The 143,788-nt window shown below is 36.3% G+C and overlaps 12 protein-coding genes, 2 long non-coding RNA genes and 1 other non-coding gene across 16 annotated transcripts; 7 read left to right on the plus strand and 8 right to left on the minus strand.

The window, feature by feature from the left end:
• Positions 1–29,026: 29,026 nt before the first annotated feature.
• Positions 29,027–30,682, minus strand: LOC145627640 (uncharacterized). The gene is made up of 4 exons (XM_081680004.1): positions 30,224–30,682; positions 29,433–30,123; positions 29,329–29,349; positions 29,027–29,265 (listed from the first exon to the last, which is right to left on the minus strand). The coding sequence occupies exons 1-4, from the start codon at positions 30,680–30,682 to the stop codon at positions 29,027–29,029; spliced, it is 1,410 nt and encodes a 469-aa protein (XP_081536130.1).
• A 10,431-nt stretch (positions 30,683–41,113) lies between these two features.
• On the plus strand, positions 41,114–42,908 carry LOC145627641 (uncharacterized). Its single transcript, XM_081680005.1, has 4 exons — positions 41,114–41,757; positions 41,843–41,988; positions 42,132–42,191; positions 42,274–42,908. Exons 1-4 carry the CDS (start codon positions 41,114–41,116, stop codon positions 42,906–42,908), a joined length of 1,485 nt encoding a protein of 494 aa, XP_081536131.1.
• A 3,214-nt stretch (positions 42,909–46,122) lies between these two features.
• LOC145628902 (uncharacterized) lies at positions 46,123–51,308 on the plus strand. Of its 2 annotated transcripts, XR_014111502.1 has the most exons (4): positions 46,574–46,722; positions 46,825–46,894; positions 49,471–49,547; positions 51,261–51,308. It is a non-coding gene; the product is annotated as an uncharacterized LOC145628902 (long non-coding RNA). The 2 variants fall into 2 exon arrangements; XR_014111501.1 differs by lacking the exons at positions 46,574–46,722; positions 49,471–49,547 and adding an exon at positions 46,123–46,229 and having other exon boundaries at positions 51,261–51,281.
• On the minus strand, positions 46,937–49,374 carry LOC145628901 (putative amidase At4g34880). Its single transcript, XM_081681332.1, has 5 exons — positions 48,845–49,374; positions 48,319–48,533; positions 47,957–48,202; positions 47,653–47,845; positions 46,937–47,563 (listed from the first exon to the last, which is right to left on the minus strand). Exons 1-5 carry the CDS (start codon positions 49,361–49,363, stop codon positions 47,201–47,203), a joined length of 1,536 nt encoding a protein of 511 aa, XP_081537458.1. The 5' UTR covers positions 49,364–49,374; the 3' UTR covers positions 46,937–47,200.
• LOC145628900 (putative amidase At4g34880) lies at positions 50,110–52,268 on the minus strand. The gene is made up of 5 exons (XM_081681331.1): positions 51,674–52,268; positions 51,254–51,468; positions 50,891–51,136; positions 50,586–50,778; positions 50,110–50,461 (listed from the first exon to the last, which is right to left on the minus strand). The coding sequence occupies exons 1-5, from the start codon at positions 52,193–52,195 to the stop codon at positions 50,111–50,113; spliced, it is 1,527 nt and encodes a 508-aa protein (XP_081537457.1). The 5' UTR covers positions 52,196–52,268; the 3' UTR covers position 50,110.
• Positions 52,269–52,706: 438 nt separating this feature from the next.
• Positions 52,707–55,302, minus strand: LOC145627642 (putative amidase At4g34880). The gene is made up of 5 exons (XM_081680006.1): positions 54,766–55,302; positions 53,940–54,154; positions 53,589–53,834; positions 53,277–53,481; positions 52,707–53,154 (listed from the first exon to the last, which is right to left on the minus strand). Exons 1-5 carry the CDS (start codon positions 55,300–55,302, stop codon positions 52,804–52,806), a joined length of 1,554 nt encoding a protein of 517 aa, XP_081536132.1. The 3' UTR covers positions 52,707–52,803.
• Positions 55,303–56,907: 1,605 nt separating this feature from the next.
• LOC145628903 (uncharacterized) lies at positions 56,908–59,725 on the plus strand. The gene is made up of 2 exons (XR_014111503.1): positions 56,908–57,385; positions 58,704–59,725. It is a non-coding gene; the product is annotated as an uncharacterized LOC145628903 (long non-coding RNA).
• A 15,930-nt stretch (positions 59,726–75,655) lies between these two features.
• On the minus strand, positions 75,656–76,906 carry LOC145627643 (uncharacterized). The gene is made up of 2 exons (XM_081680007.1): positions 76,152–76,906; positions 75,656–76,064 (listed from the first exon to the last, which is right to left on the minus strand). Exons 1-2 carry the CDS (start codon positions 76,904–76,906, stop codon positions 75,656–75,658), a joined length of 1,164 nt encoding a protein of 387 aa, XP_081536133.1.
• A 425-nt stretch (positions 76,907–77,331) lies between these two features.
• On the minus strand, positions 77,332–78,222 carry LOC145627644 (uncharacterized). The gene has a single exon (XM_081680008.1). The coding sequence runs from the start codon at positions 78,220–78,222 to the stop codon at positions 77,332–77,334; it is 891 nt and encodes a 296-aa protein (XP_081536134.1).
• Positions 78,223–85,877: 7,655 nt separating this feature from the next.
• On the minus strand, positions 85,878–89,754 carry LOC145627645 (GDSL esterase/lipase At1g29670-like). Its single transcript, XM_081680009.1, has 5 exons — positions 89,508–89,754; positions 87,554–87,678; positions 86,757–86,993; positions 86,409–86,643; positions 85,878–86,092 (listed from the first exon to the last, which is right to left on the minus strand). The coding sequence occupies exons 1-5, from the start codon at positions 89,752–89,754 to the stop codon at positions 85,878–85,880; spliced, it is 1,059 nt and encodes a 352-aa protein (XP_081536135.1).
• A 4,000-nt stretch (positions 89,755–93,754) lies between these two features.
• Positions 93,755–94,751, plus strand: LOC145626667 (PRA1 family protein E-like). The gene has a single exon (XM_081679135.1). It carries the CDS (start codon positions 93,798–93,800, stop codon positions 94,440–94,442), a length of 645 nt encoding a protein of 214 aa, XP_081535261.1. The 5' UTR covers positions 93,755–93,797; the 3' UTR covers positions 94,443–94,751.
• A 938-nt stretch (positions 94,752–95,689) lies between these two features.
• Positions 95,690–95,770, plus strand: TRNAL-AAG (transfer RNA leucine (anticodon AAG)). Its single transcript has one exon. It is a non-coding gene; the product is annotated as a tRNA-Leu (tRNA).
• Positions 95,771–95,957: 187 nt separating this feature from the next.
• On the minus strand, positions 95,958–98,714 carry LOC145626668 (putative prefoldin subunit 4). The gene is made up of 3 exons (XM_081679136.1): positions 98,603–98,714; positions 98,373–98,483; positions 95,958–96,523 (listed from the first exon to the last, which is right to left on the minus strand). Exons 1-3 carry the CDS (start codon positions 98,609–98,611, stop codon positions 96,263–96,265), a joined length of 381 nt encoding a protein of 126 aa, XP_081535262.1. The 5' UTR covers positions 98,612–98,714; the 3' UTR covers positions 95,958–96,262.
• Positions 98,715–105,559: 6,845 nt separating this feature from the next.
• Positions 105,560–107,245, plus strand: LOC145627646 (uncharacterized). The gene is made up of 3 exons (XM_081680010.1): positions 105,560–105,706; positions 105,816–106,949; positions 107,228–107,245. The coding sequence occupies exons 1-3, from the start codon at positions 105,560–105,562 to the stop codon at positions 107,243–107,245; spliced, it is 1,299 nt and encodes a 432-aa protein (XP_081536136.1).
• Positions 107,246–128,808: 21,563 nt separating this feature from the next.
• Positions 128,809–134,968, plus strand: LOC145626669 (protein NRT1/ PTR FAMILY 1.2-like). The gene is made up of 4 exons (XM_081679137.1): positions 128,809–129,153; positions 129,319–129,536; positions 133,353–133,867; positions 134,007–134,968. Exons 1-4 carry the CDS (start codon positions 129,048–129,050, stop codon positions 134,839–134,841), a joined length of 1,674 nt encoding a protein of 557 aa, XP_081535263.1. The 5' UTR covers positions 128,809–129,047; the 3' UTR covers positions 134,842–134,968.
• Positions 134,969–143,788: the final 8,820 nt, after the last annotated feature.

Genomic DNA, 143,788 nt, shown 5'->3' on the forward strand with positions numbered 1-143,788 from the left:
TTTTTAATATTGCACCACTTACCTTTTAAGGAAATATCACAAATATTGCACAATTTCTATTTTAGGAAAAGAAATATTTGTGTTCACACTACATATACCAAATATACCCTTACTTTTTCACACTTGATTTTTTAGTTTATGTATACCATCACATGGGCAATCTTGTATTTTTACCTTTCTTTCTCATCCTTTTTTCCACTACCAAAAATCTTGTGCTAAAATCCTATGGTGCAATAAAAAAATTCGAAGGAAGTATTATTATTATTATTAGTTTTGAATCCCGTGCGATGCCTGAGTTATTTATTGAATTTTAAGATAAAATTTTAATCTATGTATTAATTTTTAAAATATATCATTGATACAAAATTAGTTAGGAATTGATGTGCTTTATTGACGATTTGCTATCTAGTAAGCATGTAATTTTTAAGTTTAGTCTAATTTATGTTATTTCTAGTTTTGTGTCCCGTGCAATGCTCGGGTTCGTTTATTGTATTTTAAGATAAAGTTTTAATCCTTATATCAATTCTAAAATATATCATTGATACAAAATTAGTTAGAAATTGATGTTTGTGACAATTGCTTATTTGCTATCTAGTAGGCATATAATGACTAATAATAATGTTGGTGAAAATGTTCGATTTAATACAAAAAATAAGCAAAAAATAAATGAAATAAAATAAATGTTCAAAGCCTGTTGAATTGACCCGAACCCCAAAACTTTGGGCAAGGGTTGAACATTTCATGACTCGTAACTTGAAGTGACTCAATCCGGTGACTCAATCCGAGATGACTCCTGACCCGAACTTAACTGACAAGTCTAATACATAGTAAAAAAAAAATCTATAATATTGTGAAAGTATATTATTTAATTTTAACCGATAAGTATATATTATAAATGTATGTTTTACGCTTTGAACTACTTCATTCGCTCCAAAAAATATTATGATATAAAAAATAAATTCATATGAAATTTTTTGAGAAATATAATCCAATAATTTTTTTGAACAAAATTATAATTCAATTTGTATATCTGAAATGTTGGTATTTTATCGAAAATAAAACCCTAAATTGACAATTTTATCCTAAAATTCTATTCAAATAGAATTCTAAACTAATTTTTTAATCTTATGAAGTCTATTTAAATCTATACAACGTGGCGCTACACTTGAAAAAAATTTGGAATGCCAAGTGTCGTTGTCATGTGACCTGGATAAAAGTTTAACTTTATATATTAGTTATATGATTATTATGATTATTATTATTACTACTACTGCTACTACTACTGCTACTGCTACTACTGCTACTGCTATGGCTACTGCTACTACTACTCCTACTGCTATTCCTACTGCTCCTACTGCTACTACTACTGCTGCTACTACTGCTGCTACTACTACTGCTACTACTACTGCTACTGCTACTACTACTACTACTGCTACTGCTGCTACTGCTACTACGACTACTACTGCTACTGCTGCTACTGCTACTGCTACTGCTACTGCTACTGCTACTACTGCTACTTCTACTGCTACTGCTACTGCTACTGCTACTGCTACTACTGCTACTTCTACTGCTACTGCTACTGCTACTGCTACTACTACTACTACTGCTGCTACTGCTACTGCTACTGCTACTGCTACTACTACTGCTACTGCTACTATTATTATTATTTTTAAATGTTAGTTATTATCTTTAATTTAAATATTATTTTTTATTATAAAAAATCAATTAAGAATAATAATAATAATTACTATTATTATCATTATTATTAAATTAATTACTATTACTACTATTATCATTATTAAATATTCATTATTATTATAATTCAATATTAATTATTATTATAATTATTAAATATTATTTATTATCATCATTATTATTATTAAATATTAATTATTATTATTATTAAATATTAATTATTATACTAATTCAATATTAAGTATTATTTTTAAGCAGAGCAGAGCATAACAAATTTCAGCATGACTCATCAGAGCAAAATAGAGCAGAGCAACTTTAAAGAACGAGGCCTTAGTTACTTGCCTTTTTAACACTCTCGTCCTCCTTCCAGTTCGTTGAAGGTATAAATGTCATTTACCAATTACCACCCCAATGGTTGAAAAAAGGACTAACTTGCAAATATTAAAAATCTAAGTTAGTTGTTATATCATTATTGCATATCTTGTTGATTAGCTTTGGCAAGAAAATTAGCTTTGCAGAGCTAATTAGCTAGGTAAATATTTATTAAATAAAAATTATTATTAAAATTTTAAAAAAAAATAATTTAAAACTAGCTTAATCATTGAAGCAACAAATAGCTAGAATTGTTTTAGCTTAAAAGATGATGTGACATGAAAAGCTATTAAATGAAAAATAGCCTTCTGGCCCGTGCAATGCACGATTATTCATAGAAACTAGTTTTTGGTCCCGCGCGATGCCCCGGATTATTACATGGAATTGAACAATAATATACGTTGTAATGTATGATTTAATCTTCTTGTAATGAAATTTGTTGTTCATATTGTTATTTGCTACATATTAATATTTTGTATTCAAAAGAGTGCATAAAAAATCATAGTTTGGTGGTAAGATACCAAATTCTAGAATTAGAGGTTGTGGGTTCAATTCTTGTAGAGAACTTTTTTTATTATCATGAATGCATGTCATGGAATGAAAAACGAATGGAAGGAGAGCCACGTGGCGTAATGAATAGTTGAGTAGGTGACGTGGCGTAGTAAGGCGAGTTTACGTGACACGTGGATGCTCTTAGAAACGTCTTTTAATATATTAGTATAGATAGATATAGATTTGCATTGAGAGATGAGTGAAGAAATATCAATAAGTCATTATGGGTATATTGTGTAACCGAAAACATGATTGAAGAAATTAAAATTTTGAAACTTTAATTGAAAAAAGGCTTAAATAGAAGATGGGGAGGAAGGGGGGCTAAAATTAAAAAAGAGAAGAGGAAAAAGTTGAATTAAAGAGGGGGGATGAAGATGAAGTGTGCGCATGAAAGATGAAGTATAAGTTTAATGAAAGAATTAAAGAAAGATAGTGTAATAAAAAAAAATTAGTAATGTAAAAAGATATGTGGCACTTTGGTTAGAAAAGAAGATAGAGAAGTGTAATAGGATGGTGACATTTGTCTTTCTTGATTAGAGTTTTTAAATACTAAGTATAGATAAGCCAACCATTATAGTTGCTGGTACTATGGGAGATTTAGGAGGAATACCCTTTTATTTCCATTCTCGTTCTTATCCCTTTCCTTTTATCCATATCTCTCCTCCCCTATCATTCTAAAACAAACAAATTACTACTTGTTACGATATTACATGACTTCCTTCTATAGAAGTATAGATGGTTCTAAAATATAGCTTCTATTTAAGGGCTTGTTTATAACATTGTTACTAGTTAGCGCTCAATAAATGTGTAATCATGATTACCTACTACATTAACATGATTGCTTTCCCTATATGTTTCTCTAAATTTAGCTATTATATACGGGCTTGTTTAGATTCGTGTTACTACTAGAAATAGTGCTAAATCAACTTAAAATGCAATTCCTAAAATTTGTCTATAAAAAAAAAATCTATTAACTTATACTAAAAAAAAAACATTGTTGACATCATCAACCCTTAAAATATCGTATGTGTCATTCTAACATTAGAAATTTTTCATCCATTTTCTTTTTTTTTTTTTTTTTTTTGACGGAAAATGCTCAAAATATATTACTCAGAAACAGAGTCAAAGACAAAAGCAGAGTTTACATCAACAGGAATTTCTTCTATCCATTTTCTATGAGTAATGTCATCATTTATTTTGTTTTTATAATCTCTACACTACTATACATTTTTCTAACAAAAACAATTACCACTCTTTTTTACACAAATTATAAAACTTTATTTTATGCATAATAATAAAAATTAATTAAATCGTGTAACACATGAGTCTAATTTAGTACAGAGATGAGTTTATTTCAAGAGATTATTAAAAATCACTAACTTTTTTTATGTGGCTGGCCAAACAGTGTAACCAGTCACTGTAGGATTACTTAGTTATTGATATATAATTTACTCTACTACATTTATAGGGTTTACTTAGCTAGTAATATAGGAGTACCATATTAGTGTTGTAGGGGTACACTACTAGAAAACAGCATGTTCCCGATGGAAACGGAAAAATTCCGTCGGCAACACCCTGAAATTCGTCGGAAAAGGGGTTTCCGACGGAATTCCGTTGGAAGGGGTTGTCGGAAAAGGCTTAGTAGGAGAAACGGTATCTTCTGACGAAAATCCTGTCGAAAACACTTTTCCGACGGAATTTTCCGTCAGAACATATTTTCCGGGCACCTGAGAATCTGTCGTAAATTTCCGACGGAATAAAAATCTGTTGGGAATCTCTAACGGAATTTCCGTCGAAAAATTCATTTTTTTAATTAAAAAAATACACCGCGCCACCATCGGCACGACGCACCACCACCTCCAACACTAAACCCACCTAAGCCCAAAGCCACCCACCACACAACGCACACAAATCGACGCCACCCACCACCACCACCACCACCACCACCACCCCACCAAACCCAGATCCACCCAATCCCAGATCTAAACTCGAACCTCAAACTACCTAAACCCAAATCTAAACCCACCCACCACGGTCCACCTAACCTAACCTACCCACCATGGTCCACCTACACCCGACCCACTTACCACGGTCTCCTAAACTCGACCCACCCACCACGAAAAATAACAAAATTACCGAAAATTATAAAAAAAAAAGCCACCACATCCACCATGACACCAGCCACCACATCCACACCCACCACAGCAACAACCGAAAAATAAATAAAAAAAAAAATTAAAACTAAAAAAATATACCTTAATAACCAAATTAGCTTTGAATACTTGAATGTGGTTTAAATAGGCCAAATTCGACCATGAAAAGTACAAATCTACACTTTTCATGGTCGAATTTGACTTAAAAAACCATTAATGTCACACCGAGAAAGAGAAGAGAAATGAGGAAAGAGAAGAAAGAAGGAAGGGGCGAAGGAGAGAGGAAGATAAGAGAAAGAAAAAATGAAAGGGTGTGACAAGAAGAGAAGTAGGAGGAAAGAGGAAGAGAAGAAAAGGAGAGGGCGGAGGAGAGAGAAAGAGAAGAGAAAGATAAGAGAAGGAGGAGGCAGATGAGAGAGAAAGAGAAGGCAGAGGCGCATGAGAGAGAAAGAGAAGAGGAGGGGCGAAAGTAAGAGAAGAGGAAGAGTGCGCTTTAGGGTTATAAATTAAGAAGTAAGAGTTTTTTTTATATGATTATGCTCCAACGGAATATTCCGTTGGAATTTTTTTATATGATTATATTTCGACGGAAAGCCTATATATTCTGATGGATTTATATTCCGTCGAAAATTTCCGACAGATTTACAACGGTTTATTAAAATCCGTTGGAATTTTCGACTTCTTTGACGTAATTACGTGTCCGTAAAAAATCGACCTAATTCTAGAAGTTTTACATTGCTATTTAAGGGTTACTTAATATTTTGGGCCTGTTTCCATTGACTGAACTGAGCTGAACTGATTAGAGATGAACTGAATATTTTATAAGAGAAGGAAATTACTGTAGGAGTTTATAGGTACTACGCAGCGGAAAATCATGAATCACATTCAATCGAGTACCTAATCCCAAGATCACATGCATAACACACAAGATACATAATCATACCTTTGAAGCGTGAATTTCACGTAGCAATTTGATTGACAAATCAGGGAGAGAATAGAGCCCCAAGTGTTGCTCCTTTACTTAGTCCACGAGCTTCGAACGAGCCGTCCACCAATACTAGATTGGTCGAGTGATTGAGGAAAACCGCGATCACCACCTTTCTTGGACTAAGCCGACCACCACGATCCACCACCACCACGAACCACCACACTAGCGTCGAGGGAGGAAAGAGAGTCGTGAGAGAGAGGAGAGTTTGAGAGGGCTAGGTCTCGTGTTTGCTAATTTGGGTTTTGATCTTACTGATCAGTTGAATTCAACTTACTTGCAAACCCTAGGCACCTAGTCTATTTATAATCACATTATAACTATACTAGGGTTAGGAAGCCCAAAACCCTTCAATCCACTCCATGTGGCCGGCCATACTAGAGGATGAGGACTATCATGGGCCTTGTCCTCTCGTGCCCGATCTAGACCCTTTGTGTGACCTTATAGGATCCGTCCAATTGAGCTTTAGGCTATTTTACTAGCCCAAAGATCGTTAGTACCTCTAGCTATGATAGAACGACGACCCAAATGTACGAACTTAATTATCTCCATAATTTGATCCATTTATATATCTAGTAATTGCACACAACGAAGACATAATTCCTTCAATTAGGAGATGAACTGAACATAGCTTATTAGAGCTAAAATGAACTGAACTAAACTTATTAGAGCTAAATTGAACTAAACTGAACTTATTAGAGCTGAATTGAACTAAAAATAATCGTATCAGAACAGGGCCTTTGTAAGTAAAATGTTGGACTTAATGATTTTGATGATGACACAACCTCACTTACTTACAAACTAATAAGTGCTTGATTGTTTAAGTGTGTACTCAGTTACAAAGACTAGGAGAATGAAGTGTCTTGTAAATATACCATGAGGAACAAGAAGGCCAGAAGCAGAGCTAACCATATAGAAGAGTTCCCTCACAGGAACTGGCGCTTCAGAAATGAAGACTGGAGAAGAGAAGGTTCCCTCAGGGAACAGAAGCTTCAGAGAAGAAGCCTCATCAGAGAAGAGAAGTTCCTCTCAAGGAACAGAAGCCTCGGAGTAGAAGCTTCATCAGAGAACATGAAGAATAAATATATTTTTATATTTTAGGATTTATTTAAGTATAAGATATTAAATGGCACTCGAAAAATCTGTGTGGAATTGGTCTAAAAAGATAAAATTGTGCATGCTAGTTTTTAGGAAAACAGTTGCTTTCTAAAACGTTTATCTTTTGAAAGGGATTTTATTTTATTCTGAATTTCGAAAATATCTTGTGCAAAAAGATTTTATTTTATTTTCTTATTTTCAAAAATATCTTTTGAAAAAATAAAATCACCATGTTTTCCAAAACTTACGGCTTACTCTCCCATGTTCTATGTCAGTCATGGTTTTGCACATTGAGGAGTTCATGGTTCCTTAATTCTAGGAACATGATCTTCTTAGTGGGTATGAGTAGTGGCGTAATGGTGTTGCTGCACAAAGAGAATTTTCCAAAGCATTTGTTGATCTATAAATAGCCATTGATTTCTGTTGGAAAAACTCACCCTTGCTCACATAAGTTTTCAAGCTTCAAATCGAGTCAAGTGTCAATTCCACACAAGTTCATTAGAGTGTTCTTAATGTTCTTATACTAGAGTTTGTTTTTCTTTCGAGTTGTAATTGGGGAATGGGGAAGTTCGAGTGAACGTTTGTGTATGAGAAAGAGAAGAGAGAGAGAGAGAAGAGAAAGAGAAGAGAGAACAGAGAAGTGAGAAGAGAGAAAGCGAAGAGAAGAGTAACAAGTTGGGTGACTTGTTCCTCAGGGTCTCAAGTTCGTAGAGGAACTTGAGTTTGAGTCTTTAGCTTGTAATAGGATCATTTTCCCTATTATAGTGAAGATTCTTTTCCCAAAATCCCAAGTGGTCGTGGTTTTTCTCCTTGTTAGGGCCAAGGAGTTTTCCATGTAAAATCTCTCTTGCATTCTTTAGTTCCTTTAGTTAATCTTTCAGTTCCTTTAGCTAACTTAATTTTAATTCCGCAAAAAGTTAGGCTAAATTATCATACTACAATTCACCCCCCCTTCTTATAGTATTCTTTGGAACAACAATTGGTATCAGAGCCTAACTTCTAGGAAAATCAGGAAACCCTGAAGAAGAAAGGTCTCTGAGAAAATGAATACTCATGAGAAGCTCGAGGAAGGATACTCAACACAGAGGCCTCCTATGTTCAACGACAAGTTCTATACTTACCGGAAGAACCGCATGGAGATCTTTATCAAGGCAGAGAACTACCAAGTCTGGAGGGTCATCGAGGTTGGTGATTTCGAAGTCACCAAAACAAATGCTCAGAACGAGGTAATCCCTAAGCCTATGTCTGAATATGAAAAAGAGGACTTTGATAAAATGGAAATAAATGCTATGGCTGTGAAATTGCTCCACTGTGGACTTGGACCTCATGAACACAATCGTGTTATGGGGTGCAAGAACGCTAAGGAAATCTGGGATCTGCTGCAGATTACTCATGAAGGAACTAATGAGGTTAAACGCTCAAAAATCGATCTACTTATGTCTAAGTATGAAAGATTTGAAATGCAGCCTAAGGAAACCATTCAAGAGATGCTAACCCGATTTACTAACATCATAAATGAGTTGGTTTCCCTTGGTAGACAGATTCCTACAGATGAGCAGATTAGGAAGGTTCTTAGAAGTCTTCCACAAGAAGAGAGGTGGAGAGCTAAGGTGACAACCCTTCAGGAAACGAAGGAATTTACCAAGTTCAATATTGAACAACTAGCAGGTTCTCTCATGACTCATGAGCTACATCTTGGAGTCAACAATGAACCCATGAGGAACAAGGGATTGGCTCTTAAGGCTGATGAGGAGGAAGACTCAGAAGTGGACGAGGGTGAGGCTGCCCTAATTGTGCGAAGATTTAAAAAGATGTTCAAGAAAGGCCGAACCTCAAGGAACTTCGGGAAAAAGACCTCAAATCCAAAGCCTGACTACAACTGCCACAAGTGTGGATCTCCAGATCACTTTATCAGAGATTTTCCCCTTTGGGAAAATGATAAAGGGAAAGGAAAGGCTAAGGAACAAGGAAGAGAAAAATTCAGCAAAGCAAACTATCAAAAGTCAGACATGAGGAAGGCCATGATAGCAGCCTGGGGAGACTCAGAAAGTGAAGAAGAAGATGATGACCAACCAGAAGAGGAGACAACCAATCTCTGTTTAATGGCCAAATCAGATGATGAAAAGGCTTACCTCGAGGAACTCCAGAAAGAGGTATTTCTTGATCCTAAACAGCTTAAAACTCTCTCTAAAGATGTCTTAATTGATATATGTCTAGAGGAAGAAGAATTCTTTAGAGATACATGTGTGAAGTTGAATAAATGTGAAAAAGCTCTTAAGGTTTGCAAAGAACATGGTGCTTGGTTGGAAACAGCCTATGCCAAGTCTCAAAACAAACTAAGAGAACTTGATTTTAAATACAAACACATAACTGAGATAGCTGATAGAATTAAGAATGAAAGTATTCTTCTGAATGTTGAACTAACTCAGTATAAGCTCATGAATTCTGATATCAGTTCTAGCAGTTCCTCAAGCGATCAGCTGCTTAAATTCAATGTTGATTTTGAAAATTTGAAAAATGAGCTTTCTACTTTAAAAACCCAAAAGGATCAACTTGAATCGGAACTAAATGCTAGAAAGGATAGAAGTATTGACCCAAAAGTCATACCTAAGTGGATAGCTGAAGCTCAAGGAAAAAGAACTGAAGGCCTTGGTTATATGACCAAGAGGAAAGGTAAGCAAAAGAAATATGTTGAGCTTCCTAGCATGAAGGTATGCACTTTTTGTGGTAAGACTGGACATCTCTATGGACAATGTAGGATAAGAGAAGAAGCTGATAAAAGAAATGTAAAACAAGTGTGGGTCAAGAAAACTGATATTGCATCCACGTCTAAGGAACCCAAGGAAACCTGGGTTCCTGATCCTAATGCTTAGTTTTCTTGCAGGTCCTAGTGAGGGGGAACAACTCGTGGTATCTCGACAGCGGTTGTTCAAAGCATATGACAGGTGATAAATCAAAATTCCTCTCACTAGAAGATTACCCTGGAGGAACATTAACCTTTGGGGATAATAAGAAGGGCGAGATCATTGGAAAAGGCAAAATTGGAAGATCTAAATCTCATTCCATTGATAATGTGTTCCTGGTCGAGGGCTTAATGCACAATTTGCTCAGTATATCACAATTCTGTGATAAAGGAAACTCTGTAAGTTTTACTTTTGATTCTTGCAACATCATCAACAACAAATCAGGAAAGGTTGTTCTAGAAGGAACAAGAAGAGGGAACACTTATACAGTTGACCTCAACTTAATCCCAAGGAACAACCTTACATGTCTGAGTGTTGTTGAAGATGATCCCCTGCTATGGCATAAACGTTTTGGACATGCTAGCTTTTCATTACTGGACAAGATAAGGTCAAGGAACTTGGTTGTGGGACTTCCTATTATCAAGTTCCTACAGAACAAAGTTTGTGATGCATGTGTGAAAGGCAAGCATGTTCGCTCATCTTTTAAATTGAAGAAAATGGTGAGCACTACAAAGCCTTTGGAACTAATCCATATGGATTTGTGTGGTCCCATGAGAATTCAAAGCAGGAGTGGCAAGAAATATGTTTTGGTTATTGTTGATGATTATTCTAGATTCACTTGGGTTATTTTTCTTGCTAGTAAAGATGAAACTTTTAACGAGTTTGTTGCTTTTGCCATGAAAATACAGAAAATCAGTGGTCACTCCATAGTCCATCTCAGATCAGATCACGGAACTGAATTTGAGAACTCAAGATTCGATGAGTTTTGCAGGGAAAATGGCATGAATCATAACTTCTCAGCTCCAAGGACTCCCCAACAGAATGGAGTTGTAGAAAGGAAGAATCGAACCCTTGAGGAAATGGCTAGAACGATGCTGATTGCAAGTGGATTGCCAAGGAACTTCTGGGCTGAAGCCGTGAATACAGCATGTTACATCCTTAACAGGGTAACAATCAGAAGTATCATCAACAAGACTCCCTATGAACTATTCAGGGGAAGAAAGCCAAACATATCTCATCTTAGAGCCCTTGGTTGTAAGTGCTTTGTACATAACAATGGTAAGAAAAACCTAGGGAAATTTGATGAAAGAAGTGAAGAGGAAATATTTCTAGGATATGCCTCTGATAGCAAAGCTTATAGAGTTTACAATAAGAGCTCAATGTGTGTTGAGGAAAGCATTCATATAATCTTTGATGAAGTTAACCAGTTTGTGAGTGTACAGGAACAAGAAGATGATAATGATTTTGAAATTGGATTGATAAGAGACAGGGATGAAGAAGAGACTCAAAAGCAAACCAAGGAAAAGCAGTCTGCCCCAGAAGAGGAACATCAAGAAAATGGAGAGGTTCCTCAACCAGATGAACAGGTGAATGAGGAACAAGTTGAAGAAGCAGAAGGAACAGAACCAGAAGCTCCTCAAATTGGAGTTCCAACAAGGGAATTTCAACCCAGGCCATTCAAGTATCAAGGTTCCCATCCTACTGATCTCATTATCAGTGATATAGGAAAAGGAACTCAAACAAGATCACAAATGAGGAACTACTGCGCATTCCATGCATTTCTGTCCATTCTAGAGCCAAGAAATCATCAAGAAGCCTTGGGATATGCTGATTGGATAGTGGCCATGCAAGAGGAACTCCATGAGTTCGAAAGGAACAAGGTCTGGCACCTTGAGCCAAAGCCTAAGGGAAAGAAAGTAATTGGGCTTAAATGGGTGTTCAGGAACAAGCTTGATGAACATGGCACCATAGTAAGGAACAAGGCTAGATTGGTTGTAAAGGGCTACAACCAACAGGAAGGTATTGATTTCGATGAAACCTTTGCTCCTGTAGCTAGATTAGAAGCTATTAGAATCCTAGTGGCTTTTGCTTCTTTTATGGGTTTCAAACTCTATCAAATGGATGTGAAGTGTGCTTTTCTAAATGGTTTCTTAAATGAGGAGGTGTTTGTTGAACAACCTCCAGGTTTCGAAAATCCAAAATTTCCAAATCATGTTTTTAAGCTTGATAAAGCTCTCTATGGGCTCAAACAAGCTCCAAGAGCCTGGTATGAAAGGCTTTCAAAGTTCCTACTGAAAAATGATTTCAAAAGAGGAAAAGTAGATAAAACTCTTTTTCTTAAATCTCGAGGAACTGATTTGTTAGTTGTACAGATCTATGTAGATGATATTATATTTGGTGCTACTAACAATGGTTTGTGCAAGTACTTTGCTGAGCTAATGGGTGGTGAATTTGAGATGAGCATGATGGGTGAATTGAATTTCTTCCTTGGACTTCAAATAAAGCAAACAGCTGAAGGAATAATGATTCACCAACAGAAGTATGTCAAGGAACTTCTGAAGAAGTACAACATGGAAAATGCCAAGACAAATCATACACCTATGGGAACAACAACAAGACTTGATGAGGATCCACAAGGAACAAGTGTGGATCAAACCACTTACAGAGGTATGATTGGTTCATTGTTATATCTAACAGCCAGTAGGCCTGACATTTCCTTTAGTGTTGGATTGTGTGCTAGATTTCAGTCTAATCCTAAAGAATCACATCTAACGGCTGTTAAGAGAATTTTGAGATACCTCAAAGGAACAGATGACCTGTGTCTGTTCTATCCTAGAAGTGATGACTTTATGCTTAAAGGATTCACAGATGCTGACTATGCAGGTGACCTAGTCAATAGGAAAAGCACCTCAGGTATGGTTCAATTCCTTGGCTCTTGTCTAGTTTCTTGGGGTTCCAAGAAACAAAATACTGTTGCATTGTCTACTGCAGAGGCTGAGTATGTAGCAGCAGCTGCCTGTTGCTCTCAAGTCCTCTGGATAAAGCAATAGTTATGTGACTTTGGTATTAAATTCAATTGCATTACTATCTACTGTGATAACACTAGTGCAATTTGCATATCTAAAGATCCAGTCCATCATTCAAGAGTTAAGCATATTCATATAAGGCATCATTTCCTTAAGGATAATGTTGAAAAGGGTTTGATTAAATTAGATTTCTGCCAAACTGACAATCAAATTGCAGATATATTAACAAAACCCTTGAATAGAGAAAGACATGAGAAGATGAGAATGGAACTTGGGATGATTAAGTTATACTGAGAAAAATGCATCAAGTTCCCTCAGGTATGAAGCTCAAACTGACATGCTTAATCTGTTGTATACTGTGCACAAGTGTTATATGTTTAATTACATAGTTAAGACAGGTTGTAAGCAGGAGTAATATTTACTAAGGGCATGTAAATTTGAAAGACATAGAATATGAAAAGTCCAAAATTGGTTGCATGAGCCTTGTTGATTTGTTCCGTGTATCAAGTTGTATTGCAAGTGTTCTTTACTGATAATATTCAAAAGATAAAATTGTTGTGTTTATCTATTTTTCAAAATTCCAAATTCTTTTTATCTAAACACAAAAATCGGATGAATGCATCTAAATTCATCATTATCTTTTGTTCAAAAAGTAGCCCTCTTACACTACTCTCTTGAAACACGGTTTGCGTTTCCCTAAGCAATAAATATGAGTGTCAAATCAACTAAATTCACCTCACCTCCCAAGCGACACCTCACTTCACCAATCTACCTCCACCATAAAAGATGTCAGCCTCACACAAATTTACACCACACAAAAATTACCTTTTCTCTCATCACTCCGATCAAAACTATTCTCCAATGTCTACCTCTCAAAAAACCCAAATTGAAGCCGACCTTAACACAAAACCAATTCCAGAAATTACCATGGAAATCTCACCGAAAATTAACCCCATTGATGACCAAGAGCCTCCAAAAGTGGATTCAACCACCGAATCCCAGTCCTCTCGAAAAAGGAAGTCCGATGACATGCAAGAAGAAGAAGAAAGCGCTCCGGAACTAGGGGTCAATTACCGAGACAAGCCTGCAGCCATGAAACGGCAAGAGAAGATCAGTGATCACTTTGTGACAGGTTTGGCTATTAATCTTCCTTGGTGTAAGTCTGTTAAATTGTATGAACTGCTTGATTTGATTGAAGCTCAAAATTGGGTGAATTTGTTGAGTGAATGCTTTAATCGGAGTATGTATGTTGATGCTATGAGGGATTTTTGCAAAAGTTTCAAATACTCTAAAGATGTTATTTGCTGCTGTGTGTATGAAAAAGAAATTGAGTTTGATGCGATGTATTTGGCTGAGTTGTTTGATGTTCTTAATACTGGATATGATTTGTATTTTAAGAGTAATGTGATAAGGAACCCTGTTCCTGATGCAAATATTGATGAGATAGTGGAGTTTCTAGGTGGAGACCCGGAGGAAACCTACATAAATCACAATGACCTAACCCCTCTTGAAAAAATTCTGCTAAAATTTGTTTTCAATGATATTATTCCTCGCACCCAAAAGAGAGACAGTGCCAACAAGCTTGACTCTGTACTCATCTATTGCCTAGCCAAAAAGATCCAAATAAACTTTCCCTCTATCATGATTCAACACCTCTCTCACTGTGTTCCAAAAGGTTGGAAGGTGGGATATGGTAATCTTCTCACCTATGTCTTTGAAAGCTTTGGTATTTCCTTTGTTGATAAAGAACCCCTGCTCCTCAAAAACACCGAGTACATGCAGCCCATTTTCCTTGAAAACCATAAGATGAAGGTTGTAGATGGATGTTTTGAGGTTGTGCTGGAGGAAAAAGATAAAAGGCCAAAGGAAGTAGGTGCCATAGCTGAGGGGGAAGAAGAGAGAGCTGCTGGGATAATAGAGGGAGTGGTGTAGGACATTCAGGAGGAGGAAGAGGAAAAGGTGGTTGAGGAAGTGATTGAGACAGGGGGAAGGAAGAAAAGGAAGAGTTTGAGGCTGATGAAGAAAAAGGAGCCCTCTGCACCCATTTGCATTGATATGACTGGGGTGCAAGAGGAATTACAGAAAGTCTCAAGCTCTCCTAGTCTGGGAAAGCATGCATCTGCAGGAATAGGTTTCGCAGCTTTCAGTTCCCCATCAAAGGTTCCCAGCGAGGAGGTCAAGGAGATGAAGGATATGCTCCTGAAGGTGCTGAAGGAACAAGAGGATTCAAAGCAAAACATGGCTGAACTGAAGAAGAGCATGCTCATTCTAAGCACTGATGTCAAGAAGTTGGTCTTAAGCTCTGAACAAGGGAGACAGTCCATTGTGAAGGACATAGTGTCTCAAATCAGCAAGAAGCTAGAGGATCTTGCTGTTGATGATGACCAGAGCATTGCATCTTAACCTGTCTTTCCTTGCAGCCTCTTAATGTTGATGAAACTTATGTTTATTTGCTTTTGGAAACAATTTTTTTGGGTCTGTAATATTTTGGGCACTTTTTAATTTCTTTTGGCAAACTTGCGAATTTGGTACATTTGGCCGATGTTTTTAATCGGTTTTGGATGATGACTGTCTATGTTTCTTTTGCCTATATGCTTTGTGAATGTTTTCTCTCTATGCATGCTTCTTGTCTTAACACTAAACCACTAGATGGTGTTGTGTTATGGTATACTATATGCGTGTATGTTAGTTTTTGATAATGCCAAAAGGGGGAAAAGGATGCAAACTATCAAGGAAACTTAATCATTCTATGGTCTCTGTTCAAAATCTTCCCAAGCTGCCTAATCTCTACAAGCAGGTATAATGTATATACAAGTTTTTTCAAGTTTTTCAGTTTTTCCTTAAGTTATTTATTTATGCATTGTTTTTATTTCCTTAAACATTAGTTTCCATTCTGCATTATATTTTGTTTTTGCATTTCCTTTCTTTAGGAATAAAATGGATTATCTCTGTTTCCTTGTAAGTAAGTTTGGTTTGTTTGTCATCATCAAAAAGGGGGAATATTGTTGGACTTAATGATTTTGATGATGACACAACCTCACTTACTTACAAACTAATAAGTGCTTGATTGTTTAAGTGTGTACTCAGTTACAAAGACTAGGAGAATGAAGTGTCTTGTAAATATACCATGAGGAACAAGAAGGCCAGAAGCAGAGCTAACCATATAGAAGAGTTCCCTCACAGGAACTGGCGCTTCAGAAATGAAGACTGGAGAAGAGAAGGTTCCCTCAGGGAACAGAAGCTTCAGAGAAGAAGCCTCATCAGAGAAGAGAAGTTCCTCTCAAGGAACAGAAGCCTCGGAGTAGAAGCTTCATCAGAGAACATGAAGACTAAATATATTTTTATATTTTAGGATTTATTTAAGTATAAGATATTAAATGGCACTCGAAAAATCTGTGTGGAATTAGTCTAAAAAGATAAAATTGTGCATGCTAGTTTTTAGGAAAACAGTTGCTTTCTAAAACGTTTATCTTTTGAAAGGGATTTTATTTTATTCTGAATTTCGAAAATATCTTGTGCAAAAAGATTTTATTTTATTTTCTTATTTTCGAAAATATCTTTTGAAAAAATAAAATCACCATGTTTTCCAAAACTTACGGCTTACTCTCCCATGTTCTATGTCAGTCATGGTTTTGCACATTGAGGAGTTCATGGTTCCTTAATTCTAGGAACATGATCTTCTTAGTGGGTATGAGTAGTGGCGTAATGGTGTTGCTGCACAAAGAGAATTTTCCAAAGCATTTGTTGATCTATAAATAGCCATTGATTTCTGTTGGAAAAACTCACCCTTGCTCACATAAGTTTTCAAGCTTCAAATCGAGTCAAGTGTCAATTCCACACAAGTTCATTAGAGTGTTCTTAATGTTCTTATACTAGAGTTTGTTTTTCTTTCGAGTTGTAATTGGGGAATGGGGAAGTTCGAGTGAACGTTTGTGTATGAGAAAGAGAAGAGAGAGAGAGAGAAGAGAAAGAGAAGAGAGAACAGAGAAGTGAGAAGAGAGAAAGAGAAGAGAAGAGTAACAAGTTGGGTGACTTGTTCCTCAGGGTCTCAAGTTCATAGAGGAACTTGAGTTTGAGTCTTTAGCTTGTAATAGGATCATTTGCCCTATTATAGTGAAGATTCTTTTCCCAAAATCCCAAGTGGTCGTGGTTTTTCTCCTTGTTAGGGCCAAGGAGTTTTCCACGTAAAATCTCTCTTGCATTCTTTAGTTCCTTTAGTTAATCTTTCAGTTCCTTTAGCTAACTTAATTTTAATTCCGCAAAAAGTTAGGCTAAATTTTTATACTACAATTCAACCCCCCCTTCTTGTAGTATTCTTTGGAACAACATAAAATAAGGGATAACTATTTCATTATAAAAGGGTTATTCTGTAAGTAGAGTATAATAGAGTTTACTCCGTTTTATTATAAGTGGCCACACGGTATAGCCACCCGTTCATAAAACGAGTTGCTTAAAAAAAAATCCAATGATTAGATGATTAAAAGCGATTAGCCTAAAGATAAAATTATCAAAATCAATTTTTCCTAAAGAAAAGAAAATATTTTGAACTAGGGTGATACAAAATTACAAAGTGTCATCTATGTTTAACCATAACAGCCCACTTATTGCTAAAACAAATGCCCAATTTCAAAAGAATTGGACCTCACACAATGAACTTTAATTTTGACTATGGTATATTAAGTTGATTGTCAGTATAAATTTACTTTGCAGCTAATACATACTCCGTATATTAGATGTTTAGTTTAATTTGGGTTGTAAAATTTGATAAACTTCGCGGATTTTATAGAATTCAGTTAATTAATTCAATGGATTTTTCACCAAATACCATTGAGTTTTAACATAATTCACCAAATACCACCAACATTTTTCAAATTCACCATATACTCTTAAGTTTTATAAAAATGTCACAATATGCCATTAATGACTAACGGACGTTAACATCGTTAGTCATTAAGGTTAATAATGCCACGTGGAAACATATAATTGGTTCCCTTTTTAAAATTATTTAATTTTAAAACAATTATTTAATTAATTATCAAAATTAAAAAAAAAAGAAAAAAAACCAACCACCCATGTCTCTCCAGCCAGCCACCACCGGCCGGCAAAACCCGACCAAAACCCTTGCGCCGGCACAAAATCCGACCAGCACCCCCGTACTGGCCCGAAATTCGACTAGAACCCTTGTTGGCGTTACTCCCTTTCCCTTGAACCACGGTGTCCACGAAATTAATCAACCAAACCACCATCCGCGAAACAACCTATCTCCCTTGAAAAATCCTCCCTAACCACCGGTCGGTGTCCAAACCCACCTCCCCCGCATTGGCGAACTGATTTCGCCCCTCCTAATGTCATTCCACCCTAACTAAACCACCACGTACGTCGAAACCCTAAAACCAAAATATAGGGTTTCAATTTTGGTGCTTTAGGGTTTCGGGGTGGTTGTTTTCGGCAAGTTGGGTGGCGACGACGTGTGGGAGAGGGTTTGGCCTACCGGTGAAGGTGGTGGCTGGATATTTCAAGAGGGAGAGGGGAGTTCGCAGGTGGTCTGGGGAATTCGACAGGGAGAGGGGAATTTGTAGGTGGTGGCTGGGAATTCGGGAGGGAGAAGTGGCTGGGTCAGGACACTAGTAGAATAAATGTGATGGGAAGCCATAATAGGCAAGCGGTTTACAAAATCCGCTTCCCATTTAATTAATAAAAAAAAAAGAGGGAAGTGAAATGGCAAGCGGTTTTGGCCTTGAATCGCTTACCATTAGTTAAATTGGCAAGCGGTTCAAGGCCGAACCGCTTGCCATTTAAAAAAAAAAAAAAAAAGCGGGATTACAATTCACAAACCCTAATCCCATCATATCCTCTCATGGCATCTCTCCCCTTTCGCCCCTATTATTCTAGCTCACTTCTCAGTTCGCTCTCTCTCCTCTCATTCACTCCCTCACTTCTCTCTCTCACACCTCCATTGTCACGCCATCTTCTCATCTCTCCTTTCTCCATCTCCTTCTCTTTCTCTCTCATCTCTTTCTTTCCTTTCTCAGTGAAATCCGGTGGTAGTCCGGTGGGTTTTCGACCCAATTTGAGCATGGATTTTCGACCCAATTCGAGCATGGATTTTTGAACCATTCGTGTGGGTTAAACGGTGGTAGTCCGGTGGTGGTGCGTGTGGGTTTTTATGGTCGAATTCGACAATAAAAACTCTAGATCTAGAGTTTTTATGGTTGAATTTGACCCATTAAACCCAAATTTAAAGCCAATTTCGATTTTTTTGTTGGTATTCAAGGTATTTCCTTTTTTTATTTTTTTTTGTTTTTTCAGTTTTTTTTTTTTTAATTTTATTGTGATGGGTGGTTGAATTGGTTTGTTTAGGTCGATTTGTTGTTGGTGGGGGTCGTGGTGGATGGTGGTGTTGGCAAGTGTTCTCGTGTTGGTGGGGGTTGTTGTGGGTGGACGGGTGATGGTGGGTTGTGGTGCTGGCCGCTTTTCTGGTGTTGGTGGTGGTCGTGGTGGATGGTGGTGTTGGCAAGTGTTCTCGTGTTGGTGGGGGTTGTTGTGTGTGGACGGGTGATGGTGGGTTGTGGTGCTGGCCGCTTTTCTGGTGTTGGTGGGGGTCGTGGTGGGTAAGTGGCTGGGGGTCGTGGTGGTGGTGGTGGTGGCTGGTGGCTGGTGGTGTAGGGTGGTGGCTAGTGGTGTGGTGGCTGGCGGCTGGTGGTGTGGGGTGGTTAATTTATTGTTGAAAATCAGAAATTGTAATTTTTTTTGTTAATTTATTTTTTTTGCTGTTTAAAATCATAAATTGTAATATTACAACAACTAATTAATAAAAATATTAATGTTTTTAAATATATTTTGATTATGTATCAATTTAAGTGAAAAAAACCAAATTTTTTTTTAATTTTTAATACCCTTAATGGGCAGCGGTTTGGCGCCAAAACCGCTGCCCTTTCACTACAATTGGCAAGCGGTTCTGAACCGCTTGCCATTTTAAAGACCAATTGGCAAGCCCCCCAAAGGCATGCGGTTCAGAACCGCTTCCCATTAGGGGGTTTGTACCGCTTCACATTACTTATTTTCTACTAGTGGGAATGTAGCAGGTGCAGGAGGGGGGTTGGTCGCCGACCTGTCGGGGGTGGAGGTTGGGGCTGGGGTGGTGGTGGAGGTGGCTAAGTTAGTGGCTTTTTTTTAATTTTAAAAATAATTTCTCTAAAGTTAATTAATTAAATAAAAATATTAATTTTTAAAAAAAATAAAATATTTATAAAAACCAATTACAAGTTGCCACATGGCGTAATTAATGTTAATGACTAACTGAGTTAACGGAAAAGGCATGTTTTGACATTTTTATTAAACTGAATGTTATATGGTGAATTTGAAAAATGTTGGTGGTATTTGGTGAATTATGTTAAAAATCAGTGGTGTTTGGTGAAAAATCCGTTAATTCAATTGCCAGTGTTATTTAGTATAATTGTAATTGGAATTTTGCTATTCAGTTTTAGCATTTGCAGATTACGTACCAGTATTTTGATTAATTCATTTCATGATATAGTGTGACATGAATTCTTTAATTTTTTTTCCTGATATTTTATTTCTTAATCTGCTTGAGTAATTATTTTTAGCGTTTGGAATTATGTAATTGTGTGAATGGGAAAAGTTATGATTTTTTTTCATTATAACTCTTATCTCTTGATTTGTTTGACAAATCATTTCATAATTATGAACTAGTTTGAATTATATTTTAGACAGTTCATCTTTAGTGTAATCTACTACTATGTTGATTGCAAGAATTTTAACTTGTTATCCGTAATTGTCCTAGTTAATCTTCTTCGCGAGGCATCACTTCTAATATGATGCATAGACTTGTGTAGATTATATAACTGACTTGCATTTACCTTTTTTGTAGTGAATTTTGGGAAGAATCAAAGATGGAGAATGATGTTGCGCTTTAATTCTTGTACGTAATTTGATTTAAATACTGCTTCGTATTTCTCACAATTTTGTATACGTAAGCTCGATTTTAAGGTTTGGTATTTTCTATTAGTATAAAATCGCTAATAATGTACTTGGATCTACAAAATTAAGGCTAAGGAGCTAGCTAATAAGGAAGAATTGAATTTGAATGTAGCAACTAAAAGGTTAATTGAGTATTAGAGAAGATGAAAGACTGTTTCTCAATTATATATTTTGATAGAGTATAAAAACATATTCCTAGGCCCGAACCATCAACTTAAGCTTTTGGTTGAGATGGTCCTTTAACATGGTATTAGATTAAGGTTTCGACCTAGCCTTCAACCTCCCTAACAAACGTCCACCTTTCTTATTTTCCGCTGCTAATCATGTCTTCCGATTCCTCAAAATTTCACCCCGCTCTCACCATCACCAATGTCAAATCTCTCATTCCCGTGACATTGGATGATCAGGGCATGTATCATTCTTGGGCTACCTTATTAAAGGTACTCGTTAGGGTCCATGATTTATATCATCATATCATTCCTCCTACGGAGGCAACAAAGATTGTCGTCTAACAAGCCACCAAAGCTGCTGATCCGGCTCTATGGAAACGTCTTGATGCTGCGGTTTTGATAGAGTATAGGATATAGGTCACCGGCACTGTCATATCTCATTAGTTTGACTCCCGTCTGTAAATCATTCACAGAAAAGCCCAAAGGGTCAAATTCAACGAAAACTGAGTTATCAGTGGTGAATTTTCGGACGGATATTAAGTTCTTAATTAATTTGGGAGCATGTAACACATTTTTCAAATGAAAGGGTGGGTGGGATGATGATGATGGTAAAGTAGTACTACCGTCACCAACAATTGGAATTAAATGTCCACTTCCCACAACAATGTTATCATTTTTATTGCTCGAATTAAAATAAGAGGAAAATATACCTTGATCGGAAGTCATATAAGTTGTGGCACCGGTGTCCATGTAGAAGTTGTTGTCGGGTTGAGGTAACCACTTGAAAGAGCATTCATCGCCGCTTCAATGTCCGTGGGAGAGTAACTGCCAATAGGAGCCACAACATTGTAAACTTGAGGACGTGGGCTAAAAGTCCAGACCCAACTTGTTGAGGCATATACAATTGAGCAGCAGCAGGTCTAGGCGCCCAGGAAGAAGCCGGGTGTGGGCAGGGAGGCGGGTTGGGCTATTGGGCAGCCCAAGGAGCATAAGGGGCCCATGGTTGTTGTTGCCAATTAAATGGAGCATGTGGGCCATGAAGGAGAGGTTGTTTCTGGGCCCCAAGTGGTGAATTTGGTTGATTTTGGCCATTCCCAGAACCTTTAGAAGAATTGGGCTTCTTTTGCTTTCCCCCTTTCGAAGCAGAGCGAGTTGAAGAAGAAGAAACAGAGTTGCTCGCACCGGTGGATGTCACGAGTGCTTGGTTGCGGTTGCTTGAACCACCCTCCTTGGCTAGTCGGTTTTTAATAGTCTGTTCAGCAAGTTTGAGGCGAGAACGAAAACTTTCGAATGAAGGCATAGGTTCTTGTACTACAACAAAATAAAGCAAAGGTAACAGTGCAAAACTATTGCCTAATATAAAAATAGTGTTGTTTTGTAGCTAAGGCAACACATATGAAGCGTAGTATATGCCCTCGTTGTCTATTCATAAGGCAAAACATTTCTATTTAAAGACAACAATTTTGAAAGCCAAGGTAAAATGATAAATGTTGCCATCTAAGGAGACAATTGAAAAATGTTTCTAAATGTTGCCACTCCGAAGCATTTAGTAGTTGGTAGGGCTCGAACTTGTGTCCTCAAAGTCACAAGGTGAGTTCCCCACCAACTCCACCAAAATTGCTTGTTTATATATATACACACACGTATATTATATATATCTTAAATTATGTTGTCTTTTTAATATAAATGTTGCAATAGATGGCAACATAGATATTAATGTTACATTTTCAAACAATAGTTTTGTTATTGTTATCTTTTCATGCAACAATTATTATGTTTGTTGTCTTAGACAAGAAAAAGGTAACACTTTAAGCGATTGTTGCCTTATATAGTCTAGAGCAACACTTTTTTTTTCTGTTACTTTAGTTCAAGGTAACAAATAAATATTGTTGCGTTAGATCATTAAGGGTACATTTATGTAAGTGTTGCAATCTTAAGTGTTGCCTATTCTCATTTTTTTGTAGTGTTGGTTATGAATTATGTCTACCGTGCCGGCATAGGCTTTTGGTAAACCGGCGGTGAGCTTGAGGACCAGGCGGCTTTCGGAGAGAGGGGCATCAACATCAGCGAGACGATTGGCGAGACATTTAATATGATTGCAGTAGGCATCAATGTAGGAAAATTCTCGAAGTTGAGGTCGGTGAGTTCCTTCTCAAGGTGGGTGGCACGAGAGGATTTGTTGTCTTGAAACATCGATTCGAGATGAGCCCAAGCCCCTTGAGCGGTTTCATATTTGAGGAGAATGGAATTAAGGAGATCAGGGGATATGTTTCCATAAATTCAATTCAAAACCGCAGCATCAAGACGCTTCCATAGAGCTTGATCAGCAGCTTTGGTGACTTGATAGGCGACAATCTCCATTGCCTCCGTTGGAGGAATGATATGATGATATAAATCATGGACCCTAACGAGTACCTTGAATAAGGTAGCCCAAGAATGATACATGCCCTGATCATCCAATGTCACGGGAATGAGATATTTGACATTGGTGATGGTGAGAGCGGGGTGAAATTTTGAGGAATCGGAAGACATGATTAGCAGCGGAAGATAGGAAAGGTGGGCGTTTGTTAGGTCGAAACCTTAATCTGATACCATGTTAAAGGACCATCTCAACCAAAAGGTTAAGCTTATCGTTGAGGCCCATGAATATGTTTTTATACTCTGTCATATTTTAAAAGTGTATAGGTATGAAAACAATGTACCCAAAAAAAATACAAGAAGAATAGTTGCCAACAATGAATTTAAATAAAGCATTGATCTTGATCAAAACCATCCAGCAATGTATATTAGTTAAAATGTATTAAATTAGTTTATCATATCTCATATTCTCAATCCTAAGGGCCGCCTGTTCTCTTTAGTTTAATTTCAGTTCAGTTTAGTTCAGCTCCAATCAATTCAGTTCAATTCATTTCAACTCAGTTTAGTAATTAAATCAGAACATGCCCTAAATTCTCTATAATCTAAAAAAGCCAATTGAATTGCAACTTTTTCATCGCTCGATCTATCTTCTATTTCTAGTGGCTTCAAATCTCAATTTTCACATCTTAAAATCTAACACATGTTAGGCTTTCTATAGTGTATTAGTAACCAACCTGTAGACACCCATTTGTGTCTCCCCAAAACCAAACCCAGTGATGAGTACCTTTCACGTTGAATCATAATCGAATGAAACGAAAGTGTGGAAAGGTCTAGTGCTGCGGAAAGTTTTATTTCTTTTCCTTTCTCTTCTCTCTGTTTTTGAAACTTTATTTTAAGAAAACAGCCAATCTAGTTTGGTTGGTCCATTATAAGGGTCCAATAGTGGTGTAGTTGGATGGGGCTTGCAAAGACCTTTCCAACGATATATTATAAGCCCAATTCCGATGAATATTGAGGAATTTATGGCCAATTTACTAAACTGGGCCCGGTTTGAGTTTTAAGTACGGCCCAATGATCTAGGGGAGGGCCTAATATGATTTATCATTCCTAATGTAATTAGGAGTGGTTTTGGTCTTCTAGAACATTCTAGAAGGTTTTATCATTCTTAATTCAATTAGGATTCTTTAGAGTTTTAATTAGATCAAATAGCATTTTCGACTGAAATTATATTATTTTATCTTCCAGTACGGTAAAATTATCATAGTTTCGAAAACGTGTTAAAAGCCGGTTTGGCGTCCAACCCCAGGCCTTGGCGCCTGGAACCAGGATTGGTGCCAGACGCCAGCTATTGGCGCCTGGCGCTAGCCACAGTTCCTGGCGCCAATGAGCCAGGTTTGGCGCCAAGGTGGATTTGTGGTCTTCATACTCTGTTTTGATAAATTATCTTTTTTGGATGATTTTCTCTATAAATATCGTATCAAAAACTCCGTTTTTGGTTCACGAATTCTTCTTATTCTTAAGTCTTCATCAACTATCTTCATCATCTACATCTATCATTTACCAATTCTCTCTATTCTTAAGTCTTCATCAACTCTCAATCATTCATCAAATTCTTTGAATTCATTCATCTCTTCATTCATTCTTTCTTTCTTGCTTTTTCATACAAAATTCCGCATTCATTAGATCTTGAAGCACCTAGCCATATTCGAAGTTGCCTTCGCCCTAGACGTGAAAGGTTTTAATTTCTGAGGGTTTGGTCCCAAATCTCTCTTTCAATTATTTAATTTAATTGCTTTGATTATTTATTTTCATTGAAGTTACTAACGTGTGTATTTTGTAATTAGAAAGAGGTACGAGGCATCCAAGTAAGTACTTTAATGGTTTAATTGATATTATGATGTAGAAATCATGCTTAGATTGTTATTTTGATTCCTAGTATCATGTCTAGGTTAACTTTAATATCAAGTATGATTAAAAGTACGATGCTTCCTATGTTCTTCCTAATATTAATTCATGTTAGTATCATGTTAGGGCTAAAGATTTGATTTTTATTGCTTAGTGACATGCTAGGGCTTGTTATTAATCTTGTTAGTATCATGCCTAGGATCTTGCTATGCTTTAACATGATTATGATTATGATGATGATTATGATATGATTATTATTATTCACGATGTTGATTATTTATTATGTTGCTTGATGATTTATATTGTTATTGCTTGATCACCTTTATTGTATGTTAAAGGGAATTGGTACTTGCAATCACGCTTAATAAGATAATTAATAATCTTGTTTAGGGTTAATTGTGATCATAATTTCAAGTGATCGCCAATAATAGATTTATTTGTGCATTAGTGTTCAACCAACATAGATTAAACAGGTTTAGCGTTAATTTTATTGATTGTATGTTAGTCAGAAAGCGCACATGAATACGAGCAGAATAAAGTAGAGGCCTATTATTAGGGCAGGTTCAATCTCTTTTAGGTTGGATTTGTACCATCATCCCCGAACCCTTATTTGGTTCATGACCTTATGGAGTTGACGATCTCTTGGATCGTTAAGGGGTGTAACCTTCACCTCGTGATGGTTTACAAGTTCCTTAAAAACTTGTTGGCGACTCTTTTGCTCTATCTTCTTCCCTTTTGGACGCCACCGTACTTTAGTGTATGATCACAGTGGGGTTCAAGCTAGTGGGATTTTAAAGGCTTGAATTATTCCCTACACAACCCTACTAGTTTTATATGATGATTTGCAGGAATCGTTTGATTATTTTCCATATATTAGTAATCAATCAATTTTAAGTATAATTAAGTTAAAAAAAAATGAGCCTAGCCACACTTGTCATTAAGAGAGAGTCCACTTACAAGAGTCACCGCTCGTCGTTCCTTTTCAAAACAATAAGTCAACAAGATTTTACACTTGCTTTTAGGTCCATTGATATATCTTTGATTTAATTTCAGATTAACCCAAATTAAACAAGTAGTATGTATTCAATCATCAGTATTTTTGGGGAGACACGATTTGATGTCAGCAAAATTCAATCATGATTATCTATTATATCAGCATGATTTCCTTCCATACATGCTTTTATAATTTTTTTTTATTATATTATCTCTATTCTTTTATGTTCTACTTGGTAAATATTTATTCACATTTTATGAAACTAGTTTAGATCCCGTGTCATGCGTGCGTGCACGGTTATTTTAAAGTTATTTATAATTATCTTAAATAACACTAAACAACACATACTTTTTGTATATGCACAACTTTGAGTATCAATATCTTTTAAGTTTATTAATATATAAACATAAAAAAAAATTATGATAATATACACAGACTAATTCAATAACATTTACATACTCTCACTTTAATGTTACTTAGGGCCTGTTCTCTTCAAATTATTTTCGGTTCAGTTCTTAATTTCTTTCTCTCATAAAATATTCAGTTCAGTTCAGTCAATCAGAACAGGCCCTTAATTAATCAAAATAAAGTTAGTACTCCGTACAATATAATATTGCAAAGTCAAAGTAACGCGAGTATATGAATTGTTATATTAAATTTCTCCCTCAGACCCTCCATTATTTTAAGTGCTCCAAAATGTTTGGATTTTGCACTCTACATTCAACACTTGGATCAATGCTTGTATGTGATATATAATAAGTAAAATTAAGCACATTCATGAAGTATATGTTATTTTATTTTTTAAAAAAAAACAATGGACAAAAAAATATACTCAATTTGTTACATATTACTCGTAAGTCGTAACAAAGAGTATTATTTGTGAGACATAAAATATTCCTTTGTTGCGATTAATATGTAACGGAGAGAGTATTTAAAAAATGGAACTTTTCAATGGATTAAATTTTACCAGAAAATGGCAGATATCATTTGTAGTATATATGTAGTATATGCTAATATGGTTTAGATAGCTATTGGTCGATAGATCATTAATGTTAATATAGATTTTAATTAGGAAAAATTGCCCGCAATAATCCGACCTTTTGCCCGTCCGCTGAAAATAATCCCACCTTTGGATTATTTTTTAATAATCCCACCTTTACCCCCTGATCTTTTTTATTGGTCCCTACAGGTTACCTTACCTATTGTAGCCGGTTTTGGGATGACGTGGCTTCCAACGGTTATAATCCTATTAATTTCCCTTTTTAAAATTGCCAGCTCCTCAATTTTCATTTATCTTCCCTCTTCGTTCTCTGTTCTAAAAAAAGCTCTCCCCTTTATACTCTGAATTTCATCTTCGAATTCAATTTCTTCTCAGCTAAATCTGTCACAAATGGCTAGTAGGAGGCATAATGGTTCAAGTAGTTCTACGTCGTCAAGAAATTTTGGCTTGGTTTACATGGATGCCCTAGATGGCCTGTAAGTTCAATGTGTTGTGCGAAATTATATGTATTTGATTAATTAAGATAAATTAAGATAATTAAATTGGGCATTTGAAACTAGGGTTTTTATTCTAATTGAATTGGGGATTTATCATTTTTTTCAGGAGGGTGGTTGTGGCTTCTTTCAGTGGGTTAATGTTAACCTCAAAGATATTGATGACCTACGATTACAAGTGTTTGAAAGAGATACGCAAGTAGCTGAAAAAGAGATGGAGATTGATTTACTTAAAGAACAATTGAAGAAGGTTGAGAATAAATTGGGAAATAAGGAGGATGAGTTGGATGACACAAAAATGGAGCTTTGCCACACTCGAATCGAACTGATGAAGGCTACAAGGAATGAAAAGAATTTTTCACTTGCTCTGTTTGTTTCATGGATTTTTTTTGCTTTCATGATAGTATTTTAAAGGCATGACTGTGATGTATTTAATCATTGTAGGTAGTTTAAGTAAGTTAAGTTAGTTTAGTTTGGTTAAGTAATGCTTTTTGGTCATTTAAGTCATGTATTGAGCAAAGATCTAGTTGTTATGTAATGACCTATACATTGATGAGTTAATGAAATTTGTTTTGACAATGAATTGCACAATACTTGAATTTCTGACTAAATGCATCATCATATAGTTGAATAAGTTTAACAAAAGGGGGTGAAACTGTTTCCCAGCCATACAGAAAATAAACCTTGATAAGGTTCTTGACTTAACAATGTATACTTGCTGTTGGACTTCACACAACCAACATGATGAAAAGACAATATCCAAAAGTTTTACATAAACATAATTAAGTCTAATATAGTAGCCATAAAAGTAACATGAAACTATTCATTGACTTGATGTAAAGTGGAGGTTTGGCTTGATTGACTGCACTGAAACCAGGACATAGATGATCTTGTCCTTCTTTGATTGCCAAGGGTCTGCAAACACATAGAGAACAGAGAGCTTCATTAGGTTTTAGTCTTATTAACATTGAACCATGTTATTTTGACAATGAACAACAACTCATATTAGAGTGGGCTGATCCATTAGGTGCAATGTACACACCTACACCTTGTGGAACCTACAGCAAACACATATAGTTCAGGCACATAAGCACACAACATAAACAGGTTTAGGGTCTAATTGAGGTGTTTATAAGAAGAAAAAAGGACCTGGTTCCTTCCCCTGCCCCTTGAGCCACCCCTTGCCCTTCCTAATCCCCTTGTGCCACCTCCAGCACCCCTACTCCCACTTGCACCACCTCTGCTAGAACCTGCAGCACCTGAAACACCTCTCTTAGCAGGAGCCGCTCTCCCAGTAGCAACAGAACCTCTCCCAGCACCATCTCCTGTACCCCTTCCACCCCTAGAGCCTCTACCCATTGCTATCATTCTTCCTCCTCTACCAAGTATGGTAGGTTGAGCAGTTTGGTTGTAGTGACTTGTATTTGGTTGTTGGGGTGCTGATGGCACAACCTGACTACCTTGTGTAGGTGGAACATCCTAACTAGTTGTTGGGGGTTGAGTTGCTGGTGTAGCTTGAGCATCTTTGCAAGGCCTTCCTCTAGCCCTTTTTGGAGCAGGTTCAGCTGGCTGCACATTGTCCTTGTTGGGGCATTTTCTTTTATTATGCCCCTTAAGCTGGCAGAGTGAGCAAGTCATTTCAATCCCTGTTCTTGTCATTGTACCAGATTTCTTAGGGTTCTCATGAGGGTCTTTGATACGATTTTTCCTTGGCCTCCCTGGACCAATTTTGATTGGTGGTGGAGCAATACATTAGGACACTTTTGGCCAGTGTCTTTCACCTTGAATTGGTGGAATTGAGCCTGCCAAACACAAGTAACATGTAACAAGTCTGCATACAGGTTGTTTTAACTATAGAAATGGGGAAATGGATTAGTTGTTATACCTGCATAAATTGACATGTAAGTGTCCTTGAAATATGATGAATCTACGTACAACTCAGGCTCTTTTCCCACAAAATAAATGCAGGCAATTGCATGATAGCATGGGATGTCAGTCATGTCCCATTTTCTACAAGTGCAGCTCCTATCATCCAAGTTCACCACTAACTGATCCAATATGTAACTAACATTGAAATGAATTTCAGAAGAAGGATGCACTTCACACTCAGCAACTTTTGTCTTTTCAAATTCCAACTTGGATTGAATTCTTGGACAGAGCACACCAGTAGCTTTCATCATGGCTTGCCTTTTGACTACCAACCTTTGCATCAAAGAAGTTCTGATATCTTCCAACATGTATAGCAAGTGTTTGGTCCTTGCTTGAATGATGAAACCATTGAAGGTTTCTGCAATGTTGGAAGTTATTGCATCTGTTTTTATTGCAGGACTGAGGAAAGCTCTGCAAAACAACTCTGGCCTATGCAACTTGAAGTCATTGGCAACATCCACATTGATTGATGCAATCTTAGCCAGGTTCTCTTCATAATCAACCTCATTGTAGCTCTTTGCAATACTCCAAAACAACAATTTTATCTCATCTCCTCTGTATTTTTTGTGCCAGTGAGCAAATATATGTCTAACACAGTGTCTATGTTCTGCCCTATGTAGGACAGTTGAGACACTACTCACAATACTCTGAATTTAAGAAAAAAAAAACACATGAACAAGTAAATCATCACAAATCAAACCATATAAACACTACACCAAATAATTTGTTTAAAGTTAAGGCACATACCACATGCTCATCAGAAATGATTGAGATGCCTTCCCCTTCTCCAAGACTTAGGCAATTTGCTAGCTTCCTAAAGAACCATTCCCAAGAGGAGTTATTCTCTCCTTCAACAACTGCCCAACAGACAGGGAACATTTGGTCATTGTTGTCCCTTCCCACAGCAGCCAACAACTGACCCCCTAAAAAAGTCTTCAGGAAGCATGCATCTACGGCCAATACCTTCCTACAACCTTCCATCCACCCATTCTTTAACCCCTCAAAACAAATGAATAACCTTTGGAATACAGGTTTGTCAGCTTGTTTTACTAAGTCAGTTACAAGCTCAATTTCTGTCCTAGGGCTGCAATTCTCTCTTTCTTTTAAGTACCCTGCAAGCTTGTTGTAGTGGTCATGCATTGACCCATGTAAAAGCCTATGAGCATTGTACTTTAACTTATAGGCAAAGTCTCTGGTCACCAACATCTTATAAGCCTTCCTTATACACTCCTAAATCTCTTTTGCAGGCCAATGTGGCCTGGATTTGAAGACATCCAGGAATTGCTTTGCCACCCAACTTGATTTCAACTGCCTGTTTCTTTTCATATTTCTCTAACAAGTGTGTTCACCTTTGACTGTCTTGACAACAATTGAAGCCCTCCTTGTGTCCCAAGAAGCATACACATAAAAAGGACACTTCTCTATGCACCTAACACCCAATTTTTGGGACCTTTTTTTGTTTCTCACAACAAAAGAAACATCCCTACCCTGCAGAATACCATACTTAGCAACTGCATCCTTGAAGTCCTCTCTGTTGGCAAACTTCTGGCCAACCTTTCATACAAAAGAACTGAAGTCTGTATGCTTAGACACTAACAGCCTTACCCTTTTTTTCCTCCCATGAATTAACTCTTCTTCATCACCACTATTAGGGGGGGTATGAATTTCTTCATCACTGTCTTCATAATCACTCTGAGCTCCAGAACCTGCACTTTCCCCTACCTCTGTCCTGTTCCCTTGATTCTCTTGTATGCTCAAACCCCTAGCAGCCTCTACTTGTATTTTCCTTACAATATCAACTAGCTGGGCAGTTGTGTCCCTAACCCTTTGCCTAGCTATGTTGTACTCCTCATCTCCACTATCAGATTGATACGGCAAGTACTCATCCAAGATCTCTTTATGTTCCCTCTCATATTCTTCCTCTAACTCCTCTAAAGCTTCAACCTCTCCTTCTACATCAGCACCACCAGCCTGCTCCCCATCTGTGTCCTCATCCCCATCACTTTCATCTGTATATACTTCCCTAAAGAAAGGATTAGAACTCACTCCCTTGCCCTTGTCAACCAGTGGGTTGTAAGGAGGGTCTTCATTGTCACTGTCAGTGTTATAATATGGAATCAGGTCATTAATGGGAATGGGGCTATCTAGCCTTGAATCTTCCCACTCATAAGAGTTTAAAGGGTCAGCTTTTGTGTTTGAGGCTGCTACAGTGGAAGAGAGAGTGGGAAGAGGTGTTGCAGTATGTGAGCTGGGGTTTATAACATATTTAACTCTAAAAGAACTTTGGTTGGATAAGGTAGTGGTGGGTTGAGTGGAAACAGATTCAGTGGGAGCATCTTTTTTTAAAGTATCAGTGAGGGCATCTTTTTTTGGCTCATCTTTTTTTGGCTTTAGTGAGCTGTCATGGGTTTTTTGGGAAGGTTCAAAAATATTCAAAGGCTGACTTTTCTTTCTTGGACTAGATCTAACCTGTGGTCCCCTTTGAATTGGAAGTATTTTAGGTCTCACTGTTTTGGGCTGGTTTTTTTTGCAGAAGCTTGTAGCTCTGAGGGGAAAGCTATTGGGTCATTGTCATCATGCATGGCATTTACCTCCACCCCCTGTACTTCTCTGCCACTTGTATCATATCCCTCATACTTTCATCATCTGTCACCTTCCTCAAACCATCCACCAAACTCAACCCAGGAACCAAGTATAAAAACCCCTTTATTCTTCCATCATATCTAGCACACTTCATAACCAACTCAACCAAGTAAAAAGAACCCAGTTCATCAGAGTCTACATTAAAGGTTTTCCCCATCCCATTCCTATAACACAACCCACCATTGTTAACTGTCTCAAACACCCCTCCATGCCACATTTTCAAGGAAATTTTACCCATACCTAAATTAACAACAACTAAATTACAATCAACATAAAACAACCAAGATTATTCAATGAAAACAGAATCAAACATGCATCAATTAACATATTAACATAAAACAAAAAATAAAGCGCAAATTTTTACTAGATAAATACGACAATTTACAACCAAACTGAACAAATACATAGTAATTACACAAAAAAAATAATCTGATTCCAGTTGAATTGATTTAGGGTTCGAAATTCGCATCCTATTACAGAAGGATTAATGGGGAAATTTAGGGTTAGCAACTTACCTAAAATGGAGCAAATTAGGGTTTAGCTGTTGAAATTCCCCTAAAAATGGAAGCTTGGGACTTTACTGCAACGTACGAAGGTGGTTGAAGCTTCAATTATGGCTATCGATCTACTTTCTAAGCTATATTCAATTGCTCTACCGAGAAGTTATGAGGGAGGGAGAAAGTTCAGATATTACAGAGGGTGGTTGGGAGGGAGAGATGACATGTCAAGTTTAAGAGAGGGAAAATTAAATCCCCTAGTCCACGTCACAAGTCTTTACCTTCTTAACCGGTTTCATGTAAACTGGGACCAATAAAAAAGATCGGGGGGTAAAGGTGGGATTATTAAAAAATAATCCAAAGGTGGGATTATTTTCAGCGGACGGGCAAAAGGTCGGATTATTGCGGGCAATTTTTCCTTTTAATTATTACGAGTAGAAAATAAGGGAAGGAAATATAAAAAAAATATTGGAAACAAAAATTTGGCAAGTCGAAATCACAAGTGTAGTAACACTTGCTTAATCAAAAAATAATACTATTAATTCATAAGATGTAACTATCTTTTAATAAGATACTTAATCTTGCATCATAAACTATCACAACGGGGAATTTTTGTAAAATTATCCTAACCAAATTTATTTTTATGTAAGTAGAATTGTACGGAGAATATTTTAGGTAACAAAATTATTAGTTAAAATATAAGGATTTTACAATAGGTAAGATATTACATGAAAATATTTCCTTACAAATTGAAATTGTATCATTTAAGTTAAGTTGTCATTGCCTAAAAAATACTCCCTCCATTTCATAATGTTAGTCCCATATATTATTTTGGGCGTTTCAAAAAGATATACCCATATTGAATATACTTCATTTATAACTTGATTTTTTTTTATTTAATAAGTTGTGGATTGATGACATGACTCTAAGTAAGGAAATCTTTACCTTAAATTATGCAATTATGACTTATGTTTTCCTAATAAAAAATAAAAAAGTTAAACTTATTATTAATTATGTTGTACTTTAATGTTAGATTCCTAATATATTTATTTTCTTATTTCACTTGATTGATTCCATATGGGACTAACATTATGAAACGGAGGGAGTAACAATTTTTATTTAAAGATATTTACAAATAGCAAAAAAAAAAAAAAAAAAAAAAAAAAAACCCTAAGAAAACACCCGAAAATGACATGTGTCATTGCTAGTGTGTCAATTAATATATGCTTATTAATTGATTGATATTGAAAAATGTGAGGTGTGTAAGATAAAGTAAGAAAGAAAATATAAAAGGTGGGTTTTTATGAGGAAAATGAATTGAAGTAATAGGGAGAAAATATGTAATTATTATGGGGTTGAAAGGGTAAGATGGTAAAAAGTGTATGCTAAAAATAGAATAAAGATAAGTAAAGTAGGACAAAATAAAAAGAGCTAAAAATGAAAAGTCAACAGAAGTGTGTATTTATGGAGGAAGTCACAACTTTGTTTATGAAACCAAGAAATATGTTCACTTTATCATGACATATTCACAACAATAATATTAACACATGTGGGCCCTTTTAATAACAAACGGTTAATTTATTTACAGCGTTGCCATTTAATTAGCAGATTTTGTTTATCAAGGTGATAATAAACTTCTGTAAAAAAAAATGTGAAAATAAACTTTATATTCTTTTTTTTTTTAAAAAAAAAAAAAACCATATATTTTCTTGTATTTATGATCTTGTTTAAATAATACATTAATAGAATTAAATATTATAGAAGCATATATGGAAGGAAATCATGCTAATTTAAAAATATAATCTTGATTACCTAATAGGGCTACTAGTGTATATTATTGTTAATTTTACAAATAATAGTGCTCAATTCATATATAAGCCACCATGATTATCTACCATATATGCATGATTGCTTTTGATATATGTTTCAATTAATCTAACCACTATTTATTGGCTTGTTTTGATGATTAATTGTTAATACTACAAATAATGCTAAAATCAATGTTAATGCATGTATCATTCCTAAAATTTGTTGGGAAAAATATCATTTCGAAAACCTCAAATAAACACTAATCAACCATTTCAAAAACAATGTTGAAAAGTGTATTAGTTCTAATATTGTTTTTTATGGTGATCGATCAATCATTTGTTACGGGTTGGAGTGTGTTTCCGATTGATTATACGGTGGAAATTGAGAATGGATTAACTTCTAATCTCAATGTTCATTGTACAAAATATGGTGCAGAAACCAAAGATCTTGGGGTTTCTCCCATTACATACTCCAAAAACTAAATATAGTTGGACTTTTAAGTCCGCTTAGTTTGTATTTGTATACTACGAATGTAACTTGAATTGGCCTTTTCATGGTGAAGTACAATTTACAGCATTTGCGGATAGCATTAAATTTGTCGATGGAAGTTGTGGTGGTCGTCATTGTATCTGGAATGCTACTCGTGGTGGAATTTACTTGTTCAATATTAAGGATAATGTTTATAAGTTCGTCGGACCATGGGTTTGAATTTAGTACAAAAACTATGTAAAACATATGGATTGTATGTTTTATAAAATCTAGAATAAAATTTGTGGCGTTTTAATATCATAATTCAATTCAAACATCATTTTTTTAGAGACATAGTCAAAATAGTGCAAGGCATCTGTTTTGCGTATGAATTAGTGTTTAGCTTATATCTCATTCGTTTTAGATGTGTTTTGCTCGCATCTCTTCTGTGTCAACTATATAGGTTTCTAAGTATTTTAAAAGTAAATTTTTTTTTTTTTTTTAATAATGTAAGCTCAATTTTTTGCTAAGGAAATGAGAACTGGGCCAACTATGGAAATTGGGTTAAGATTTATGTATAATAAGTTAATAACTGATATATACTACCTTTAGTTCAAATTATTTGCAACAATAAGAATTTTTTTTTTTTTTTTTTTTTTTTTATTTTTAGGAGAGCAACAATAAGGCATTTTTACACTTACACGTTATGTCAAATCGTTGTATCATTTGAAACAAAAATGGTAAAAAACAAATAATAATAAATAAATAATAATAATTTGGGCCTACTGTGGTTATAGAGTCCTAATGAGATTAGAAATGGATACGAATTATTTGGGCTCGGTTTCAAAGTTCCATTGTCAAATCTTCGGATTTTTTTTTGTGATCAATTGTTTTTGGTGAGATATGACTTGATGTCTACATTTTATTTTTTTTTAATAGCAAAAATATTTCATTAATTAAAATTCATACGACATTTACAATATAGATTCGACGTTAACAACTACATAAGATATTGAATCAAATAAAATTTTCCTTCATAAGAACTACGATCGTCGAGTAGATTTTGCACTGTGGGACATCTGCCACTTATATCGCTGGGAAATACAGCCTTGTCGGAGAGACAATCTAACGATCCTTTGTAGCCGTGAGAATGTTTTTCTTCTGATTTATCTGTTTGCATTTGAAAACTTGATAACTTTTTCACCAACTAAATAATTTCACGACAATCCATTAGATCTAATATCATGGAATCAAAACTAAGAAATTTCTCCCCCGAAAAGAACTTATAAACCTTGTCTTTTGATGTCTAAATAATGCAATCATGATTGGCTATGATTATATATTTTCATGGTTTTGTATGAGTTGGGGGTTAAATTGGGATAACTAACTAAAAAAAAATAATAATAAATAAACCATACCCATCCTTACTTGCCTTTTTTTACACTATTGCCTTCCTGTTCATTGAAGGTATAAATGTCATTTACTCATTTACCAATTACCAATTTTACCACCCCCAAATCCCCAATGGTTGAAAAAAGGGACTAACTTGCAAATGTTAAAAATTTAAGCTAGTAGCGCGTATACCATTGTTGCACATCTTGTTGATTAGCTTTGGTAAGCAAATTAGTGTGGTAAATATTTATTAAATAAAAATTATTATTAAAATTTAAAAATAAATTAATTTATAACTAGCTTAACCATTGAAGCAACAAATAGCTAGAATTGTTTTAGCTTAAAAGATGGTGTGACATGACAAGCTATTAAATGAGAATAGCCAACCATTGTAATTGTTGGTACTACGGAGTCAGCAATATGCGCCACAAAATGCTTATAACAAGACTTGAACTCAAGACCATCAAGTATTATGTTATGTGTCTTATGGTAAGACTTGACTTGGAAATGTCTTGACCCGATTATAACCCGCAAATTATTGAACTTGAACCGAACCCAAGAATGACCCAACTTGGAAATGAACCGACTTAACCCGCAAATTATTGACTTGAACCGAACCCGACTCGACCCCGAGAATGACCCGACTTGATTATAACTCGCAAATTATTGACTTGAATTGAACCCGAGAATGAACCGACCTAATTATAACCCGTTAATAATTGACTTGAACCGAACCCGACTCGAACCCGAAAACGACCCTAACTCGTTTATACCTGTAAAGACCCGAATTTAACCCGACCTATTTTTCACTCGACCTGAATGTAACCCGACCTAAACCCGATAAGATGTATGACTCGACGTGACCCGACTCAAGCATGACCCAACTCAAACCCGACCCGCATATGTTATGACATTAACCCGTATTAACCCGATGTAACACCCTAGAAATTCCTTTCTTTAAAAATACCTGTTTTGCCATGTTTAAAACTTTAAATAGGAATATCTAAGACATTACCGCCACCGTGAAAACGGCTAAGACAACTATCAAAGACACACAACGGAAGACTAATTTCAAAACAAGTCAACTTAAAAAGTCAACCAACGAAAGTAAAGTCAAACAAAAGTCAAACAAAGTAAAATAAAATCAACCTACAACTTGGAACCATTATAGGCCCTTATTAAAACCAAACTGAACTTAAAACCTTTTTGTTAGTCACGCATAATAATAATGTCATAAATAAATAAAGCAATAAACACATCATATACTTATAGAAACTAGCATGATTTGCTCTTCACTCATGCCCATTCATGAATATGCTACATCACCTGAAAAGTTTCTCTCTACTTGTTTCCACTACTCCCCATTAAATATGGGTCATCATAGGGCAAAGATAAAGACAATGCCAACAAACACACAAAACACACAATCAGCAAAACTGAGTACATAAGTGTAATTAACACACTAACATACAATTTTCTATCAACATACAACTTACCTCGTTGCACCTGTTTTTCAAGCATACAACAACCAATAAAAGTTCTAACTAGACACTACATAATTTATTTAATGTTGACTACGCATCGAACGGGTTTACCTACTAACCTCCCCCAAATAAATTGAGGTTACTAACACGGGAGCTAACCGTGCCAGCATCAATAACCACTCATAGGTGGCGGAATTCCTACGCATAATAATAATAAAAGGAATGCACATCGTCCTGTACTCTAGTAGAAGTTATGATAAAATATAAAGTCACATAACTCCCCCCATATGTTCATACTCAAGGTATATATGTTCCAAGAGTTTTGGTGTGTAATCTCTTTCACTTTATGTTGTTTATAGATTATTAGACTTGGTGATGACTCTCAAACCATAATCATTCAATCAACAATAATTATTCAATCAATCAAATATACCGTGACCACATAATATTTAATATTGAATCCTTTTTAATTCTACCTCGGTGCCAATGACACCTTAAACGCATAAAACGCCACAAATCCTATCCCTCGGTGTTAAAAACACCTTAAGTGCACTAAGGCACCAAGGCCACCAACATACAATTTATTTCTCGTGTACATACACTTATATAGCTCTTTCCTCATGCTTATAGAATCAATAAAAATTATATGAACCATAATAAAATTCCTTTTCAATATTCCAAATCAAATTAAACATTTAGTTTAATTAAACATGCTCTCTAACATGCCACAACTAAATATGTGGTTCATATATAAATAATATTCCAAACTATTATTTTTCACTCAATAACCCATCACAAATAAATCATGCTTCATAATCTAATCACCAACAACATCCAAATCATAATTTCCATTCCAAATCTAGCATGATACTACTTGTAATCAATTAAACACATCTAGCATGCTACTACATCAATATAATTATGCTAAGTACGCGAACGTACCTTGTATACGATCTAAAAATCGCTACGATTAATAGAAATCGTTCACTTCAAAGTCTCCTACGATTTAAAATCATAGAAGAGTATTAAAATCCTCTCTACACAAATTTCTAGCAATATATACTATTATAAAACCCCTCACAATTTAATTAACGGCTATTTCACCAAATGCCACTGAGCACTTTGGAAATTCACCAAATGTCATCCAACTTTTCAAAATTCACCAAATGCCACTCACAAACAGTATAATGACATGACGTGCCATTAATGAGGTTTGGACGTTAACAGTCGGTTATTGCGAAATGACGAGTATGCCCTTTGTTGGACTTAATGGCGCGTTGAACCTCATTGACTCTCTGACTTGTTCAAGTTAGATAAAAAAAAAAAACAAAAAAAACCCAAAAGTCATCTCATTCTTCTTCTCTGTTCTTCGAGCGTTCACCCTTATTCAAATCCTAAATCCATAATCAATCAAAAAGCTTTCTTCAACACCTGTACCAGACATTCCCAAAAATTGAAGCTTTTTTTTTCTGTTGAAGTTGGGCGAACCAGAACAGCGCTGACAAGTAGGGGAGGAAGTTGAAGCTTAAAGCACTTGAATTCGATTTTGGGGTGTTGGAGATAGCAAACAAGGTAATATTCTCACTTTCGAACTTGCTTTCGCGTTTTGAATCTGACATTTTTTGCAAGAATTGAGTTAGGGTTAGGGTTTTTTGCAATGTTCTTGTTAAATGTGATGACTTGACTTGACTGTGTGAAATAATCTTAAATTTCAAGTTAAAAATGTTAGTTGTTGTGTATTGATTTGGTATTGTTATGGTTTTTGAATGTGAAGTATTTGAGTGACATTTTTTGCGATTTTTGTAGTGGCATTGTTGGTAATGATTTGGTCTGTTATGCTGTGTGGTGTGTTCATATGAATCTTGTGTGTTGTTATTTAGTGAAGTAATATGTCTGTAATTTGTTGTTGATAGGATGAGTAGAGTGTGGCTTGATTTCCATTACAGAGATCAGGGGTTTGATGTCCTGGTTGATGATACTGACAGAACTAGTCTAATGGACTTCTATGAGTTCATGTTTGAGGACTCTGTTAAGCAAAATGTGATCCTTCCTAAATACTTTAGTTTGTATGTAATGCCACCTAGGACTAATAGGAAATTGGAGTTGTGTGGGGATAGGGACATGTTGAGAATGTGGGATTGGTTTCAAGGTAAGGAAACAATAGTAATTTTGTTAGAGGAGAAAGAAAGTCCTGGGCAGGTGTTTAAGGATGCTCTGGCTAATTGGGATAAAAGGGTAAAGGCCATGGCTGAGAAGGCTAGATTGGAACAGGAGAAGGCCCAGGCTGAGAGAGATTTGAAGGAACAGGTAGCCTTTAAGGTTGCAGTTGAGGTTCCTGTGTCTAATCTTGATGATGGTGATTTTGAGTATATAAGAGTGTTTGACACTCCAGTTGCTGATGAAGTATTCCCTGGGCCATCTCAGCCTGTGGCTGAAGAAAGTACTCAACCCTCAACTCCACCTAAACACTCCCACCCAACTTCACCTCTGAACCAGCCCAAAACAACACAAAAAAAAGGGCAAGGAAAACAACCCCCAAAAAAAGGGCAAGGAAAACAACCCCCAAAAAAACAACCAGTCAATCCTCTACCCAACCACAAAAAACACCACCACCTCAACACCCAGCTTCAAATCAACCAGAAACAACCCCACCACCACAACAACCACCTCAACCTCCAGTTTCACCTGAACCTCATGTAAGTCCACCACCAGTTTCACCTGAACCACAAACTGCAACAGTACCACCAAACACCTCAACTCAACAACCAGAATCAACAGCAGCTCAATGTTCCAAACCTAAAAAGGGAGGCAGATCAAGACCTGAGGGATTTAGGTCCAAGAAGAGTGCAGCAAAAAAGGTTAATTTTGAGGGGCAATCTGTTACTGTGAGGAGATCAGAAAGAAATAAGGGTACAAACACAGTACCTGATGAGTTGAGTGAGCAGAGGTCAGCTGAGTCTAGTAGTGATAGTGAAGATGATGATTATATGCAATCAGATAGTGAAGATGACTCTGAATCAGATATTGGTGATTTCATAGAGTATGAGACAGAGATAGATTGTCTATATGATGACATTCAGGATAAGCAATTTGAGGATTATCTAGATGGTAGTTCAACCATGGATAAGACCTACAAGAATGGAAAGATTTGGACACATCAGGAGTTTGGAGCAATCAAATTAGAGCCATGGTTGATATTTGGGGACAGGAAGTCATTTATGGAAGTTTTCAAAGACTACTGCATATAAGAAGGATTTGGTGTTTATGTTGAGAAGAGTGACAAAACAAGATATATAGCAAGGTGTGCAGTAGATGGTTGCAACTGGAGAATCCATGCTTCCACCATGACAGACAAGGTGAGCTGGGCAATCAAAACTTTAACAGGGGAGCATAGAAGTTGTGGAAGGCTGGAGCTTAACCCAGTTGTAACTTTTGAGTGGCTGTGTAGACATCTGCAGTCAGACATTCAATCAAATCTTGACATCCCAGTTGAGTCTTTACAAAGACTTTGTATGGAAAGGTATAGGATTGAAGTTAAAAAGAGGCTCTTTTACAAGGTGAAGGCAATGTGTAAGGAGAGGATTCATGGGGGGTTTGGAGAGGCATACTCACTGCTGCCTAAGTATGTTGAAATGGTAAAAGAGACTAACCCAGGGAGCTATGCTCTGGTCAGTTGGGGTGAATCAACTGCAAATCAGCCACCAAGATTCAAGGCTTGTTTTTTTTCATTTACTGCCCAATGTAGGGGATTCTTGAGGGGCTGCAGACCCATAATTGGCATTGATGGAGCTCACTTAAGTGGGCATTTCAAGGGAATCTTGCTGACTGCACTTGGGATTAATGGGAACAATGAGATTTTTCTCATAGCTTATGGAGTGGTTGAGACTGAAAGCATTGACAGTTGGGGTTATTTCCTAAGGAACTTGAAAATCCTATTTGACAAGGAAGGCTGCAGTAGAGATGATTGGACTTTCATCTCTGACAGGATGTAGGTAAGCCACCTTTCAGAAGTTTTTTTTTTTTTTAAATGATGATATATTGTCTTAGGTATTAACTGATAGCTTTGCATGCAGGGTGTTGACACAGCAATCCATGAAACATTCCCCAGAGCAACAAGAAGAGTGTGTTGCCAGCACTTGTACACAAACTGCAAGGCCAAAGGATTCAGTGGTTCAGCCTTCCATAAGCTTTTCTGGATTGCAGCAGATGCATATAATGAGTATGTATTCAACAAAGCAATGAAGAAAATACATGAGTACAATCCTAAGGCTGTTGAATACCTAGAGAGCTGCACTGAGGTTTGGTCTAGGCATAAGTTTGATCCTGCATTGTGTTGTGATCATAACACTACAAATTTTGTAGAATCATTCAACTCATGCACACAACCCTACAGAGATCTCCCTGTTCTGAGATTACTTGAAGGTAACCACACAACACAGAAATATTAGCTTTAACACAAATGAATTCTTTGTATTGACAGTGCTGTGTCAATGTTGTATTGCAGCAATAAGGCAATGGGCAATGAAGAGGATTGGCTCAAGGTTTGACAAAGCTATGGGCATGGGGGATATGGACCTAACTGAGTATGCCACAAAGATTCTGCAAGCAAGATCAGATGAGTCTAGGCTATGCTATGCAACCCCTTGTGGTGGTGATGAATTTGAGGTTAGAGACCAACATGTGCATTTTCCCATAAAGCTAAGCGGAGGCACTTGTGGATGTGGGAAGTGGCAGCATTCAGGGATCCCTTGCAAACATGTGCTAAGGGTTATATATCACCAGAGGTTACAACCTACATACTTTGTAGCTCCTTGCTTCAAAGGGAAGGCATACAAGCTTACTTATGCAGAACATATGCACCCAATGCTTGACCCAAGTCATTGTCCATCAGTCAACCTTCCTGAGATATTACCACCAATGGTAAAAAGATCTGCAGGAAGACTAAAAAAGCAAAGAAAAAGAGGGCCAAATGAATCTAGAAAAGGGAAGAGGCACTCTACAGTTAAGTGCAGCTTATGTGGTGAATTGGGGCACAACATGTTGATTTGTGCATCTAGGAAAAAAACCTCAACAGCTGAAGCAACCACATCAAAGGTCACCTCTCATCCCAAGAAGAAATCAAAGAAAGCAGCAGCATGAATGGACAACAACTCCCCTTCTTAATGCACCCACAGCCTGAACATTCAATGTAATTTTTTGAACATAATGACTGTAGTGTGTGGTGTGTTGTTTATTTTGACATGTCCATGTTATATTTTTGGGAAACTTATGCAAACAGTTAGCTATGTTTTGAACAGGAAGCTTTTTTTGTATAAACAGGAAGCTATTTTATAGTATGGACATAATTAAATTTCCCTCTTTATTAAATTTCATTGCAAATTACATTAATCCATTTCATTTCTACATTACAATCACAATTACAACACACATCAGTGCCCCTAATTTCATTATACAATTCAAAACTTTTTGTTGTTGCTTGATTTTCTTCTTCAATTGTTTCACTTCTTCATACAAGTTGCTTTGTGCTGAGTCATCCCTTACAAATGAGCTTCCCCTACTTTGACCTGCTTCGTGCATTTGAGCTTTACACCATTTGAAGCTATTATATGAGTCACACTTATAATACAACCTTTGTGGATTACATGTTGACTCCGAGCTTCTAATTGCGTATTTCTTACCACACTTGCAAAATTTGTTTAGAACTCTAACATATGCACACTCATTTATTGAGGAAGATGTGTTTGATAGCAAACTCATGATTAGATAACAAAGGACTGCCTTTGTGTGTTCTTAGGGACAAATTTATACAAAAAAAGGGTTGCAACGGCTAGTTTTCCCCCAAAAAAATTAAAATATGTTACAAAAATAACTAGCCGTTGCAACTCATTAAAACAGAGGGGTTTTGTGTTAAACCTGATAAAGTAATGGCATTTGGTGAAATATATAAACTCTTCGGTGGCATTTCATGAAATAAGTTTTGCAATAACGGACTATTAACTTCCAAACCTCATTAATGGCACGTCATGTCATTATACTGTTTGTGAGTGGCATTTGGTGAATTTTGAAAAGTTGGATGGCATTTGGTGAATTTTCAAAGTACTCAGTGGCATTTGGTGAAATAGTCGTTTAATTAAAATAAGCTGAAATTATATTTAAAACATCATATTTTAATCCCAATTAATAGGTAATTAAAATTCCTTAAAGAAACTTGATTTTTAATGCTCTATCAAAAATTCCAGCACTATATTTTAATTAAAACTTGCTGTAATTAAGCCTTAAAACACTTTAATCAAAGGTTTAAACCATTATACATCATAACCCTTCAATAATTTATAAATCAAGAACCTAGGGTTTCAAAAATTGGGGCTTTTTAATTAAAAACATAATCTGAAAATTAATTAACATAATACTCATAATCAAACATCAAAATCAAATTCCAAAACTCATAAATAACAATTTTTTTTTTGAAATACATAAATAACAATTAGATTTAGGATTAATTTGGTTTTTGAAAATAAAGTTTCATTTTTTTTTTCGAAAGCCAGGCAGCCGACAACCACCAGGCTGCCGGCGCCGGTGGCTACCTGCTGCCGGCGGCTGGCGGCCACCGCTGCAGGTGGTCGGCCGGTGGTGGTGAAGGGGGAGCCGAAAAAGGGGAAGGGGAGAAAGAGAAGTTTACCTCGGGTTTTCTCCACTCTAGGCAAAGTTTGATTTGCCTCATGTGTTGAATAGTTATACCCCTTCTCTAGAAACCCTTCTCCCTAAACTTTCCCCTTTTAAGTTTTCCTAATCCCTTCCTTAATAAAACTTTACTAAAATAAAACTTTCCTTAAATTAAACCCCAACTTAATTAAATTAATTAATTAAATAAAATTTCCTTTTATAAATATTTCCAAACTTATTTAAAATAAATAATTAAAATACTTTAAATAAAACAATTCAATTTAATTAAATACTTCACAAAATACTTATTTTAATTATAATACGTATAAAAATACGAGGTATTACACCCGACCCGAGATGACCCAACTCACACTAACCCGACTCAAACCCGACCCGTTTACCCGAATTGACAGCTCTATTCTTACCATCTTAGCCATTTATTAATTGTGTTTTTTTATCCAACAAAATAATAGTTAAGTTTGATAAGTTAATTTGTGTCTTATTATACTATTTGTTTCCATTATGTAGTGATTGAGTTCGACAACTAAAAAATGTTTATAGCAAGACTTAAACTTAAAACCAAAAAGTCTTACTATCTAAACGGTCGAATTTGATTAGCAAATAAAACAAGTACAAACTAGCAACCCGAGGCATCGCCCGGGCCACACACTAGTTAGTTGTTATATTACTCCCTCCGTTTTTAAATACTTGCTTCATTTTTCTATGCGCGGAGTTTTAGAAGAAAATTAGAGAAAGTAATAAAATATGGAGATAGTGGGGTTGGTGGAAGAATAAAAAATTGAAAAAAACTAAAAGTAGTGGAGAGAATATAGAATTAATATTGTTGGGTCCACTTGGTGAGAGACATTAATTAAATATTGTAAGAGCTTTCCAAATAAGGAAATTGAGCAAGTATTTAAAAATGGCCGAAAAAGAAAAGTGGAGCAAGTATTTAAAAACGGAGGGAGTACATGACTACCTTCTATAGATGCTTCTAAAATATAGCTTCTATTTAAGGGCTTGTTTATAACATTGTTACTAGTTAGCGCTCAATAAATGTGTAATCATAATTACCTACTACATTAACATGATTGCTTTCCCTATATGTTTCTCTAAATTTAGCTTTTATTTACTGGCTTGTTTAGATTAGTGTTACTACTAGAAATAGTGCTAAATCAACTTAAAATGCAATAATATAATTCCTAAAATTTGTCCAAAAAAAAAATAAAAAAAATTAAGTAATACGAAGTATGAGTTTATTTCAAGAGATTATTAAAAAAATCATTAACTTTTATATGTGGCTGGCTAAACAGCGTAATGTAACCAATCACTATGGGATTACTTAGTTAGTGATATATGATTTACTCTGTTACATTTATAGGGTTTACTTAGCTAGTAATATAGGAGTACCATGTTAGTGTTGTAGGGATTACGTTGTTATTTAAGGGTTACTTAATACTTTGTAAGTATAATAAGGGATGATTATTTCATTATAATAGGGATATTCTGTCAGTACAATAAAGTTTACTCCATTTTATTAGAAGCGGCCACACGGTATAGCTATCCTTGCATAAAACGAGTTAATTAAAAAAATCCAAAGTTTAGATGATTAAAAGCGATTAGCCTTAAAGATAAAATTATTAAAATCAATTTTCGCAAAGAAAAGAAAATATTTTGAACCAGGGTGATACAAAGTGTCACCTAAGTTTAACCATAACAACTCACTTATTGCCAAAACAAATGCCCAAACTCAAAAGAATTCGACCCTCCCACATTGAACTTTAATTTTGAACTATGGTATTTTAATTTAATTGTCAGTATAAATTTACTTTGCAGCTAGTATATACTTCGTATATTAGATGTTTAGTTTAATCTGGGTTGTAAAATTTGATGAACTTTGCGGATTTTTATGGAATTTAGTTAATTAATATAATTGCCAGTGTGATTTAGTACAATTGGAATAGGAATTTTGCTATTCAGTTTTAATATTTACAGATTACGTACTAGTATTTCGATTAATTCATTTCATGGTATAGTGTGACATGAATTCTTTGACTTTTTATTTCTGATATTTCAGTTCTTAATCTGCTTGAGTAATTATTTTTAGGGTTTGGAATTATGTAATTGTGTGAATGGGAAAAGTTATGATTTTTTTCATTATAACGCTTATCTCTTGATTTGTTTGATAATTCATTTCATGATTATGAACTAGTTTGAATTATATTTTAGACAGTTCATCTTTAGTGTAATCTACTACTATGTTGATTGCCAGAATTTTAACTTGTGATCCGTAATTGTCCTTGTTAATCTTCTTCGCGAGGCATCACTTCTAATATGATGCATAGTACTTGTGTAGATTATATAACTGACTTGCATTTACCTTTTTTTGTAGTGAATTTTGGGAAGAAGCAAAGATGGGGAATGATGCTGCTTTAATTCTTGTAGGTCGATCTCGAGTTGAGGTATGTCCAACTGATTTTGATTTGCACAAAGATTTATGAGGATTAAGACGAACAAAATCCATGAGAGTGATAATGATGATAAATGAGTTTGATTATGAATGTAGTTTACTATCTTTGGTTTTTAGATTGTCATACAATATTTCTCAGTTGGTTCATCAACCATAAGTTCCCATGAATTGTTTTGTGGTATATGATCTACAATTTGATACAAAATTACAAAGTAAACCTTTTTTTGTTACATAGAATTGTTTGAACATAACCAAATTTGACACATTCTTATGACATTATTACTACAACAAGGACAAATTAAAGAGAAGGGGGCTTCCTAATTTTTGTAGCTTGCTCAAAAGCATAAGATATCTCGATTAATTTTGGTTCTGTACCCCTAAGGCCCCCGAAACATATTCCAAATGGCACACCATTGTCACCATATCCAGCAGGAACACTAATTCCTGGGTATCCTCCAATGGCAAGAACAGTTGACAACGATGAGTTTGGTGCTATGATTGCATCTAACTTGTTTTCTACCATGACCTTCTCAAACCCGTCTCTTGACCATTCTTCTAATGTTGCCAACAATGTTGCCAACAATTTCTTCTCTTCAGGTCCAATCCCATTTGTTGCTTCAGCAGAAAGAAATATTTGTTGACCATATTCTTCAATCATTTCCTGCAAATTCAGCCAATTAAAAGTCATTTTACTTGGTATCATAGGTAGAAAGTATGTCTAAATACTAGCAGCTAATAAGTAATCATCACCTTTTGGGCATTTTTGTTGTTAAATTCTATAACTTCAGCCAAAGATCGTACTGGAGTCTTCACCAGCTGTTCTAAGTAAGAATTCAGAGCTAATTTGAACTCAAATTCCATCACCATTCGCTCATTGTTCGATGACATGATTGCATCAATGTTGGGTATCTCCAAATTATCAACTAGTATTGCCCCCTTTTTCCTTTAGTTATCTCAATCACAAATAAGCATGATCAATGAATACTAGTAAATGTTGTGCAATAACGTAACACTAGTCAATCAAGTAAAAAATTGGCTATGCCTTTTTGCTTACCTTAAAGTATGGAAGTGCTGCTTAAAAGTTGTGGCCTGTTTAGAAGACCATTCAATATGATCAAAGAAAGGATTTCTTACAATTCCTAACCTTTTCCCTTCTAGACCGTCGAGCTTTAGGAACTGAACATACCCATCTGGCGGTATGTATCTACTTGCATTCATTGTCGCTTCAGAATCATAAGGATCATAGCCTACAATGGAATCCAGAACATATGTTGCATCTGCTACAGTCCTACAGATTGGACTTTTCATAGTTCAATTACACAAGGGTAATATAAAATGTCAGTACAAATTAAATCCTTCATATTAATCCAAACATGGGATACTAGAAAGGAATAAGAAAATCTGGAATGATTTTACCCAACAGTGTCTTGTGTAGGTGTGATTGGTATAACCCCACCACGGCTAGTGAGACCGAGAGTTGGCTTGATGCCCACGACTGAATTGGTCCTAGAAGGATTAAGGATGGATCCGTTTGTCTCGGTTCCTAGAGTAACGGCCACCAAGTTTGCAGCTACTGCTATAGCCGATCCACTACTTGAGCCACTAGGATTTGCTGATAGATTGTAAGGGTTCTGCAAATTAAGATAGGGTTTGTCCTGTTTCTTAGTAATATTGCAAAATTTGTGCTATACAAATACAACTTATAAATACATTGTTTCTTATCAAATGGGATTCTTCTATCAGTGGTTTGTAGTTTTAGCTCTACCTATATATACTTGTTTAATATCACAAGTCTTTGTTACATAAAACATACTTGTTTAATATCACAAGTCTTTGTTATACCACACAAATCACAAATAAACCCATTTTCTATTCCAAAGATAGTCAATGATTTTATGTTTTATAATATACAAGTGGATTGTATTCCGGGACAAGAAATTACCTGGCCTTGGCCGCCTCTAGCACACCACCCACTCGGCGCACCAAAAGACCTAAAATGAGCCCACTCACTTAGGCTAGCCTTTCCAAGTATGATAGCACCAGCCTGCCTTAGCTTCTCCACAACCCCAGCATCCCTAGGAACAACTGAACCTAACAATGCAAATGATCCTGCAGTTGTATTCATCCTATCTTTTGTAGCAATATTGTCCTTTATTAATATTGGTATCCCATCTAGCCTTAGAGATTCAACTGATCCTGACTCCTTTGCTTTCGCCCTCCGTTTATCGGCCTCCTCTGCCTGCTCCAGAGCATCTGGGTTGACCTCTAGGACTGCTCTGAGAACTGGGTTGAGTTTTTCAATCTGATATAGGTAGAACTGTACTAGTTCTTTTGAGGTAAGCTTGTTTTGGTGGAAAGCTGTTTGGAGATCTTCTATGGTAGCTTCTTTAATTGGGAATTTTGATTGGAAATCATTATTGTCTATTGATAATATGGAACTTGATGAGCCTATGTTTGTCATGGATAATATTAGCTTAAGATGAAGATCTGAAGTCTTTAGAGTAGATGTTGAATTGAGAAGAGAGATTAATGAGATAACAAACTTTGATGTGAAGTTTTATTTAGCAGGTTAGTTGAGCACAAATAGAAGAATGTGACTTTAGAGTTTATAATTTGTATATTTGGACTTTGATCTGGTTACTCAGGTAAGATAATTCTTTTCTTTAATGCTTTTTTTATTTATTTATTTATTTATTTTTTATATATAATGGAATTTAAAGTTGAGTTATTGAAAGTTATTCCCTCAATCCCTCCTATGCACATAGCCACTTATAATAAAATAAATATAAAAATCTATTTCACATGGTATTATAATAATAATAATAAAATAAAAAGTGTTAATTTTTTATTATGAGAAGTTGGGACAATGTGACAACTAAAAACCACACTTTTAAGGGTGGTAAAACCATGGGTTTCTTAAAAGCCCAATTCACATAAAAATAAGTCCATTAATTTATTAGCCATTGTACCACTTAAACAGAAACTTAGTTAACATCAATTTTTATTACTTCATAACATACATTGCCACTGGTTCATTAGTGTTTAAAACAAAAAACACACGGTTAGAGATAAAGTTATATCATCACAGACATTAACATGAAACTTCTTTATAAAATCACATATAAACTTACTACCATTACCACAACTATTTTATTGTGTACAAGTAACCAAGTTGTGACTCAAGAAGGTTAGGAGAAAAAACATATATTTAAAGTTTAGGAGGCTTTCTTATCTTTGTAGCTTGCTCAAAACCATAGGCTATCTCAATAAGCTTTGGTTCTGAACCCCTTAAGCCTCCAAAGCATATAGCAAATGGCACACCATCTTGATCATATCCAGCAGGAACACTAATTCCTGGGTATCCTCCAATAGCAAGAACAGTTGAAAACACTGCATCAGGTGTAACAATTGTATCTAACTTGTGTTCTACCATAACCTTCTCAAACCCGTCTTTTGACCATTTTGCTAACGTTGCCAGGGCTTTCTTCACTTTGGGTGTAATTCCGTTTGTTGCTTCAGAATCAAGGAATGTATCTTGACCATATTCTGTGATCTTTTCCTACACATTTACCAAATTATATGTTGGTCATTCTTCGATCAATTCAGATAAACAATTTTCAGGTGAAAAGAATGAGGTCTGACTAAAGTACTAGTAGAGTAGTAGGCTACTAGTTAATCCTCACCTTTTGGGCGTGTTTGTTGTTGAATTCTATTACATCAGCCAAAGATCGAACTGGAGGCTTGATCAGATGCTTTAAGTAGGAATTCAGAGCTAATTTGAACTCAGATGACATCACCATAGCCATATTGTTTGATGTCATAATTGCTTCAATGTTGGGTATTTCCAGATTATCGACTAATATTGCTCCTTGTTTTCTTTAGTCATCTCGACAATGAATAATAGAAAAGCATGACAAGTGTATTAATTGATGTTATGCTACTTTACATTAGTCTGTCAAACAAATAGCAGGTTCAGTTTCTTGCTTACCTTAGAGTATGAAAATGCTGCTTATAGGTTGTGTTTAGTATAGGAAACTCTTTGATAAGATCAAAAAAGGGATTCCTCACAATTCCTAACCTCTTCCCTTTTAGACCATCAAGCTTTAGAAACTGAGCATAGCCACCTTGGGGTATGTATTTTCTTGCATTCTTTGTCGCTTCAGAATCATAAGGATCATACCCTACAATGGACTCCAGAACATAAGCTGCATCTGCTACAGTCCTACAGATGGGCCTGTTCACAGTTCAATTTCACAAGCTTAACATAAAAAGTCTACTTGAAAACTTAAATTTTGTTCTAAAAATTGAGAATCTTAGAAGGAAAAAAAAAAAGGACACATGTGGCTATTACCCTACAGTGTCTTGTGTAGGAGTGATTGGTATAACTCCTCCACGGCTAGTGAGACCGAGGGTGGGTTTGATTCCCACGACTGAATTTTTGCTGGAAGGACAAAGGATGGAACCATCTGTTTCGGTCCCAAGGCTAACTGCTGCCAAGTTTGCTGCTACTGCTATGGCTGATCCACTACTGGAGCCACACGGATCTTCTGAGAGATTGTAAGGGTTCTGCAGAAAAAATCTGCTCTTTCATTCTTTAATAGTACAACACATATAGTCATAGTCATTCATCACATATGTCATATGCATTGGTTTTATCTTTGTATTTATATAGTCTTCTGAAGATCTTGATGTATTCTACATGTGCATAAAATTCACAAAGAAACTGAGATATAAAAGCTGCATATCACTAGTTAAAAAGAAAGGTACTTGCCTGGCCTTGGCCGCCTCTAGCACACCAGCCACTCGGCGCACTACTAGACCTATAATTAGCCCACTCACTCAAGCTAGCCTTCCCAAGAATAATAGCACCAGCCTGCCTTAGCCTTTTGACAACTCCAGCATCTCTAGGAACAACCGAGCCCAACAATGCATATGATCCTGCTGTTGTATTTAGCTTATCTTTTGTAGCAATATTGTCTTTTAGCAATATTGGTATCCCATCTAGCCCCGACTGACATTTCTTTGCCTTTGTCCTCCGCCTGTCAGCCTCCTCCGCTTGCTTCAGAGCATCCGGGTTCACCTCTATGACCGCTCTGAGGATTGGATTGAGCTTTTGGATTCGGCGAAGGTAGAACTCTACTAATCCTTTTGAGGTAAGTTTGTTTTGGAGGAAAGCGGTTTGGAGATCTTTTATGGTAGCCTCTTTGATTGGAAAGTTTGTATTTAGAGAGGCGGCTGATTTTATGCTGAGAATAATTAGCAGGAAATGAATTAGTGAATATGAAGCTGACATCGCTGATTTAACTAAGATTGCTAGCTTAGTACTAGTATAAATCTGCTCTAAGATGAGTATGATGAGAAGTAGATATATTAGTGATTGAGTTGAGTTACTATAGGCAGGGAATTTTAGTACTTGGATCTGAAAGTGACTGAAGTTTTCTGCTTTAGACAAAGTTGTGGACATTATTTAGTGGGGTTTATTGTATTGGGGTCTACCTTTTTACTTTATTTTCATGTAACATGTAGTTTGAGGTTTTGAGCTTATTTTTCATTAAGGAAATAATCTAGAAAAGGCAGGGGAGGAGCAGAGAGTAGAATTTGAAATTCGGATAAACGAGTCATGTTCATTGTTTGGATGATTTTGTTTATTTTTCGATTGGATACGTTATCAATCAAGAAGCATCAGAGAAATAGAGACTCGAGTGGAATGCATTGTTGTATCCTTACTGTTTCCTTGAGACTTTTCAGAGTAGCCGCTTTGCTGAAGTTGCACATCTTAGTACTTGTTTGGTTGACATAAAAATAACATCAAAAATCGAAGTTCCTTGAGAATATGTAGTTGAATCTAGCTTTGGAAACCAAATTGTAAAAACACATTAGTAAAGACAACTTTAGGACCCATCAAAGTGTAGGAGGCTTTCTAATTTGTGTAGCTTGTTCAAAACCATAGGCTATCTCAATAAGCTTAGGTTCTGTACCCTTTAAGCCTCCAAAGCATATACCAAATGGCACACCGTCTTTATCATATCCTGCAGGAACGCTAATTCCTGGGTATCCTCCAATGGCAAGAACAGTTGAAAACGACGAACCAGGTGTTATAATTGCATCTAACTTGTGTTCCGCCATAACCTTCTCAAACCCGTTTCTCGACCATTTTGCTAATGTTGCTAAGGCTTTCTCCTCTTTGGATCCAAACCCATTTGTTGCTTCAGCAAAAAGAAATACTTCTTGACCATATTCTTTGATCATTTCCTACAAAGAAAATCATCTAATGATGGTCATTTTACTTTGTATCGTAAGTCAGGTGTAACAGTACCAGACAAAGATTAGTATTAATATGTGCAATAGTACAAGTATTGGTAGCTAATTGTCACCTTTTCAGCATTGTGGTTGTTGAATGCTATTATATCGGCCAAAGATCGAACTGGAGACTTAGTTAGTTGTTTTAAGTAGGAATTTAACGACGATTTGAACTCAGCTAGCATCACAATAAGCTCATTATTATGTGACAGGTCTTGTGACAGAATAGCTTCAATGTTGGGTATTTCCAAATCATCAACTAATACTGCTCCTTGTTTTCTGTAATCATTTCGACCACAAATAAGAAATACATTATACGTGTTTATTAATAGATTTTACAATATGTTAATTAGATAAATATGTAGTAGATTGTGTTTCTTGCTTACCTTAGAGTATGAAAATGCTGTTTATATGCTGTGTTTTGTACAGGAAACTCTTTGATAAGTTCAAAAAAGGGATTTCTTACAATTCCTAACCTCTTCCCCTTTAGACCATCAAGCTTTAGAAACTGAGCATAGCCGCCTTGTGGTATGTATTTTCTAGCAGTCATTGTCGCTTCGTAGTCATAAGGATCATAGCCTACAATGGATTCCAAAACATAAGCTGCATCTGCCACAGTCCTGCAGATAGGCCTGTTCATAAATCATGTTAAATTTTGACAATTTTATTCCAAAATTCAGATATTGTGAGTCTGAGAGATGTTAAGGAGAAGATATGGTTTTAAAAAGATTATATACCCAACTGTATCTTGTGTAGGACTAATTGGTATAACGCCACCACGACTAGTGAGACCGAGAGTGGGTTTGATGCCTACGACTGAATTGGTGCTGGAAGGACATAGGATGGAGCCATCTGTCTCGGTCCCAAGAGTAGCGGCTGCCAAGTTTGCTGCTACTGCTATAGCTGGTCCACTACTTGAGCCACAAGGATCTGCTGAGAGATTGTAAGGGTTCTGCAGATAAAAATATTTGCTCATTCTACAAATTTGGAGCTATAACACCATGTGTTTATGACTTCAAGTATGGGCAAATTATAAGCAGTTGGAGCTACCCCTTAGAACTCCTGACTTCCTGAGGTTAGAAGTTCGAGTTTCGCTCCAATCAAGTGGGATGGTCTTGTGACTCATGTCTGAGTCACAAGTTTGTATGGTTTAACATTACCTTAAACAAGTTACACAAGATAATTTATACACCTGTGTGTTTTTACTATTAAATGGAATTAGCAAAATGACTACTCCGTATTACAAACTACAAACTTATACTTCTGCAAACTTATTACCAATGATTTACTCCTGCATGATCAGGCGTTCAATATTCTTATCCCTTGAAGCAGGATTTTACAAAATGCCTCTTTATTACATAGTTGGCTTATTTGATATTGTCTTCATTATTAACTAATTTAAGTAATGTCTAATGACCATATTATAAATTTTCCTGTGTATACGTATGTTCTTTCAAAATAAAATCTATACATATGTTGTTTCCTTTAAATTTCAACAGTTGAAAGTATATAATAGTAAACCACATGGAACTAAAAAACAGAGAGGGGGGTGGGGGGTGTTACCTGGCCTTGGCCGATTCTGGCACACCACCCATTAGGCGCGGTAAAGGACCTAAAATGGCACCATTCACTCAAGCTAGCCTTCCCAAGAATGATAGCGCCAGCCTTCCTTAGCCTCTTGACAACTCCGGCATCCCTAGGAACAACTGAACCCAACAATGCATATGATCCTGCAGTTGTATTCAGCTTATCTTTTGTACCAATATTGTCCTTGAGCAATATCGGTATCCCATCAAGCCCTGGACCTTCGACTGAGTGACACTTCCTTGCTATCGCCCTCCTTCTATCAGCCTCCTCGGCCTGCTTAAGAGCATCCGGGTTTACCTCGATGACAGCTCTAAGAATCGGGTTGAGTTTTTGAATTTGTTGCAAGTAGAACTGTACTAGTTTTTTTGAGGTAAGTTTGTTGTGATGGAAGGCAGTTTGGAGATCATTTATAGTAGCTTCTTTGATTGGAAAATGTGTGTTTAGAGAGTTGGCTGGTGTTATGATGGTGAGAAGAATTAGTAGGAAGTGAATTAATAGGATTAAAGCTGGCATAATTAAGATTAATTTGTAGTATTAATCTGCTTAATGATGATTATGAATGTATGATGAGAAGCAAAGCTAAAAGCAAGGATCAAAGTCAAATAGTTTGGTTAGTTGAAATTCGTTGACTTTCAGAGCTTGTATTTCAAGCTCCCATATTAGATCTAATTATTTTGGCATAATATATAATAAAGCCTTGTCTCCTCATTATTTTAAATTCCTATTGTTATTTAATTTAAGTTGGATTAGATCATAAGAAATCAAGTTTATAGATCATAGAATTGAAGATACAATATATCAATATCAGTCCATATTATTTGACCCTATAAAATTTTGTTGATGACAAATGAAAGTTATTAATTAACTTATTTAATTATGAGTAGTTTCAAAAGCTGGATGTGTTCAAGGATCATTCATGAAAGGTTGTGTGATTGTGTCCAACCCATCAAGTATTAATCATGCTTTATTTAGAAGATGAAGATCATCATGCATCAAAAATGTCTTTGGCAATAAGTGAAGTTCCAAAGTAACTAAAACTCCAAACGAGAAGAAATATACTTGTATGAATGTATTCTTATTAGACTTTTATATGTAAAGTTGTAGGATTAAATGGTTTGTTTGCAGATATAAATCTGATATCAATACTCCATCCATCCCAATATATATATATATATATATAGTTCTTGTTTGTGTTTTTTCACAGTATTTAAAAATAGAAGGAGAAAGTGGATGAATTACATTAATAAAAAAGAAATATACAATTAAAGTCAAAAGTTAGAGAGAGAAAGTGGAAAAAGTACAAGGTATGTGCAAAACTCAGGGCTAATGTAAGAAGTATAATGAATAAATTAAAAAAAAAAACGAGTGTATAGGACTTTACATAATATCCAAAAATAGAAACAGGAACAACATTTTGGGTATCCAAAATAGAAAATAGGAACTATATTATGGGATAAAGGGAGTACGGGTTTTATGTACAAAGGGTTGCATGTAGACTTGGCAAACCGATCGTTTGCGTTGGGTCATTTCCAGTCAAATTGATTTCGAGTCATCACCAAAAATTCGGGTCAATTCGGGTTGAAGTCAGTTCGAGTTGGGTTAACTTTCAGGTCCAAATGTTGGGTCAATTTTAGGTAGGTTTATTTTAGGTTAGGTAAGTTTGCGTAGGGTCATTTCGGGCATCGGGTCACTTTCGGGTAGAGTACAGGTTGGATCGGGTTAGGATTGCCATGTCTAGTTGCATGTATGTCTCTGACTCTCGGTGAACAACCCAAAGAAGCTTTGCTAGCTCTAACGTTACAGAATTACAAATAAAATAACAGTCGGTTTTAAAATTCAACTATTTATCTTCAAACATGATGTAGGAGTTACGCGACAAATATATTTATATAATCGGTAAGATATGAGGAGGGCCCTTCACTCTATCACAAGTATAAGGGGATTAAGATTCGAATCCCCACCACTTGGGGACTTGGGATTGAGGGGAAGGGGGATGGAGGGACTAACCATCCCTTCATCCGATATTTGCATATCCCATGTTGCATGCCTCCTCTAGTTTGCTTAAACACGTGAATATATTACTAATTTAGTTTGTATCAAATACTCAATTTAGTCGAACTTGGATAATAAATCGCCTTTTAAAGACTCTCTCTTTGGGAAACCCACAGTTTATCTTCTCACTGCTTCCACCGCCTCTCCTTCTCTTAAGGCTTGCTCGCCGCTCATCGGCGTTTCTCCTCTTGTCATCGTCGGCGAGTCTATTTTTCTTTGCTTTCCTCAATTTTGCTTCTTAATTTTGCTTTTTAGGTGTTTTACAGTAAAGTAGACAAGGAATTGAAGATTGGAGATCCGTTTTTCATTTTTCAAATCCACTAGTGGTTTAGTTAAGTTTCGGTGTGTCGTCTAGTGTTTTAGGTTTTACTAATCCAACGAAACAAGGAGCTACGACTATTCTTAACGTCGTCGTCGATAGGAGTTCTGTTAATTGTTTCCTGACGGTAAAGGTGAAGTTAAGACTAGCGTTTTCTCCCTTAATCCAAGGCTAAAGGGAGTTGGTCGTTCTTGTGTTTGCCTCGACGACTGCTCTTTAAGTTAGGTATCAAATCTGCCTTTGAGGTTGTTTGGGTTCTTTGTTTCTTCTGTGAGTGTATGCCTATGTTCTTTACTATGTTTAGTGGTTTTATTAGTTGTTCTTGATTTGCTTTTATTTAATTATGTTTTTCTTGATCAGTTTGCTTGTGAGTTTTTGTTGTTTAATAATTTTGTTGTTGTTCATTAGTTAGAGCTATGTTAGGTAGCTCTATCTATGGAGGTTGTTGAAGTGTTGTCGTTGTTTTTGGAGTCTTTGTTGGGTGGTTTTGCCCACAGATTTAGGGGTAATTTGGTTAAAAGATCCCTTTGCTTGTTGAGTTTGTGGTCGTTTTGATTGTCTTTTAGGAGATTATAAGATTTTGGGTGTGGGATGATATGGGTGATCTTTTAGTTACTATCACCCCTTTGTTAGTTTTGGCGATGACAAAGTCAGTCATATCTCAATCTTGAAAAAGGCTCCCCATCTTTAATGTTTGGGTAAGCAAAGTCCTCCATCTTGCACTCTCAGTTGGGTGGGTTGTGCATTTGGGTGCCAGGTTTCTTAATTATGCTAGGGTCATTACAACTTAAGACTCTCTTGGTTTTGTTCCCAAACTCCTAGGAAGTAGCTTTGCATTTCGATTCTTGGGAGTGGAATTGTGTCAAAGGTCTGTTTGTCGGCAACATGGTGTCAGGGTGCTTACAATTTTCAGTTGTTCTGTCTCTCTTTATCTTCAATCACAAATTTGTTTCTATGTCAATGCAAGTTCCAGTTACCTTCATTGAGTTGAACATGTGCTTATAGTCCACCTCAGGTTCTTTAGTTAATTTGGCATCTCTTGGTCCACTTTATGGTTTTGGTAGGTTTTCTTTAGTTGTTCAGACTTGGAAATAACAGGTTTGGTGCAAGACACTTGTGGTTTTATCCTTCACTTCAGTCCTTCAATGATAATTGGCAAGGCGTGTATCTGGGTTTATTTCGGTGTGCTGCTGTTCTTTTGTTGTTTGTGTGTATATTTAGGTGTGCTTGGTTGTTTTTCTAATTAAGTTCTCTTAGGTTGTAATTTACTTTAATTTATATAGTTTTCATTGTTCAAAAAAAAAAAAAAAAATGGACAATGAAATAAAAGAAGATGTTACACGTGGTAATGAATTTAAGGGGTGTTTGGTTCGCGAAATATAAGTATGAGGTTGATAAGTCGATATTATACCATTATTTTTTAGCTATTTGGGATGCGTTTACCATAGAATTTCAATATATAGTTTGTGATTCTATATATTTTATCCAAGTTGGACTCGATTATTTCTATTATTGTTATTTGGTTGTTATGTTGTGACTTCAGGATGAAATACAGCATTTGGAATGATGATGAATATGCTATGACATTTTGAGATGGATTGTGAACTTCTTAAGATGATTTGCAAGTCATAAGAAGTTGTATGTTAGAGTGCTAGATATTGACAATACTACATGGTCATGTACTTCTAACTATACGGTCATGTGATATTTTCCATGTACGACTACTTGTTACATGGCCGTGTACCATGAGCTACACGGTCGTATGATGTCATCTCCATATGAATGCAGCCTACATGGTCATGTACCCCTTTAGCTACACGATCGTGTACATACATGATGGAATCTGGGATTGAGTAGAGACTAGCTACACGGTCGTGTAATACCTTAATGTTTATTTTTAGAAAAGTATAAATAGTAGTTTTAACCCTATTTTAAATCATCTAATTTTCATAGCTTTTCTATTTTACGTTGTTTTTGGAGAGAATATATAGAACTCCATTGAAGCATTCATCTTAATTCAATTTCAAGTATTTCTCTTTCATCTTTAATCTCTATAATTTTCTTTTGTTATTATGTTTTCTTTAATTATTTGTCTTGTTATTGCGAGTAATTTCATAATCTAGGGTTCGGTTGAACCCTAATATGGATTAATATGTTATTTGATTCTCAATTATTTAATTAATTTATAATTCCTCTTTGTTAGGGTTTGTTTTATTATAAGTGATAAACTAGAAATAGTATTATTGAATTTAATTGGATTTACAACGAAAGTTAATTCTTAATTGATTTAGAACCCTAATTAAAAGTAAGTGATAACATGCTATTTTGTATGATTATAGAGTGGTTTTTAGCGTTGAATATGTGAGGAATTGATGCCTTAGTTCATTATTCACTCTATTTTTAATGCAATTTTTGTGTATCCAATGCTTCACGGGTTGTTAGTGTTTTTGTTGAGATTTTAGGTCCAAAGACGACCAATTGAAGCCTATGGATGATGAACCAAGGTTAGAAGCAAGAAGATGATGGAAAGAAGCCAAGGAAAAGGAGCCAAGTCAAGAAGAAAAAGAGATGTGCAGTGGAGAGGCCTCTCCTTAGAGTGGCGCGGCCTCTCCCTAGGAGCGGCCTCTCCAGGTCAATGGAGAGGCCTCTCCACCCCGCTGCTGTAGCTACTGCCAAACTTGGCAGTTTCAAGGATTTTGTGAGGAGAGGCCTCTTCAACTTTATGCCGCGGCCTCTCCACCTCGTTGCTGAACTTCCTGCCTCACTTGGCAGATTTGAAAGAAGAGATGAGGAGAGGCCTCTCCACTTGAGGAGCGGCCTCTCCACATTTTTGGAGAGGCCTCTCCACCCTGCTACGGAACATTCTGCCCCAATCTCCCCCAGTTTGGAGCAGCCTCTCCAAGACATGGAGCGGCCTCTCCAGTCCTTAGGAGAGGCCTCTCCATCTGCGAGCTTTCTATTGCGGAGTTTACTATGTAATTGGGGGTTATAAATAGCTTTTGGGGGCTCATTTGTATGGGTCTTCTTCCCTCTTAACTCCTTTAGACTTATTCTCTTAATTAGTTCATAGTTTTCCTCTCCCTTAGTTTAGTTTCTCAAAACTCAATCATTTTGTAAGAATTATTGGAACTTTGTTCTATCAATTTCAACAACAATTATTCTCAACTTTGGAGCATCAATTAGTAACCTCTTTCTCTCTCCTTTGCTATTTAATTTTCTGATTTTATCTTTGATTAATCTTAGTTCTTGCTTAATCTTTGTTAATTGTTCTTGCATGTTCAACCATCCTTGTTTAATTTCTCTCCTAGTTTAATTGAATTCATGTTAACCTTAGATTTATTTGCTAGATTGTTTTTCACCATGATTTGTGAGTAGTTAATTAGCTAGGGGTTGGGTGAAGACCCAACCAAGCCATGAGTTGATTGATGTTTGTGCTTGCATGTTCATTTTGGGTTGATGATTGATTGTTAAAGGATTGGTTAATTGCATGTGTAATTGGTTGGCCACTTATTGCTCATGTATTCACTTCTATGCTAGCATTGAGAGATGGAGTCTAGTTGTGAGCCTATTCTTATATGATTATGCTAAATTCCTCTTGATTATGGTTCCTTGTTTGAATGATGTAGTAGTCTTAGTTGCAACAATTAGGTGAGAAATCCCAATTGTTTGTGCCTTAATGCTTTCTTGGACCGATTGAAAGACAAACCCGAGTTAGTAGTCTACTTCCCACCGTTAAGACTTGGTTGGCCTATCTTGTTAGTTGAGTTTGGTTTAGGATTGCTTAGTGTTGTGGCTTCGAAAGAAGACAATGTTGAGTGCCCTCTCTATCACCCAATTTGTGTTCATGCTTGCCTATTGATTTGATCCGTTGGTTTGGTTGAAGTCGATCCCTATTTCCCCCTAGTGTTTGTCTCCATAGTAGTTATCTAATCAAAACCCCCAATTTGTGACCGAACTAGATTGCAACCATTTCATATTCTCGGTGTACTTACCCATTCCCTATGGATACGATCCTCTACTTACCCTAGACTTGTCTTAGGTTGGTTTAGGTAGAAATATTGTTTGGCTTGAGGGTGATTGTCCAACGACCGATTATATCCCTCTATCAGTAAGAGCTTTTATGCATGGAAATAACTAATTGTTCTTGCTAGGACTTATAGGATTCCGCTCTCAATGTCTTTAAATCCATAAAAATAGATATGATTGCATGTTAGGGAAGCTATTAGTTGATTGAAAGAAACTCTTAGTATTGTTGGAATATTTATTGATTTAATTGAGGGAAAGAGATTGTTCTATTACGTTGATTCATATTAGTGGGGATACTTAATATTAGATATCTTTAGTTCTTGATTAATTTCATATTATTATTATTATTGTTGTTGTTGTTGTTGTTGTTGTTGTTGTTGTTGTTGTTATTAGTTAACTAGTTTTGTGCCCCGTGCGATGTCCGGGTTGTTTATTGGATTTTAAGATAAATTTTTAATTTATATGTCAAATTTTAAAATATACCATTGATACAAAATTAGTTATAAATTGATGTGTTTTATTCCGATTTGTTTTCTAGTAGGTATGTAATGACTAATAACAATATTGGTGAAAATGTTCTTATAAATACATTTAAAAAAAAATGTTCAAAGCCCTTTGGCCTAGGTTGACCTGAATCCAAAACTTTGGTTGAACATTTCTTGGCCCATAGCCTTAAGTGATCCGATCCGATATGACTCATGACTCGACTCTGATTGAGAGGTTTATAGATAGTAATAAAATTATATTAGATTGTGAATTATATTATTTTAACCGATTAGTATATATTATAAATGAATGTTTTACGTTTTGAATTATTTCCTTCGCTCCAAAAAATATTATGATATAAAAAATAAATTTATATGATAATTTTTTTTGAATAAAATTATAATTCAATTTTTACCTCTGAAATATTGGTATTTGATCGAAAGTAAAACTCTAAACTAACAATTTTATCCTAAAATTCTTTCTAAATTTGATTGAAAATAGAATTCTAATTTAAACTAATTTTTTTTATCCTTTGAAGTCTATCTAAATCTATCCAACGTGGCGCAACACTTGACGAGAAGTTGGAATGCCAAGTGTCACTGTCTCGTGACCTAGCTAAAAGTTTAGCTTTATATATTAGTTATATGATATTTGTTTTAGTATAGATTTCTCAACTTTGATTTGGTTATTTGCTTAGAATGAGTCTATTTAATTAGTTGATCTATAGTCTCTTGGGATTTGATCCTTACTTGCCTGTCTACATAGTAGTGATCTAGTTAGGTTTATCTTTGTTAGGTATGTGACACACCTATCAGATGTATGAGTTTAGAATGACTAAAACCCATACCATATGTTTGGTGGTCAAAAGTATGAATTTAAAACCTATACCTCAAACCCACAAGGTATGGGGTTTAGAAACCTTGTGTGTGTGTGTGGGGGGGGGGAGTAGGTTTAGCTCATTCCATTCACTTAGAATTCAAATAAAATGAGGGAATAGTGAGAGAATTCATTTTAGAATTGAACCAAACACGTGGTGGTATTAAGCATCAAGTTCCAACCCGATACCACCTGAACCTCATTCCTAATTCCAAACCCATACTACTCTGCGAACCAAACTCCCCCTTAGATTATAAATAAATAAATAAACCTAATTATAATACTATTACTAATATGTAGCCTGTAATGGCCAAGTTGCTAGACTTCCTTTTTTTTTTTTAGGGGAAGCAGAGCTAATGCATTAATTCATGGACCAAGTGTCCGAGAGTACATAAGGTGAAATCATTGCAGGACAATGATTAACCCAAACTTGTTCAACCCCAAACGACATTAGCTTAGCAAGGTGATGAGCGACAAAATTGCCATCCCTTTTCACATGAGAGCAAGAAAAAGAAGTAAAAACACTACTTAAAGACAGAATATCATTAAGGACACCATCGAAATCAGAGAGATACACCGAGGTCTTCTTAAGGCGATTAATGAGAAGCTGACTATCTGACTCCAGAATTACACGCTCAAACCCGTGCTTCCTTGCTAACTTGACAGCCAAGAGGAGCGCTTTCCCTTCCGTTATTTCTGGTGACCACCATACTCTAACTCTGCGAGAAGCAGCAAACAACACATTGCCTTCATGATCGCGAGCCACCACGCCCATTCCAACCCATCCTTCATCACTCAAGGTTGCATCAGAGTTAAGCTTAACAAATCCAGATGGGGGTGCGCACCATTTATTACTGCTTGACTTTGGTTTGCTAGCTGTGATTGCATAAACCTTCTTATTATATAAACCAAAGTCCTCTACTTCCCCGTGAACTCTCGCAAGAAGTACCTCATTAGGAGTAGTAGTACCAGCAAACACCTTCTCATTCCTTTCCCTCCAAATCACCCACGCCAAAATCGCAGCTCGCTGCTGGATCTTGCCCCCAATTTGCCCCCATCTCTCAACTAAGTCACACATCGACTCTCCTGCGCAAGGAACAGCAGCAGTGCAGCCACTGTCAGTCCATAAATCGTGAACACGCACGCACTCGAAGAGAGCATGTGCAGCAGATTCTTCCTCTTCTCCACACCAAGAGCAGCAAGCTTCTTCAATCAAATGGCGGCATTTCAGTAAACCCCTTGTTGGCAGCGTATTTGTGCAGCATCTCCAAACAAAATGCTTGACCTTCGGAGAAGCTTCCAATCCCCAAATTTCTACCCATGCTTTGTGAAACTGGTCGAAGTCGCACCCTTTACCCAGCATATATGACGTTTTAATCGAGTATAGGCCCTCGTTGGAAAAAGCCCAGGTAATGGTGTCCCTTGAGGCTTGCTCACTCAATGGGATCGAAAGGATACACTTCTTGTCTCTCTCATTAAATACAGCGGAAATGATCTCTTCATTCCACTCCATTCTCGAAAAATCTACCATATCACATACATTAGTCACACCTGCCACCTCCCCACTTGTGACAAACCGTCCATCTCCATCCGCCACCCACGGGTCTTTCCATATATTCACCATTGTGCCATTGCCTATACGCCAAATCAACCCTTCCTTCACGAGAGCCTTAGAGCTCCAAATAATCCTCCAAGAGTAGCTCCCCGCAACTCCCAAATAAGAGTCAAGAAAAGAGCTATTAGGATAATACTTTGCTTTCATCACACGACCGAAAAGGGAGCTTCAATTATGAATGAGTCTCCAAGCCTGTCTACCAAGTAGAGGCACATTAAAGACCTCTAAATCCTTGAAACCCATACCCCCAAGACATTTAGGTGTGCTCCTAGCATCCCAAGACTTCCAATGAATTTTCCTTTCCGAACCGGTATGACCCCAAAAGAACTTGGCCATAGCCGATCGAATGCTCTGAATAAATGAAGTTGGGAATTTATATACGCCCATCAAGTAAGTGGGAATAGCCTGTATTACCGCTTTAAGGAGTACCTCTTTCCCAGCTCTCGAGAGTAACCTTTCCTTCCAACCTTGCAATTTCTTCCATATCCTGTCTAAAAGTGCTCTAAAGATTGCTTTCTTCGATCTCCCGGCTATCGTGGGAATTCCCAAATATTTGCAATGGTGATCAACCGTGCGCATACGAAGGAAATCCACCAACTCATCTTGTTGCTCCAAACTTACCCCTCTGCTGAACGACACTTCCGACTTTTCAAAATTAATTTTCTGACCAGATGCTACTTCATATTTGTTGAGTATATCAACTATCACTTCGCATTCCTGTCGAGTCGCCCTAGCAAAAAGTAAGCTATCATCTGCAAACAATAAATGAGAGATAGCAGGCCCACTCCTACTTGATTTTGCCCCATGTAGTTCACCCATCCGAACTTTATTATGTAACATATGAGAAAAAGCATCGGCCACCAGAATAAAAAGATAAGGAGAGAGAGGGTCTCCCTGTCTCAACCCCCTAGATGGGGCTACCATACCACATTGTAGGGAATAGATTTCAAGCGTTAACCCCTATCTTGAACCCCACTGTGATCATACACTAAAGTACGGTGGCGTTCAAAAGGGAAGAAGATAGAGCAAAAGAGTCGCCAACAAGTTTTAGGAACTTGTAAACCATTCACAGGGTGAAGGTTACACCCCTTAACGATCCATGAGATCGTCAACTCCATAAGTTATTGAACCAAATAAGGGTTCGGGGATGAAAGTACAAATCCAACCTAAAAGAGATTGAATCTGCCCTAATAATAGGCCTCTACTTTATTCTGATCGTATTCATGTGCGCTTTTTGACTAACATGCAATCAATAGGATTAACCCTAAACCTGTTTATCTATGTTGGTTGAATTTAATGCACAAACAAACTATTATTGGCGATCACTTGAATTATAATCATATTAAACCTAACAAGATTATTAATTATCTTATTAATCGTGATTACAAATACCAAATCCCTTTAAACATGCATAAAAGGTGTGATCAAGCAATAAATAATAAATCAAGCAACATAATAATAAATATAATCATGATCATAAAATTATAACAATGAAATAATCATCATAATAACAATCATATTAACCATAATAATAATCATGTTAATCATAATCACAATAATTATAAAATTATAATCATAATCAAAACAATAATCATAAATCATGTTAAAGCATAATAATAGCAAGATCCTAGGCATGATACTAACAAGATTAATAACAAACCCTAGCATGTCACTAAGCAATAAAAATCAAATCTTTAACCCTAACATGATACTAACAATCATAAATATTAGGAAGAACATAGGAAGCATCATAGCAATCATATTTAATATTAAAGTTACCCTAGACATGATACTAGGAATATCATAATAACAATATAAACATGATTTCTACATCATAACATCAATTAAAACCATTAAAGCACTTACTTTGATGCCTCGTACCTCTTTCTAATAACAAAATACACACGTTAGTAACTTCAAGGAAAATAATAATCAAAACAATTAAATTAAATAATTGAAATAGAGATTTGGAACCAAGCCCTCAGAAATTAAACCTTTCACGTCTAGGGCAAAGGCAACTTCGAATATGGCTAGGTGTTCCTAGATCTTGTGAATGCGGAATTTTGTATGTAAAAAACAAAGTTTAGAATTAAAAGAAAGAAAGAATTAAGGAAAGAGAGAGAGATGAAAGAATTAGAAAACTGATTGTAGGTGAATGATCGTGAGAATTGGTGAATGTAAATGATTCAAAACGGAGTTTTTAATACGTTATTTATAGAGAAAATCAGCCAAAAAGATAAAATAAACAAAACAGAGTCTGACGCACAAAAAACAGAGTTGGCGCAAACCCTGGCTAGCTGGCGCCAGACACCAACACTAGCGCCAGGCGCCAATGGCTAGCGCCAGGCATGGTTCCAGGCGCCAAAGCCTGGGGTCAGGCGCCAAGCCTAATTTTAACGCGTTTTTGAAAATCAGATAAGTTTGCCGTACTGGAGGATAAAATCATATAATTTCCTCGAAAATGCTATTTGATTTTGATTAAAACTCTGAAAAGTCAAAAGTCAATTTATCAATGCTAATTGAATTAGGAATGAAAAGAACCTTCTAGAAGATTCTAGAAGACTAAAACCATTCCTAATTGCATTAGGAATGATAAATCATATTAGGCCCTCCCCTAGATCATTGGGCCGTACATAAAGCTCAAACCGGGCCCAGTTTGGTAAATTGGCCATAACTTCCTCAATATTCATCGGAATTGGGCTTATAATATATCGTTGGAAAGGTCTTTGCAAGCCCCATCCAACTACACTAATATTGGACCCATATCATGGACCAACCAAACTGGATTATCTGTTTTCTTAAAATAAGTTTTCAAAAACAGAGAGAAGAGAAAAGAAACTTAAAACTTTCCGCAACACTAGACTTTCCACACTTTCGCTTCATTCGATTATGATTCGACGTGAAAGGCACTCATCACTGGGTTTGGTTTTGGGGAGACACAAATGGGTGTCTACAGAAGCCCCCACTTTAACTGAGTTTGGAGAAATGCGAGTTTCGAAAACAAAAGTCAAAGTATCGATAGGGACGGAGAATGATTCAGAACGTTCTGCGATCCTAAATCATTCTTGCAACGCCGATACCTGCAAAACTATCGTTAGTTAAACAGATAAAAGAGTTAAGAAACGCGTATCTTGCATCGTCGAGCACACGTCTCTGAAAGTAACCAATTTGTTGTATCCTGTTGTTTTGATGACCTCCTACAAGCTAGAGAATGCCATCCCGCTTGAAAACTGCTACGCCTGTAACTGCTTCCAAATTTGGAAGATTGCTTCGCCTGAAACGATCCTCCTCCGCATTGATAATATTCCACATCCAAGGGAATACTACCGAAGATTATTTCTCTCGAAACAATCCTCATCCGCATTGATAATATTCCACGTCCAAGGGAATACTATCGAAGATTATTTCTCTTGAAACAATCCTCATTCGCATTATGACCGACTTCCATGCCTAAGGGAACACGATCGAAGACAACTTCGCCTGAAATTACCTTCAGTTGTTTGTGACAACTCTCCGCAATCTAGGGAACGCCATCTTGCTGCTTGTTTTGACGATCTTCCGCAATCTAGGGAACGACGTCAATCAACGTTGCTACATCTCGAGCCTTTTCTTGAACCATAGTGACAACCTTTCCAATCATAGCAAAAGCCGTCGAAGACCGCCCATCTCGTGCTATCTTCTCAAATCTTTGGTGACAACCTCCACAATCTCAGCGAATGCCGTCGAAGACCGCCCATCTCGTGCTATCTTCTCAAATCTTGGGTGACAACCTCCACAATCTTAGCGAATGCCGTCGAAGACCGCCCTTCTCGTGCTATCTTCTCAAATCTCGGGTGACAACTTCCACAATCTTAGCAAACGCTGTCGAAGATAACTTTACTTGAAGTCATCCTCAGTTGTTGCGATAATATTCCGAAGAAAATTACCGAAGACCAACTCTTGTCGGTCTTTAAAGCTCACTCGAACTTTGCTTCCGCTATGCCTGTACATCGGCGCTTTCGTTGCTTTGAACCTATACGTCGGTGCCTTTTCTGCTTTTGAGCCAATGCTTAGGCGCTTTAAGCTAAGTGAGACGATCTTTCATCAGGTCGATCACTTATTTGCTGTCGTAATCAAACCGACTACTTAATCATGTCAAAATGCTTATAGGGGCTAACTGGCGTACCAAGGAACCTGAAATTGCTGTATGAGGTCAAAATCACCTTTCTGAGAGGCTTCGAGCTCTGTCGCTGCTGAGATATCTCTGGCGCCAAGAATTGGAGTAGGGTCCTCCCTATTCTGCTGCACCTGTATTTATTTTTTACTATAGAACTTTGCCAATTTCTTCAATTGTCTTAGGGTTGACCTAAGGTCTAACGTGTTTGACACATTGACTTGACACGACTCAAGGCATAAACTTGACTCGATGTGATTGACTGACTCGAGGTTGACTCGACTGAAGTGACACGTGTGTTAGACTCAAATCAAAGTGATAAGACACGACATGACTCAATGTGTACATGACTCGTGTGTGCATTGTATTATGATTGTGCGACTCGAAAAATGCAAAAAACAAAAAATTTCCGTCATTTTTGTGGAGGGTACCGACTTTCTCCCGAAAAAGAAAGACGTGAAAAAGAATCGAAAGTTTGAAGATGCATGTTGAATGAGCTTAATCAAATGTTGTTTGATACTATCTCTCAAGGTGCAAGGATTAATCCATCCTAGGCTATCTCAATTGTTGACTCCACGATGAAAGTATTTGGGTAACTTAGGCACGGAGGCTAAGTACTTCATACTTCGTGATGCAATGACAATTATGATTGATGAGTGATGTTGATATGACAAGGCATGCTTCAACGGTGTATTAAGATTTCATGACAAAGGGTTCCTAAGGGAAGTATATTTGGTCATGTATCTGTGCGCTGTGTGAGAGTGACACTAAAGTTAGGCCGCAAGGGCTAAGTGTGTGGAAAGATATATTGAAAAGAGTCAAATGGTGGCGACTCTTAGGCTAGGTAAGCTAATGATGTAGGGATCAAGCCCCCAATTCTAGCTCTAAGTGAATAGGGATGAGCATAGGATATCTCTTGATATGATCATGGTGTAAGTGTGTGAATATGAATGCATTTTTATTACGGTCGCACCTCGATGTGAGGTTGCCTACGTATCCGTTAGGAATCAGGCCGAACGTAGCTCTAGCCGAACCTCGCACAAGTGTGTGTATACCTCAAAAAGGTCTTTTTAAGGGTTGTAACGTGGTTAGGCTAAAGGTTTGAAAGAAGAAGGGGATAAAGGCTCAAGACCCTCGATAAGCCCCCAAGGTGTGCAACATCGCTTTCGAATCTTTATAATTTTATGCTTGAGTTTCTACTCTCTTTTTTTTTAGCTCACTTTTATCTTTTGTTTTAGCATCTATTTTATTTTTATAAGTGTGGGCAATCCCGATCATGCGGTCTATCACTCACTTGGCATTCATGTTTCTCAGGCACAGTACCGAGCACTCGATAAGAGACGCAATCTGAGACGTGTTCATATCGAAGACATTTTCATATCAAAGACATTGGAACACTTGCCCTTTTGTACACTTTTATTATTTTTTTTTTTTTTACTTTTGCTTATTTTTGCTATTTTAATTTTTTGAATCACTCAAGCCCTTTTTTAGAATTGCATAAGTTGCACACCATCCCATCCCAAGGTTAGGTAGATGTAGGTTGAAAAAAGAAGGGTCTATCGTTAGACGAGGCTCAAAGTGGTTTATGAAGAAAGAATGCATAATTGAAAGGTGAAATGAGATATGATGTGGCTACAAGGTGTGCCTCAAATCATCAGTATACCTTGTGCTTAATTCGACATGGATTTTTTTTTTTTAATGTAATATAATGAAATGATCATATATAAGGAAATAAATGCTCATTTTTATTAAAGGAAAAGAAAGAAAATAATCTACAAAATTAATCTAAGGAGAAAGAAAGGTGCCTATGCTAGACTTATTAGGGAAAGGAAAAAATGAAAAAGAAATAGAAAAAGAGGCCATGAAATCTTGTCGTTGCAGCTCGCCTCTTGTCTTGTGTTGTTTCCTTTATCATCACTCGCTCTTCTTGTTAACTGAAGGCATGGGAAGCTTGTTGTTATCAATCAAATGTTGGATAGCCTCCTTTAGCTTCCAACAGCTCTCAGTAGTATGACCCCTACCTTGATGGTACTTGCAGTGTTCGTCTGGATTCCAACTAGGCAATCTCTTTTCAGGTATGGGATCTTGAATAGGTCCAATGGGAGTAATGAGTCCTTTTGCATGGATTCGATCGAAGGCAGTATCGTAGCTCATCCCAATGGGGGTGAAGTCTTTCATTCCTTAGTTGCTTCTTAGATCCTTGGTTATCTATGGCTAAAACTACACTGAGATCAAAGGTACTAACATTGTTACTATAGTGGGCGTTTTCGGAAGAAGAAGGATTGTCGTTCTTCTTTCCTTTACAGCCACCGTGGTTACTATTGTTAGTAGCTTTTTGCTTCGCGAGGTCATCTTCGATTTCAATTCCGATGTCATAAACGGCCTTGAAAGTATTCAGATTGAGTTGATATTTTAAATGCTTCGAATACTTCTCTTGAAGGTTCTTGATAAACATCCTCACAGACTCCTTTTCGGTGGGGACTTCAATCATCTTGGCAGAAGTTTCTCTCCATTGATTAAAGAAAGAAGTAAAGCCTTCATTCTTTTTTTGTCTTAGCATCTCAAGTTGTCTATGGTCGGTTTCAACTTGAATATTGCACTTGTACCTATTAATGAAAGTGTTTACCATCGATTCCCAGGTAGAGGTTTTCTCCTTGTCAAGGGAGAAGAACCATTGTTGGCAAACGGTTTCAAGAGATAGTGAGAACAGAGAGGGGAAAACCTTCTTATCGATACCCTTAATGTTCATTATAGTTTCGAAAGCTCTTAAATGAAAGTAAGGGTTGTCAGTTGCTCTGAATTTTGGGATGTCAATGGCGTTGAACTTATGTGGAAGAAGTTCCTTGTCCAGCGAGACCCCTTGTGAACTCATGCCCTGAAATTTATAGTCGCTAGATAGCTTGCTTAGACTCTCTTGCATGAGGTTCATTTGTTGTTGCTTCACGGGATCATCGATCTTGAGTGTGAGTAGCTTCAGTGTCTCAGTCACATTAGTCAATTGACTCCTAAGTTCATTAACTTCCTCTTGAGTTTCCATTATCTTCTTAGCCTTCCTCTTTTGACAAATCGGTTTATCAAAAAGTGAGACTTGAACAAAGAGGTTGTCCTTGATTAATCGTCCTTCTCTCCTCGACCAAATACTGTGGAAAAGGAATTTGGGGATATTCATTGTTAATTATTTAACTCAAACTCTATTCAACATGCAATGGAAGGAAGATGTGAAGAAAGATTGGAATAGAATGTGAAGGAAAATGATATAGATGGAGGGATATGAGGAATTAGGAATAGAATGTACCCTCCAACTCAAATGACGGAAAAGACCGACTCATGCATAAACCTAAGACATAGTCATGGTGATGCGTACTCAAAGTGTGTGCTAGGACTAGTGAGTGTAGGTGACATGTTAAGACTCGTGTTATGACCATGTGGCTAGACTATGTGACTAGACTCAAGCAAAGACTAAGTTAAGACCTCATGTATATGCATTAAACTGGACAGACTGTGGTATTTTAGTCATAACTTTTGATCTGCGACTCTGATTGGAATGAAACCAACTCCAAATTAAAGAAAAAACTCGGGGCTACAGATCCATAGGTTGTACGACTCGTAGTTCTTCCTAGAACTCTGGCTATGACCAAAACAAGTTGACGTTTGTGCAGTATACGGGAATAAAAATCCGGGTTGACTTAAAGGAACTATGACTCGATTTTATGTTTATTTATTAGCTCAAATTAATTAATTAAACAAAGTCCTTTAGTCATTAATTAGTTTATTTAGTCTTAACACAAGTCAAACAAACGGTTAGGAAAAATCACATAGAGTATGCACAACAAATAATGCACAATTAGTCAAGTAGGCACAATATGATGCAATGAGTTTGCAACCTAACCATGGCTTTAGTTCTCTAAAGTTCGGGATATGGTTTAGTCAATGAGGGTCCATGGTTAATTGTCCGGATGCACCGCGCGGAAGCCTAACCGTGAAGTGTTGGCGCGAGTGGATGGGACACCGCGAGTTTTAGAAAAAACTCGCTTCCATGGTTTGGTGAATTCAACATCTCGGATGTACCCTTTGTTGCACGGAGCGTTCAATCGGGTAAATGGAGCATGAATTCCCAGAGGGTTATGTCCATATGTAGAACACATATGGGTTTCAAAAAAATGAGAAAAAATTCAATCAAGAAGTAGGATCGAGCAAACAATACGAAAAACCGATCGAAATTAGAACGCAAATTTCTGGCTCGGTATTGGGGGAAATTGGCGCCAGCAATCAGAGACTGGCGCCAGCTTTTAACTGTAGCGCCTGGCGCCAATATTGGCGTCTGGCGCTACGACTAAAATGTTGGCGCCAAGCTCTGGCCCCTGACGCTACTTCCCACATGCCTCAGCAGCTTTCTGTGCTCGATAAGATTTTCCAGTTTCGCGCGGTGTTATTTCAGTCCTAGTTGTGAAAGATATTTCTCAAATTTCCTACGTGTAAAATCCTATGTTTTTAACTCGTTACGGATGGTCTTTCCAATGATATCTTTTTTATGCATATGACAATACTTTTAATCAAAATTACGCACATGAAATACTTAGAACGTTTCGAGTCTCATCCACTCATTCTAAATCATTGCCGAAACAAATTCAGAAATTAAAATAGAAATCCTCCCCAGTGGAGTCGCCAAAAACTGTAGGGAATAGATTTCAAGCGTTAACCCCTAGCTTGAACCCCACTGTGATCATACACTAAAGTACGGTGGCGTTCAAAAGGGAAGAAGATAGAGCAAAAGAGTCGCCAACAAGTTTTAGGAACTTGTAAACCATTCACAGGGTGAAGGTTACACCCCTTAACGATCCATGAGATCGTCAACTCCATAAGTTATTGAACTAAATAAGGGTTCGGGGATGAAAGTACAAATCTAACCTAAAAGAGATTGAATCTGCCCTAATAATAGGCCTCTACTTTATTCTGATCGTATTCATGTGCGCTTTTTGACTAACATGCAATCAATAGGATTAACCCTAAACCTGTTTATCTATGTTGGTTGAATTTAATGCACAAACAAACTATTATTGGCGATCACTTGAATTATAATCATATTAAACCTAACAAGATTATTAATTATCTTATTAATCGTGATTACAAATACCAAATCCCTTTAAACATGCATAAAAGGTGTGATCAAGCAATAAATAATAAATCAAGCAACATAATAATAAATATAATCATGATCATAAAATTATAACAATGAAATAATCATCATAATAACAATCATATTAACCATAATAATAATCATGTTAATCATAATCACAATAATTATAAAATTATAATCATAATCAAAACAATAATCATAAATCATGTTAAAGCATAATAATAGCAAGATCCTAGGCATGATACTAACAAGATTAATAACAAACCCTAGCATGTCACTAAGCAATAAAAATCAAATCTTTAACCCTAACATGATACTAACAATCATAAATATTAGGAAGAACATAGGAAGCATCATAGCAATCATATTTAATATTAAAGTTACCCTAGACATGATACTAGGAATATCATAATAACAATATAAACATGATTTCTACATCATAACATCAATTAAAACCATTAAAGCACTTACTTTGATGCCTCGTACCTCTTTCTAATAACAAAATACACACGTTAGTAACTTCAAGGAAAATAATAATCAAAACAATTAAATTAAATAATTGAAATAGAGATTTGGAACCAAGCCCTCAGAAATTAAACCTTTCACGTCTAGGGCAAAGGCAACTTCGAATATGGCCAGGTGTTCCTAGATCTTGTGAATGCGGAATTTTGTATGTAAAAAACAAAGTTTAGAATTAAAAGAAAGAAAGAATTAAGGAAAGAGAGAGAGATGAAAGAATTAGAAAACTGATTGTAGGTGAATGATCGTGAGAATTGGTGAATGTAAATGATTCAAAACGGAGTTTTTAATACGTTATTTATAGAGAAAATCAGCCAAAAAGATAAAATAAACAAAACAGAGTCTGACGCACAAAAAACAGAGTTGGCGCAAACCCTGGCAAGCTGGCGCCAGACACCAACACTAGCGCCAGGCGCCAATGGCTAGCGCCAGGCATGGTTCCAGGCGCCAAAGCCTGGGGTCAGGCGCCAAGCCTAATTTTAACGCGTTTTTGAAAATCAGATAAGTTTGCCGTACTGGAGGATAAAATCATATAATTTCCTCGAAAATGCTATTTGATTTTGATTAAAACTCTGAAAAGTCAAAAGTCAATTTATCAATGCTAATTGAATTAGGAATGAAAAGAACCTTCTAGAAGATTCTAGAAGACTAAAACCATTCCTAATTGCATTAGGAATGATAAATCATATTAGGCCCTCCCCTAGATCATTGGGCCGTACATAAAGCTCAAACCGGGCCCAGTTTGGTAAATTGGCCATAACTTCCTCAATATTCATCGGAATTGGGCTTATAATATATCGTTGGAAAGGTCTTTGCAATCCCCATCCAACTACACTACTATTGGACCCATATCATGGACCAACCAAACTGGATTAGTTGTTTTCTGAAAATAATTTTTCAAAAAACAGAGAGAAGAGAAAAGAAACTTAAAACTTTCCGGAACACTAGACTTTCCACACTTTCGCTTCATTCGATTATGATTCGACATGAAAGGCACTCATCACTGGGTTTGGTTTTGGGGAGACACAAATGGGTGTTTACACACATACTCTCCCATTAATAATGAAAGAATATGAGACCGAAGACACACAATGCATGACCAAATTCACCCATCTTCCATCAAAACCCATAGTGAGGAGAAGTTTCCTAAGAAAGCCTCATTCTACTCTATCGTAGGCCTTACTCATGTCAAGTTTCAAAGCAATAGTACCCTTTTACTCCGATTTCGGTTCTTCATCGTATGAAATAATTCTAAGGCAATGAGAGCATTGTCCGTAATCAATCGTCCCGGAACAAAAGCACTTTGATTTTCAGAGACCACATTAGGCAGAATAGATTTTAATCGAAGAACAAGGACTTTTGAAACCAGCTTATACAACACATTACACAGGCTTATCGGCCGGAAGTCAGACATACTTTTATGAGATTTTACTTTCGGGATAAGAGCAACATTAGTATGGTTAACATTATTTAGAGAAGAGACACCACACAAAATATTGCGAACAAAATTAAAAACGTCATAACCTACAATATGCCAAAATCTTTGATAAAAAATAGCATGCATACCATCCGGGCCGGGGGCTTTACAAGGGTGCATTTGCTGAAGAGCGGCAAAAACCTCATCTTTCGTATAGGGACGGAGCAGCTCCTCTTATTTTCTGCCTTAATACAAGCCGACACATGTTATAGAACCTCTTGGCAGTTCGCACTTGAAGGGTTTGACGAGGTAAAAAGATTCGAATAGAACCCACTCACAATGTCTTCCAAGCAGTCGTCATCCTCCCGCCACACTCCTTCATCATCATACAACCCTTCGATGGTGTTTTTTTTTTCCCTTCTATGAGAAGCCTTGTGGTGGTAATAGCTAGTGTTCTTGTCACTATCCCGCACTTCAAGAACTTGAGAACGGAGAAACCAATATGCTTCATACTTCTTATGTAAATCATCAAGAGTTTTCTCAATTTGAGCACTCCTATCACAAGACTCCTCCGTAATCCTTTCTTGCTGCACCAGTTTTAGAGCAAATTCGGCCTCTTCAATCTGCTTCCCTAAGGCGTCAAACTTATCTTTACTCCACCCCGCCAGTCGTACACTGGTTGCACCAAGTTTACCCAGCACATCATACTCCTCATCAGAGTGTCACGCTTCCCTCACAACAGTTTCGCAAGTGTCATCAAACAGCCAAGCAGTTTCAAACTTGAAGCTCTTGGTTCGCTTTCGCCTCTTTTTAGCTTTCGGAGTTAATTTCAAGACAATAGGGGCGTGGTCCGAGCAGAATTTCAGCAAGTGTTCAACTGAGGCTCGTGGGTAAATGTGCATCCAAGATGAAGAAGCAACAAACCGATCTAATCTTTCTCTTACTCTTGTGCGAACCGTTCTCCCCCTCTCCCATGTCCACCATTGGCCTTTAAAGCCAAGGTCTCTAAGCTCACAAGAATCAAGAGCCTCTCTAAAGCCTCCTATTTCTCTCCTTTCACGACTTGCACCCCCTTCGATCTCATTATAAGACAATATTTCATTAAAATCGCCACCAAACACAATCGGGTCACTAGCCTCGTCACATAGATGTTGTATTAACTTCCATGTTTGATATTTGTTCCCCGATTCCGGCCACCCATATATTCCCACAAAGCGCCATCGATCACCACCTTTCATCACATCCCCACAAATGTGGTTTTGTGAGAAAGAAACAAGAGAGAAATTAATTTCCTCCTCACTCCAAAATAGACATAGACCCCCTGATTTTCCTCTACAAGCCACTCCAAAAGCATTCGTATAGCCAATTCTCCCTTTTATACTCTCTACTGCTTCCTTACCAATTTTAGTTTCCGAAATGAAAACTAAATCCGGGCTTACTGCTCTACTCCATTTACGGAGCCTTCGAACTGTCCAAGGGTTGCCCACACCCCGACAGTTCCAACATAGAAGACTCATTGCAAACGACGGGGTTGGAACTGGCCAACCTCCGTCAATAAAGCAGATGGAGCTGGTAATTGGGAACTACTCTTTCTTCGTTTCCTCTCCCCTTCACTACCTTCTGTGTTCACCTCCACCTCCTCACCACAACCTCTTTTCTGAGCCTTAAAAGCAAGTTTATCTCCCCCCTCATCAACTTCCATCGCCCCATCCCCTGCAGTCCTTTAAATCCTCTTCCAACTCTTCCCCCCACCCTTCTTACTATCCCCACCAAATATAAAAGCAAGAGGTAATTCACTGCCCTTACCTACTTCCCCAGCTTCCTCTACCACTACTTCCTCGGACCCCACCACCTTCCCCTGGCCCACCTTTTCTCCAGCAATTAAAGCTAATTGATTCTCCCCTGCTTCCTTCTCTGTAGCATAAGTAGCAACACTACTTCCCTACCCATCAATTCCATCTCCCTCTACTAGTGAGCTTACACTCCCACCAGATGAACAAGACACTTTTAGAACAGTCGTATCTTTGTCTTTATCCTTGGTAACAAAGAGTTGCTTTCTACAGCTAGCAATTTGATTAAATTCATCAATTTGTTTCTGGATCCCTTTCCTTGGTGAGGCACGCAAGAACAGACCCCAACCCAGCCTTTTCGATCTCTCCTCTTCTGACACCGAGGTGCAGTCTTTCTCAGAGTGGCCAATAACGCCACAAGCGAAGCAAAAATATGGCAGCCTCTCATATTTAAATTCAATCCGGACTTCTTCGCCTTTTCTGTCTTTCACCCATTGGTATCGACGCAAATGTTTTTCAATGTCCAGCATCAATCTAATTCTCCTTAATCTGCCAAGTCCTAGAGAATCTTCCTCCACCTCCAAGAATTCGCCTAGGTTAGCAGTTAAGGCCTTAACATAAGCATCTGACCTACAATTAAACGGTAAATTCATCACTCTAATCCAGAAAGGGGAACGATTTAATTCGACACGGTCAGGTTGTTCATCGCCATCAATTTCATTCAAAACGAGTAAATTGTTCTCCCAACACCATGGCCGACCCTTCATAATCTTCTCTTTATCTTTCCAATGGAAAAATTGGAAAGCGTACAAATTAGGGCTAATCACCCTAATGACCAGATCATTAGATGGTGCCCAGACCTTCTTCATAGTCCTTTTAAAAGCTTCGACATTATATGGACAAGATGTGCAAAGTCGCCCAATTAGCAGTAGGTCAATGTTTTCATTTGATTCTTCGCACTCCACCTCCCCTAAATCAATCAGACCACCTTCATCTTCATCAATCCGGAGAATCGCACACTTCTGTGCCAACTCGTCGGCCATTGCCGAGGCAAACACTGTCGTGACGGAGGGAAATCGCTCAAGGCGAAGGAACGACTTTCTTTCGAGGAGAGAGCCCTCTCTTTCAAGGGAGTTTTTTTAGTTGCTAGACTTCCTAATATAATGATTCTTTGTGATATCGTACATATTATTATTATTATTATTGTTATTATTGTTATTATTATTATTATTTAAGACCTTGTGATTTGCAATTATATATTTATAGATGCAACACACACTTTTTCATTATATTTAATAAATGTGGGGTTCACACACTTTAAAATGGGATGAGTGGTTGTTAGGAGTGTAATTTAGTGGGTAATGTGCTTTAAATAAGAGAAATAATATAGTTTTTTCCTAAAATAACTTTTTATTTATAGTGTGTTGCAAGTATTGTGACATTTTCATTTTTAAAAAGTATTGCAAGTATTAAAAAACAGAAGAAGTATACATTTATTTTATATTATAGGATAGATGATAATTGACTTAAATTGTTAAATAACCATCCTTCTTATAAGAGGGTCGGTGAAAGACATTTTATGTAACGAATTGCAATCCAAATTCAATCCAAAATTTCAGATCGTATAATCGGGTTGCTAAAATATTTGAAAAAATTCCAATTTGTATCTGATCCAAAAGCCCGATTTTTTTTTTTTTTTTGAATTTCTAATTCAAATTATTTGAAATTGTATAACCGAATTAAATATCCAAAATTTCAAGTCGAATCATCGGAATTTTGAACAAAACAGATCTGATATTTTTGAATATCCCTAGCCTAAGGGAGTAAGAAGTGCTCCGTACAAGCACATCAAATAATAATACAAAAAGGGTGATACCTAAAATTGAATTTTATAGATGCGTTTTTTGGTTGCAAAATTTTCAGGTGTAATTTCAACTTTGCGCTATTCCCTTAAAACTCTAACTCTCTAAGCGCGCCTTCCAATTTTCACACCTGAGCTGCGCCGCTCATTTACAAATTACAAAGTCAATTACTTTGCTAATCCCAAATTTTGGGAATCTTATGCATATTAAACTAATAATTCCCCTTTAAAATATTGGTCATTTTTCATAGTTTTAAAATCTCCCTCTTCTTTACTTCTGCAATACTAGTACAATTCCTAAATAAATATTCCAAATTTCAAATACATCTAAATCTTGAAATTTAACCATTGGATTCTCACATATTTTTCTCCCTCCAAACTCAAAACTCAAACATAATTTGAATAAAAATACACCCCAAAAAAAAAAGTTTCATATTTCCCTCCTTTTTCTCCTATATAGCTCATTTTCTTCAACTCATATTTCATTCACTCAACACCCCTAAAATCTCTCTCAATCAAAACTTGTGTTGCTTGTCACATTATCATCCAGCCGGCTCGAAAAGCCGGCCTTCGAGGTCTTGTCGCTTTGGGGTCAATCATCTTCCTCCATTCCTCATAAAAGTAAAATGGTAAGTTCAATGCAGGCTAACAAGGAGAACATCCCACCTTTCACTTCATCAAAGCAAGTCACAAACACAGTTTTTCAATTTCAAAGCAAGTGTCTCAAATGCCGCAGAATATCTGCTAGAAGGCCTCTTCAAGATATCACCCATCTCTTCAAATCACCACTTTATTCAAGATCTATTCCTCTGTTAATTCCCCTGCCTATCTATACTTTCGCCCCCGAATCGAATATCAGAAAGAGGAAAGCCATCCATGTTGAGGGCTATTTTAGTCATGGAGCCATTTCTAAGTCTCTTAGGATGAATTATAGATGAATCTTTAATTTGGATTATTTTTTTGGGTTATGTAATATTGGTATAAAAAATAATACAAAATTAGTCAGTCAATAAAAAAAAACAAGTCTATTAATGCCAATAGTATCCAAAAAATTGATCAAAGCTGCTGTATTTCCATTATATTTTGCAAATGTGTGATTACAAGTTTTCAATTGTTTGTTAACTCACAAATGGGAGATTGTTTGTGCAATTTAAAACGTTTAAATCGCGTCATGGGACTAATTGGACTAACTGTGCCATGGCTCTTATTTTTCTTCACGACTCACCTAAATGGCTAAATTTGAAGAAAAAAAATTGAAGTTATTTGAGAAGCTTGTGCACCGTGCACGAGCCCTGTCGAAAATGACAAGCGCAACCACATCAAATGTTAGCTCTTTGTATTCCGTATCTGTTTGTTTTTGTATTTTGTAGTTGAATGCACTGGTTTTAGTGGTGAGCCGCTAAAGCGCTTATGTCCATAGGATAAGTGTCCGTGGACATTTTGGCTTTGTAGGCTCTTGAAGCCAAAATCTTGTTAGCAGCCTCGGTAGGATGTTCTTGATCCCAATATGCTCGTGCTTTTCGATCGCTACATGGTGGACTGAATGGGATACATTCTGCTGCCACTCCACAACACGGTTGATTTGTATTTTTCAATCCCACTCTAACTGCAAACAAAATCATAAATTAGTTAGGCGTTGTTCTGTTCAACTTTTGAAATTATGTTTGTCGATACTTTGTAATAAGTTGAAGTAAACAAGACTGTAGTCTTAGACAGTTTAGGCAGCTAGCAACTGGTGAAATGTAGCATACACCTTTGATGTGCATTCTAAATGTTTATATTTCGCCCTTTGTTAGTAGTCTAACGGTTACGTTTGTTAGGCTCTTTAACTATGTTCATCATTAATTTAACTAAAGATGATGAACATATACATAGTTAAGAGCAAATTCTAAAAGTTTTGCGAAAATTATGTACTGAATGAGTGACATGAAATGTGGAATTACCAAGATTTTCAAGATTATTTGCAGAGATGATATCCATACTGTTTATGAACACAAATTTGACTCCTGGATGTTTGCTGTTATAATTATAAACTAGCGATTTCAACTTGTGATTATAATCCTTCAATACACCATTGATGAATCCTGAACAAGTCTGAACTAAATTTAGTATTGGAAGACAACCAAGTGGAGAGAGCCCAAATAATATGATCTTCCTTGCTCCCAGGCTAATAATAGTCTTCAAGAGGTCATACCATAAAAAGAAAAGAGAAAATTAGTAACAAAATCTGCCAAAATTAAAATTACAAGTAAAAATATAACGCCTTTTTCTTAAAATTACAGGTAAAAATATAACGCCTTTTTCTTAAGACTTTGATCAAATTTTGTATTTATACTCAATAGAAATATACAATAGCTTGTGAGATGCTGTTTAATTCATTTCAAAATGAGCTTTTCAAACAAAATAACTATAATATGAATAAAAACGTGTACTAAGAACCATGTAAGAAAAACAAAAATGTGTCTTTGTTTGAATTTTGTTGTTACTGTACGTTATTTCACTATTAATGTGACAATTTAATTCGTATAGAAAAAGTTTAAGCACGTATAAGAGGCAAGACTTACATTGATTTGACCGGTTAATTCTTTAATGAGTTCATCAGCATAGACACCGGGAATCATGTGTGTGGCCATAACAGTTGGTCGCATAAAATAGTTAAACATCCAGTCGTTGCTTCCAACATAGATGGAATATAGGCATTTGTTGAGGTGAATAGCAGCATTTTTAGAGCCTAGTTTATTTTTAATCTTTGATACTACTTCTCTGTGATTATTCACCTGTTTATTCATACAAACTCGATCCCCCTAACATATTCATAATGTCATCAGTTAGTCATATACAAGTAAAAAGTACTCGTAATAAAAATAAATCTATGATAAACATGTACAAAATTACTTAAAATGGAACTATTATGAAAAATGTAGTTAAAAATTACCACTTGAAAACCCGTTTCATCGAGAATACCCGAAGAACCAGATGCATAGTTAACACCATCCATAATTTCATCCTCTGGTATACTTGCAAAGGGTTTGATATAGTGCGGTAAACCAAGATGATCACCTGTACGCATAAATTTTATTACAATAACTAGTAATGACTAATGATCATATTAAGGATCAAAATGTCTAAATTATTGTCATTAAACATTAGCATTATTTCATTGTTATTCAAGTTTTTTCGTCTTATCAGATATGATCTTGTAAGAAAAATTTATATATTAATATGTTAATGTGATATATCCGTTGATCTAGCAAAATTTGAAATAATATATAAAAAAAAATAAAAATGTGACCAAATAAAACAAACCAATAAGATCAACGGTTGTCCTTCCATTAGTAAATCTTCCGGTAGGGCCATTAGGAAAATCTATTCCATAGGGTGGAAAATTGCACTTGGCCGTTGTTATAAGGTTATTGTTATTGCCACTATCTGATAGTGAGTCTCCAAATATGAAGAAACAAGGCACTTTTGGTGCCCCATTAACCCAATTTAGTTGCAAGCTAACAACTAGTATTGATACCAACGCTACTAAACTCATTGAACCTTTTTTTTTAAGTAAGAGAGATTTTTTTTTTTTTAAAATTTTTTTTTTTTGTAATTTTCTTTTGTTGAGATTAAGAGCTAGAGATTTATGTTAAAGTTTAATTTAATTTTATTTCGGATTAGTGAAGCTTTTAAAGCGAAAATGCAAGTAATTAACAAATATAGTAATATACTAAATATTGCAACAAGTGTGCAAGTAGTGTGAATTTTTGGCTCAAATTCCTATTTTTGTTCAAGTTTAGATTATTTGCTTCACAAAAATTATGAAGAAGTAGTGGATTATCACAAAACACGGTAAGTGTTACAAATGCATCATAATTCTACTTGTTTGATTAGATTCAATATTGACCATCAAATATTATAGTACCATTTCGGCATTTAGACTTTGCTTGACCAAGTCCATATCCATATTTTTTTATTTTGTTCTATTGATTCTCTAAAAGTTAATTTATTTTTTCTTGGCTCAATCTCCACTTTTTTTAACGTGACTAATCACCATACTTATATAGTTACATGTGGAATTATCTATTCTATATTTTTAGTATACAAAAAGGTGTTTCATTATAAGGGCTTGTTCTCGTTGACTGAAATAGTGAAATGTGTTGAACTGAACTGAATCTATTAGAGCTGAACTGAACTGAAAATAATCGTATGAGAACAGGCCTTAAGTTCGTGTTACATGACACTCTTCTCTTTGCAAAGGCTATATTTTCATATCAACCCTGAAATATAATAATAATAATAATAATAATAATAATAATAATAATAATAAAACCGACAATTAAAATGTACTGAACACGTGATCCAACATTACATTATTGTTTAATGTTTAAAATTAAAGACAATAAAGTTTATTTATATCTTTTTGCTATACTTACACCATTAGTTAGACCTATAATGCTTTTATAACAACAACAAGAAACTATTATAGACATTTCTTACACCAATTATTTACACCATTAGCAATGATACCTTTTCAATTCAAATCTAAATTATTGTCAAATATTATGCAATTATTTATTTCAAGTATATCATAACGTTTATAATTTTCTGACTAAACAAAAAATTATAAAAAATAACAAATTGGATATTGTTTGAGTCTTTGAGACACTCGCTAGTTAGATAATTTCAATCCCTCAAAAAAATTAATATTAAAAAATAATATATTATTTTAAAACACGAAGATGTTCAAACTAAACCTCAAAATATCCGTATATATGCGTGGCAAAATATAGTCATAAAAGATTTAGTTAAAACAATTTTAGTGAAACAAAGAGAATAAAACCGATGTTCCACAATGAGACAATTATACTACCTCCGTTACAAGTTATGTGGAACGTTTAGACATTTTTCCTCCCTACTTTATGTCAAATCATTGCACATAACCTGTAACGGATGTGGTATTAGAACACATATCATAAATCATCAAGTGATGTACATTGTACAATGTACTTGTGACCTAATGTACGTACATAGATATTCCTTAATTAATACGTAGATACTAGATACTAGCAATCTCTTACAAGCCTGCCAAATTTGGAAGGGGCCAAAAAAGAAAAACGAATAAAAATTTAAAATTTGAGGCTCCCAAGTTTTTTATTCAATTTTGCTAAACATTACCCGCCATAACACGACTGACACTTAAAGCGCGCCTAAAAATCCCACATCATAGCTGCGCGCCGCTTATCGATTACTCCACAAATCTCAGACCCCGGGAAATTCAAATTCTCCCTCTTCCAACTTTCTTTCACTTTGCACTGATTCTCCTAAATTTTTTTCATAAACTTTCAAAGTTTCAAATCTTGAATTTTCAACAAAACCAAACTACTGAAAATCAAAATGTCCAAAAAAAAAAAGAAAAAAAAAAGAAAGAAAGAAAGAATCTTTTTCTCTTATATATCTCATTTCTACAATGTCATTTCTCCACTCACTCAATTCTCTCTCAACCATTATCAATCATCTTCTTTATATTAGTCCACTCTTTCGACGAATCGGTTTCGAGGTTTTACCAACCAATTTACCTCTCTTACTTCTTCATCTTTGTTTTTTAAGAGAAGTTAAATGGAGGGGATAAAGCAAGATAATAAGGAGAATATCCCACCTTTCAAATCTTCAAAGAAAGTTAATAACCCGGTGGTTAGATTTCACAGTAAAAGCATCAAATGCCGCAAGATTTCTACTAGAAAGCCTCTTCAAGATATTACCAATCTCTTTCATTTGTCAACAACCCATTCAAGTATACTTGATTTAAGATCTAGTTTTCTGTTTCCTCCCCTGCCTACCTCTGCTTTCGCCCCCGGATCGAATACCCGAAAGAGGAAGGTTGCTCAAGTTGATGGTTGTTTGAAGAATGGCGCCATATCTAAGTCTCTTAGGATGAATTTTAGATGACTTGTTTTTTTTTTTCTGGATTTTCATTATTTTTTTACAATTTTTGGTTGGTTGATTTGAGATGTTAGGTCACATTTTGTTTGAAATTATACACTAGAATATGAAATCCAATAATATACAGATTTATATTTGGAAACTTAATTTACAAAATAAAATATTGTTGATTTTACCAATTTTTTTGGTGTTTATACTACTTTGTATTCTCATATAAGTATATAACTCATTCTTAATTTCTTATGTTATTTCTAAGAAAAAACGTACTTGTGTAATTTTCTAAATTTGTCTCAAATTTCATGACCTATTTCTAATACTTGTATCAATTTTTTTACAATTCTAATCAGAGATACATGCTGCAAACTTGCAATACTTAATAAATAATGTAATGTATTTAATCCGACATCAATATCAGATGATGAACAATTATACAGTATTCGGTTGATTAATACTCCCCCTATCCCATAATACATGAAATATTAGACTTTTTTTTTTGCATTATTCATGCATTAGGTTTGACCATAATATTTTACTACATAATAAAAATATAGTTTATCATAAAATATGTTACATAATTTTTAATATAAAGTTTCATAATATAGTTTTAAAAATAATTTTTATTAATATCTAATTATATAAAAATAAAGTCAAACTAGTGCATTGACATTTGTGTAATGTTTGACTGTGTTATATATTACAATTATGAGACAAAGGGGGTAAATAAATTGCCGAGGGAAAGGCATATAAAGTTTTATTTATTTCTGTCAATCTAAATCTACCAACAATAGTCTAAAAAGACCAAATTCAACAAACATATGTTAAAATGGAAAGCACATTAATGTCATATAACTATCTCTAATTTCTATGGATGATTTGATCCTATACTTGTTAGCTTTGGAGTCCATGAATTTAGAGCTGAGCTAGGACGCTTATGTCCATAGGATAAGCATCGGTCGAATTAAGGGCTTTGAAGGCTCGTCCGGCTAGAACTATGTTAGCCGCCTCGGTGGGATGGGCTTGGTCCCAATAAGCACGATCCCCTCTATCACTACATGGAATACTGAGCGGATCACATAACAAATTTTCCAATATCCCACAACAAGGTACATTTGTTATCTTCAAACCTGCAAGATTTTCAACCAAGAATCACTAATATGAATTACTTTGTATAAAATAGTGTTACGTTTCCTTGCTAATATATATAATCATTATCTAAAGTAGAGTTCAATTTAAACTTACTAAATTTAGAAAGTGACCTATTATTCTGAGACAGATTACAAAAGAATTGTGGCTTATTGATTAATCTTTTAGCTTTTTTAATTACATTTTAATTGGATTGTTTAGTGTAACGTTACTCAATATCTAACGTAAACAGAGTCGTTTAATTTGTGGGATATTGTGAGAATAAGTATGAAATGAAAACACAGAGAATAAATGTACCTAGGCCTTGAAGATTATCCGGGGAGACGATTTCCATAGTGTTGATCCAAATAAATTTGGCATCAGTATGGTTCTTATTGAATGTATCAACTAGTGATCTTAGCTTGGTGTTGTACATGTCTAGAATATCATTGATGAATTTCGAACATGTTCCTTGTGGATTTAAAAGAGGAAGGCATCCAAGTGGTCCAACTCCAAATAATATCACCTTCCTGGCTCCTAGATCATAAAGAGTCTACAAGATCCACCAGAAAACAGTCGAAACATATTAGTATTTAACAAGAACAATGATCGAATATATTGGAAATGAAGATTGGAGATACTAGTTTTTTCGATTAGCATACGTACGTTTAATTGACCGGATAATTGAGTGATGAGGTTATCAGCATAAGCTTGGGGAGGGGATTGGACTACCGGAGGTGCTCTCAAGAAATAGTTGAACATCCAGTCGTTGCTCCCGACATTGACAGAGTAGAGGCATTGGTTGAGATGAGTAGCAGATTTGTTTTGGCCTAGCTTTGATTGAATTCTTGACACTATTTGTTTATGGTTGCGCAGTTGCTGATCCAAACCAATGCGTTCTCCCTACATAATATAGGCAAAGTGATCATCATTAATATTTTTGGAGTACTTTATATATGTTTAGAGAAGATTAGTTAAATGATCTTCTTTGTTATGGAAAAAAATGTAAAGTTGTATGTCCTATGTTGTATTCCCTTCGTTCTTAAGACATTGTCCCATTTGCCCTTTTACTGGCCTTATTATTTCAATGAAAAAGCTGTAATTTTCTCACATAGGCATATTTTTTTCATGGTAAAAGTTTTAGCTGTTAAACAACTATTTCAAAAAAATGATACATGCTAACTACGTTACACATTATTTGCAACGATTTGACATAAAGTAGAGAGGAAAAAATGTCTAATCGTTGCAAATAATATGTAACGGAGGTAGTAGTTATTTATCTAAGTGATTATGTATAAACATTGCATACATGAATTCATAATAGCCATTTTTATTGTTGATTAGTTTCCTTCATGAAGACATGAAGTGTACATTTTCTTTTCCATTTTCTATTAATATTAAAACATGAATAATCAATATTTTTGTAACTTAGCCAATGTTTTAATTAAAGATGTTATTATTACCACTTGAAAGCCAGTTTCAGGGAGAATTCCAGATGAACCAGATGCATAATTTACACCATCAACTATTTCTTGCTCTTTAACAATTGGAAAGGCTTTGATGTAACCCTTTAAACCAAGATGATCACCTGTGTGAAATATTGCCAAAAAAAGGATGATAAGTTCAATTCTAATTAAATATATTTTCAGCTTATAAGAAAAAAAAAAAAGTTAATACGTAGTAAATAAAATAGTAATAAAAGTGATAATCAATAATTACATCAAGCAAAAACAATAATAACAAAAAAAACATTTGGTTTGAAAGAGAGATTTAATTAGCCCATTTAGGGTAATGGACCCAACCCAAATTAAACCCAGATTTAGCCCATTTGAAAAGTAACAATTTGAACATAGTGAGGTTGCAAATAAAAATATACTTCATTTGTTCTTTTTTAGTGGACACGTTTCTTTAGTCATATTTGCCAATACACAAATTCAACCGTTATTATCTTTAATTATTGATAAGCAAAAATTATAAAATGTTAATATTTTGAAAATGTATATCGTGATGAATCTAACAAGACCCCACGTAACTATATTTTTTTTTATTATGTACAAATTACAAAACATGGTCAAAAGAAAGTGTGTGAATAGTGCTGTCAAGTAATAAAAAACGGAGGTAGTATGAGGTTATACAATGCATGGTTCGTGCAGGCGGATGCACGATCCACATGGTGCATCTCTTCCAAAAAAAAAGCGGAAAGAACATTGCATAGAAATATAAAGAACATTTAGTTTAAGTGAAAAGAACATATTATAGAATTGTAAAGAACATTATATAGAAATGTAAAGAACATTCCGTTAAAGTGCAAAGAACATGTTATAAAATTGTAAAGAACATAACGTGCAATTAAATAGTGTTCTTTATCTTCATGTTCTTTGATTGTCAAAATAATGTACTTTTATTTGTGACATATGTTAATTGTTTAATTTGAAATGTTCTTTGAATTTTTTCTTTAGATTATGGTGGTTGAATAAAAATAATGTTCATTACATTATATTATCATTAAAGGTGATAAAAATTTCTGGTCGAGCTGGGCTATAACATAATATCTCGTGTCCAAAAAACCCAAAAAATGTAGTGGGCTTTTCGGTTTTTTTCGGGCCAAGTTTGGATTTTTTAACTAAAAATGCATTTTTAGGCTTGTCTAAACCCGCCCTATTTTCGGGTTGGATCGGGTCGGGTTGGATCGGGTCGGGTCGGGTCTGGTCGGGCCGAAGTTGATCACCTCTAATTATCATGTTTTTAATTAATATTACGGATGTTCTTTAGATATATATAAAGAACGTGAAGTTGGATGTTTTTTTTACAAAATAGGTATATGTTCTTTATAAAACAACTATATGTTCTTTACAATACAGCTCTAATTTGGATTTTCGGCTTTTTTTTGGGCCGAGTTTGGATTTTTTAACTAAAAATGCATTTTTAGGCTCGTCTAAACCCGCCCTATTTTCGGGTTGGATCGGGCTGGGCCGGGTAGGGTCGGGCCGAAGTTGATCACCTCTAATTATCATGTTTTTAATTAATATTACGGATGTTCTTTAGATATATATAAAGAACATGAAGTTGGATGTTTTTTTTTTTACAAAATAGGTATATGTTCTTTATAAAACAACTATATGTTCATTACAATACAGCTATATGTGATGTTTTTTATGAAAAAGCTATATGTTCTTTACAAAACAAATGTATGTTCTTTACTGAACAACGGAATGTTCATTCCGCGTTTTTAAAGAGAAAACGGATGCACGGAGCATCGTGCATCTGCCTCCATAAAAAAAATTTCAGAGGTTATATATATATATACTCTGTAATATACATAGTACTCGGCTACTCGTAATTAAATTATATTTCTCATGAAAGTGAAGGCGATTTCTTTTGAAAGAGAAAATAAGATGAATAGGGAAGAAAAGTTACCGATAATATCAACGGTAGTCCTGCCATTAGTAAATCTTCCAGTGGGGCCATCGGGGAAGTCAATTCCATAGGGTTGGAAATTGGCCTTGGCTAATGTTGCAAGGTTATTGTTATTACCACTATCTGATAAAGAGTCTCCAAATATAAAGAAACAAGGTACTTGGGGTGAGGCCAATGGGGGTTGTCCATTAACCCAATTTAGATGCAAGCTTGCTACTAATATTGCTAATATCACTTCTAATCCCATTAGATTAATTCTTTTTGAGGTTTGAAGAAGCTTGTTTGTATAATAAGAAGGCGTGAAACAAAGGTGTATGAATATAGTACAACCCAAAATAATGCATAGTGAATGGAAGCAAGTTCCTATTTATAATCCTAATGACAAAATTAATGTGTTTTATAGCAAGTAATTAGTAATTTAGAGTTTCATCACCTTAAAATGTTTAATTTGAAGTTTCATTTGATGAGTTTAATCTCTTGCATTTGCTAACATTGACCGTGCTTAATTACTGAATAAGTATTGTAATTACTCCGAAGGATTTATTACTACTCCACTATATAACTTTCTTTTGCTTTATATCAAGTATTTAATTATTTATATACTCGAATTTTTGTAAAAATTACACATCTTGCTTGTTGTTGTAGCAATGGAAATCAAGAAAAATAGAAGATTACTGAAAGTTGTTCAAATTTTTGTGTATTACTCCGTATTAGTGGTTGGATAAGACAAGGTAAATCAGAACATTTCTTTGAATCTTTGTCGTATCAAAGATAAAAGCAAAACTATAAAGATTGATAGACACGGAGTAACACATTTAAATAGGATAGTACCAATTAGTCTAAGGTGCACCCTTGTGCACCTTAGATAGGTGTAACAACACAGCTCAAAAGCTCAATTACACACAACCCAATTAAGAAAAGCCCTAACACTAAAAAAAACATGAAAACTGCAATACACCCAATACACCCACCCACACCCAATAAATGTAACGTCACTTCCAAACTCAAAACTCTTCTTCTTCTATATGATTTTCTCTCTCCTCTTTTTCACTTTCTCTCTCCTCTATTTCATTTTATCTCACTAAAAACTGCAAAAACATCAATGGACATTAGAGAAGAGATGCAAAATCAAAATCATCCTACCTAAAAAAAGACAATTTTATGTAAATTTCACTTAATTTTGTTTGAATTTATATGATTATCACTTAATTTTGTTTGAATATTGTTCGAAATTTTTTATTGGAATTGTCAAAAAAAAATTAGTGAAATCAAACGGATACCTTATGTTCACATTTTGAAATGCATATGTTCATATTTTGAATTCTTATGTTCATATACTGAATCCTTTTGTAAACTTTCTGAAATGCATATATTCACTTTCTAAATCCATATGTTCATATTTCTTATGTATATGTTCGATCACCTTCTGAAATGTTTAATTATGTTCATACGCATTAAAAAAAGAACCAATGCATATGTTCATATTTTGAATGCATATGTTCATATTTTGAATACTTATGATGCATATGTTTCATAATCATATTTATTTTTGATTTCTTCAAAAAAAATTTGTTCATAATTAAATGCCTTATATTCATAATAATATTTTATATGTTCATAATGTAAATATTCATAGTAAATATTTATTGTTCATAAATATTCTCATTAAGTATGTTTCTATTTCTTAATAGCATACGTTCATATTTTTTACGCATATTTGAAGAACCTATGCATATGTTCATATTTTGCATGATTATGTTCATTGATAAAAAAATGCAGAAAATCAGATGAAACACATATGAAATTGATCAAAGCTAAAAAAATCAATTTATATGAATACAAAAAATCAGATAAGCAACCAATTCCACATTGTAAGGAACAAATTCAATCGTTAAATCAAAACAAAACGAGAAAAATAGAAAAAAAAAAACAGAGGAAAAAGGAATTAAAGATTAAAGGAGAAAAAACAGAGTATAATTTGTGAATTCAAAGATTCATATAAACCTTAATCAATCGAAATTAAAGCACAAAATCGAAATTCACAAAAAAATTCATACTTAATAACTACTTTCATGTTGTAAGAAACAAATTCAATCAAAAATGTGTAAAAAAGGAAGGAAAAACAGAGGAGAGAGAAAATAAAAAACGAAGGAGAAAAATAGAGGAGAAGAAAGCTAATGTTCACTTTCTCAAAAGCTAATGTTCATATTGTGCTGTTGTTACACATATTTCTAGGTGCATGAGTGTGCACCTAAGAATATGTGGGATAGTACAAAAAAAAAAAAATATACTAATTTAGTGAGTGTCCTTATTTATTTGTTTAGTTATTATATTTACTCTTTGCACAATTTTTAATAATGTAATATTGTATTAAAATACTTCAAACTATATATTACATAAATCCTATATAAAAACTACATATTTAATTTACAATTGAGACAAATCTAACAAAATCCAACATGACTATATTTATATTTAAAATTTAGAATCCATTAGTATTGAAATTTCTAAAATTTTTAAATGTGACAAATCGACAACCAAATTGAAACGAAGGGAACAATTTATATTGCTCCGTCATATTTTATTGTTTAGATTAGAATTGAATTTTTAAAAGAGTTTGAATATCTTGATTGATTTTCTTGCATTAGTTTTGACTATGTAATTAACAACAGATAGGTATAGTATTGTGGCAATTTATAACACTCTATGTTTTAATTAATTACAAGTAATTGACTATAAGTTTGCACTGTTTTAGTGCTGTAATTAATATTTAACCATTTTTCTTGCATATGTTAACTTTTGACTATGACCTAGAAGTATCAAATAGATTATGTTGCACTTACTCTATGCCTAAATAAGTGTTTGAATTAATTTAGAAAGTAGGACTAACATTAACACAAAATTATGATCAAGTTGTACATGTCGAATTGGGCTATTCTAATTTAGACAATCATGGGCTAGCTAAAATGGGGATTTGTGTTTAGTTGAACCAAGTATCATAAGGTGATCATATATGACCTAGCCTGCTGATTTAGCCCAAAAAACTGCCTGAATTTGGGCATATTTAGGTTCAGAATCTTGACTTAGGCCAACCCGACTTGATTTTAATTTTATTTTTAGTAATTATTTTGGTCATCTTGAAAAACTTGCTATTGTTTTGCCCACAATAGTACATGATTTAGGTGCAATTTTTTTAGCCCAAAATGAGCCAACTTTCTTTGGCAAAACTCTGCCTAGCTTGTGATCACTGCAACTTTAAATTGATTTGCTTATTTCTATGCCAAAAAAAAGGTGTTGGATTAGAGCACTCACACTAGTGAGCAAAAAAAAAATGTTCATCCTCTCTCTAGCCACTTTCTCTCTTTACAAACCCATGAGCATTTTTGGTGAGCAAAAAAAAAAAATGCTCATCATTCTCTCTCCTACTTTTTCACATACCCCACCAACATTTCTCTCTCTTACACATCACCATACTATTATTTAATATATTTTGTTTAAATTCTATCCCACTAGGGACATGTGTCAGCTCCTTGATGGCTCGACTGACGCGCCCTGTCAGTAAGTGGGATTTAGTTTGTTTTTGCTTCCCTGACTTCACAAAGATGCGTTTTGGGGTATGGTCCCTTTTGTGGGCTTCCCAAAACGAGGCGTATTGAGGGTGTTTGAAGCATAAAAATATCGCCAGTTTGGAGAGTTGCTGGGCCCCACGTAATTACTGTTCATCCTCAAATTTGCTCATAGGATGAGCAAAATCAGAAATGCTCATGAGCATTTTACAATATGCTCATTGATGGGGAACCATTTATACCAAATTTGCTCACCATTTTTGCTCATGAGCAAAATAATGCTCACTAGTGTGAATGCTCTTAGCAACCATTTAGTCAAATTCAAGTTCAAGTTAACTCTCGTTGGATTCAAAACATTATTGATCTCGAATTTATCATATCATCAACTGTAATTTTAGTTAGGTTAAACCTTGTTTTAATTGCCATCTGTTCAATACAAGTCCAGTTTGTACACAAATCGAGTTCAAAATTTCAAATTCAAGAGCCAACACAATTCCTCTTATAAATTAGATCAAATTCTAGTTGGTTTCACTTTAGACAACTCACTTTGCACATCACCAAAACACCAATTCATCCATATCACCCAACAAAGCCACAAAAATAGAAAGTCCATCCCACACAATCAGCCCATCCAACAACAACAACAACAACATTTCCTTCTTCCCATTTTCCACCCTTCTTCTCTTCTTTCTCTCAACTTCTCCACCTTTCTCTCTCCTCAAAAATGTCAACCAAACCCTTACCCACCTCCACCACCCCAAACTACGGCACAATCCCCACCACAACAACCACCACCACCTCCACCCCCACCACCTCCATCGACTCCTTCATCACCCGCGCCACCCACCACACCCAAACCCTAATCTCCCACCGCCGTCCATGGCGCGAACTCCTCTCTCTCTCCTCCCTCTCCCTCCCCACCTCCTACTCCTCCGCCATGTCCCGCCTCCGCCGCAACCTCAACTACTTCCGCTTCAATTACTCCCTCATCATCCTCTCCATCCTCTTCCTCAGCCTTCTCTGGCACCCCATCTCCATGATCGTCTTCCTAGCTGTTTTCGTTCTCTGGGTTTTTCTCTATCTCTCAAGAGATGACCCAATCGTTGTTTTTCATCGTTCGATTGATGATCGATTTGTTCTTCTGGGTCTCACCATTGTTACGATTCTCGCATTGGTTTTTACGAATGTTGGATTGAATGTGTTGGTTTCGCTTGTGATTGGGTTTTTTGTTGTTGGATTACATGCTGCGTTTCGAAGTGTTGATGATTTGTTTCTGGATGAAGATGATGTTGCTGATGGTAATGGGTTAACTGGGTTTGTTCCTGGTTTTGAAGGTCAGCCTTTGAGACCTACTTACGCCAGAGTTTGATTTTTTATTTTTTTTATTTTTTTGGGGAATTGTAAATTTGATACGTGTATAAGGATGTTAACGAGTCGAGACGACTTGAACTTGAGCTTGGATGGCTCAGGTCAGGTTTTAACACTTTTATTCGGACTCGACCTGAGTCTGAATGGGTTCGAATTGTTTTGCTTTGTGTTTGGGTTAGTTTTTTTTTAATTGTAGTGTGATGGTTGAAAATGGCAAGTTTTTCTTATGAAGTTGTACATTGGAAATTTGTCAGCAATTATATGGTTTAAAAAAAAAAAAAAAAAAAAAGAATGGGTTCAACTTTAGCTATGTTGTTGACTTTGCATTGTTATGTGTTGATGTTGATTGCATAAAAAAATATGTTAGATGTTGAAGTACGGCAATTAATTTAATTGCGATTAAAGCATCACTAATCTGTGATATGTTGATATCTTATCCAAATACTCCACGTAATTTGTATTGGTTTATTGACGAGTAAAATATAATCCTAAATTTAGGTGTTAGTTTTTTAATAGTCATTGTCATTGAGGTTGCAAAAGGTGCTGCTTAAATGATAATGAAATAAGTGATGTTAAAAGCAGCTAAATTTCTCTCTACTTAAGTCTTTTAAGGCTATGAACTAATTTTTAATTTTGTGTGGTTTTAGTTGTTACATTATCTTAACCTTGCTCGAATCAGGATGTGAAATGGGTAGTAATCGATTCCTCACCTCTCGAAGACATTCCTATACTATTGTAGGGAATTTGGTAACTTTTTCGAAACACCTAACACCTTAAGTAATGTACATGGCTAATTATTCGGAACGAAAGAAGTACAATGTGACCATCATAATGCAAGCTCTTGTTTAGAATTTCATAGAGCTCCAACTATCATAAAAACTCAACCATGCAAATATACAATCAAAAGATGCACATCATTTTTTTAGAGAGTATATTGCTCACAGAAATGGTTTCTGAGTTTGATTGACAATTTGATATTTACTTGAAGACACAAAGTACAAGACAATAAGCGAAAAAACAAGCAACTACAGGTGTTAGAAACAAAGCAAATCAACAAAGGAAAACATAGCAGGTCCTACTTATGTTATAATGGAAATTAAGATAGATATGAGAAAACCCAAAAAAAAAAAAAAAAAAAAAAAAAACCCTTAGTAACGCTTACACTGTTTACAAACATGCAATATATAGTATTATAAAGTCTTAAATTAAACTGTTATAAACAATAATGTGGAATAAAATGGCACATAAGTTGAGATGGCCGAGTTGGTCTAAGGCGCCAGATTAAGGTTCTGGTCCGAAAGGGCGTGGGTTCAAATCCCACTCTCAACAAAATTTTAATATTTTTAATGAATTTTCCTTTGCAGGATGCAACTATGCTCCTAGAATTTTATTGCGTGGATATGTTATGAAATTGCGTTTAAATTGAGCAAAACTTTAAACTTTGTAGAAATTATTTTGTTCTGTAGCTGTTAGTTCCACACTTCACAGTTACATCTGAATCTCCAACTTAATTCCCGACTTCTCAATCTATGTTCATTTTTGCTACACAAATCAAGAGTTTATAATGAAAAAATAAAAACAATTCTTGTAAATGAGAACATTAGAATAACTTCATAGCAAACACCACCTAGTGAAAAGTAGTCGAATCCACAAATCCTGTAAATTAAACCTATGCTCTGAGATCGCTGGAACTCCGGCAGATTGCAACAAATGTTGTAAATAAAAAGGTATAGCCTTCACAAATAACTACCCTTGTTCAAATTGAAGTGATCACTTGGACACTGAATCCCTCAAGAGGGGATAATAAGGTCAACAATCTCTTTACTCTTCCTCTAGATTGATGGAGTCCCCAAACTTGCCATACAGGATCTTCTTTAAGTCAGCCATTTGTGCGGTTATAGATTCCTTTTCTTCTTCAAGTTTCTCCAAATTTTTTTCAGTCAATTCTTTCATCTCTTCTAGCCTAGTTTCTACTTCTTCCTTTGGCACATGAGCAAATACCTCCCCAATTTGAAAGCGTACTACTTCCTCATCAGTCAAGATCAGCTCGTTGCTTGCATCTTCCAAATTCTCACATTTATCCTGAGAGGAAGTCAGATAACAAAAATAATTAAGGAGAGGAATCTAACATGTGTAATCACGATGGAGAATATAAATTACAGTCAATCAGTCAACTACGAAATACAATCGGAGGATGCAATGAAGTATGAACTGGTCAAAGAACCAAACACTGTCCACATTCAAGTTGAATTGGGGCTAGCCTCTCTCTATTAACTCATATAGTCAGTTACAAGTCACAACAATTCCCTAGAATCAAAAATTTATTACATGGAAGCTTATAATAACCAAGAAAAACATTTCCAAATCTGTAGATAATAATTTCTAGGTTCTACCAAATTACATTAGGTACTCTAAACAGTTTATAGGCCATTGAAAACACGAATATTGGAAATACAGATTTAGAGTCAGCTGTTTGTAAGGAGCAAAGGGAGAACAGAAGGAAAGGTACTTTCTGCTTTGCAACAATCATTATATTAGGAATTGGAGCAGAAAATTGGCATCCCTCGTCAACCCATAGAAAACAATAACATTGGTTGTACAGATTAGTAGTGCTGTTGTAATTTTTATAGCATTTCTGTTCTTGGCAGTACAACTAGCAGCAAGGGAAAACAAAAGGAAAGGTAAATTTAAGTTTGCAACGATCATTATATTAGAGATTGAAGCAGGAGATTGGCATCCCTCATCAACCCATCCCCTGCCCCCCTCCCTCAACACACCAAAGGATCCAAACATTGAAAAGAAAGAAAGAAAACAATAAATGCCTATTACAGCTTAAATAAACTTCTGCAGTCCATTAATTTATATAGCATTGTTATCATTTTGTTATCATAAATATCTTAACACCAGCTAGCCAGCTTACACAGTAAACACATCTGAAGCAGAACCGCTTAACAAACACTCACAGTTCAACAGGTAAAAATCAAAATTACATACAAGCTGCCTCCAAAAGTGATTCGCATAATATAGATGGGCAAGATGGCTCAATTTTCAGTTACCTCACAGGCTTACATACAAGCTCCCCTTAAAAAGACTAGACAAATAAACACAACATCCTTCTAAATGACTGTCAGTTATTTCTAATAGTGCGTTACATACCCCAAAATGACAGTATATCTCACCTATCATGTCATCTGTGCAATACAAAAATGTCTAATTGTTCATCCATCAAACTATATGATCAATGCAAACTACCCTCTTGCAGTAATGTAGTATTAGAAGCAAATTCAGCAAATAGCAATGCTATTATCATAAGAATCCTCAAAGTCAAATAGCAAGCGGATTATATTTCAATATTAAGATTAACTACGATACAACCTGTCACAACTTATCGGTTTCAATAACTACTTTAAAAAAAAAACATAGCTCAAAATCACCATCCTACGGACATGGCATCAGAAAACATACAAAGTAGACAAATTTTCGCTTTCGCCTTCAGCATCCTTCAGTCCATAAAACTCGTCCTAGTCTTATTCTAATACTGAAACTGGATGACAAGCTAAATTAACAAAGTTAACACAGTTCCAATAGTACTATCTTTTAATCGGCCACTATCTCTACAACCCGCAGGAGTAATTACACACACACACACAAAAAAAAAAAAAAAAAATCCTAATTTTACAAACCCTACAGCAATTCCCAGTTTCCCTGCTTCAATTAATCTACAAAACCTAAAAATTATACTACCATAAAACTCAAACAATCAATCATTATTACAGTATTTATAAACCTAAAACACATTATTAAATCAAATAACAAATACCCAGATCAAATTTGTCCCCAAAATTCAAAACCCAAATCCGAAATTCACACAAAAATTAGAATCATAAAATAAAGAGAAAATATAAGGCAAATTGAAAGGAGAGAGAAACACCTTGACGAATTTAATCTCATCAATTAGCTCATGAAATCGATTATTGAGTTTACTAAACTTATTGATATTCTGCTGATCTTCCCAAGTAACTTGGGTCTCTGATCCTGTACCCTGAAATGCAAAATTTCCAGCAAAATTCAGACACACAAAAATCACCCAAAAAAATATAAACCAAAAAATAAAGTAGAAATTTTAACAAAATAAGAATATAATTTAAAGGGAAGATTTACCTGCTGCATATTTTGATGAAAAAGTTGAGAGAATGTTTGAAAATTTTGGAGTGGTGAAGTTTTAGTAAGATGGAGACGATTGCAAATTTGCAATAGAAGGTTTGATTGTTTGAAGGCCTAATCATTCAAGTACAAACCCGGATTGAATATAGTGAACTCCGTCTGTATCGGGTGGGCTTCCCACTTACCATTTTTTTAGTGGGCTGTCCAATTCATATTATCATACTTTTTCGGTTTTCTTTTATTTGCAACGGTTTGACTTTTTACATTATTCACATACTCTAATATGACCGAATTAAACAATTATAATTGTGAGGAAAAACTTAGTCATGTGAGATGTTAGATTTGTCTTGATTAATGATTTCATTATATACAATTTTATAGGAGTAGTATTTTCTTATATTGGTAATTAAGTGCATTGACAAACGTAAAATGTAAAGTGTTGAAAATAAAAAGAAACGAATGAAGTATATGGTGGGCGATAAAGTTTAGGGATACACTATACTACGGTAGTCTTTTGGATTGACTTGTCCATACACACGCTTAGGATATAGAGCCCCTTGGGTACATGGTATTTTCCTAGAGGGCTTAATACGTAAGATCTTACTATTGGTACGTCAAACTAGATTAATAAAGTTAAGCTAAATTGAATTGAATTGAATGGGTTAAAATGAACATTTGAACGTAACCTATTTGAGCTTAAAATATAGAGCTGACGTGAACTAAAGATTATTAAGAGCCAAAATAATTGATACAAATGACCAATAGAAACAAAGAATCCAATATTCTCCAAATTTTCTAAACAAGTGGTGCTACGCGTCTAAGGAACACGCTTGACAAAACCCTTAAAACAACCAATTTCGAGCCGTGGTTTCTCAATACCAGCCATCTCAAACAGCTAAACCCACTGGGCCGCCACCGATGATTATTTGAATGGGTTGTCTTGCTCCTCAATCGCCGACGAACCACCCTAGGCCACCGAGGTGCCAACGACGATCTCCCGAGCGACCTGGTCACTAGCGCACTATTCTTCTCTGCTAGTAGCAGCGACCTTTTGGGATTGGGCTCTAGTTCTTCGTCTGATTTTACGAACGAGCTATGAGGTTGAAGGTGGTAGCTTTGTTCTTCGCTTTTTTGTTCTCCAATTAAGTATGACAAAGGGTTGAAATTTCTGTGTTTTGGTCAGCCGAGAAATGAAAATGATTTTGTTTTTCTATGGAACCTCGCCATATCCCTTAAGTTAAACCTTGCAGCTTGCGCCCTAAAGTTTCGCGATTATGAACAAACTAAAGGTTCGTGAAAATGATTTTGAATTTTTTTATGGAACCTTGCCATATCCCTTAAGTTAAACCTCGCAACTTGCGCCCTTAAGGTTCATGATTATGAACAAAATAAAGATCTCTGCTCTTTAGTTATCATGCTTGAAGGTAACAATACTAAAGCCCTTTACAGAAGGGCTTTAGCTGAAATCAATTATTATCAACTTAAAGAGGCTCATGAAGACCTTGGCAAAGAAGTCAAGGCGAAGCTTAACAATTAAGAAATCCTCCGTGAGATGGAGAAGGTGGAGGGACTAAGAAGCAAAGCTAGCAAGCTCAAGGGTAAGAGTAGTACTTAGAAGTCCGACCTGTCCCATGCTAGCTTCAAAAAAAAGGGGAAGGTCAGCAAGCCTTTTATCAGTCCAGAATCTAACAGATTGCCTAGAAGCAAAGCTCAGAGTAAGGTTAAAGACTTACTCTCCATGGACGCTACTTATATTTTCCATTTGTCTTATTTGGATCTCAGCCAAGGGAAAACCTTGAGTTTCTTTAAATATTCTAGTATTTCATGAATGACTCTACAAGTGAAGGAAAATACTACCCTGGATGGGAATCACATATCTCAAAAGGCAAAGGACTCAAAAGTTCTAGAATCCTTGTGCATGCCAATTAGGATGGTCGGTCCGGAGAAGAGGAGTCGTGCCAGAAAGAGCCAAAAGAAAAAGGCCTGGCAACCTATGGACACCGCTGTAATAAATCATGTTGTTGGATGACTGTCGTTGAAAAGTTAGATGATCATGTATCTATTGGCCTAACTTCTAGCAGCAATGAGGGTTCAAGTATCGAGGAGGGGAGCGCGATACCTGCAAGAACTTTAACTACCACTGATAATGCTGATGTAGCTAGAATTCGTAGGTTCTAACAACAAAGACCCCATAAACTTTAAACTCGACCAGGTGAAGTCTTTCCCACCATCCTCTACCTTCATGTTCATTGCCACGTTAAGGAAAAATGGAAGGCCAGAGGTGAAGAATAAGAAAGGAAAAAGGTATAGATTTTGTTGGATCAAGAAATGCATGGGAACAAGTTTAAAACATCATATGGCTAGTATTGACAATAAATCCTCTCAACTACAACATTTGTTTTGTCAAGTAGTTCACCATGTTTGTACCCCCCACTACTAGAAATAGGCCTATTTCTGACGGACACGTTATTCCATCGGAAACATCTAAAATTCCCACGGATTTTTATCTTCTAGGAAATTTACAACGGATTTTAATAATCCGTCGGAATATATGGGCTTTTCGACGGAACATTTCGTCGGAAATTTAACTTTCCAACGAAATTAAAATCAGCACCAAAACCCTAAACATCTAACCCTATTTCATTTAAACCGTTTTTCTCTACTCCTTCCCCTATTCATTATCTATCCTTTTATCTTCTTTACTGGATTTTCCCCTTCTCTCTCCTTTCTTCTTCTGAACCTTTTCCTTTTCTTTCTCTCTCATCTCCGTTTTCCTCCTTCCTCTATCCTCCTCTTTCTGGTCTTCTCCTTCTCCTTCTCCCTCCTCTTTCTGTTCTCCTCCTTCTCCCCCCCTCTTTCTGTTCTCTTCTTTCCTCTCTTCTCCTTCATATTTATCTTGTCCTCCCTCCTCTTTCTCGATCTTCTTCTCCTTCTCCGTCCGTTCGTCCGTCTGTTGTCGCCCCGATATATTCCATTGCCGCGCCGCATGATTTAAAGGTTAATCGATTTTGATTTTTGTAAGGTTTATAAGGTCGAATTCGACCATCAAACGAATTTAACCTTATTAATCTAAATTAGGTGAAGTTCGAAGCCAATTTCATAATTTAAGGTATGTTATGGTGTTTTTTATGTTCTTTTGTTTTTAAGTTTTTTTTTTTTTTAGTAAAAAGAAAAAATGGGTTGTGGTGGTATGGTGGCTCGTTGGTGGTTTTAGGGTTGTTGTGGGTGGTTCTGGGTCATTTTAAGGGGCTAGATGGGTGGGTTGATTTGAAGGTTCATGGTCAGGGTCAGTTGATTTAAAGGGTCGTGGTCTGGGTCGGTTGATTTAAAGGGTCAAGTCTTTGGGTTGTGGTCTGGGTTTAAGGGGCTATATGGGTCAGGTCGTGGTCTGGGTCGATTTGAAGGTTAGGAGGGTGGGTCGGTTTTAGGGTTTTGTGGGTGACGGCTGTGATTGGTAGTTTTAGGGTTAGGTGGGTGGGTCGGTTAGGGTGAATGGGTTTGGGTCAAGGTCATTCAGGGTGGTGGGGCTGGTGGCGATGGTGGCAGGGGCGAAGCCAGGATTTTAAAGTTATAGGGGCCGACTAAAACTTTAATAAAAAAATTAATTTGAAAACGGGTTTGATCCTATGATCTAATTAAAACCCCAAACAATCCACTACGACGACAATCATTAAATACAACTTAAGTTATAACAAAATATTACTACTCCCTCCGTGTTTTAATAAGTGTTTTCACTGTTCTCACTATGCACATACATAATGATTTTGACTTGATTAATTTACAATATATGAAAATCAAATGTCATTGTATAATACATCATTAGATTCGTTATAATATATAACTTTCATAATATCAACTTTTCTATAATTTTACTAATATATAATTACATAAATTAATGGTCAAACTTGTGCCTCGGCGTATTTGGTCAAATTGTAACACTTATTAAAAACACGGAGGGAGTATATCTGTTTCATATTATTTGCAATGATTAGACAATTTTTCTCTCTACTTTATGTCAAATAATATGAAACGGAGATAATATTTATTTGAAAAACTTATAGGGGCCAGCAGTTAAGATTAAAGGTCACGAAATTGGTCCATGGGGGTCGGGCCTCCACCCGCCCCCCCCCCCCCCATGTAGCTTCGCTTATGGATGGTGGAGATTTCCAAGTTTTTTTTATTACTGGCGGTGGAGGCTGGTGACGCTACTGGTGGTGTAGCGTGGTTTTTTATTTTTTATTTTTGTAGAATGATTTTCCGACGGAATTTCCCTTGCAAATCTCCAACGGAATTGTGTCCGTCGGACTTTTTTGGCGGATTTTTTCAGTGCCTGAAAATCCCTTCCGACAAATGAATTCCGTTGGAAAATCGGTTCCGACAGAATTTCCGTCGAAAAAGGTTGTTTTTCCTACCAAACCTTTTCCGACAACCGCTTTCGACGGAAATTTCGTCGGAAACCCCTTTTCCGACAGATTTCAGGGTGTTTCTAACGGAATTTTTCCGTCGAAAATGGGATGTTTTCTAATAATGCCCAATCTTTGTTTTAATTCTTATATTAGTATTATTTAGAGAGTTAAATACTCTCTCTATAGTCTCGATTCAGTTGACAGTTAGCCTCCTTTTTATCTCCAAACCCTTTTGAAGAGTCAGAGTGCAATACAACAAACACTTCTGACCTACACTTCAAGTTCAACATTGGACAGGATTTGAGGTGTTATATCCAAACCCAATCTCTCATTTTGGATATTTGTCTTGTCGGGGCATGTAGGATAATGATAACTTACCCATGTAGGCATGTATTATAGATATACTTATAGAATCACTTAAATATAATTAAGCTTTTACATTCTCTCTAAACTTTTTGACATTCGATCTAGTTCTATGACTACTGGAAAATTCCTACCCAATATACTTCCTCCGTTCTATTAATATTGCAACAATGGACTTTTTGCACTATTCATCACTCTTGTTTGACTATATAATATGATTTATACGTTAAGCAAAATATAGTCAAGTGGGATCTTGTTGGATTCGTCTCATAAAATACTTTCACAATATCAACTTTTTATAATTTTTACTTTTACAAAATTATAGATATTTAGCATATAAAATGTGTTATGGGATGCGTAATTTCCTCCTTGTTGCAATATTAACAAAACTCAATGGGAAGACATGAACTCGCCACGTGTCATCATAACTAGGCAGATGATGTGGCACCAAGTAATTTCTTAAGTAACTAGATTAACCCCGTGCGATGCACGATTTTAAAATAAGAATTGAATTATACACTTTTAACATGTACTAAAAGAAAATAACTTCGCGCCTATTCTCATACGTTTATTTTCAGTTTAGTACTTCACTTCAGCTCAGCGCCTAATTTCCTTCTCTTATAAAATATTCATTTCAGTTCAGTTTAGTTTAGTTCAGCTCAATTTAGTTCATCTCAGTTCAGTTCATGAGAATAGGCCCTTCCTCATTTTTCCTAACTAATTTCTAATTAAATATGAGTATAGAATTCCCGAAAGTGCATAATTTTCATATTTAATTAAGAAATTTCAATTAAATTATATTATTAACTATTGTTAACAACTCGTAAATAACTAAATAGCATATTATGTGTAGAAAACACAAATTTTTAAATTTAAAATTCAAATGGATTATATTTTCAAAGTTATGTTAAATAGGGTAGCTTAAAAAGGAAAAAAAAAATGACATCATCATTGAATTTTAGAGGGAAAAAATTAAATAAAAAAGTGACACGTAGGCAATGATGACATCAGCGATTGTTATTTTAGTATATATATAGATATAGATTTATAGATTCTTATAACTCTCAATTTAAGAGGAAGTTTAAAGTGATTAATCACTGCACCACCATTTTTCTCTTGATAAGTAACTCATAACCCCCCATTTAAGAGGATGTTTAAGGTGATTTCCTTGATGATTAAGATTCATATTCTATATTTTTTCATGTTTCTCTATAAATAGAAGAAGCCTTTTTTTTTTCTTTTACACTTGAAAAAATACATCAAGCACAAAAGTCTAAACACATTCTTTATTGGACATAAGACCATAAGTTACTTGACTCAAACCTACATTCCAGAAGTGTCTTTGTGTAGAAGTGGTGTGTTAACCTTAGGATTCGTGCCAACGAATACAATTGAGCATCTTGGTTGCGTCGGAAATTCGTTTTCAAGTAAGTGATTTGCATCATGATGCACAGATATTATTCCATTGTTTGTGAGATTATCTTTTTTTATCTTGTTTAAATATTTTTATATTGGCTGTACTAGATTACCACTCCTTTATTTACATCAAATGTAACTAATTTAATCTATGTATGTAATTTTATCACATAATTTTTATTACTACCTCCGTTAACCATTATCTGCAACTTTGGAGGCCTTCACGGACTCCTAGGCAGAATTTGGTAATCTTGTTTAACAAATTTTAGATTGAGTAATTAAAACAAGGAGGAGAGAGAAAGTGGGACATGCCCACATGGGTCTTTTGGCTGGTTAGCCAAATTTTGGTGGGGAACGATTTTCCCTCCCAACTTTTTGGCCAAAATTTCAAAATTTTCTCAAATTTTTTCCCACCAAGGGATACTTCAAATTTTTCTTTCAAATTTCATAGGCTTATAAATAACAGCCACCATATTTAATGTTCACCACCATTGTCATACTTCACCATTAATACAGACCACATTGTCAAAATGTTTCCCAAAAAATTAACTAAGCACTAATTACACATCATTAATCCAAATTATCCCAAAAAACTACCCCTAATCTAAATTAGTGCTACCTACGTTAAGTCATCTTCATATTTTGTCTTCAACCCTTTGTACAAAATCGTGGCAGCTTCACCAGCAGCATAAAAAGACTTCTGCTACCACCTTTTCTTCTCCCTTTCAGTCTGAATTAAAAAAAAAGCAGTCAGTGTTCCAAGGAAAAAATGGATGATGCATATGTTATTGATGACCAATTCTATGGAATTGATCAGATGCTTCTGGATGAAGAAGATAATGCATTTCCATTTTCAGAATTTGACTCTGAAAATGAAGAAGAACATAGCCAGCAACAGAGTGCAGACAACAATGATGTATCAAATGCAGATGAAAAATCAGGCACAACATCAAGAAAACAACTAACTATGGAAAAAAAAAAGAGAAATCATTGATGCAATGTTACTGCTGATGTAAGATGGTCAGTTGCCCAGGGGAGTCAAGGCTCAAATGGTAGTAAGATTTCAAGTGCACAAGTCAACAATCACCAGAGTATTTGATGATCTAAGCAAGCAGATGTCTCAGGGAAATGTGATTGATGTCAGAAACAATAAGCTGGGGAAAGTAGGTCGTAAACCAATGGAATTCACAGATGAATTTCTACAATCTGTGCCTTTGTACAAGAGAACAACAGAGAGAAGCTATGCATCAGCTCTAAAGATTTCACATGTAACTATACACAATTTGAAGAAAAGGGGCAGACTTAGGACTCACACAAGCACCAACAGACCAGCACTGACTTCAAACCATAAGGTTGCAAGGTTAAAATGGGCTTTGTCTCATGTTAACCCTATTCCAGCTCAAGGGGACCCAAAATTTGTCAACATACAAGAGGCTATACATATTGATGAGAAGTGGTTTTGGTTAAATCCAGAAACAAGAAAGTTTTATTTGCTGCCAAAAGAGGAAAACCCATACAGGTGTCAGCAGTCCAGGAGGTTCAAAATCAAAGCCATGTTCATGGCTGTGGTTGGTAAACCCCTTTATGATGCTAACAAAAACTTGCTGCATGATGGTAAATTTGGCATTTTCCCTTTTGTCATAAAAAAAAGAGCAGTTAAGTCAAGTAAGAATAGAGTTGCAGGAACAATGGAGACCAAGGCAGTAGAGAGTGTAACCAAGGAAGTGACAAGGAAAATGTTGCTTGAACATGTAATACCAGCAATCAAAAGCAAGTGGCATCACAGCTTGGCAAAGAATGTATACATACAGTGGGATAATGCAAGACCACACCAGATCCCAGCAGATCCAGAGTTTCAAGAAGCATGCACATCAGATGGGTTCAATATTCAAATGGTTTTTGAACCAGCCCAATCCCCTGATCTGAATGTGCTTGATCTAGGGTTGTTTACCTCCATACAATCCATCCAATATCAATCTTTTCCAACCAACTTGGATGAATTGATTGAAAAGGTGAATGAGGCTTATGATCAGTTTGATCCTAAAGTGAACAGGAACACATGGATCACTTTGCAACAATGTATGGTTGAGATAATGAAAAAAAATGGAGGCAATAACTACCCCCACCACATATGGGCAAAAACAGGTTGGAGAATCAAGGTAATCTTCCAGAACAAATAGAGGTCAACAGGGAGATTATTCAACAAGCTGTGGAACATCTCAACACTATGTTCAGGCCAGTGAACTCAAGAGAAGATGAAGACACATAAATGCAGGTTGATGCTGATTAGAAGGACAAACTGGAACAACAAATGTTGCACACATGGACTGCCACACCTAACCACAATATTTTGTCTAAGCAAACCTAAGTACCCTTTAGGCTGTAGATTTATGTTTTTGCTTAACGTTTTGGTGGTTATGTGTATTTTGCTTTGTAGGAAGAGAAGATTATGTAGGGCAGTCATGTAAGAACAACATTTGTCTGTAGAATCAGCTTTTGTAATGGAATTTAATGAATGAACATCAGGCTTTTGTTTAACATAAGGGACTCATGTCTTTTATCAGCCAAGTGTTACATTGCTTAAATGTAAAGATAGGCAACCATATTTCCATCAGATGGTTTTTGTTTTTTTGATCAACACCATATGTTCAAGTGTTTTCCTCAACAACATTTCTTGTTAAAGAAAAGTTGGAGCTAAATACACTATACACAATAGTGGATCAAATGAGTCCCATCATCATTTGGAAATGACTCACACACAACAACATCAATCCAGGACAACAACATCAACAAAGGGACCCAAACAGAAACCAGCATCAACCACCAACCCCAAACCAGCAAAAAGGGACTCATCAGTTCTCTCATAAACAGGTCATTGAGAACAAACAAGGCATAAATCACAAAACAACTGCCTCAAACATGTATCATCACTCATCAATCACATTTCCCCTAACATCAAGAAGAACATCATCAACTAAGGAACACAACAACCTTAACATCAACACAGGGGCACAACCAAGCAATTGGCTAAAATCACAAATGGGGGACTCAAATCAACAACATACAGAAAACCCATAACATCATAACAGGGTCTAAATTCACAAATCATGACCACAACATGAGTTAAGTATCAAAACAAACCAGAACCAACATCAGTCAATATCAATTGAAGGCCTAAAAAACAAAGCAATTCACTGGTATAAAAAATTAAGGGTTAGAGGGCGTTACTGAGTGCTTCAATTAGTTGGGGTGAACAACAACTCCCAACGAATCCGCTGTATCCTCAACATCAGGGCCTCCAACAGTTGTATTTGCTGCAGATTCAACCCCACCAACACCAGCAACTTCCTGGGCCACCACACCAGTAGGAGGATTCACACCAACAGCAGGTTGAATAGGCTCATCATCATCAGAAAGCACAACAACTTCAGAGAGCTTAGCCCCACGAATTCTGCTACGAGCAACAAAGGCAGCACGACGCCTAGATCTGATTATGGTAGGGGGTGCCCTAGCAACCTCAGATCTGGGCTTTTTAGGAGCAGAGGAACCCTCACCCTTTCCAGAAGCAGCTTCCTTAGTGAAATCAAGCGCCCTCTTGCCCCGACGCTTGATTTCCTCCCTCCTACCTTCCTCAATGTCATCAATGGACTGGAGGACTTCACCAAGGGCCTTCCAGGTGTAATCGCCAATGTAGGGAATAATTTCAAGCCTTTAAAATCCCACTAGCTCGAACCCCACTGTGATCATACACTAAAGTACGGTGGCGCCCAAAAGGGAAGACGATAGAGCAAAAGAGTCGCCAACAAGTTTTTAAGGAACTTGTAAACCGTTCATAGGATGAAGGTTACACCCCTTAACGATCCAAGAGATCGTCAACTCCATAAGGTCATGAACCAAATAAGGGTCCGGGGATGAAGGTACAAATCCAACCTAAAAGAGATTGAACCTGCCCTAATAATAAGCCTCTACTTTATTCTGATCGTATTCATGTGCGCTTTCTAATTAACATGCAATCAATAGGATTAACCCTAAACCTATTTAATCTATGTTGGTTGAATTTAATGCACAAATAAACTATTATTGGCGATCACTTGAATTATAATCATATTAACCCTAACAAGATTATTAATTATCTTATTAAGCATGATTACAAGTACCAATTCCCTTTAACATGCATAAAAGGTGATCAAGCAATAAAGAATAAATAATGTATCAAGCAACATAATCAATAACAATCAATATCATGAATAATAATTATAAATAAAATAATCATGACAATCATAAATCATAATTAAAATAATAATAATAATAACAATATTCATAATCATGTTAAAGCATAATAAAAATAGCAAGATCCTAGGCATGATACTAACAAGATTAATAACAAACCCTAGCATGTCACTAAGCAATAAAAATCAAATCTTTAACCCTAACATGATACTAACATGAATAAATATTAGGAAGAACATAGGAAGCATCGTAACAATCATATTTAATATTAAAAAAAAAAAACCTAGACATGATACTAGGAATATCATAATAACAATATAAACATGATGTCTACATCATAACATCAATTAAAAACCATTAAATTACTTACTTTGATGCCTCGTACCTCTTTCTAATTACAAAATACACACGTTAGTAACTTCAAGGAAAATAATAATCAAAACAATTAAATTAAATAATTGAAAGAGAGATTTGGGACCAAACCCTCAGAAATTAAACCTTTCACGTCTAGGGCGAAGGCAACTTCGAATATGGCTAGGTGTTTCTAGATCTTGTGAATGCGGAATTTTGTATGAAAAAGCAAGAAAGAATTGAATGCTAAAGAATTAATGTTTATTGAGAATTGATGAAAGATGATGAATGAATTGTAGATGAATACTTAAGAATGAGGAGAATTGGTGAATGAAAACGGAGTTTTGAATACGATATTTATAGAGAAAATCAGCCAAAAAAGATAATTTAACAAAACAAAGTCTGAAGATCACAAAACAGTATTGGCGCCAACCCTGGCTAGCTGGCGCCAGGCACCAGTGGCTAGCGCCAGGCGCCAATGGCTAGCGTCTGGTGCCAAGGCCTGGGGTTGGACGCCAAACTGGATTTCAACGCGTTTTCAAAAATCTGATAAGTTTACCGTACTGGAAGATAAAATAATATAATTTCTTCGAAAATGCTATTTGATCTTGATTAAAACTCTAAAAAGTCCTAATTGAATTAGGAATGAAAAGAACCTTCTAGAAGATTCTAGAAGACTAAAACCATTCCTAATTGCATTAGGAATGATAAATCATATTAGGCCCTCCCCTAGATCATTGGGCCGTACATAAAGCTCAAACCGGGCCCAGTTTAGTAAATTGGCCATAACTTCCTCAATATTCATCGGAATTGGGCTTATAATATATCGTTGGAAAGGTCTTTGCAAGCCCCATCCAACTACACCACTATTGGACCCATATCATGGACCAACCAAACTGGATTAGCTGTTTTCTTAAAATAAAGTTTTCCAAAACAGGGAGAAAAGAAAAGAAATAAAACTTTCCGCAACACTAGACCTTTCCACACTTTCGTTTCATTCGATTATGATTCGACGTGAAAGGCACTCATCACTGGGTTTGGTTTTGGGGAGACACAAATGGGTGTCTACAGAAGCCCCCACTTTGACTGAGTTTGGAGAAACGCAAGTTTCGAAAACAAAAGTCAAAGTATCGATAGGGACGGAGAATGATTCAGAACGTTCTGCGATCCTAAATCAATCTTGTAACGCCGATACCTGCAAAACTAGCATTAGTTAAACAGATAAAAGAGTTAAGAAACGCGTATCTTGCACCGTCGAGCACACGTCTCTAAAAGTAACCGATTTGCTGCTGCTGTACTGTTTTGATGACCTCCTACAAGCTAGAGAATGCCATCCCGCTTGAAAATCGCTACACCTGTAACTGCTTCCAAATTAGAAGGTCGCTTCGCCTGAAACCATCCTCCCCGCTATGATAACATTCCACGTCCAAGGGAACATCATCGAAGATTATTTCTCTCAAAACAATCTCCATCCGCATTGATAATATTCCACGTCCAAGGGAACACTATCGAAAATTATTTCTCTCGAAATAATTCTCATCCGCATTGACAATATTCCACGTCCAAGGGAATACTATCGAAAATTATTTCTTTCGAAATAATCTTCATTTGCATTGATACGATAATTTTCCAAAGGAAATTACCGAAGATCCACGCCTGTCGATCTTTAAAAGTTCGCCTGAACTTTGCCTCCGCTATTCCTGTACGTCGGCGCTCTTTTGCTTTGAACCTGTATGTCGGTGCCCTTTGCTCTTGAAACTATATGTCGGTGCTTTTTGCTCTTGAACCTATATGCCGGTGCCTTTTGCTAATGAGCCAATGCTTAGGCGCTTTAAGCTAAGTGAGACGATCTTTTATCAGGTCGATCACTTTACGTAATCAAGCCGATTACTTAATCATGTCAAATTGCTTGGAGAGGCTAACTGGCGTACCAAGGAACCCAAAATATATTGCAGAAGGCTAGCACAACCTCATCAGGTGGCTGGATGTTTTGGCGTCGCTGAAAATTTATCAGCGCCAGCCTAATGGCATTAGCGCCAGGCGCTGGCGTTGGCGCCAGGCGCCAAGCCCATTTTGTGACGCCAATGCCTAGGGACTGGCGCCAGCACGGGATTCTCTTTTAATTCCCGTTTTCGGTTCATTTTTTGCTCTGGTTCGTCGCGAACGCTGCTCGAAAGCTTCAATTGATCATTGCTCACTCGTTTCTCAACCGAATTCGCTCAAATTTGTTGCAAATCAAAGCTCTTTTGATCTATATTCCCGATCTATGTAAGTTTTCCTCAAACCCACAACGGTTTTTATGAATTCTTGGCATGTTTATTCACGAATTTCATGAAAATTCGAATTCTATGATGCTCAATTTGCTTTGTTTATCAAGTTTTATGCCATGAAATTGTTTGTTTATGCTTATATATTGCCTTGGGAGTAATTTGAGACTTGTTTGACTCAATTTGGTGAAGAAATGAGCAATCTGCCATTGTTGGACCTCTCAAGGTCGTGAAGAACAATGTGGTTTGTTCTTGACATTTTTGCTAGCAATTCTTGTTCAATTTGTCACAATAATCACTACAGGGTTGCAAGAAATTGTTTGATTGCTTGAAAAAATACTGTCATGCTCAATTTGATTTTGTGCTCTGTTTTAGTACTACGTACTCTGTTTTTTGCGAACATAGTATCATGCGGCTAGGCGAACCTTAGATACTATAGAACCTTAATTTATGATGATTCTGCACAATGTAGCATGGCTAGACAACGAGGCTTAGGTTCACGGTCCCGAAACACTAGACGGGAGCATGAGCCCGTGGAGGACGACACCACACCGTCCACTTCACTTGGTCGGCTCCCGGAGTGGGACGAGCAGACTTTGTTCTTCGCCCCTGTCCACCACATTTCTGAGAGGGTGAGACGGGGAACCGAGCCTGGGAGGACACGGCATCACGGCTCTGGATGTGATGGTCTAGGCGAATTGTATAGGATGCACATCGCCAGAGATCGTGAGACGAGACTCCTATGGGAGTCCTGCGGGCTAGTTACTCTGTTCGAGACCTCCAAGGCTATGGTCGCCTCCAGCGGGGGTCACCACGTAGTGCGCGCTTTGGTGGAGTTCTTTTGGGACACCACCAACACCTTTCATTTTCCCTGGGATGAGATGATGGTCACCCCTACAGACTTCAGTCTCATCACAGGACTGGAGTTTACTTCTGTGTCGCTGCCGTTCGACGGCGGGATCGACGTCTTTTCTTCAGAGGTCGAGGAGTTGTTGGGGCCGATTGCTATTCGGGCCCGAGCTGAAGTCGAGACGACTCAGTTCAGTGCTAGAGGGATTCGCCGCTCGACACTGGCAGCGGCTCTTGATGATGATGCGACCACCCAAGAGCAGCGGGTGCGCATCTTCGTGCTGATGTTATTGTCAGGGACATTCTCTCCTGACAGGGGTAGTAGGGCATTTCTTTACTACCTCCCTGCTGTCCGTGATCTCCAGCGGATCGGGACTTATGAATGGGCCAGCTTGGCCTATGTTGATTTCGTTCGTGCGCTGAGGGACTCGTGTCGTCACCGGTCCTTTAGGACGAATGTTGCTTTGTCTGCTTTCTGGAAGGTCGAAGAGGTAAACATTATTCCCTATAAAGTTTAGCCCTACATGTTAGTTAACATTTACTCACGCTTTTAACTTTTTGTAGATCTGGTTCTACGAGTACTTTCCTTCCGTTGCGCCGGCGAGATCATCGCTGAGGGGATATCCGGTGAGCGCCTCTTGGGGCGGCCACCATGTGGACATGTCTACTGCACGTGTCCGGAGCTGGATCATCTCGGTACGACTTTTAGTGTTTATCTTGCTCTTCTGTTGGTGTTTTAGACATATTCTTGCCTGATTGGTGCTTTTATAGGGACTTGAGGTAGTATACCGACCGTGGGGCGGTTGGATAGTCCCTGGATTAGCCGCGCAGTACTCTGCTGAGCGTCGCTATTTTCTGGGGACCTACGGAGCAGTTGTGTATTTAGGAGAGAGAGTTGCTAGACAGCACTCTTCTGATGTTTTCGTCGTTCCTGCTCCTCCGCCACGTCATATGTTCGACAAGAGACAGTTGTCGAGCATGGCCTAGGGATCTGGTTCCCTCTGGCGGTCCCATGTGATCCTTGGGCGGTGTTACGCTGAGGAGCTACCACCTTTATTAGCTCCAGCCCCTGTACCGGCTGAGGATGTGAGGGTAAGATTCTTAGCTTTTTATTTTTCGCTAAGTAGCCCCCCAAGTAATACCTTACTGATTTCTTTCTGTTTTATCAGGATGGTCCTACTGAGTTTGTGCCGCCCCGTATGTCCATTCACTACCAGGGGGTATACGGGCCGATCGAGGAGATGATTTCTCCGGCTCCTGAGGGCGAGCGCTTCGTTGAGCGGTCGATTCCTCGCCACCAGACCAGGGTAGGCCTAGTTTTAATTCAGAATTTTGTATTCAGTTATCATGTATTTTCACTGACTTATTTTTCTGACAGTTCTCACGCGAGGTGGTTTCGGCTATGGCACGATGCATAGATGCCTTCCGGAGCCAGCTCGTCCGGATGAGGAACGCGGCTACCTGTCGTCGGGACGACGTTGTCCGAGAGGTAACCTTTCATCATTTATTACTTCTGCATTATGGCTTCAGTTTTACCTTGTTTCTGATTTAATTCCTTTTTGTAGGGTCAGCCTATCGCTTTTCACACCCGTACGAGGCCTGAGGGGCGGAGAGACCTGGCGAGGTCTAGCTCGAGACGTCGTCGTACTTCGTCAAGAGGTAGAGGTGGTCGTTCCGAGGCTGCTCGGGCCGACGTTGCTGAGGGCTCAGGATCTTCTTCTGAGGGTGCTCCTGCTGCACCGGTAGGAGAGGCTACCTCAGCTTTCAGAGGTGGTGGGATGTACGAGGTTGGCTTGTCATCGCAGCAGCCTCCGCGGTCTCAGCCTCAGGTTGATCTTGGCTGGAGCGGTCCTGTCTTGAGTTTTCCTCCTCCTACGGAGACTGGACTGGTGCTGAGGCTGGAGCTGGTGGAGAGGTGACTCCTCGTACGGCGCAGTTTTATGGCATGATGGGCCTACGTCCTCCGGCGCCGTAGTTTGTTTCTGTATATGTATTTTATTTTGACTTATAGAACTTTTGCCTTTGACTCATTATTTAGACACTTTGTATTTATCTATGTTATTGTAAATTTATTTGATTGTTTATTATTATGTTAGTGCATGTTAGTGTGTGCAAGGGAAGTGCGATAACAACTTTGCGCAAAAATTCCGTCATTTTTATTATTGATGGAGGATACTATCCGACTCTCTCCCCCAAAAAGAAAAAATAAAAAGGAAAAAGAAAACGAAAAAAAAGCTGGTTTTTTGAAAATTAATATAAAATCCAAAAAAAAAAAAAAAAAAAAAAAGATAAAATTAAAAAAAAAATTGCTATATTTAATTAATTAAGAAAAAAGATAGAAAAGATATTTAGAAAAAATTAAACGGGGCCATAAAGTCATTAACCGACTCAAGTTTAATATCAAAACGCAAACTGAGCACGCGCGGCTTCTCTGCTGACTTGGCGCCAGCTGGCGCCAGACTGTGGCGCGTGGCGCCAGGCGCTACACTTAGCGTGTGGCGCCAAGCACTGGAGGGTGGCGCCAATGTCGGGGTTTTGACGCCAATTGACGCTGACTCCGTATTTCATTCAGATTAAAATTCTTTGCAATTTGTACATAAATAGCCCCCTGCCCAGCCGATTCTTCTCATAATTCCAGTGAAAAAATTATTCTCTTCATTAGAAAAAAAAAATAATAATCATGTCTTTAGCCATTAAAACCTTCACCCAATACATTCATGAATGGTGTCGATCTCTTAATGCTAGAGAAAGAAAAGAATTACATTTATTTCACTTGGGGGGAATTTATGGCATCAAAGGGGTAGATTTAGACATAGACTTCATACATACCGCTTTAGAATTTTGGAATATCGATACGCATTGTTTTAGAATAGGGTATGATGAAATTAGCCCTTTGCCAGAGGAATTTGGTGCTATCTTAGGCTTCACTGCAATAGACCTGGTAGTAATCCCTAGAGTAGATGCATATTACTATAAGGATTTTGAACGCTTCTTTAATTTAAAGGATAGGGATTTATCAAAAATAGTAGATGGCAATGTAGTTAACTTGAAAGAATTCGCGCGCTATTATTTTGATAAACCTCTTTCTGAATCTTTTCATATATATAGAAGAAGGGCGTTCTTATTTTGCATGCTCAATCAATATTGTCTTAGTAGTGGTAAAAATAACGAGGGTCAATCAATTATAACCACTGTACTAGAACAAATTGAATCAGGGAGAAATCCAATGCCATTGATAGTTGGAGAGACTATGATTAGTCTAGATGAATTGAAAAGGGACCCAAAAGCGCCTCCTCGCGGCTCTCCAATTTTATTATAGGTAGAAAAATAATATTTTTAATTACATAAATCAAAAAATATATTTTTATATTGTAATAATAATTTATTTGCATTGCAATTTTTTTACAGATGTGGCTAATGGAGAGGCTAGGATTAATTAGCCCTCCGGACGACATTGAAAAATATACTCCCACTTGCTTCGTGAGAAGGAAGAAGCGCATCCCTAAAATTGGGCGCCATGGGTGGAGAAAAGTCTTTGAATCACGTGATTTTGCTATCAAGTGGGTCATCCCATGGTGGAAAATAGAAAGGATGGTTGGTGTTAACAAGCAACCTTTCTGCCGTCTCCCAAGCTTGTCTCGTGTAACATATTATTATCCCTGCAGGGTAAAAAGACAATACGGCTTGCTTCAAAATATTCCTTCCGGGGACCTTCGTCCTCCCTATGAGTATCCCGTATCTCAGGAAGTAGATAGATTTGACACTTACTGGAGCACTAGACCTTTATGGGAAGTGACTACCCAAAAGGTTCCCCCTTCTTTACCTAATGATGTAAAGAAGTGGTTGCTGAAGAAGTCTTCAATTGATCAGGGTAGAACCGATGTGAAGAATCGTCTAGGTGACAGGGTGACACCGGCTAAAGAACGCTTAGGTGCAAGAATTGAATTCAAAACACCTACAATGCCTAGGAAGAAGAATACTACTAAAGACAAAGGGAAAAGGAAAGCTAACACCACGGACAAAGAGGCTTGGGTGGAAAAGAAGCATGGGGTGCTAGCTGAACGGGAAACAATCTATTCCAAAATTGAATGTAGGTCCTCTAAAGGATGCCTACTAGCTAAAGTAATGGATGAAGAGGAGGAAACAGAAAAGAATTGGAAAAGAGCTAAAAAGGAGAAGAAAGATTAAAACATTGCTGAGCTTTAGATTTATTAGATTGTTAATTTTTATTTAAAGTTAATTTATTTCAGCCTTATTTAAATTCCATTAACAATGTAATTTTATTTTATTAATGAAATTTCAGCTTTCAATTAAATTGTTACTTTAAATTTATTTTATTAAAGCAATGAAAATAGAAAAAAGAATTAATTTTCCAGAAATTCTTCGAGTACGGAAGTCGAAAAAACACCGAAATTCGCCCAGATTTTATTGTTGAATTGGCGCCAGTAATTGCAGTTTGGCGCCAGCTATTGAGTTCTGGCGCCAGGCGCCAATACCATCGGCTGGCGCTAACGGCTTATGGCCGGCGCCAGACTCTGTTCTGCGACGCCAATAATTTGCTGACTTTTTGTTGACTTTTAGTTGATTCTGGAACGCGGAGATGTCGAATAATAAAGTGGCCGCACCCGTAAAGGGTTGCCTACGTATCCTTTCCTAAGGAATCAGGCCGAACGTAGCTCTCTTGAGTGTCCTACTCAAGTAATTATGGGTAGTATTTTTTAAGTTGGTCAAGATTGGTCATGTTTGAGAATTCATTGCCATCCATATCAGTTAATTTTGCTGCACCACCTGACAGGATTGTTTTGACAATGTAGGGGCCGGACCAATTAGGTCTAAACTTTCCCCTTGGATCTAAAACATTTTTCCTTAGTGCTTTTAATACCAAATCTCCTACTTTGATATTTCTTGTCTTGACCTTCTTATTAAAATGTCTAGCCATACGAGTTTGATAGCACTGAGTGTGATGTAGAGCTTCTAATCGTTTTTCGTCGAGTAGGATCAATTCTTCATATCGTGCCCTAGTCCATTCAACTTCATCAAGTTTACTCTCTAGCGCAATGCGTAGAGATGGTATTTCTAGTTCGACAGGTTGTACGACATCCATTCCATATACCAAAGAAAATGGTGTATTTCCTGTTGACGTACGGATTGACGTGCGATAACCCCACAGTGCAAAGTGGAGCTTGTCAGGCCAATCCTTATAATTTTCTGTCATTTTCTCGATGATAGTCTTTAGATTCTTATTAGCTGCCTCAACTGCTTTGTTTGCTTGAGGTCTATAAGGGGACGAATGATGATGTTGGATACCATATTTGTGTAGCAATTCTTCACATTCGGCTTGAAAGTGAGTTCCATTGTCACTTATCATTTCATGTGGGACTCCATATCGACAAATGATATTTCTCTCGATAAAGAGCGCTACATGTTTTGCAGTGAGTTTAGCGTATGATTGCGCTTCAATCCACTTTGTAAAGTAATCAATTGCTACTAGAATAAATTCGTGGCCTCCTGTCCCTGGAGGAGTGATTTTGCCGATTATGTCAATTCCCCATGTAGAGAATGGCCATGGTGATGTGTAGGTGTAGAGCAAAGATGGAGGAACATGTTGTAAATTGGCATAAATTTGACATTTAGGGCATCTTTTCACGTATTGATGGCAGTCCCTATTCATTGTAGTCCAATAATAACCTTCTCGCATTATTTTCTAGACTAACATTTTGCCATTTACATGAGTTCCACAGATTCCTTCGTGAACTATTCTCATTATTCTTTGTGCATCCACCTTTCCTACGCATAGGAGAGCTCGACCTTTAGGTACCCTCTTATGTAGCTCGTTGTCTATGAGTACATATTGAGAAGCCAAAAGTCTCAATGCTCGTTTTGCTCTTTTGTCAGCATGAGGAGGGTATTCTCCATTGGTGACATAGTTGAGTATGTCTGTGTACCATGGTTCTTCTTCTTGTTCTTCTTCTTCGTCTTGGATTGAGTCGTCATCTTCTATAGCCTGTATATACGCTGGTTTATGCCTTTTTTCGATAGTTAGAGGCATTTGCTCGATTTCCGTGGGAATCCTAACCATTGAGGCTAATCTTGCCAAGGCATCAGCAAATTGGTTTTCTTCTCTAGGTAGATATGTGTATTCTACCTTCTCTAACTGATCGGTAAGATTTTCCAGATAAGTTTGGTAAGGGGCTAGGCTTTCGCTCCTTACTTTCCACCTTTTGGATATCTGATTGATAATCAAAGAAGAATCTCCGAATATCCTTAATTTCTTTACTCCCAATGCTAGGGCTATTTCAAGGCCTACCACGCATGCTTCATATTCAGCAGCGTTGTTGGTAACGTCGAAATCAAGCTTTATTGAGATTGGGACGTGTTCTTCTTTAGGTGATACTAGTAGCACTCCGACGCCACATCCCTTTTGGTTTGAGGCTCCGTCGAAATACAAGGTCCAAGTATCATCTTCGGTGACCATCAAATCTTCATCTGGAAATTCATTGTCTTGTATTGGTGTCGAGTCTTCTATTGGAAAGTCTGCCAGAAAGTCTGACACCACAGATCCTTTAATAGCTTTTTGTGGTATAAACCGCACATCAAACTGGGCTAAGTTGACTATCCATCTTGAAATACGTCCATTGAGTGTTGATTTCTCGGACAAATATTTGAGTGGATCCAATCGAGATACTACGAAAACGGTATGCACCAACATGTAATGTCTCAACTTGGTTGTGGCCCACACCAAAGCGAGGCACAATTTCTCAAGTGGTGTATAGCGTGTTTCGTATTCGAGCATCTTCTTACTTAGGTAATAGATTGCATTCTCTTTGTTTTCTACTTCTTGTGCTAGCATGGCTCCCATTGTCTCTTTGGTAACCGTCAAGTATAACCTAAGAGGTATTCCGGGAAGTGCTGGCGCTAATACGGGAGGATTTGTGAGGTAGGCTTTGATCCTGTCAAAGTCTTTTTGACACTCATCATCCCATATCACTGGTACATTCTTCTTGAGCTTTTTGAAGATTGGTTCGCATATCGTTGTCAGTTTTGATATACCTACTTATGTATTGCAACCGGCCAATAAATCCTCGAATCTGTTTCTCGGTCTTGGGCGGTGGCATCGACATGATTGCTTTAATCTTGGTTGGATCTATCTCTATTCCTCTAGAGCTTATGACATATCCCAAGAGTTTGCCTGAGGTGACTCCGAAAGCACATTTTGATGGATTCAACCTCATATTATATTTTCTTAGCCTTTCGAAAAATTTCCTTAAGGCTACTTGATGGCCTGGACGATCCTTTGATTTCACAATCATGTCGTCAACATATACTTCAACTTCTTTGTGCATCATGTGATGGAGTAAGGCAGTTGCTGCACGTTGGTAAGTAGCACCTGCGTTTTTCAACCCAAATGGCATTACCGTGTAACAGTAAGTGCCCCACGGTGTGATAAAGGTCGTTTTCTCCATGTCTTCTTCTGCCATGAGAATCTGATTGTACCCTGCATATCCGTCCATGAATGAGAGAAGCGCGTGATTTGCCGTGTTGTCTACCAGAATATCGATGTGTGGCAAAGGGAAGTCGTCCTTTAGACTTGCCTTATTTAGATCTCGATAGTCGACACACATCCTTACCCTTCCGTCTTTCTTTGGAACTGGGACGACGTTGGCGACCCATTCGGGGTATTTAGATACCTTGATGAAACCTGCAGTTATTTGTTTTTGAATTTCTTCTTTTATTTTAAGTGCTACGTCGGGTTTCATTCGATGCAACTTTTGTTTTACAGGTTTCATTCTTGGGATTAATGGTATAGTGTGTTGAGCTATTTCTCTGTTAATGCCTGGCATATCTTCATATGACCAAGCAAATACATCGATAAATTCTTTAAGTAAGTTAATTGAATCGGTTCTTTCTTGCTTATTCAACGTTAGTCCGATTTTAACTTCTCTTTTATTAGTTGAATCATTCGAGATGTCAACTGTTTCAGTCTCTTCAATTACTGGTGTTTTCTTTTCAAGTGTTTCCATTGCTTTAATAATTTCTTTATCTTTTTCATCGTTAGCTAAGCAATGTTCGTCATCTTGGGTTAGGGAAGAACACGAGAAATAAGGAGAATGAGAAGTATTATTATACTCTGAGATCATTACATCAAAGAGTGATATGTCCTCAGGGACTGGATCACTAACTATCCTAGGAGAAGAAATAGGAAGGGGAGGCATTATTGCTAAAGACCTAGAAGATTCTAAAGGGAAAGACTCTGACTCAGACTCTGTCTCCGACGACTCTTCGAACATCGGCCCTTGCCCTGTCGTGATCGATGTCTTCCTTCCACTCGGAGTAGTCACTTTGATAGTCTTGCGCCACCCTTGCGGTGATCCTTCGGCTGGAGTAATTAGCTTCTAGGGGTCGAAGTTTTCGCTTTGTAGGACCGTTTGAATGAGTGAGGAATTATCTTCCTCATAAGCTGGCTCATTCTTTTCTCGCCCAAACAGTAATCCCATGACGTTAAAGTCAAAGCATGGGGGTGCTTTTTCCTTACGGATGGGAGTTGGGATTTCGTCAGTGAAGTAGCAATCCAAGAAAATCTCGAATCCCGGTTGTCGTACGCCATTTACAACAAATGGTTCGGGAAATTCATAGCATGGATAGTCCTCTCCTTCTTTTATAAACTGACCATTAAGCGTAAGAGGGTACTGATCCATTGGAATTGCCTTCTTTTGAATGCGAGCGTCCCTACGTGCTTTCAACTCGTCTTGGGCTCGCTTGAGATCTTTCCGAGTCGGCTCGAAACCAAGTCCGAAAATATCTAATTTAGGGAGGCCAGGTGACTCCACCGATTTTGCTATCCCCTTCTTCTTTCCTAAGGTCACCCCAGGGAAGTGTCCTTGTTTCTTCAGCATGGTGTTGATAATCATGTTGGAATGGGGGTCGTGGCAAATAGATGTCCTTTCATCCTCTTGGATTAAGGAGAATTCTTCGTTAAAGCCCCATAGGTCTTCGTCATCTTCGTCGTGCTCCACATTGATGATTGGATTTTCTATTGATTAGATTCTCATCGGCGAAGCGTCAATAGTGATTGTAATTCCTCCAACTATGGCTTTCACTTGTTGGTGGAGAGATGAAGGGACGACCTTTAGATCATGGAGCCAAGGGCGTCCTAACAACAGATTGAATGAGGCCTTGATGTCTACCACTTGAAAAGTAGTAGCATGTTCTATTGCTCCTGCCGTCACATTTAGGGTTATTTTGCCAAGAGCTTGACGACGAGTATTATCGTAAGCTCTTATTCCTTGTGTGGACGGAGTTAAATCCTCATCCCTTATGCCGAGCATCCTCGCAGTCCTAAGTGGACAGACATTGATAGCTGATCCATTGTCTACAAGAGTCATGGGAACATTCATCCTTTTGCAGACTACCGTGAGGTTTAACGCCTTGTAGTGTTTGTCACCTTCTGGGGGTAAATCTTTATCAGAGAAGGTGATTAGATTAATCGGACTAGGGAGGTCACTTGTGAGGAAGTTAGCTAGTCCCTCAGGAGTGGTGTCAGAATCTATCCCGATTTTATCCAAGGCATTCATTACAGCCAACCTATGTTCTCGAGATGTTGCCAGGAGCTTCCATACATTCATCTCAACTTTTGTCTTCTTAAACTGTTTAACGATGTCGTTGTCTTCGATGATAGGTATGGGAACTTGTTGTACAGTAGGCATAGGTTGTGTTGAAACGGGAGGTTGCATTCTCCCGGATCTTGTGAGGACGCCTATTGATGAGTCTTCTTCAGCCCAAATGTCGTCTGTGGTGTATGATACAGAAGGTGAAGGTCCCACTATGTCCTTTAGGTAGACATCTTCTTCATCACTGTCCCATACTCCATTAACAGTTATGTCCTCTTCTTGTTGAACTTGGATTAACTCCTTTTCATCAATCATTTTCTGCACCAAATCCTTGAATTTGAAGCAGTTTTCTATGGTGTGCCCCCCTGACTGATGGTACTGACAGTAATATCTAACTGTCCTTTTTAATGATTCAAATGGTCTCGATTCGAGAGGTTTGACCTTGCCACTCTCGGAGAGCATTTCGAACATTTGTGCATATGGGATCCCAATTGGAGTGTAAACCCTATTGCTCTTCTTGGGTTTTTCGGTGACTTGTAAGGGAAAATACTTTGCCTCATAAGTCGTTTTCGCTGGTGTGAATTCTCTTTTAGGTTCTTCCTTTGGACATGGAAGTTCATCGTATTTCTTGTGAAGTTCGTTTACAACTTTGAGAGTTTCACGTAATAGTTGCGATGTCTCTCTCATAAACAGTGTGAGCAATTGTATGTCTTCCTTGTTTGCTGGTTCCGGAAGGTTATCTCTTACATCGAAAAAGATCTCTTCTTTTCCTTCTTCGACATTGGTCGCTTTGACAGGCTTAATGAGAGATGAGGGGTCAACTTCGCTTTCTTCATCGGAGATAGCCAAAGTATGAGCTAGAGGTGCATTGTCAATACTTGGCTTCTTACTGGCAGGGGGCAACGGCAGCTTGTTATTGTCAATTAGGTCTTGGATAGCTTCCTTGAGCTTCCAACAGCTTTCAGTAGAATGGCCCCTACCTTGGTGATATTTGCAATGTGCATTGGGGTTCCAGTTAGGCGATCTCTTCTCAACTGGCGGATCCCCGAATGGTCCAATGGGAGTTATAAGACCTTTTGCATTTAATTTATCAAATGCGGTGTCATAACTCATGCCAATAGGAGTGAAGTTCCTCCTAAATGGTTTCTTTTGTCCTTGATTGTTCATGGCGAGGACTTCTCCTAGATTAAAGGTGCTAACATTATTTGAGTGGGCGGTTTTGGAAGAAGAAGGATTGTCGTTCTTCTTTCCTTTCCAGCCACTGTTGGAATTATTGTTGGTAGCTTTAGATTTAACCAAGTCATCTTCAATATTGATCCCAATATCATAAACGACCTTAAAAGTATGAAGGTTATTTTGATATTTAAGATGTTTGGAATATTTTTCTTGGAGATTTTTAATGAACATTCTTACGGACTCTTTTTCACTTGGTACCTCGATCATTTTAGCTGAGGTTTCTCTCCACTTATTAAAGAAAGCAGTGAAGCCTTCATTCTCTTTCTGTTTGAGGATTTCAAGTTCTCTATGGTCAGTTTCGACTTGAATGTTGCATTTGTACCTATCAACGAAAGCGTTTGCTATGGATTCCCAGGTAGAGGTCTTTTCTTTTTCGAGAGAAAAGAACTATTGTTGGCAAACGGTCTCGAGAGATAGTGAGAACAGAGAAGGGAAGACTTTCTTATCGATACCCTTGATACTCATTATTGTTTCAAATGCTCTTAAATGGAAGTAAGGGTTGTCAATTGCCCTAAATTTTAGGATGTCGTTGGCGCTGAACTTCTGCGGAAGAAGATCTTTATCCACCGAGACCCCTTGGGATGTGAGTTCTTGAAACTTGTAGTCGCTGGACAACTTGCTTAGGCTCTCTTGCATGAGGTCAATTTGTTGTTGTTTCACGGGATCATCGATCTTAAGTGCGAGAAGCTTCAGTGTCTCAGTTACAGTAGCCAGTTGATTCTTGAGGTCATTGACTTCTTCTTGAGTTGCCATTATGACTCTTGCTTTCCTCTTACGGGCTATAGGTTTGTCGAAAAGTTGGACTTGTACGAAGAGGTTATCTTTGATTAATCGTCCTTCCTTTCTTGACCACGCGTTGTAAATTAAGCCAATTTGCGTTTTAATTACTTGACTCGAATCAACTTGACTTTATGGTTTTTACTTTTTTTTAAAAAAATAAAAATAAAAAATGTACATATTTTTAGGGAACTAAATATTATTATTTATTGGAGGATTAATATCCGACTTACCCCCCTTAAAAAAAATGACGAAAAAAGTGCGCACACAAGACTTTCTTAATCATGGTCAACCATGTGTGTTGGTGTGTGCATTGAGTGTAAATGACATGCTTGGACTCTTGTGTAAGACCATGGGACTTAGTGCCTAAACTCGAACATTGATTCAATTAAGCATTATTGTCAGCAAAATTAACCGAATTAAACAGAAAACTGATTAATTAGACATTAGGTGATGACTCGACAAATAATCCGAACTGTCGGCCAAGCGACAGGACTGGCGTCACACTATGGTGGTTGGCGCCAGACATTTTAGTTAATGTCTGGCGCTACACACTACAATGTAGCGCTACAGCTCAGACTTTGGCGCCAATATTGGAGCTTCGGTCTGGGACTGTTTTCGGTATTATTAGTCAAGTGGGGTATGCCTAAAGTCGTACTAGGTCAATTTCGATTAAAAAAAAGACTTTATTGACTCAAATTAATTAATTAATTGATTAATTAGGCAAAGTTCTTTAAGTCATTAATTTTAGTCTCAACACAAATCAACAAACGGTTAAGAGAAACATAGAATATATATGCACAACAAATAATGCACAATTAGTTAAGTAGGCACAATATGATGCAATGAGTTCGCAACCTAACCATGGCTCTAGTTCTCTAAAGTTCGGGATATGGTTTAGTCAAATAGGGTCCATGGTTAATTTTCTGGATGCACCGCGCGGAAGCCTAACCGTGAAGGGTTGGCGCGAGTGGATGGGACACCGCGAGTTTTAGAAAAAACTCGCTTCCATGGTTTGGTGAATTCAACATCTCGGATGTACCCTTTGTTGCCAGGAGCGTTCAATCGGGTAGATGGGGCATGAATTCCCAGAGGGTTATGTCCATATGTAGAACACATATGGGTTTCAGAAAAGTGAGAAAAAATTCAATCAGGAAGTAGGATCGAGCAAACAATACGAAAAACCGGTCGAAATTAGAACGCATATTTCTGGCTCGGTATTGGGGGAAATTGGCGCCAGCAAACAGAGACTGGCGCCAACTTTTAACTGTAGCGCCTGGCGCCAATACTGGCGTCTGGCGCTACGGCTAAAAGTGTGGCGCCAAGCTCTGGCCCCTGACGCTACTTCCCACATGCCTCAGCAGCTTTCTGTGCTCGATAAAATCTTCCAGTTTCGCGCGGTGTTATTTTAGTCCTAGTTGTGAAAGAAATTTCTCAAATTTCCTACGTGTAAAATCCTATGTTTTTTACTCATTACTGATGGTATTTCCAATGAGAACCTTTTTATGCATATGACAATATTGTTAATCAAAATTACGCACATGAAATACTTAGAACTTTTCGAGTCTCATCCACTAATTCTAGATCATTGCCGAAACAAATTCAGGAATTAAAATAGAAATCCTCCCCAGTGGAGTCGCCAAAAACTGTAGGTAATAATTTCAAGCCTTTAAAATCCCACTAGCTCGAACCCCACTGTGATCATACACTAAAGTACGGTGGCGTCCAAAAGGGAAGACGATAGAGCAAAAGAGTCGACAACAAGTTTTTAAGGAACTTGTAAACCGTTCATAGGATGAAGGTTACACCCCTTAACGATCCAAGAGATCGTCAACTCCATAAGGTCATGAACCAAATAAGGGTCCGGGGATGAAGGTACAAATCCAACCTAAAAGAGATTGAACCTGCCCTAATAATAGGCCTCTACTTTATTCTGATCGTATTCATGTGCGCTTTCTAATTAACATGCAATCAATAGGATTAACCCTAAACCTATTTAATCTATGTTGGTTGAATTAAATGCACAAATAAACTATTATTGGCGATCACTTGAATTATAATCATATTAACCCTAACAAGATTATTAATTATCTTATTAAGCATGATTACAAGTACCAATTCCCTTTAACATGCATAAAAGGTGATCAAGCAATAAAGAATAAATAATGTATCAAGCAACATAATCAATAACAATCAATATCATGAATAATAATTATAAATAAAATAATCATGACAATCATAAATCATAATTAAAATAATAATAATAATAACAATATTCATAATCATGTTAAAGCATAATAAAAATAGCAAGATCCTAGGCATGATACTAACAAGATTAATAACAAACCCTAGCATGTCACTAAGCAATAAAAATCAAATCTTTAACCCTAACATGATACTAACATGAATAAATATTAGGAAGAACATAGGAAGCATCGTAACAATCATATTTAATATTAAAAAAAAAAACCTAGACATGATACTAGGAATATCATAATAACAATATAAACATGATGTCTACATCATAACATCAATTAAAAACCATTAAATTACTTACTTTGATGCCTCGTACCTCTTTCTAATTACAAAATACACACGTTAGTAACTTCAAGGAAAATAATAATCAAAGCAATTAAATTAAATAATTGAAAGAGAGATTTGGGACCAAACCCTCATAAATTAAACCTTTCACGTCTAGGGCGAAGGCAACTTCGAATATGGCTAGGTGTTTCTAGATCTTGTGAATGCGGAATTTTGTATGAAAAAGCAAGAAAGAATTGAATGCTAAAGAATTAATGTTTATTGAGAATTGATGAAAGATGATGAATGAATTGTAGATGAATACTTAAGAATGAGGAGAATTGGTGAATGAAAACGGAGTTTTGAATACGATATTTATAGAGAAAATCAGCCAAAAAAGATAATTTAACAAAACAGAGTCTGAAAATCACAAAATAGTATTGGCGCCAACCCTGGCTAGCTGGCGCCAGGCACCAGTGGCTAGCGCCAGGCGCCAAGCCTGGTTCCAGGCGCCAAGGCCTGGGGTTGGACGCCAAACTGGATTTCAACGCGTTTTCGAAAATCTGATAAGTTTACCGTAGTGGAAGATAAAATAATATAATTTCTTCGAAAATGCTATTTGATCTTGATTAAAACTCTAAAAAGTCCTAATTGAATTAGGAATGAAAAGAACTTTCTAGAAGATTCTAGAAGACTAAAACCATTCCTAATTGCATTAGGAATGATAAATCATATTAGGCCCTCCCCTAGATCATTGGGCCGTACATAAAGCTCAAACCGGGCCCAGTTTAGTAAATTGGCCATAACTTCCTCAATATTCATCGGAATTGGGCTTATAATATATCGTTGGAAAGGTCTTTGCAAGCCCCATCCAACTACACCACTATTGGACCCATATCATGGACCAACCAAACTGGATTAGCTGTTTTCTTAAAATAAAGTTTTCCAAAACAGGGAGAAAAGAAAAGAAATAAAACTTTCCGCAACACTAGACCTTTCCACACTTTCGTTTCATTCGATTATGATTCGACGTGAAAGGCACTCATCACTGGGTTTGGTTTTGGGGAGACACAAATGGGTGTCTACAGCCAATAAACGGACCCCTATCCCCAGATTCGTACATTCGACGAGGCCAAGGAGAATCAGTGTTGAAGGAGTGAATGAGCATCTGAATAATATCACCCTCCTCTTCAACATCAGTCGCAAAGAAGGCATCGTGAAGGGGATCTAGGTTAATCATTTTTTAAGGGACTCGTTTTTTTAGAGGAATCAACCCTCAATTTGACAGATTCAAAGAGAGAGAGCACAAGTGACAGATCTGGGAGATAAACCCAAAAAAGAGGAGAGAGAGTGTGGAAACCCAGAAAAGAGGAGAGAGAGATGAACCTAGAAAGTAGAAGAACAGAGAAGGTTGTTGAGAAGATGAACTGGTTTAAATGAAGAACAAGAACCCTAGAAATTTCTTCCATTTAATGTTAGTTGTTGGGGATATGAATTAATGATGGTAGTTGGGATTAAATGGAAAAATTGGTGGGAATGGTTAAGTGAATCTAAAAATCTGATTAAGTAAAGCAATTCAGATTAGTAAACATGATTGCTGTCTTAAATTTTTAATCAGGGGCATTTTGGTCTTTTCCATACTTTTTTTTTACTAAAAAAGGAAACAAAAAAAATGGTTGCACATAATGTTTAGCGGCTAAAAATGGTAAAAGTTGCAGATAATGGTTAACGGAGGTAGTATAAAACCTCATTTATAATATACATATAATGACCTGGGCATTGCCCGGGCCAAAAACTAGTTAATAATATATTTCGATCCACGACTTTCACGGTTTCAAGTCATAATAAGCTTGACTTTATACACTAACCACCTTGCAAAACGTTTTTAGATTATCTTTAATAAGTTTGGGTGAGATTTCCATAAAGAGAACGTGATTTACTGATCGTCTGGTCCTACTAAAAATAGTAATGAGCAATTATTGCACATGTATATATTTCATTTTTAAAAAGGCCTAGGACCCAAAAGACTAATCAAATATATGTACTCCATCAATCCCTGAAAGAACGATCCACTTGAGTTGATTCCGCGGATATTAAGAAAGTTAAATAAAATGAATTAAAAGTATATTGAAAAGAAAATTTACATAGGGTTTTATAAAAAAGTGGAGAGAGAAAGTAATAAAAGTACATAAGGGGGAAGCTAATTTTGCATAAATATTATTGCAAATTGGTGAGGATTTTAATGCAAATGGATTATTTTTTTTGGGACTAAAATTAGGCTAAATGAGTGTTTTTTTTGGGGATGGAGGTAATAGTAGTTGATACTGAAATATATATTTTATATAATGCTCTCCTTAAAAATTCAATACATATCACGACGTAATACATATAATTGAAGCTTGAACAATCTTGTGTGCAAATGGCGGATGAAAGTCTCGAGCAAAGGCTTATTAACGAGCATCAACAAGAGGAAACGCTTTCTAAGAGAAACAAGGCTAGTTTTATTACCTTGCCATTCATCATAGGTAAATTAACAAAAACTTGTACCGGAGTACTTCATTTTAATTATATGTATATCTTTACATATATTTTTTTTTTTATTAGTAATCACCAAGAAACTTGCATTAATTAGTTTTGCATGATTCTGTTGTTCGTAACCAAATATATAAATTGTTGGATAATATTGGCAGCAAATGAATCATTTGAGAAGGTAGCAAGTTATGGATTGACGACGAACATGATAGTTTATTTGATGAATGATTACAAGATGAGCTTAGCCAAAGGCCAGAATTTGCTCTTCTTATGGACAGCTGCTATCAATTTCTTGCCTATAGTTGGTGCTTTTGTGGCAGATTCTTATCTAGGCCGTTTCCTTACTATTGGTGTTGGTTCAATCTTCAGTCTATTGGTAAGTTCATCTCTAATTTTATGTTCATCATATAACAATACTCTTGATCGGTTTATTGTTGTTAATTACTTCAGGGGGTAAGTTATTCGGATAAATAACATTGATATTTAAATGGGAAAGTAACTCACAGAAAAAAAAAAAAGATTAAAAGAATTTTGAAATCGGCCGAATTTAAAATACATATGGATTATTCTATATTGAAATCAAGATATTTTTAACAAATCTAAATTATTTGTTAAAAATATCGTATCCAAAATTAAAAAATCTAAATTATTTGTTAAAAATATCGTATCCAAAATTAAAAAATCTAACTTATTTGTTAAAAATATCGTATCTCTTGTATTCATTACTGTACGGACTACATAGTATGACAGCTTAAAATCAATCCAGTGACGTGTAGTACTTCGTACTCCGTATTTACTGTGTAATTATTATCAAATTACAACTTCTTTTTCCAAATTGATTACTCCGTATTTATTTATTGTATGCTCTGTACTGAACTGAATTGAACCGGATTAAAATTGTATTGAATTGAATTTTTTATGAGAGAAGAAAATTAGGAACTGAACTAAATTGAGCCGAACAGAACTAAACTAAATTAAAATTAAGCGGAAGAGAATAGGTCCTAAATCTAACAAACGTGAAGTTGTGGTCTAGCATTGGAGTATAATTGAAGCTTACATATACTCCCTTCGTTTTTTTTTTTAATTTTTTATTATTTTTTTACTTGTACCACTTACAAATGTGTGGAGTTTTAGGAGAATAAATTTGGTATATATAATACTCCATCCGTCCCTTATTTACATGTCTATTTCCTATTTTTTTACAAAAATTAATGAACTTAGAGATCCTTAAAACCCATAATTAGGAAGTACAAATGTGCAGGAAGGGGTAGAGAGAGAAAAAAATGTACTCGCTCCGTTTTTAAATACTTGCTCCATTTCTCCATGCGCGAATTTTTAGGAGAAATTAGGGAAAGTAATAAAATATGGAGGTAGTGAGGTTGGTGAAAGAATTAAAAATTATCAAAAGCAAAAGTAGTGGAGAGAATTGGAGGAGAGAAAATATATGTTGAAACCACTAGGTGAGAGAAATTGATTAAATATTGTAAAAATTTTCCAAATAAGGAAATGGAGCAAGTATTTAAAAACGGCCGCAAATGGAAAGTGGAGCAAGTATTTAAAAACTGATAGAGTAGTTGGTAATTATTGAATAGATAGAGAGGTAAAGTGTTGAAAAATGACGTCAAAAGTACAAAAAATCTAAAAAAACATTGATGATAACTCATCAAATAGAGGGAACATAGTAAAAAAGTATATTCTTTTTATAGAAGTAGACATGTAATTTTGAACTCCCCAAAAGGAAATTAAAGTAGACGTGTAAATAAGGGACAGATGGAGTATAAGACTCTCTCCAATGGTGAGACTCAAGTGAGTATTTTTAGGAGAGAAAGAGTATTTTTTAGAATGTATACCAATAAGTTGGTATATAAGCTAGCAACTCCAAAAGAAAGTTGCCAAGTTTAGATACTCAAGTTTAAGTCTCTTTTGCCAAAAAATGTGGGTCCCTTGTCAATATTCTAATATATTTTGTAATTTATTTAACTTTTACCTTTTTCTTTTTTTAAATAAATACAAATTAGAAAACAACTCCTCACAAAAGAAAAAAGAAATGGATTTGGTGAGCCATAAATTGAAAGTGATATTTGTATATTTTAAAGAGTCTCACCATTGGAAAATCAGACTTCACATGAGTTGCTAAATTGAGAATTGAGTATAGTATCACCATTGGAGGTAAAAAAATAACTCATTTTGTATTTCAATACCCAAACTTGAGTCTCACCATTGGAGATGGTCTAATGATCTTAGTGGATGAATAATTTATTATGGTAAAAGTAATGTGGTGACTATGAAAGTAAAACTCTGTGAGAGAGTAATGGAGACCATGAGAAAGAGAAATGATAATAACTTAATTTGAGTGGGGTACGTCTGAGTAAGAGAGAAAAATAATAAAATGTAGCATAAAGTTATTATTTATAGAAGACTTCTATAGTTCTATTAGAAGTGATGTAAATAAAAAAATAAAAATAAAAATAAAAGGAAAGTGATGTATACAATAAAATAAAATAAAAAACCGGAGGGAGTACTTCCTTAGTTTTAGGGTTACTGTAACGATTGAAATTTTGTATTACTGATTATTCTTGTTTGACATTAAATTATATGTTAAAAAAATATAGTTATATGGGGTCTTCTTAGATTAGTCTCAAAATATACTTTCAAAAATTTTTACTGTACTCTTATGTAATTATAGATACTTGATATTTAACAAATTTCCCCCGTATCAAATTAGATGACAACACACTTCTTTTATCATGTCAAAAGTTCATTCGAAATATATCTTTAATTATATTATTGTAAAAAATAATAAAAATTTAAAATTTAATTAAATGCACCTTGAAATAAATCTAACAAGATTCCATATGACTATTTTTTTTAATAAATTTTATTAAAAACCAAAAAACATGCTACAAAAGCATGGCAGTACAGACCAGCCTACAAAACACCAGCACCCCAAAACAAAGCCTGAACACAGGACATCACCAAGAGCCTACACTAACCATCTCCTCATTTCTTCATTACAATTACAAGCTACATTAAACATGACTCTTCTAATTATAGCATCTTTTACTTCTGAACTTCTCTTGAAAACTTTGGCATTCCTCTGCAGCCACACTTGATAAACGGTCTCAGTAAAAACACATTGTGTAGAGCTTAGCTTGAGCTGTCACTTTCCTGCTCATCATAACAACTAGTCTCAACTATTCCGTAAAATGCAAACTGCTTCTCTGTAATCTAAGGGCCTGAAGAATCCATTCCAAATCTCAGCCGAAAAATATTAGTCAAAGCAAAGTTAATGAATAGTGCCAGAAGTCAAATTGTGTCATCTAATCTGAAACGGAGGAAGTATAAAGTATGTTTTGGAATGCATAATTTCACCTTGTTGCAACATTACTAGAAGGGATCGGAGAAAGTATTACATTGGGTAATACTCCGTAATATATACTATAACCCATTAAGCCCTAGAGTTCTAAATATGTATTTGATGTATTTAATAAATTGATACTTTTTTAGTTCTTTATTATTTTTTATCTGTGGTATCATGTATGATGGGTAAGGATTAATTAAAATCAGGATATTCTTTTTTTGATTTAAAAATGAGAGTTTATATTTTTGTGGTTACATTAATTAAATTAAATGCATGGTAACCTTGAAATTGCAACTAAAATACGAATACACATAATGAAATAAGTGGTTTCTTTTGAGCTAAAAATATTTTGTATCTAAAGACCAAAGCAAACTATAAGCCAATTAGATTGTTGAAAACAAGCTAAATTACAAAATGGTACCAAATCCAAACAATGGCAACCACATTACATTTAAATCGCATGTATGTAATTGACACTTTGTATATAGGGCTTAGATGTAGGAAAAATGTATGAAGAAAGTATTTTTGTTATGAATTGACAAAAGACAATTAAGCATTATTATTGCTTGTCCAAAGTGAATTATTATTTTTAAAGCTCATTTTTGTTGATTTACAATCAAAGTTGAAACATATATAGTAAGGTCCTTTTTCTTCTTGTTCTAGGAAATCTTATACACACCCTCCGATCCTTTTTGTTCTTTCCATTTGAAATCTTTTCGTGTTCCAATTTTAAAAAACAAAAAGGATCGAAAGGAGCAAACAAGGTTGATGAAAGATAAGTTATGTTCAGTACTTAATTTTATGGTTTAGAATTAAATTTTCTTACCACAGGGGATGATTATGCTTTGGATGACAACAATAATCCCTGAAGCCAAAACTACAGCAGGACCGTATGCTCTCCTTCTGTCCTCCTTTCTTTTCATAGCAATTGGCGCGGGTGGTGTTAGGCCTTGTTCACTAGCATTTGGAGCTGATCAAGTAGACCAAAGAGAAAATCACAAAAACAGGACAATTCTTGAAACTTTCTTCAATTGGTACTATGCTTGTGGTTGCTTTTCTGTTGTAATCGCGATGACAGTAATTGTGTACATCCAAGATCACTGGGGTTGGAAAATTGGTTTCGGAGTTCCAGTGATACTTATGTTCTTATCAACACTCTTCCTCTTCCTTGCTGCTCCTTACTATGTGATGAATCAGGTAAAAAGAAGTCTGTTTATCAGTCTAATACGAGTTGCTGTTGCTGCTTTTAGAAACCGAAAAATGAATGTACAACCTCTAGGATCAAGTGTTCATCAGTACTATCATGAAAAATATTCGACAGTAATTGTCCCAAGTGACAAATTAAGGTCAGTTTCTTTTATCATTATAACAACAATTGTATCTCCAACTTCTATTTTAGCCATCTAGGCCTTTCAAATCTGTTACTCGCGCCAAAAATTTGTGAAGAAATCGATATAATCTGTATTTGATCATTATTGACTTTAGGTGCTTAAATAAAGCTTGTATCATTCAAGACCGCGATCAAGACATTGGTCCGGATGGCCTGGCCAAAGATCCATGGACACTATGCACGGTGGAGGAAGTCGAAGAGCTCAAGTCTCTCATTAGAGTCCTCCCAATTTGGTCTACAGGGGTGATAATGTCCATACACGCGAGCCAGAGTTCATTTGGTCTGCTTCAAGCGGAATCCATGGACAGACACCTAGGGCCGAACTTTGAAGTTCCTGCAGCCTCATTCATAACATTCTCAACCATTGTTATTGTATTCTGGATTCCTATCTATGATCGCGTACTCCTCCCCTTAGCGTCGTGGATCTATGGCAAACCCGTTACCCTTAGTGTCAAGTTGAGGATGGGAATAGGGCTATTCTGTGCATTCATGTCTATGTTGGTTGCTGGAATTGTTGAGAATGTAAGAAGGGAACGAGCCATTGCTCAAGGGTTCGTAGATAGTAATGGACAGGCAGTCCTCATGTCCGCCTTTTGGCTAGTACCCCAATATATCTTCAGTGGTCTTGCTGAAGCCTTCAATGCTATCGGGCAAAACGAATTCTTCTACACTGAAATGCCGAAAAGCATGTCAAGTATAGCAACTTGTCTCTTTGGTGTAGGAATGGCCGTTGCAAACTTGTTGGCTAGTTTGATATTTAACTTGGTGAATGATATAACCAAGAGAGAAGAAGAGAGTTGGGTTTCAAGTGATGTTAACAAAGGTCATTATGACTATTATTATTGGTTTTTAGCTACAATATGCTCCTTCAATATGTTGTATTATATGATCTGTAGTTGGTGTTATGGACCTGTTGCAGGAGAAGTTTGATAAATTATTCACTGTATTTGCCAAACAAAATATTTGGAGTTTGGTATGCAAGTATACTGATAAATGTATATGTATAATAATTGGTTGTATTACTTGTATATGATGAATAAATTATCATATTATATAATACCATACATCCTGTATATTGACCAAGGGATGTTTGGTATGTGGGAATAAGTGCTGAGACTTCCAAGTGTAGTGAAATCTCATATTTGTTGCCTTAGCTTGTAGTTATGTAGAAATGGGATATATAAGGGGAAGAGAATTGTGAATAATACACTTGCTTGTATATCTTCTCTAAATTTTATAGAAGGAAATTGGTGATTACATAGTACCTTTGAAATTGAGAAAGTGTAAATAGTAAGTTCAGTAACTTGTCTGTTATAGTTATATAATTTCATTATCGCAAGCTCTACTCATTTGTAGTTCTATTCAATTACATTTATGTGTGTTCAATACGTGCATATTACTTTGATCATTAATATATCTTAGTATATGTTACTGAAAATTATAGAGGATGCCCCAGTTTCTCACCTGGCATTTTCGTAAATAAACCAACAACTTTATTCAATTGTGGAGCCCACAATAATGAAAAAGTTGTTGATTTATTCACGAAAATGTCATTTTTTCTCACCATGAGAAACAGGAAATTTCCCAAAATTATATAAGTGAATTATCAAATAGGGGTGCAAGACTTAATAGTTAACATGTAAATTTTTTTTATTTTTCAAATACAAGTACAAGAGATAAGGCCAAAGTTTTTAAATTTTCTTACCACATAATTTGTGATGAGAATTAAGGAAAACGGAGTAGTATAAACAAATACGGAGTATAAATTATTTGAGAATATATCATGTACTGTATCACTATGAAATTTCATAACACATAAAAATCGTTACTTCTAAAGGACCAGCTTAATTTTTTAAACACTCAATGTAATTTTGTCGTTGTAGGATCTAGATACCAGTTCTTAACAAAACAAAAGAAATCCAAAAATCAAGCTCAAATTCCCATCCTAGACATTAACCAAAGTCAACGATTTGTGGTATTGAAAAAGTTACACACTTACACCAGCTGATAACATTAGAACAAGTACAGTATAATGTAGTATTAAAAGACTAAAAGAGAGTATACTCTCTTATAGTCTTAGTAGTATTACTGTCCTTAATCATGGATAATAATTGACTTCAATAACTTTTAAACGAGTAAATACAAGTTGATATCTGTCAACTTGCATTGTTAATATCAAGGGCAATTCAGTCTATTTTCCATTTAAATGATGGGCAAATTGGTAATTTCGAATTTTACATGGCTCTTCCCGTAATGAGTTTCCCGTTTTCTCCAATACTGACGATAACGATAGACGTCACACGTCAGATTAATTTCCCTCATTTGAAACCCAAAGCAGACCTTCTCCTCACTCTCTCTCCACCCCCTCATTCACTCGGACGCCGCCGTAGCAACTCAGTAAACTCCCCCTGAATTCGAGTTCTCGAACACGGGTTTGACCCACAATGCAAAGCACTAATCTTTTATCAGTTGATGAGCTTTTCTCCGATGGTTTCCTCCTCCCTCTTCATCCGAACCAACCGAACCGAAACAGGATACCGGCCTGAACGAACCGGACCCGTCTCCTGCCGAACCAGATTTCGAACCCGAGCCCTAAAACTAACCGTCGGCGTTGATCAGTTCGAAACTTCGAATAACCCAATTTTAACCGCATCAAAGCGGTGAAGGGAGATTTCAAGCGGACCGAGAAAAAACCGGGGAATGAATCCGAAAATAATGTGGAGTAAATCGAGAAGAGAAAGAGCGGATAAATGATGATGAATTTTGCCGGCGACGACTTAGTTGCCTTGTAAGTTTGATTTCGTATAATTGGGTAAATTTTTTTTTTTTTTTTTTTTTTTTTTGAAAGCCATAATATTGGGTAATTGAATTTGGATATTGTTCTACAATTTGATGATTATGATTTGTACTGGAGTATTGGAATGTGTGGATGCAATTAGGATTTTAAGTTTGGTTATTCTTAATAATCATATAAATTGAAGCTTTTTTATTTGATTTCCTCGTGAAGTTTTTTGGTTTGATTTTCTCTCTCCTCCAACCCAGATCAGAGTAAAGTGAAGGAGTAAACGTCTGCTACTCTTCCTCTCAATTTAAGATCCGTAATACATTTTGTAAAAGAAATGAAAAAAACGGAGTCCAACTCAGCATTCTAATATTTTATGAATACTTTCCAAAAAGCAAACCTATTATTTACAAGATTGCTATGATATTAACATTGTTTGTTGATATCTGATATCAATGGGGACAGCCTCCTTTTAAACTTCCAAAACTTTTTGATACCTGAAGTTGCATTGCCTCCATCACAACCAGATTTCACATTCCTTTTGTTCTTCTCTATAGCACCTCCGGCATATTTAGCGAGCAATTTGATCGAATATCGCCAAGCAAGAAGGAACGTAAGGAAGCAGAGTCCACAGATGAAGATAGCCAACCATAAACTCATTTTAGCAGTAACCACAAACACGCCCATTGTGAATGTCAGCAGAGTGAGGTGAAAGGATAAGCGAATCAGCATTATAGAAACATCTAATAGCATGAGAGAACCGTGAATATACCCATTACCCAGAGGAGTAAGAATAGACAAAGCTTGTAGATTTATTTAAATTTGATTAAGAATTTGTTTAAATTGATTGGAACACAAATGAATATAATTAACTCTCCAAGCAAATGTATCATTTTGTCTTAGGAGTGAAAACCCTTGATTTTGTCCAAATAAATTAATACGTTTAAAGATTATGAATTTCAATATACACCCTATGAATAATAGGAAGAAAGGTAATTGCATCGACCTATATGGCTGCATGTATAGAAAGTCTGAAAGTGTGATTTGTTTTAGAAAATTAGACATGCACGTTAAGTACTAACCTTAGGTAGGGATGGCAACGGGTCGGATCTGGACCGGGTCCGGATGGATCCGGATCCAGATCCGTTTTTGTATTTAGGATCTAGATCCGACCCGGATCCGTCGGGTCTAGAAAATGAAGACCCGGATCCGGGTCCAAAACGGGTCCAATATATTTTGTCTAATTTTTTGCAATAAATGTAATGTTCGGGTCAAAAAAATTATTTCAAACTTACGTTGTTGGTTATTAAGTTCAACCCAAAATTAACCAATTTATACACTCATATTTTGAATTAAAATTATAAACAACAAAAAAAATACGATGTTTCATATGAGCTAGTGAAAAAACAACGATGATGTATATATAATATGAGCATCCAAAATTCATCTCTTGAAAGGGTTAATCTTTATCATTACTAACATTATCAACATTTTTAATAAAGAAAAACAAATTTAGTTTTTTCTAATAGGAAAAATAAAAAAACGGATCCACGGATCTGGATCCGGGTCTAGGACCCAGACCCAGATCCAGATCCAGATCCGTTTTTGTCAGCAGGACCCGGATCCGACCCGGATCCGTCGGGTCCAAAATTTGAAGACCCAGATCCGTGAAAAACGGATCTGGATCCACGAATCCGGGTCGGATCCAGATCCATTGTCATCCCTAACCTTAGGGGGCTTGTCCAGTTAATCTTCATGATTGACAAAATTTGTCAATCATAATCTCCACCCCAGCTTTTGTGACCCCCACTTGATGAATCAGCAAGATGAAACATCATTTTATTTGACGCCGTAACCGCAATTGGGTTAACCATTGAAAAGCTTCGTACTCTTTCTTGCTCCATTAAAGCTTCATCAACCTCCATTCCACCATTGAAGCTAGCTTCTCCATCTCCACAACCTTTGAAGCTTTCCCGACACCACCATTGATGATTCCCCAAAACCCACCCACCTTCCCCAATCTTAAACGAAAACCCTATGAATAAAGGGTGAAATTAATGGCATGGTCAACCCCTAAGGGTAGGGGTGACCATGTCTTCCATTCAAGCTCCCTCCATTGAGCTTGATTTTCGAAGATGGGTCGTTAATGGTAGAAGTGAGGTCGTCGATGGCAAAGAGAGGAGATGAAATATACATGACGGTGGTTGTGATGATGATTGTGGTTGTAATGGTGGTGGAGTGCTTTCACGTTTGACATTGATCGTCGATTGAGTGAGCTCTTCTCTTGGAAGTTACCTCCATTGTTAAGAGATTGAGAAGAGTGAGGAGAGAGAAAGTTGATGGAAAATGTTATGTTAACGGCGTGAATTGTGTGACTGTGAGCTAGAGTAGTGATATGGCAAGAATGCCAACTGTCAATGGCAAATTTACCATACCATCCCTAATTTAATGATGGAAATCTCATTTACACCCTTATGATTGACAATTTTTGTTGATCATGAAGATCAACTAGTATTTCCCCTAACCTTAGAAAGAGCATTTGTACCATTTTTTTTTTTTTTTTTTTTTTTTTTTTTTGGTGTTTAGAGAGCCACATGAGCAGGTGATGAGAATCGATCCCAAGAACTCTTGAAATCAGAAGGAGAGATTTTTTGTTTTTTGTTTTTTTTTTTTTTTAAGTATACTTTGTTTTGTCTTTGTTCATTTCTCCATTCCCACAAAAATGTAAGATTCTGCCACTAAGAAAGTAAACTTTGTAATGTAATTACTAACCTTAAAAATTATAAAGTTTTATTGACTCCTTTGATAATGCAATTATACTCATACTTTTAAAGTTTATTGCAATGCAAGTTCTCAATCTTGTTAACAAGTTACTATAGAAAAGAGATAATGAGAGAACAAGAGAGTGTTATGTTGAATTGTGTGGAAAGAAAAGAAATGAAGGCTGGATTTATATAGGAAAATAGCGAAACAAAAAAATTTCCTAAATGGGAATAATTTAGGCATATACAATAATTACTTCTTTAATAACATAATTGTGTGTATCAAGTCATCACGGTAAATACTAGCTTTACATCATACTTAAGACCTATTCTGATTTATTGAACTGAACTAAACTAATTGGAGCTCAACTGAACTGAATATTTTATGAGATAAGGAAATTAGGAATTGAACTGAACTGATTGAAGCTGAACTAAACTGAACTAAAAATAAACTGAAGAGAACATGCCCTTAAAGTCTAACTTACGCTTGACTTAGCTTGTAACTTTCATTCACATTTATAGTTATACTACGTGCTAGTATTTATTCTTATGCTCGATCTACAGTTAAATTAAAGGAATAAGAGTGTATATGTTCAAAAGAAATACGAGTATAATTGTTATGCACACGACCGACCCTTACAAAAGAAAGTCCTTAACGATTAATGAAACAAACAATTACATGAATGGATTTAATTATGTTTTAGTGTAATAAAAAAAATGGAAGGTTAATATTCGGTTGTGTTTAAAATCATGTTTGGTTCAGAATTGGATAGAATTAAAATTTTGCAAGGTTCATACTAGTTTGGTTCAAAACTAATCAGATTATTGAATTGGGTATTCGTCGGATTAATTTCAGAGGTTGAGTTTAGGTCGGGTCTAACTAGTTTCGTTTGAACTTAAGTCGAGTAAAATTGATTTCGGGTTGAGTTTAAGTTGGGTCCAAATGATGTTGAGTTAAGTTCAAACAAGGTCAAATTCGGATTTTGATTAAGTTCAGGGCGGTTACACATCTTGTTTGGGGCCTAAATTTCTCATGTCAAATTAGGTTGACAATTATTCAAAACGAAATATTTTTCGAATCATCGAGGTCGCTTTTGGCACCTCAAATAAAACAATCTTAGCTTCACGCAATACTGTTCAACCAGAAAAAAAAAATACATCGAAAGCGTTTCTCAATCTCATATGCCTCAAAATTTGAATGAATTGAACACACTCTAGGAGACAAAACAAATAAAAATAGTGATTGAAGATCCATCGTCGGGATATATATTTCCTACAAGCGTTTTAAAAATAATTATACTTTGTTTGTTAACATATTGAATAATAAAATTTAGAATTAAACACATACATTTTTTGTGAAAAAAAATTATTAAGATTATCCAAATCATGGTCCAAAAAACTTGGATGATTCTTGGATTTTGGATAGCCAATACATAGGATCATTTTCATGCAATTAATATTAAGTCATTTATATCTTCACATGATTTGAGAGTGCATTCCATAGTAAAAAAACGTGAGCGTCTCATTCCATAATGACGTACACGCAAAAAGATAGATTTTTTTGTGCAAATGTCATCGAATCTAAATAAATTAAAGCATTCATTATCTCACAACAAAAAGAAAATTGAAAAATGTAATCAATAAAAATGCTTATTTACCTACTTTAGGGGGTGTTTGATTTGGATTATTCAATAAAGGGTAAGTGAATGAACTTATTCTCTTTACCTTATTTTTACCTAACTTTCCTCCACAATCATTCCCTAACTTGCTCCCCCTCCAAGGATTTCATCAAAGGAAATGACTTTTCTCCATCTACCGACACCACTACCCCTAAGCACCTGCACCAAACAGCCACCCAACCATCCCACCACTGACATGTTGTCTTACCCAACACTAGCCACCTACCCAAACCACTACACCCATCCATGAACCAGCCTGAAAACCATAAATCCATCCACCTACCCCTAAAACTATGAAATCTGCCCCACCCACCACTCAACCACTATGAATTTCACCCTACCCTCCTCTAAAAACATGAAAATCACCCCATCCACCACGAATTTCACCCCATCCCACAAAAGAAAAAGAGAGTGAGTGATTAAAAAGGAGCAGCAATAGCATCGCGCGACCAAAAAAAGTGTGGGGGGGGGGGGGTGGGGGATTAGCGGTGAAGGGAAGAGGTGGTGGTTTAGAGGGAAGGAATGGTGTTGTAAGTTAGAGTTTCTATTTGTTATCTTTAAAACAAATAAGCTTGTAACTATAAGGGTATATCTTTCCATTCCCTTTTCCCTTTCTTAAACTCTTTCCCTTTCCCCTTCTCAAACCAAACACCCCCTTATAGTATCCTTAATCTATAACCCTTATAAAAGCCCCAACCACCCTTACTATTCCCAATTTACTGTTCCTTATGAACAGGAAATTGACGCTACTGCCCTTCCCTTACCTTAGCACCAAAATTACGCCCTTGCCCTTAGCCCCCTTCACTGATTGCCCAGATTGCCAGGGTAGTTTGGTCTTTTTGTTTTCGCATCCCAGCTGTTCTTTGTAATGGTGCCATTGGACTTTCCTATCCTGCTTTATTCCATATTTCCATCTTCCATCTCTCCCCTCGATTGAAGCGCACATTCTGAATCCTCCATTGGAGCTCCTTCTTAGCTCTCTTTCTTCCTTTGAAGCAGCTTTTGAGGTATGCTCATAATTTATTTAATTTAATCTACCCCCATTGCCATCCCCTTTCCCTCTTTCCATGGCTGACGCTAGGGTTTTTTAGTTCATTGAAGCAGTTTCCGAGCTTTCCCTCAGCCATTGAAATGTTTGCTCAATTAAGTCGTAATTTTTTCCCCTTTTTTTTGTTGTTTCAATTTCACCCTTCTTTTCATCTCAAATTCCCAGAAAAAGTAGAGGATTTTTTTTTAAAAAAAAAAAAGAAAAAATTTTTGGTTCGAATTTATATTGCGGGAGAAAAAGGGGGAGTAAGAATGTTGGAATTGAGAGATTACACTTGCTTCCCACCTTTTGTTGTTGTTGTTTATGCTACCCTTGCTTATGTTGTTGCGGCTATTTCTGCAATTGCGTTTTTTCAGGTAATTTCTGTTCTTAATTTTTATTAAATTATAAAAAAGTACTTTGTATTAATTAATTGTTTTGTACTAATTTGTTATTTTGTGTGATTTTTGTTTTTGGGTGCTTGTTGTTTTTGTGAAATGTGGTTGTTTATTGTTTTAGTTGGGTGATTTGATGGATTTTTTTACTTTTTGAATGTGGGTTGGTTTAGCTTGAGCTTTTATAAGGGGAATGAGGCGGTAGTACTTTTGGCTTTTTGAGCTTTTATTTGCAATCATACTTACTGGACCTTGTGTTGTTAATAATGGGAAAATTAGTGATGAATGGTGTTTGAATTTGATTGATATTTTCGAGATTTTGAGTGCAGCATTATGAGAGTTAGTTTAGGGAAGTAGAAGAAATAGCAAGTGTTTGGTGAAAGATTCCTTTTGTGTTTTGAGGAAATATAAGATTTGTTCTTTCTTTAAAGATTGTAATATCAGATTGATCCTTAGCTTCCTTTGGGACTGAAGCCAATGTGATTGAGGAAAAGAATGCATTGGAACATATGAAGTGAATTCCAGATTGTGTGTTTGTATTACTTGTTCATTTAGGTTTGAATTTCTTTGAGCATTGGTGAGGACCCATTAATGGCCTGTAATGGTAAAATTATCAGAATTTGGGGGTTTAGATTGTCAGTTTTGTCTAGAATGCATTGGCACATATGAACTAAATTCGACTCTCAAATCCCTCGTCTTAACTCATGAAGTTGAATGGTTACCAAAAATAGATTGCTGGGAATGAAATCCTTTTAGAAACATTGGACATATACTGATATACGTTGTACCTGCATTGTTGTTTTTTCCAAATATCTAAGCTATTAGATGTCGGGAAAGCTCATGGAAGCAATTGTGTAGAGAGCTCTGAATTTTCTGATAAAATAGAGAATGAATTATTATTCTTAATTTGTTGATTGCTGGGTATTTCTAATGTTGAAAGAAATAGATTGGTAGCAGCAAATGCTTAAGCTTCTCACTTAATGTTTTTCATTTTGTGATGACTTCAGAACATCGTTGGTGAGGAAGCAGGCAAAACTGTCATACAAGAATACTTGAGACGAAGGGGCTACTCACCATCACCTGAAGCAGTTCGTGCTTCTGCTTCCAAATTACAGGCGTATGTCAAGCCAAGTGCTGATGAAGGCTTGACCTAGCCAAGAAGCCATCCAGGGTACAGAAAGAGGCTTCAGCTTCTAATAACCAAAATAGTAGGGTAAAAATTCAGAAAGAGT

Source organism: Chenopodium album, chromosome 4, assembly GCF_948465745.1.
Source record: "Chenopodium album chromosome 4, dcCheAlbu1.1, whole genome shotgun sequence".
Lineage (NCBI taxonomy): Eukaryota > Viridiplantae > Streptophyta > Magnoliopsida > Caryophyllales > Amaranthaceae > Chenopodium > Chenopodium album.

Excerpts from the sequence above, each read along its gene's own strand:
- LOC145628901 (XM_081681332.1), bottom strand. The coding sequence starts at position 49,363 with ATGACAAACATAGGCTCATCAAGTTCCATATTATCAATAGACAATAAT. Across the intron at positions 48,203-48,318 it reads CCTACACAAGACACTGTTGG|TCCAATCTGTAGGACTGTAG; the intron begins GTAAAATCATTC and ends AACTATGAAAAG. Across the intron at positions 47,846-47,956 it reads CAGCACTTCCATACTTTAAG|GAAAAAGGGGGCAATACTAG; the intron begins GTAAGCAAAAAG and ends AGATAACTAAAG.
- LOC145626667 (XM_081679135.1), top strand. The coding sequence starts at position 93,798 with ATGTCAACCAAACCCTTACCCACCTCCACCACCCCAAACTACGGCACA.
- LOC145627646 (XM_081680010.1), top strand. The coding sequence starts at position 105,560 with ATGGATGATGCATATGTTATTGATGACCAATTCTATGGAATTGATCAG. Across the intron at positions 105,707-105,815 it reads AGAGTGCAGACAACAATGAT|TTGCCCAGGGGAGTCAAGGC; the intron begins GTATCAAATGCA and ends TAAGATGGTCAG.
- LOC145626669 (XM_081679137.1), top strand. The coding sequence starts at position 129,048 with ATGGCGGATGAAAGTCTCGAGCAAAGGCTTATTAACGAGCATCAACAA. Across the intron at positions 129,537-133,352 it reads GTTCAATCTTCAGTCTATTG|GGGATGATTATGCTTTGGAT; the intron begins GTAAGTTCATCT and ends TTCTTACCACAG. Across the intron at positions 133,868-134,006 it reads GTCCCAAGTGACAAATTAAG|GTGCTTAAATAAAGCTTGTA; the intron begins GTCAGTTTCTTT and ends TATTGACTTTAG.
- LOC145627642 (XM_081680006.1), bottom strand. The coding sequence starts at position 55,302 with ATGCCAGCTTTAATCCTATTAATTCACTTCCTACTAATTCTTCTCACC. Across the intron at positions 54,155-54,765 it reads CCAGAATCGGCCAAGGCCAG|AACCCTTACAATCTCTCAGC; the intron begins GTAACACCCCCC and ends TTTTATCTGCAG. Across the intron at positions 53,155-53,276 it reads ACAACCACAATGCTGAAAAG|GAAATGATCAAAGAATATGG; the intron begins GTGACAATTAGC and ends TTTTCTTTGTAG.
- LOC145626668 (XM_081679136.1), bottom strand. Across the intron at positions 96,524-98,372 it reads ATGAGATTAAATTCGTCAAG|GATAAATGTGAGAATTTGGA; the intron begins GTGTTTCTCTCT and ends ACTTCCTCTCAG.
- LOC145627644 (XM_081680008.1), bottom strand. The coding sequence starts at position 78,222 with ATGGCCGACGAGTTGGCACAGAAGTGTGCGATTCTCCGGATTGATGAA.
- LOC145627641 (XM_081680005.1), top strand. The coding sequence starts at position 41,114 with ATGACAGACAAGGTGAGCTGGGCAATCAAAACTTTAACAGGGGAGCAT. Across the intron at positions 41,989-42,131 it reads GCAGCAGATGCATATAATGA|AATCATTCAACTCATGCACA; the intron begins GTATGTATTCAA and ends CAAATTTTGTAG. Across the intron at positions 42,192-42,273 it reads TGTTCTGAGATTACTTGAAG|CAATAAGGCAATGGGCAATG; the intron begins GTAACCACACAA and ends GTTGTATTGCAG.
- LOC145628900 (XM_081681331.1), bottom strand. The coding sequence starts at position 52,195 with ATGTCAGCTTCATATTCACTAATTCATTTCCTGCTAATTATTCTCAGC. Across the intron at positions 51,137-51,253 it reads CCTACACAAGACACTGTAGG|GCCCATCTGTAGGACTGTAG; the intron begins GTAATAGCCACA and ends AACTGTGAACAG. Across the intron at positions 50,779-50,890 it reads CAGCATTTTCATACTCTAAG|AAAACAAGGAGCAATATTAG; the intron begins GTAAGCAAGAAA and ends AGATGACTAAAG.
- LOC145627645 (XM_081680009.1), bottom strand. The coding sequence starts at position 89,754 with ATGGGATTAGAAGTGATATTAGCAATATTAGTAGCAAGCTTGCATCTA. Across the intron at positions 87,679-89,507 it reads GACTACCGTTGATATTATCG|GTGATCATCTTGGTTTAAAG; the intron begins GTAACTTTTCTT and ends TATTTCACACAG. Across the intron at positions 86,093-86,408 it reads GGATAATCTTCAAGGCCTAG|GTTTGAAGATAACAAATGTA; the intron begins GTACATTTATTC and ends AAAATCTTGCAG.
- LOC145627640 (XM_081680004.1), bottom strand. The coding sequence starts at position 30,682 with ATGTTGGTGACCAGAGACTTTGCCTATAAGTTAAAGTACAATGCTCAT. Across the intron at positions 29,350-29,432 it reads TTACATGTCAATTTATGCAG|GCTCAATTCCACCAATTCAA; the intron begins GTATAACAACTA and ends TGTGTTTGGCAG. Across the intron at positions 29,266-29,328 it reads CTCAATTCCACCAATTCAAG|GGAGGCCAAGGAAAAATCGT; the intron begins GTGAAAGACACT and ends AAATTGGTCCAG.
- LOC145627643 (XM_081680007.1), bottom strand. The coding sequence starts at position 76,906 with ATGAGTCTTCTATGTTGGAACTGTCGGGGTGTGGGCAACCCTTGGACA. Across the intron at positions 76,065-76,151 it reads AAGTTTGAAACTGCTTGGCT|TGTACGACTGGCGGGGTGGA; the intron begins GTTTGATGACAC and ends TGGTGCAACCAG.